The sequence below is a fragment of the Saccopteryx bilineata genome, chromosome 6 (assembly GCF_036850765.1).
Source record: "Saccopteryx bilineata isolate mSacBil1 chromosome 6, mSacBil1_pri_phased_curated, whole genome shotgun sequence".
NCBI classification, from domain to species: Eukaryota; Metazoa; Chordata; class Mammalia; order Chiroptera; family Emballonuridae; genus Saccopteryx; species Saccopteryx bilineata.
The window spans coordinates 70,977,770-71,121,948 of NC_089495.1; the positions used below are offsets into that span (position 1 = coordinate 70,977,770).

Here is a 144,179-nt window from a genome sequence, read left to right on the forward strand (position 1 = left end):
TTGCAGAAGAGAGTAATAAATGTAAAACACAAAGAGAAAAAAAATTGAGTATCTTTGTGATGGTGAAATGCAGACTGAGTTTTTAACAAGATCCACAAACACCACTGAGAATAATAAGGTTGTATCCATTAGCAAAGAGAGAAAACTGGAAGAACCTGAGGAGTTAAGCACATACTGGAGAATTGTCCTAGGGGCAGGCAGCTAAGTACACCATAAGGATATATATATAGATTAGGAGATATAACATTATGACTTACTTATCCAGAATATTTCCCCCTTGCATCTATTTTACTCTTAAAATGAAGTACATATCCTTCAATAAACATTTTTGAGTTCCAGACATTGTGCTAAGTGCAAGACATTTGAGGAGAAATAAACTTGAGTCCTGGTCCTTAAACAGCTCATAATCCAGGTAGAGAGACAGATAAAGAAACTAAATAAAATGTTTTATTCCTATTATACAGGTAGTAACCAAGAGTCAACTATCCTTGTTTAGGGCAACAGTAAGAAGCTAGTATCTGAGCAATGAGGAAAGTCATTCCAGGCAAAAGGAACAGCACTAAGAAAGCCACAGGGCTGAAAAAGAGCATGGTCTGTTGGAAAATGTTGTCAGTAACCTAATAATGAACATTCTGAAATATCTGTTACTGAACAGAGAGAGTAGCCTATGGGGGTTGTTTTAGTCTTTTCCTACTAACACTGATTATCACATTAACTAATTATCAACTTTGAAGGCAAAGCCAAAGAAGATGAAACACTGAAGTAATGAGGGATAAATGTTGATGGTTAAGGAAGTAAAGCATGCCAGGCAGCACTGATGACAAACACTGAAACATTGATTTAAGAGAAGGAAAAGACTGCTCTCAGCTTCATTGGTCAGGGAAGATTTCATGGAAGTGGTAGAGCTTCATTTGATCACTCAAAAATTAGAGAACTGAGACTTGACTCTATATATCAGGGATTGTGCTTGCAGCAGGAGACTCAAAACTATGGTCTATTAAGTAACAGATAATTAGATAATTGCAAAAAATGAAGCAATGAATGCTATAATAGAGGCAAACACAGGCAGACGGGAGAAAATCTCAGAGACACTCTTGCTTTAGAGCAGGGAGGCCAGGGATGAAGTTCCAAAAGTGATGCACTGGTTTTGATGGATTTAGTAGGAGCCTGTCAAGTGAAAAGGAGGGAAACACATTTTACAATGGCTCAATTTAATGAGAACACACCTCTTTTTTTTTTTAATTTTTTATTTTATTTATTCATTTTTAGAGAGGACAGAGAGAGGGAGAGAGAGAGAGACGGAGAGGGAGAGAGGGGGGAGGAGCTGGAAGCATCAACTCCCATATGTGCCTTGACCAGGCAAGCCCAGGGTTTCGAACTGGCGACCTCAGCATTTCCAGGTCGACGCTTTATCCACTGCGCCACCACAGGTCAGGCCGAGAACACACCTCTTTTAAGGAATATGAAATATGTCAGGATGGCTGGATCAAAGGCTGAAAGGCAATGCAAGAAGTTTCTAAGGCAAATGGGAAGGGGTTTGATTATGAAAGGCCTTTTACAGGAAGTTAAAGAATTTGGATTTTTATCCTGAAGACAATGTGGGAGTTGATGAAGACATGATTTACCGTATTTCCCCATGTAAAAGATGCCCCCATGTATAAGACACACCTTAATTTTGGGATTCGAAATTTGAAAAAAAATGTATTATATAAAGTTATTGAACTAAAGTTTTATTCATCACAAAATTCATACAACTCCTCAAGTGGGAAATGCAAGTAAAAAAAACTACAACTACTGTTTAAGATGCACCCAGTTTTTAGACCCCAAATTTTTTGAAATATGGTGTCTTATACATGGGGAAATATGGTAGAGCCAAGTTTCACAATGATACCTATTAAAGGCAATGATGATGTAGGCAACTAAATATGAACCAATATGGGGCAACCTAAGAGGAAGAGAGATTAAAAGTCTGTTGCTATTGTTTAGGGAAAATAAGAGATGACTTCAAACATACACCAGCAGTAGTATTAGGAGAGAAGGCTGTATAAGGTTTGAGTTGCCAGAAAGAAGTAAGTAAAAACACTTCCTGTGGAAATAATGTGAATAAATGTTTGGAAAAGTGGAGGGTAAGTGAATCAATTTACCTGGAGTATACAGTATTTGACAGGAGAGCAATTATTTGCTTTGGAAGTCTGAAACAAATGGCCAGAATTATGGAAGAGTTGATGATGAGGTTGAAAACCTGACCAGGCAGTGGCGCAGTGGATAGAACATCGGACTGGGATGTGGAGGACCCAGGATCGCCAGCTTGAGCGCAGGCTCATCTGGTTTGAGCAAAGCTCACCAGCTTGAGCCCAAGGCCACTGGCTTGAGCAAGGGGTCACTCAGTCTGCTGTAGCCCCCTGGTCAAGGCACATATGAGAAAGCAATCAATGAACAACTAAGGTGCTACAACAAAGAGTTGATGCTTCTCATCTCTCTCCCTTCCTGTCTGTCCCTCTCTCTGACTCTATCTCTGTCACACAAAAAAGAATATCACTTTTTCCCTAGCAATATTAACTTTATAAATTATTTTTTATTGCAATAAAATACACATAACATAAATTTATCATTTAATCACCTTTGAGTGTACAGGTCTATGGCTTTAAGTAAGTTCATATTGTGAATCACTGACACAGCCCATCTCTAGAACTTTTGCATCATACCAAACTAAAACTATTTACCCATTAAAAAATAATTCCCAGTTCTTCCCTACCTCTCCCACCCCTGGCAATTATTATTATATACTTTTTGTCTCTAGGAATTTGGTTACTTTAGGTACCACACAGAATTGGTCATACAATATTTGTTCTTTTGTTTGGCTTATTTCACTTAGCTAAATTGCTTTAATCAACACTCTGGTCATTCCCTAGCTGTATTTTAATTTGTATCCTATCCTAAACGCTGTATTTTAAAACAAATGTCTAGCTTTTCTTACTTGATAATCTTCTCCATTTACTGCTTAAGGACCCTTCACTCCAGGAAATTATAAACTTAGCGTTCTAACGACAATTTAGTGTCTGCCACAAGTAAATTTTTACTGGTCTACTTATTCTAAGTGTCTATATTGTGAATTGTTTTCATTTCATCATAGTTTAAGGGCATTAGACCTTTTGCAAAATTCCACCTAGTGCCTTCATGGTAGTAAATAATAGCAAATAGAACGACTTGGGTAGAAATCAAACTTATTTGACCACCCAGGAGAAGGGAAGTTAGCTGATTTGGGATGCTGATATAAAGGCTTTCTTTTGAGACCATGTAATTTCCCTACTTGGGGCTGAATCGCTCTAAATAAAGACACAAACACTTTTAACTTTAGCAGGGGAAAAGCCAGACCCCTTCAGATGGTTGTAAATTATGTCAGAACCGTCACGGTTATCTCACCTTTCATTTGAGGTACCCCCTCAATTAATGCTCAGCCAACAAGCCGAGTAATTTGGGACAAGATACTAACCCTCCGGAAGTAGCAGTGGGGTAGGTTGGACCGGCCCGTGCTTCCCAAAGCACATCCCAGCACACACGGAATGTGGTACTTCAGGACACAGGCACACGGAGAGGGTAGTCCAGCGCAGCACAACCTGAACCCACCAGCGCCCGCGAGTCCCGCCACACACTGGGGGGTGCCCCGGCCCCCAGGTACGTTTCGGCTGACGTGCCATGACCGTCATTACAGAGGACGAGCTGGGGCTCCTGCTGGTTCTGAAATCATCGCTCTTTCCCTCCTAGTAAACAAACAAACCAACCAACCAAAAAAAACCCCTTTATTCTTTTAGGGAACTGAAGGGTAAATAGGTACAAAAGCCGCAAGCTACTCAAATACGAAAAAAACCCCTGCAAACGAACTGCTGAACTTGTAGGGTTCGCTCTCCGCGAATCTTACGTGTCTTCCCAGCAGGCTCCGGGAGTCATCGCGAGACTTCGTCGATTCTCGCGAGAGTTACCGGCAGCCATCTTCTTGGGGGTACTGGGAGCCGGGAAGACCCCCGGAATCCTTCCCATTGAGCTGTTCTTCGTCTTTGCTTTCTTCAATTTAGCCTCTTCTGTGTTACCGACAAGCACCTGGTTCCGAGGCTGAGAGAAAGCCCGGGTCGGGACGCTTGTCTCACTCTCGGTTCCGAAAGATTTGCTGGGGTGGAGAGAAGGGGGAGGGCCCGGGCAAGCCGTTGCTGCCTCAGCCCGGGCCGGGGCCCGGGGAGGGGGAGCTCCTGGCATCCCGTGGACTCGCGGCCTGCGGCGGTCCCCGCAGAGCTGTTCCTCCATCCCGGCTCGCGGGAACCTGCCACCGGCGCCTCCCACCGCGGCCCACGCGGGCGGCGCGCGGAGGAGGGGGCGGGGGCAGCGGCGGCCGTAGCGGCCGCGACCTGCGCGGGCGGAGTGTGACGGGCCTCGAGGCCGCTGTGGATGGTTTCTAAAATGATCATTGAAAACTTCGAGGCACTGAAGTCCTGGCTCAGCAAGACTCTCGAGCCCATGTGAGTATCCCGGGCCACCCGCTTGCGGGGGTGGAAGCGGGAGATAGGCGGACACAGAGCTGTGCAGTGTCCCCAACTGCCTGCGGTGGAGGCCGAGGCGTGAACAGCGGTCCCGGGCACCGTGTTTTCTCCTCCTCTTCCACCATCCTTCCTAGGTTTTGCACACCCGCGAAAGCTTTTATCTTGTTTCTGAGTTGGTTCTTGAACCGTTGTCTTTCTCTCGTTTTCCCGTTATTTGTAGACCGACCACCAGCCCACACACACACTCACACACACACTCACACACACACTTGCTCAGGGTCCCCAAATCAGTTTCTTTCTTTTCTCTCTCTCTTTTTCTTTCTCTTCTGTTTTTAGTGAATCTGAGCATAAACCCCTGTCCACAGACTCTCTTAAGCATGTTTTTATAAACGAAGTGAATGGCCCTTATTAGGGGTTTGGCTAGTTCTAGTCTAAGCCACTTCGCTTTTACCTAAATACTATTCCTGAAAGAAAGGCCACGTCTCCCATGTGCTGTCCGACTCATGGGCACCTCTCTTAACTGGTTGAAGATGTAACAGGTGCTGAGGGTTTGAGTAAAATTCCCTTTTCTCACCTACCTGTTCGTTAGCTTGGAGAGGAGGAGGAAAATGCAACCTATCCATATGGAATATTTAGCAGTTTTAAAACTGGGATACTATAGAATGGCTGTGTGTGTATTTTGGGGGAGGGGGTTCAGTGTGCTGTAGTGCTTTAGATTGGTAACATTGAGGAGTGTTTTAAAGATTTATTTTTGAAAATATAAAACATATCATGGGTCAAGAGCTTTATTAAAATTGGTTGATTTACAATAAACAACTTAGGATGCATTGAGGAAATACCACTCATTCAGTAAATTTATTAAGCATGTGGGGAGCTTTGGGGATGGAACTTTAAAATTCTAAAGTCGACAAGACAATATAAGTAAATAAGATAACTTCAGATAATAATAGGGGCAATGAGAGTTGTAACAATAGAGGATAATGTACTAGAGTGATTAGAAGGCCTCTCAGAGGAGGTGACATTTGAGCAACACCTTATGAGAAGAAACCATTTGTGGGAAAGTCTGGAAGAAGAATGTTTTGTACAGAAGGCATAGCAAGTGCAATGGCCCTGTAGCAGAAATACACAGAAATACACTGCTAGGGGATCAGGGAACGTGCAGATAGATACTCCAGTATTTTCAGCCTTTTGTATAGTGCATTTTCACCAATGAAATAAAAAAAAAAAGTTGGTTTTACATCTCATTTGCAGAATTGCCAACTTTCTTTGACTTGTTTGCTTTTCTGAGGTTCTTGTTTAATAAAGAAAATCATGCTTTTTTATTGCTTCATATTAATTTTGAAATATCTTATAATTTTTGTGAGCAGTGTATTTAAAACCATGGAATTGTGGTAGATTTCCTATGCAAATGGTAGATAAGGAAGAGAAAGAGAGCCCAGGTCTGAGGTTGGAAGAAAATTGGGATATATGTCATTAAAGAGTGTATGACTCAAGAGGCAAGTTGTCTACTTGATAGGGTGCTGCAGAATGGATGAAAAATATGGTGGCAGATGAATGGCCTTCAGATTTGGCAAGGTAGAAATCATTGGTGACCTTAGCAGAAAGAGTGTCACGGAGTGGGGTGGTGCAGATAAAAGCCCTATTTCAGATGATTAGAAGGAGAGTGAGCATCAGTATGGTGTGGTGGTGAGATGAAAAACTCTGGAGCCAGAATGGCTGGCCTTGAGTTCTGCCTCTGCCATTTGCCAGCTTTATAATATTGGGGAAGTTACTTAAACTCAGTGCCTCTGTTTCTTCATCTCTAAATGGAGAAAATAATGAATATGTATTAAAATCTTTGAACACTGCTTGGTTTATAATTAGTACTGTATTAGATGATCAGAAAACTTTAAAAAATGTTAGGCAAAATAGTATTCCTTTTTTTAAGCCTCCAGTTTTTGAATTATCAACTTACTACCATTTCTCTTTTTTCCATTAACCTAAAAGATTAGTTATAATTACTTAGTGTGTATGCTTAACAGTTTTTATTTAGTTTTAATAAAGCATATTCCAGATATCATGTCGTTGATTCAGATAACTAGCACTGCAGTCATTACTGTTGAAATAAATGAGGCACTAACAGTGTAGGAATTGGGATTGGTTATTTTATAACATACATTGATGTGGTAAAAATTGAACCTTTATTCAAGTTCCTGCCCCTTTAATTGCATTTCAGGTAAATTCTTTTAGATGATGAGTTTTCAAGCTGATTACAATTATTTAAGACCTTCAGTTTCTAACCTTGATTTTGTGAAACATTAAGATGGATTCGTTATCTGCAGGGATTTTTTTTGCTTTATTTTAAAGCTAAATAATTGCCAAATAGCACCTATTTGAGGGAGGAACATTTGAAGGACTAAGAGTAAGATGTACCTCAAATTGATATGGAACTTTTTAGGTACTTGTGCTAGTTATAGTTACTAAGGTATCTCATGATTTTTGACTTGCCTCGAATTTTTAATGTAGCATTAATTCAGCAAACATTTATTGAGCACTTACTAATCTACTCGGTCCTAAGTGATGTGTTTGATATTGGAAAAATAGTAGGAAACAAGACATGAAATAACCTTTTTTTTTCTTTCTTTCTTTCTTTCTGAAGCTGGAAACGGGGAGAGACAGTCAGACTCCCGCATGCGCCCGACAGGGATCCACCCGGCACGCCCACCAGGGGCAAAGCTCTACCCACCAGGGGGCGATGCTCTGCCCCTCCGGGGCGTCGCTCTGCCTCGACCAGAGCCACTCTAGCGCCTGGGGCAGAGGCTAAGGAGCCATCCCCAGCGCCCGGGCCATCTTTGCTCCAATGGAGCCTTGGCTGCGGGAGGGGAAGAGAGAGACAGAGAGGAAGGAGAGGGGGGTGGAGAAGCAAATGGGTGCTTCTCCTATGTGCCCTGGCCGGGAATCGAACCCAGGTCCCCCGCACGCCAGGCCGATGCTCTACCGCTGAGCCAACCGGCCAGGGCCAAAATAACCTTTTTCATATTGTTTACCATTTAGCAGAGAAGACAGGTGTTGAACAAGTAATCACAAGAGTAGTGAGTATTAAGTCCAAAATGTCAAAATATATGTTTAGAGGGTCAGGAAAGGCATTTCTGGCGTGATAACATTTGATCTCAGCCTGGAAGGAAGAGCATGGGGCAAAACGATGGGAATGGAGAGCTGTGAGAGCAATCTAGGTTTTGGAGATCAGATTAAACGAAGGTCTTAAAATGAAAGGAAAAAAGTGTCTTGGATGAATTGAAGAAAATTGGGAGAGGAGCAGGGGGAAGAACAGCATTGGATAGCTCCAGAGAGAGGAGCCAGATCACATGACTTTGTTGAGTCATGCTAAGCATTTTGGATGTCACTGAAGGATAGTAGGAAGACAGTGAAGGGTTTAGGGCAGGAGAGTTTTCAGATATTTAAAACAAAAATAGCTTGTTTGCAGTTTCAGCATGAAATAAAATTGGATAAATCTGTATTTTAGTAGATTACAAGGCCTGTAGGTGTATCAAGGTTCTGAGCTTTTTTTCCCATAAATTATTGAAAATGCAAGTGTTAAAATTGACATTTTGAAATAAGAATGATTTTTTGTTCTCTTAAACATTTGCTTAATCATACTCACTAATAATAAAATTAGATGGTCTTTCCTTTAACATTCATTTCTTTTGTGAGGTCCTGGAAAAAACATGGGTTTTAATCAATTTTTCCATCTTTGTTTTTTTTGTTTGTTTGTTTTTTGTTTTTTGTATTTTTCTGAAGTTGGAAATGGGGAGGCAGTCAGACTCCCGCATGCACCCGACTGGGATCCATCTGGCATGCCCACCAGGGGGGCGAAGCTCCGCCCATCTAGGCTGCTACTCTGTTGCAGCCAGAGCCATTCTAGCACCTGAGGCAGAAGCCACAGAGCCATCCTCAGCGCCCGGGCCAACTTTGCTCCAGTGGAGCCTTGGCTGCGGGAGGGGAAGAGAGAGACAGAGAGGAAGGAGAAGGGGAGGGGTGCAGAAGCAGATGGGCTCTTCTCCTGTGTGCCCTGGCCGGGAATCGATCCCGGGACTCCTGCACCCTAGGCCGATGCTCCACCACTGAGCCAACCGGCCAGGGCTCATCTTTGTTTTTTAAACAAATGGTTTTCTGATCTATTTTAAACCTTTTTGTGAGTTTACACATCACTAATTGTGGTACTTTTATAAAATCATGGACATTTTTAGCTGAAGGGAAACCTCAAGATCTAATCAAACCCCTTGGTTTTTCAGAAAATAAAGTTGGAATGCAGACATTTATTGATGGGCCCAGATTTTGTAAGTTTAGTAGTGAAGAACAGAATGACAAGTTCTGTGTTCTTGCTACTACTGTTATGGCAGTGTTTTGTGTGGTGGAAAGAAAATAAGTTTTGTGTCCACATAGACCAGTGTTCAAATCTTAGTTCTGCCACTTACTGAGTCATCTAGGCAGGTGAACCTCCCCTTTCCTTATTAGTATGTATAATAATAGAAAGAATTATACTTGTTACTTTAGTTGACAGGATTGAATGAGGCACATTTTTTTTTTTTTTCTGAACCTGGAAACGGGGAGAGACAGACAGACTCCCGCATGTGCCCGACTGGGATCCACCCGGAACGCCCACCAGGGGCGACGCTCTGCCCACCAGGGGGTGATACTCTGCCCCTCTGGGGCGTCGCTCTGCCGCGACCAGAGCCACTCTAGCGCCTGGGGCAGAGGCCGAGGAACCATCCCCAGCGCCCGGGCCATCTTTGCTCCAATGGAGCCTTGGCTGCGGGAGGGGAAGAGAGAGACAGAGAGGAAGGAGGGGGTGGGGGTGGAGAAGCAAATGGGCGCTTCTCCTATCGAACTGGCCGGGAATCGAACCCAGGTCCCCCGCACGCAAGGCCGATGCTCTACCGCTGAGCCAACTGGCCAGGGCTGAATGAGGCACATTTTTTAAGGTTATTCTTTCTTCCTTCCTTAAATACTGGTTGATTAAACACAAATAAGTTCCATTACTATTGCTACAGTTTGCTATTATCGCTATTATTGCTGCTGCCACTACCACGTAACATTTGTATGCATTGATAAAAGTTTTCAAAGTTCTATGAGGTAAGTATTTTTACCTCCCTTTTGCAAGTGATGGCACTGAGGCCCTGAAGCACAAAGTTGAGGTTACTTGCCCAGAGTCACAGAGTTAGCTATCGCATGTGACTTAAACAAACTAAAGCTTTTTGACTGTAGAGTCATGTCCGCCCCCTTCCCCAGCTAGAAGTGGGGAGGCAGTCAGACAGACTCCTGCATGTGCCCTACCAGGATCCAACCGGCATGCCCACCAGGAGACGATGCTCTGCTCATCAGGGGCATTGCTCCGTTTCTGCCGGAGCCATTCTAGTGCCTGAGGTGGAAGTCATTGACCTGTCCTCAGCACCCGGGCCAACTTTGCTCTAATGGAGCCTTGGCTGTGGGAGAGGAAGAGAGAGATAGAAAGGAAAGGGGGAGGGTGGAGAAGCAGATGGGTGCTTCTCCTGTGTGCCCTGACTGGAATCGAACCTGGGACTTACACTCGTCGAGCTGACATTCTACTGCTGAGCCAACTGGCCAGGACCTGGAGTCATGTTTTTAATTTAATACTATACTATAGTATACTATACTATTACTGTTTTCAATTTTTTACTATTACTCTTTTTTTTATTTACAGAGACAAAGTCAGAGAGAGGGATAGACAGGGACAGACGGACAGGAACAGAGAGATGAGAAACATCAGTTATTAGTTTTTCATTGCGTGTTGCGACACCTTGGTTGTTCATTGATTGCTTTCTCATATGTGCCTTGACCACGGGCCTTCAGCAGACCGAGTAACCTCCTGCTCGAGCCAGTGATCTTGGGTCCAAGCTGGTGAGCTTTGCTCAAACCAGATGAGCTCATGCTCAAGCTGGCGACCTCAGGGTCTCAAACCTGGGTCTTCCGCGTCCCAGTCTGGCGCTCCATCCACTGCGCCACCGCCTGGTCAGGCTTACTATTACATTTTTATAGTGATAGCTGCTATTGTAAAGGAGCAAGGTTCTAAGGTGGCTTGGTTATCAGTGTAAGAGTTCAAGAAAGAAACCACCTGACCTGTGGTGGCGCAGTGGCTAAAAGGTCGACCTGGAATGCTGAGGATGCCCATTCAAAACCCTGGGTTTGCCTAGTCGAGGCACATGCCAGAAGCAGCTATGAGATAATGCTTCCAGTTCCTCTCTCTAAAATCAATAAATAAAATCTTAAAAAGCACCCAAAAGCCTCTTTAGAGTTTTTATAGTGTTTCTCATTTCACCCACACTTGTTACTGTAACTTTTTCACCACATTAATATGTATTTTTATTCCTATTTTACAGGAGGAACTGAAAGGTGATCATTTTACTCCTGAATTTTACTCCTTTTTCTTTCGTTTGATCTTTCCCTTTCTACATCCTCCTTTGGGCATAGAAAGTCAGTCTTCCATTCTTTAAGGAAGAAAAACTCAGTAGTAACAGCAGCAAAAAAACCCCAAAAAAACAAAAACCCAAAAATAAATAATAATTTTCCTTAGTCACTTGAATCCTAGCTCTTTTATTTTCTTGAAATGTATTCAGTCTTTAATTTTTCACTCATTTGCCTCCAACTGTTTATTTCTTAATGCTTTACGATATAGTTTTTTGTGCTTATATTCAGCCAAAATTGCTTTCTTCAGTGTTACCAATGATTTATGTTTGCTAAGTGTAAAGGTTTTATATAAACTTTATATTCATTTTATTTCTTTATTTTTCCTCATGAGAGGAGGGGAGTTAGACAGATTCCCGCATATGCCCTGACAAGGATCCACCCTGCAACCCCTGTCTGGGGCCATACTCACAACTGAGCTATTTTTAGTACTTGAAGCTGATAGGCTCTACAGAAGCTATCCTCAGTACCTGGCTGATGTGCTGGAACCAATTGAGCCCTGGCTACAGGAGGGGAAGAGAGAAAGAAAGAGAAGAGGGGGGTGGTGGGTGGGCATGCAGATGGTTGTTTTTCCTGTGTGCCCTGACTGGGAATTGAACCTGGGATATCTACACGCCGGGCCAGTGCTCTACCACTGAGCCAACCAGCCAGGGCCTAATTTCATATTCTTTGACTTGTGTGTATAGCATTAGACAATGTTGATGTGGCCTTTTTTGTTTTTTAAACTTTTGAGGTCTTGATTTCCTAATACCTTGGTTCTCTTTCTTCTCAAATCAGTTCTATTCCCTTTAGTTCTTTTTCTTGCCTTTTAATTATATTTTGCTAGTTTTGTTCTATGACTTTTTTTTCCTTCAGCCATTTTTACCCCTGCCATGTCATTCACATCATTCCCGTGGATGGTTTCTATTATAATCTCTGCAATCTTAAAAAAATTTTTTGTGTTGTCGAGTCTTTGAAAGTTTAAAGACTTCTTTTCTCTGGATGTTACATATACTGCATACACATTTACATTGAATTTCAGAACTTTTCCAAGAGAGCCTCTACTCTATGCATTTATTTGACTTAACTATTCTTCAAAGCCTTAAGCTCTTATCTCCAATTTAGCTGTATATCTACTTGGTTCTCTTATCTGAAATTCATACTATACTTATGAAAATAAATGTTCTCTGAATTAATTTATTTTGTATTTTTTCGAAGCTGGAAATGGGGATAGACAGTCAGACAGACTCCCGCATGTGCCCGACCGGGATCCACCCGGCACGCCCACCAGGGGGCGTCACTCTGTCGTGACCAGGGCCACTCTAGCACCTGGGGCAGAGGCCAAGGAGCCATCCCCAGTGCCCAGGCCATCCTTGCTCCAATGGAGCCTTGCTGCGGGAGGGGAAGAGAGAGACAGAGAGGAAGGAGAGGGGGAGGGGTGGAGAAGCAGATGGGCGCTTCTCCTGTGTGCCCTGGCCGGGAATCGAACCTGGGACTTCTGCACGCCAGGCCGACGCTCTACCACTGAGCCAACCGGCCAGGGCCTGAATTCATTTATTTTTATTTCATTTTTTTTCAAATTAATTTAGTTGTGACCTAAGGAACATCCAAATCTGTTGAGAATGTTTATTTTTAAGAGTTTGAATCAAACCAGTGTCATTGCCAGGAAGGAAGATCTCAAATGCTCCAAGAATAAGTTTTGCAGTTTCTTTATATTTGGAATTAGGGAAGGAACAGAAGGATGATTGCATAAAGGTGGGCAAAAGTAAGGTGCAAGATAGTTAAAATTTGTGCTCCTTTAAAGGGTGGTTTTTCAGGAGTCTTGAAAAGAGGATTACTTTTGGCATTTCAAAGGTTTGTTAACCTAAATGCACAGGAACAATGGACAGGACTTGCTTAAAACCTTTCACTAAAGAAGTTATATACCAGGTGTGACTATCCCCCATGACCCTACCCAGTTAGAAATTTATGATCAGATCACTCATTGAGGTTCCTTTTCATCATTGACTTGTCATTTTTATTTTAGAACCCCCTTTTTGTCCATAGTTTCACCATTTGGTCCAAAAGATGCATTAATGCCCAACCTTTTGGTCAGATTGTGTGGTCTCAGCACTAGGAATTCTCAGTATTGATGTCAAGTTGAATTGCTGGATCATGGGGAAAGGGGCAGTACTTTAAGCATGAGATGTGAGTTGAGGCTGAATTTTCCCAAAAGGGAAGGGCAGGTAAATGAAAGCCAGTCAGGTCTTATGGCCTTTGTTGTAAAAAGACACCCTGGATTATTTCTTTTCTTCTTCCTCTTCTGGATTATTTCTACTCTGTGTACTATCATGATTTGAGTTTTTGCAGTGTTAAATTTTTCTGTATTTTGTATCTAGTATAACTTTTACATAAGCCATAAAAGATTATTAAAAGTTAAACATGGAGCCATGGCTGGTGGTTCAGTGGGTAGAGCGTCAGCCTGGCGTATGGATGTCCTAGGTTCGATTCCTGGTCTGGGCACACAGGAGAAGCGACCATCTGCTTCTTCCCCCACTGCCTCACTCTTTTCTCCCTCTTCTCCTCTCGCAGCCAGTGGCTCGATCGGTTCAAGTGTTGCCCTGGGTTCTGAGGCTAGCTTCATTGGAGCATATCATCAGCCTTAGGTACTAAAATAGCTCAGTATTTGAGGATTGTTCTCTGATGGGGGTTGTTGGGTGAATCCTGGCTCGGGGCACATGCGGGAGTCTTACTATCCCCTCCTCTCACCTAAAAAAAAAAAATCATAAGTTGGAGGATATAGAAAAATCCAAAGAACAAGTAAAACTGTTGTTATGATTAATATTAGCAGACAGGTAAAGACAATCAAAATAGTTTCAGAATTCAGCATCAGTCTGTAAGTATATATGCCTTGTTGATAATTTGGAATGCCTGTCTCCTTCTAATTTCAGTGGCTTCTCAGGAGTTTATGATGTCTATTGTAGGCAGAGATGGGGATAGATGTCCATTCATGGTTAGGCACCAGATAAGGTCTCTTCCTATGAAGTTAGAATCTTTTATTTGGTATCTTTTCCAATAAGCAAATCTCCAGGTGGCAGTCGATGATCTTTAAAGTCTTTCTCCTGGGAGATCACTATGAAAGGAGGTATTTACTAATTTGGCATTTTCTTAAAGTGTCTTTATCAGACCGTGGCAATTACATAAGATGGCTTCTTGCAATGCTAGCTTATAAGTTTCTTCATTTAAGTTCAGCTTAAATGTCCCAACTATTAATTTACAGCCGTTGTTTACTTATACAGTATACCCTACAAGTTTTTTCATCACTTGTTTTTTAATGTGTCCCATACAATTCAACATAAAAAGGAAGTCTGATTATTTTTAAATTTCTACTTTGTAGGGAGAAAAAACATCTTTTTAGGTCTTCCAGGGTCCCTTCTGAAACACAGTAAAGTTATTCCTACATATGTTGAGATTTCAACTCTTAAAACCTCAATTCCTAAAGAAAATTAAGAGGTCAAATTTATGAAGACTTTATCGGCTTTAGAAATATAGGCTCTTTTTACATTTTATTTTTTTATATATATTTTTTATTGAATTTATTGGGGTGACATTGGTTAATAAAATTATATCAGTTTCAGGTGTACAGTTCTATAAAATATCATCTGTATATTGCATTGTGAGTTCACCACCCCAAATCAAGACTCCTTTTATCACCATTTATCCCCTCTTCACCCTCTCCTACCTTCCCCCACACCTCTTTTCCTCTGGAAATCACCATACTGTTGTCTCTATGAGTTCTTTTTTTTTTTTTCATTTTGTTTAATCCCTTCATATTTTTCACCCAGACCTCCAACCCTCCTCCCCACTAATAGCTGTTAGCCTGTTCTCTGTATCAATGAGGTTTTATGTTGTTCATTAGATTCCACATGTAAGTGAAATCATTTGGTATTTGTCTTTCTTTGACTGGCTTATTTCACTTAGCATAATATTCTCTAGGTCCATCCATGCTGTTGCAAAATAAGATTTCATTCTTTTTTTTACAGCTGAATTATACTCCATTGTGTAAATCAGTGGTAGTCAACCTGGTCGCTACCGCCCCCTAGTGGGTGTTCTAGCTTTCATGGTGGGCGGTAGCAGAGCAACCAAAGTATAAATAAAAAGATTTAACTATAGTAAGTTGTTTTATAAGGATTTATTCTGCCAAACTTAGCGAAAATCCGACATAAAGTACTTGGTGTAGGTAGTTATTATATGCTTTAACTTGCTGTAACTCTGCTTTATAAATTTTATAAAGTTACTTCCCTACTTTATAAATCACCATTACTGTGGAACCTGTGGGTAGTTAGAAAATTTTACTACTAACGGAGATACAAAAGTGGGTGGTAGGTATAAAAAGGTTGACTACCACTGGTGTAAATGTACCATAGCATTTTATCCACTCATCTCCTAATGGGCAGTTTGGCTGATTCCAAATCTTGGCTATTGTTGGCATGTTTGAAGTTGTCTGAGAGGCTCCTTACACCAATAGTTTTCAACCACCTGTGTGCTGACTGGTTGTTCGTCCACGAGTTAACCACCCTGATGTTGTATGAAAATTGTTATCTATAATTATTGTGTGTATAATCTTCATACACACAATACAACATCAGGGTGGTTAACTCTTGTGGACCCGTGGTTGAAAAGTACTCCCTTACAGTATCCTCATTACTTTGTATTTGTGTGTGTGTGTGTGTTTTGTCCTGACTGGGTGTTTTTGTTTCCTTTGTTCCAGATCACTGATTTGATTCTTGGCTTCATCTACTACTGTTCCCTTGTAAATGATTCATTTCAGTTAGTGTATTCTTCATTTCTGACTGGTTCTTTTTTATGCTGTTTAGGTTCTGAGTTAATTGAGCATCCTTATAAGCAGTGCTTTGCACTCTGCATCTAGTAGATTTTTTGTCTCCATTTTGTTTAGTTCTTATTCTGGAATTTTGTTCTGTTCTTTTATTTGGGACATGTTTCTTTGTCTCTTCATTTTGACAGTTTCCCTGTGTTTGCTTCTATATATTAGAACTACAATGTCTCCCGGGCTTGGTAGAGTTCAGTGGCACAGCAACCCTGTTCACTCGATTGGGCACTTAGGTGCACTCATTGTGTGGCTATGTATACTCTTGTAGTTGAGCCTTTGATTGCTGTTGGCTGTCATTGGGAGGAATTTGCCCCCAGGCCAATTAGCTGCAATGCAATGACTGTCTGAGACCACTGACCACTGTGAAGGATCAGCTATGCTAAGACTCACCTCACAGTGCAGGACTTTAACTTCAACAGGGCTCTGGGGTCTGCTGAGTTTGTCCCTTGAATGTGCCTCTTGTGGAAGTGGTTGGGTGGTGGTGAAGTTGACATGGTCTAAAATTTTTCACTGGATGTGCTGGCTCTGGGGCCTCCTCAGGGGTGTAGGTCAAGGTCAACCACTGCCTGTGTTCAGCCCAGGGCTACCCAGCATGAGCTACAAAGTGTTCTGCAGGTGGCTGCTACTTGTCCTGGGCTTTGAGGTGCCCAGGGGAGGCCAGCCTATGAACTAAGGCTGGATATTGCTAGTGATGGGCCTGGGGCCACTTAGCAAGGAGTACATGGCTTTCTGAGGCCAGGTGCTGCTTGTTAGAGAGATTTTAGGAAAATCTGAAAAGTGAGCCAAGAGACGCCGTTTGAATTGAAAAGTCACTGGGTAATATTTGAGCATCAGGTATGAAATATGGATCTAGCTTTATTTAAAGGCTTATTTTTATTCAGATGTATACAAAGTTATCCCTACACAATTGACTGTATAATCCATGTTTTCCTAATGATTTAAGCTGTCACCTTAATTATATACTAAATTCTTATACGTATTTGTGCTAGACATTTTATCTATTACATTGATATATGTCAATTAGACTACACTTTTAATTTTTGGTGAATATTTGTTTTCAGAATTTTTGAATGATTCTCTTCCACCCACAACATGTTATTATGAAAAATTTCAAATACATAGAAAAGGTGAAAGAATTTTGTAGTGACAAACTCATATCATTTAGTTATGCTATTAACATTTTAGTGTACTTATCACTTTCTTCTGTTAATGTATTGTAGGTAACAGTGCACTTACCCCTAAATATTTTAGCATGCATATTATTAGTTTGGTATTTGTTTACAATGAAAAATTTTACTATAGTTTGTGTAAAACAGTGTGTACAAATATTGTGTACCCTTGATGAGTTTTGACAAATGTATATATCTTTGTAACCTAATCCCCTCTCAAAATAAAGACCATTACCATTACCCTGGGGTTTTCTCATTCCCTTCCTATGCTCCCCTCTACCCCTAGAAGCAAGCACTATTCTGCACCTCACAACTATATATTAGCATTGCCTATTCTAAAATTTCATATAAATGAAATTATAGAATAGACACTTTTGAATAAGACTTTTTTTTACTCATAATGTTTTTGAGGTTTATCCAAGTTGTTGAATGTATCTGTAGTTATTTGAGTGGTATTCTATTTTCAGGTGCATGCTATATATATAGTTATGATAATAATCATAATATTTCAGTCCTGATTAATTCAACAAATTTTTCTTTTTACTTGAAAATAATACATGCTTATTGTAATAAAAATGTTTTTTCATTTAATAATTCTTCTACAGTATTCTCAATTATTTTTTAAATTTAGAAATTAAATTTAATGAGGTGACAATGATCAATAAGAGTCCATAGCTTTCAGCCCTGACCAGATAGATTGGTTGGTTAGAGCATTGTCCCATAGTGCAGAGGTTGCCCGTTCAATCCTGGGTCAGGGCACATACAGGAACAGATCAATGTAGCTGTATTTCTTTCTCCCTCCCTCCCATCCCCCTATCCTCCCTCCTTCCCTCCCTCCTTACCTCCTTCCCTTTCTCCCTCCCATCTTCCATCCCTCTCCCTCTCTCCCTTCCTCTCACTAAAATCAATTAAAAAACAAAAAAAGTACATAGATTTCAGGTGAATATCTTTATATGTAGCATTTGAACTATTGATTGTGTTGTGTTCCTATCACCCAAAGTCAAATCATTTTTCATCATCGTGTATTGTTTCTCTTTACTCCTCCCTCTGGTAACCACTTCACTTTTATCTATGTCCATCAGTCTGTTTTATATTCCACCTGCCGTATTTCCCCATGTATAAGACGCACCCTTTCCCGAAAAAATTCGGGATCTAAAAACTGGGTGCGCCTTACACAGTGGTAGTAGATTTTTTACTTGCATTTCCCACTTTTTCATGCTTGTTGTCTTTGTGCTCATTGTTTCACACTTGTTACCGGCATACAGTATTACGGTAGGTTACATTTTGCCATATTCTGCCCAGAAATGGCTCAGAAAAGATTTTTGTACAGTGCTAAATTCAAGTTAAAAGTGATCCAGTTTGTAAAAGTGAATGAAAATTGTACTGCTGAATGTAAGTTTGGTCTTCCTCCAACTGAGAAATCAGTCTGAGACTGGCTACAGAATTGCTGATGAAAAAGAAGTTACTGGTTTCAGAAGAGGACACAGTTGGTGCTTCAGGTTCATGAAATGAAGTGGAGTAAGCATGCCTACATGCACCAGACTTGCCCAGAAGATGCCTGAAAGGTATGAGCAGAAGGTCCTTGAATTTCATCGTTTTGTCATTCAGTATTGGAAGACACATCAGTTTGAGTTGGGACAGATTGCAAATATGGACGAAGTCCTCCTTCAACTTGATTTCTCAAGTAACAGAACTGTTGATAAGAAAGGGTGAAAACTGTAACTGAAGACAAGTGGACATGAAAAGAGCCATTATACCGTTATTCTAGCTTGTTGTGTTGAAGGAACCAAGCTGCCTCCTATGCTGATTTTCAGATGCAAAACAGTGTCAAGAAAAGACATTCCTCGAGGATTGTCCACATTCATGACAAGGGTTGGATGGATCAGGATGGGATGAAAGTCTGGTTTGAGAAAGTTTGGAGAAGGAGACTTTGTGGGCTCTTATGCAAAACTGCCCTATTGGTGCTTGATCAGTTCAGGGCACACATAACAAAAAACACAAAGATTGCTGCAGAGTGAAAAACCAAAACTTGCCCATATACCTGGAGGCTTGACATCACAGCTCCACCCACTCGATGTCAGCTTTAACAAACACTTCAAAGCTGCCATGAGAGATGAATGGAACCAAGGGATGAAGTCTTCTGGGGACAATTTGACACCAGCAGGAAGAGTGAAAAAACCAGTTATAGGAGAAGTTTGTACCTGGTTGAAAAGATCCTGGGATAATATCAAGATTGAGATTGTTGTCAAGTCATTTAAGAAGTGTGGCATTTCACATGCAGTAGATGGAACTGAGGATGAGGCAATATATGAAGACAGTGATTCGTTATCAGACACAGATGAGGACAAGCTAATGGATGGGAGTGTTGACAGTGATGAAGAGTTGTATAAATTTTATGATGAATAAAACGAGTTCAATAACTTTATGTAATACATTTTTTTTTCTTCAAATTTTGGGCCCCCAAATTAAGGAGCATCTTATAATATATACGGGGAAATATGGTATGTGTGCCTAGTCCATTGTGGGTGTTAGGTTTCAGAACCCCCCTTGATAGGCAAAAATCCACGAAGTAGCAACCTTATATTTATTTTATTATTTATATATTAAGTTTTTATTGCTATTTAATCTTTTAGTATGTTTCAATATTTTTAAATATACATTTTATATTTTCAATTTTTTTTTTTTTTGTATTTTTCTGAAGTTGGAAACAGGGAGGCAGTCAGACAGACTCCCGCATGCGCCCGCCCGGGATCCACCCGGCATGCCCACCAGGGGGCGAAGCTCTGCCCTTCTGGGGCGTTGCTCTGTTGCAACCAGAGCCATTCTAGCGCCCGAGGTAGAGGCCACTGAGCCGTCCCCAGCACCCAGGCCAACTTTGCTCCAGTTGAGCCTCTGCTGCAGGAGGGGAAGAGAGAGACAGGAAGGAGAGGGGGAGGGGTGGAGAAGCAGATGGGCACTTCTGTGTGCCCTGGCCAGGAATCGAACTCGGGACTCCCGCACGCCAGGCCGATGCTCTACCATTGAGCAAACCAGCCAGGGCCTCAAATTTTTTAGGCTAGAAAATGCTTATTTTACCTTAAAAGTAATGAAAATAATATATAAAAATACCTATATGCTGCAAAATCCTGCAACATAGTGAAAAATCCGTGATACAAAATGAGATATATACAATTTAAAAATCCATGATACAGTGAGGCTGCGAAAAGTGAACCGCAATATGGCAAGGGATGACTGTACTTACTTCACTTAGTATAATGTTTTCAAGATCCAATTTTAACATAAAAGTTTAAACTAAAAGTGAGTCTTCTAACCCCTTCTTGATTCCCATATATAAACATGTAAGCATATAAAAATAAATATGCATGCATTATGTTTATTAGGTATGTCATGTTTCTTTATAGATGGGGTTATAGGATTTTTTTTTAAATTAACATTTTAAAAAAGATCTTTATTCATTTTAGAGTGGGGAGAGAGAAAAAAGGGGAGAGGAGCAGGAAGCATCAACTCCCTTATGTGCCTTGATCCAGGTTTTGAACTGGTGACCTCAGTGTTCTAGTTCGACACTTTATCTACTGTGCCACCACAGGTCAGGCGTTAAGTCACTGTAAATAATATTTAGGTAACATATTCTGCATATCCTCCTATATGATTATGTTCTTAAGTAGATTCTATTCTTTCTAATGGCTCCATAGTGTTATACTATGTGATTATAGTATGATTTAACAGTGCTTTATTTAAAATGTGACCATTACTTTAAAAAACTTAGCTTATTTTTGTAAACTATTAAAGGAATCCCTGCACATAATTACAAGAAAGAAAACTTGCCAGAAGGCTCTCAAATGTAAAGTAAAAGTCTGTTTCATATGTCCCACCCTAGTCTTTTTCATATTAATATGTAGTCTTTGTAGATTTAAAATGGCTGAAATCCGGTTTTATTGACTTGAGTGCCCCATAGTTTATTTAACTACATTGTTCGTATGTGTCATTTAATTTGTTTCCTATTTTTAAAAAAATTTTCATTGGTCCCCCTTTATCCACAAGTTAGCTTTTCACGGTTTCAGTTATTGGTCCAAAAATAGTAAATATAAAATTACAGAAATAGACAGTTCATAAGTTTTAAATTGTGTGCTCTTCCGAATAGCTTAATGAAATCTCATGTTGTTTCACTCTGTCCTTCCAGGGATGTGAATCATCTTTTTGTTCAGCATACCCCATATTATCTTTTTTTTTTTTAAAGTGACAGTCAGAGAGAGGGATAGATAGGGACAGACAGACAGGAACGAAGAGAGATGAGAAGCATCAATCATTAGTTTTTCGTTGGGACACCTTAGTTGTTCATTGATTGCTTTCTCATATGTGCCTTGACCACGGGCCTTCAGCAGACCGAGTAACCCCTGCTCGAACCAGTGACCCTTGGGTTCAAGCTGGTGAGCTTTGCTCAAACCAGATGAGACTGCACTCAAGCTGGCGACCTCAGGGTCTCGAACCTGGGTCCTCCACATCCCAGTCTGACTCTCCATCCACTGCACCACCACCCAGTCAGGCTCTCTGACTTATCTTGCTTAGCATAATGTGCTCAAGGTCCATCCGTGTTGTTGCAAATGGGAAGATATCTTCAATTCTTATGACTGAATAATGTTCCATTGTGTTTATTTACCACATCTGTTTTAGCCATTCATCTGCTGATGGACATTTGCCTTGTTTCCATGTCTTGGCTATTGTGAATAGTGCTATGATAAACATGGGAGTGTGCATATATCTCACTGAAATCCTGTTTTTATGGGGTTTTTTTTATTTGATTATATGCCCAGAAATGGAAATGCTGGATGATATGGCTGATTTATTTTATTGATTCCCATAGTGGTTGGACCAATTTACGTTCCCATCAGAAATCTGTAAGGGTTCCTTTTCACTATATCCTCACCAGCACCTGTTGTCTCTCGTCCTGATGAGAACCATTCTCACAGGTAGAGATGCTGTGTCACTGTGGTTTTGATTTGCATTTTCCAGGTTAGTGATGTGGAGCCTCTTTTCATGTTTCTGTTGACTATTTTGATGTCCTCTGTGGGGAAATGTTTAGTTATTCTGCCCATTTTTAAATCAGATTGTTTATTTTTTAATTTTTTTGGTATTGTTATTAGTTGACTGAATTTTTATTATCTTATTGATTGACTTGAGAGAGAGAGCGATTTATTGTTTTACTTATTGATGCATTTATTAGTTGATCCTTTTATGTGCCCTGGTCAGAGATCAAATCTGCAACCTTGGCATGTTGGGACTGTGCTCTAACTAATGGGGCTACCTGGCCAGGGCTGCTGACTGAGTTCTTTATATGCTTTAGGTATTACCCCTTATTTGATAAATGGTTTGAAAAAATGTAAATGGAAAATGAAGGGAGACTAGAAAGACACAAGTGTGCTTCTGAGAGGGAGAGTGCCAAATTTTTCAGCCTTTAGCTGTGATATGGCTAGTGTCACTAAACAATAGACATTTTTTAGCTCCATTATAATCTTATGGGACCACCATTGTGTATGTAGTTCATTGTTGACTGAAATGTTATGTGGAGCCTGACTGTATGTCATTCTACCCTCTCCTGGCCTGTAGCATTTCTGCTGAGAAATCTGCTGGTAGTCTGATGAAGGTCTCTTTGTAGGTTACTGCCTTTTTTCCCCTAGCTGCCTTTAAAATTATTTTTTTTATCATTGGTTTTTGACAATGTTAATATAATGTGTCTTGAGGAAGGTCTTTTTGTGTTGATATAATTAAGGTGTTCTTTTACCTTTGTGGATTTATTATCCAATTCTTTCTTCAGGTTTTGAAATTTCTTAGTTATTTTATTTTTTATTTTTAAATATCCTTTCTGTTTCCTCACATTCTTATTCTCGCTTTTCTAATGGAGTCATATTTCTCATAGAATTTTATCACTTTAAAAAAAATGTTAGCTCTCTTGTCTACCACCTGAATCATTTCTATATTTATATTCTCAAGCTCACTAATTCTCTTTTCCATATGACTGCTCTAATTCCAGTGCATTTTAATGTATTTTTAAATGATTTATTTATTGAGTCTTTTTATTTTCAGAATTTGAATCTTTTTGATAAAGTACTCCTTCTGTTCATTAATTTTATTCCTGAGATCATCGTATTGCCTTTCTTAGTTTTCTTGTAGCTAGTTGAATTTCTTCATAACAGCTAATTTCTTTATCAGTTAGACTATAGATTTCATGTCTTTGGATTTGTTTGCTAAAAAATTATTTTTTATGTGAATACAGTATTACCATGATTTATAGTGTAAAGCCTCTGTCACTGCAGTAGTGAACATGTTCCTTATTTAGGCAAGGCCTGCTTGGTTTGATTGTTCAAGAAGTTGGTGGTTCGGAGCCTTCCTTTTGTTTTCCGGAAGGTGTGGTGCTATAGTATGAATTTTTGTTTTTTTCTTACTGGAGCTGACTTGCTACTAAGCTCGGGAATGGAAACACTAAAATAAACCAAAAGGTGGTGGCAAAGCCCTGGGAGGTTGTATTTAGCACTTGGGGCTTTCGGATGTGCCCACGACCCAGTAGGGCAGGGGTCCCCAAACTACGGCCCCACAGGCCACATGCGGCCCCCTGAGGCCATTTATCCGGCCCTCGTAGCACTTCCGGAAAGGGCACCTCTTTCATTGGTGGTCAGTGAGAGGAGCATAGTTCCCATTGAAATACTGGTCAGTTTGTTGATTTAAATTTACTTGTTCTTTATTTTAAATATTGTATTCGTTCCCATTTTGTTTTTTTACTTTAAAATAAGATATGTGCAGTGTGCATAGTGATTTGTTCATAGATTTTATTTTAGTCCGGCCCTCCAATGGTCTGAGGGACAGTGAACTGGCCCCCTGTGTAAAAAGTTTGGGGACCCCTGCAGTAGGGGGATCCTCAAGTGGAAGGGTCCTAAAGATCAGTAGGAGGTCCTCTTGCCTCCTTGGGCAGACAGTGCGGAGGCACTTTCCTTCAGTTCTCTTTGCCTGCTTCCCTTCCTCCTTCCCCTTTCCCTAGTCACTGCTGTCTCCCTTTAGACAGAGCAACTGGTCCCTGCAACTGTAGTACTCATGGCCCTAAAGACCCCCACTCAAAACCTTCACCCTCCTCTCTGCCATAAAGGCTGTTCTGCCTTGTTGCTGTACTAGCCAACACCTCCTTCACTGGCTTTCTGCCTGTCTATCCATCCTACTTTGAGGTGCACTGGTGGATAGATTTCTTGGATGTCTTGATATGTTGTGCAGAGGCTTTTATAAGTTATGTATAAATATATCTGATTAGTTGTAAATCAAAGGCGACCAACTAATCCTACCATGATGCTGACATCTGTAATACAGATTTTTTTTTCCTTCTTTTTTAAGTGAGAGGAGGGGAGATAGACTCCCACATGCGCCCTGACCCGTGATCCGCTGGGCCAACCCCTTCTGGGGCCGATGCTTTGCCCATTTGGGGCCTACAATATAGTTTTAAATGCAACAAGTACACTTCGGACCTTTTGGAGGAATTTTATAAGGAATTGTCAGTGTGACCGTTAATATGTTTATACTATTTTCCATAATATCTCAAGTATTTATTTTACCTTTTTAAAAAGTTTAATTGTTTATAACAGACAGATGGTAAAAGAGATAAATTTAATTTTGAAAACTGTTTCATAAACAACTTGCAATGACTAGTCTGTGAAGTTTTTCATACATTTTCTCAGATTGGATTGTGTTAAATAACGTTTTGAAGCTTCTGGTGACATTAAATAGCCAAAATTGGAAAAACAGTTAAGTTCTCTGAGGAATTATGACTTCATTAGGTTAGGAAGAAGTTTCTGAATCCAGGTAGCCTTTGTTGGTATTACATTAAAAGGAGGTATTAAAGTGTTTGGACATTTTGGGGACCAGGTTATGGACAGTAGGGAAGATTAGTAAAGCAAGAGAGTAACTGCATCATATCTCTTTATAAGAATGAGAACTATAGCCTGACCAGGCAGTGGTGCAGTGAATAGAGTGTTGGACTGGGATGTGGAGGACTCAGGTTCGAAACCTCGAAGTCGCCAGCTTGAACCCAAGGTCCCTGGCTTGAGCAAGGGCTCACTCAGTATTTGTGTAACCCTGGGTCAGGGCACATATGAGAAATCAATCAATGAAAACTAAGGTGCAGCAACAAAGGATCGATGCTTCTCATCTCTCTCCCTTGCTGTTTGTCCCTATCTGTCTCTGTCTCTCTGTCTCTGTTACACACACACAAAAAGAATACTATAGTGTGTAGAGCAGGCATCCCCAAACTACGGCCCACGGGCCACATGTGGCCCCCTGAGACCATTTATCCAGCCCCCCCGCTGCACTCCCGGAAGGGGCACCTCTTTCATTGGTGGTCAGTGAGAGAAGCACTGTATGTGGTGGCCCTCCAACGGTCTGAGGGACAGTGAACTGGCCCCCTGTGTAAAAAGTTTGGGGACCTCTGGTGTAGAGGTTTGATAGTAGTATTTTCAAAGTAAGATTAATATTTTTTTATCCTTATTTTAAGAATGATTTGTAAAATGCCTGAATTTGAACATTGGCAGGAGGTAGCAGGAGGGAAGGTAATATTCTTGGGACGTAAGTACTGACTATATATGAGGGGCATCTCTCAGCAGTCGGGCAGGGAAAGGGCAACTAGGAAGGACTGGTCAAAATCCTGGAGACATTTTTATTGACTTTTGTTTTTGTATCTTAGATTTTTGAACTTGTACTTTTATATTTGCCATAATTGGGTTTTACCTAAACCCAATTATCAGAATTGGTTTTTTGTGTGTGAGTTTTGGTTGATATGCCCTGTGATATAGTATGCTCTTATATTATTAGTAGATACTTTGTACAGTCTTGTGGTTGGGTGTGGGCAAAAGGTAGACATAGTTATGTAGAACCCTATCTGAAAAACAGACAAGCACACCAATAGTAAAACTTTAGCAGTGATATATATATATATATATATATATATATATATCTCACACACACACACACACATATGGTCTGACAATTTAGGAAAAATATATAAAATGTTTCTTAGTAGAACTTGATTATTTCTCCCAAAGATTTAAGATTTGCTTATAAGTGTTCAGAAAAGGGGATTTCGTGGCTCTTGAAAAACGCCTAAAGGAAAAACAATTTTTATGACATACTTAATTATTTTAAAGTTCAGTTAATTAAAAGTTCCTGGAAGTGAGAGGAGGGAAGGAGTGAGTGCAATGATGGTGAAAGCTTAGCATTTTGTTCCTAAAAATGACCCACTTTTTCAGACCATATGGTTCAGTACCTTTGTTTTAAAAATAAGAAAGCTGAATGTTAGAGAAATAAAATGCTAACCCAGGATTTTATAACTAGTGAATAAAGTAAGATAATAATACCAGACTAGAAATCCAAAAACCTTTGTTTTCTTTTTTTGTTTGTTTGTTTTAATAATACCAGACTGCGGCCCTGGCCGGTTGGCTCAGCGGTAGAGCGTCGGCCTAGCGTGCGGAGGACCCGGGTTGGATTCCCGGCCAGGGCACATAGGAGAAGCGCCCATTTGCTTCTCCACCCCTCCGCCGCGCCTTCCTCTCTGTCTCTCTCTTCCCCTCCCGCAGCCAAGGCTCCATTGGAGCAAAGATGGCCCGGGCGCTGGGGATGGCGCCTTGGCCTCTGCCCCAGGCGCTAGAGTGGCTCTGGTCGCAACATGGCGACGCCCAGGATGGGCAGAGCATCGCCCCCTGGTGGGCAGAGCTTCGCCCCATGGTGGGCGTGCCGGGTGGATCCTGGTCGGGCGCATGCGAGAGTCTGTCTGTCTCTCCCTGTTTCCAGCTTCAGAAAAATGCAAAAAAAAAAAAAATAATAATAATAATACCAGACTGCCTCAAGGAAAGGTTGACAGTTTGGCTTAGAGGACAGTGTAGATTTGAAAATTTAAAATAGAGTAACCAGATTTTAAGCTCTGTTCCAAGGAGGGGTTGGGTGTCTTGTAACTTTAAAGTTTTATTGCATTTCATTCTTTAGTAATTTGTTTTGTAACTAAGTAGAATTTGAATCACATATATGAGTAAGTGAAGGGGTAGCCTTTGAAAGGCAGAGAGAGTTCTTTTCCAGAGAACTCTTCTTCAATTATGAATTAGAATGTAAAACATACACTAAATATGGGGTTTTGTTGTGGGCTTCCATATTGGCATTTCACCTGCAGTCCCACTTTTCTTTTAGAAATAGTTCTGTGGCATGATACTCTAATCACACTTACCTGCTCAGTTTGCCATATTTGGGCTACACTCTGCGCTGAATAGCATAGAATTTTGCAGTCCTAGTTATTAGGTCTTATTGTTCTTTGAGAAGATAAAGTTGGACTTCATCTTTAAATTAGACACCTAATAAATAACTTCTAAAAAATTTAACAGTTGTTCTCAGGCGGAACCTTTCATGTTTTGTAGGGTCTGTGAAGCCCCCACTTTTTCAATTGTATATGTGTGGGAGACACGTATATTTCTTCATGTATTTCAGCCAAAACAGCATACCCCAACAGTTGAATGTAAAAGTAGATATTAGAATCAAGTCTTTCTGTCTTCTAAGCCAGACATTTGGTGGTATTTGCAAAAGTGAAAAATTGTCAGTTTTCTCACTAAAATTTTATTTTGTTGTGAAAATATAATTTTTTTTTTCCACTGAAAAGATAGGGTATTTAGTCTCAGGTGAGGTTATTAGTCATGGAGCTCTTCCCATCATTGCCTTGCAGTGGGGATATGGCCCATGCTGGGGAAGGTGAGTCATTTTCAAAGACCAGTGAGATACATGGTGTAGGATGGGAGAAGGGCAGGCCCTTTTATTGTGCTTTACTAGCTATCAGAATAATGTAAATCTGGAATATTCTGGGCCATTTTTACTGCCAGTTGAAGAGGGCCTGGCTGAAAAGTAATCAAGGGGAAGCAGAATGGAAAGAAGAACGGCCTGGTGCCATTATTTGAACTCTTGGATCCAGCTCTGCCTAAAGTTAGCCCCACCATTGGACTTCGCATTCATTTGTAACAATAAATTTTTCTTTTTATTACCCCCTCTCCATAGGCAGGGGGAATTTATGTTAACTTGTGACGGATTTATTAATAATTTTTAAATTTCCTAGTTTTAATTCTTAATGTGGTAAATATTAATAGATAAAATTTCTTTTTAAATAAAAGCTCCTTGGCATTCCCTATAATTTTTTAATGTATGATATAAAGAGATCCTGAGACCAAAAAGTTTGAGAACTACTGTTCTTAATGTAAAAAGGAATTGCTATTTTGGGGGGGTAATAATATAGGGAAATGATGGAATTCACTGACTAGTTTTCTGTTATAATTACATGTATGTGATAAGTTCTTTCAGCGATAAGTAGTAGTTTGTAGGTTGTTCATGGTTTGGATATGTTTATTTTGTGGTGGTAGTTTTATTTTGTCAAATTAGGTGAGTGTGATTATTCTCAATGAATAATCTTTGCTATAACTGATTGCTATATACAAATAGTCTAATTTTGCCTCCTTATTTGAATTGAATGAAGTTGTATAAGAAACGGCAGCAATTGAATTTTTCAATTATGTTGCAATGGAAGTTGAATTTTTAAAAGATTATTCTAAGTACAGAATAATAGAACAATGGCTGATACAAATTAGATATTTTTCCTGACATAAAGTAAAAATTTAGTAGGAACAGACATGGGTGTATATTCATTTTCTAAAGTTACAGAGTTAACATATTTAAATTTAATTTAAAATTCCCACTGCCATCTCCAGCTCCTCCTCAGGATTACTGAAAATGGAAGCTTGGATTAAATTTTATCAGTTATCTTCCACTGAATTTCTAAAGACTCTAAGAAACGAGCAAAATAAAAGTTTTTTGAAATATTGTACTGGAATATTGGCTTTTCTTTACTGTCTTACTATTTTGAAAGTTCTAAATTAAAAAGTCAAAACTAATATGATGAATATGTGATGAGGAATAATTATAAGCTTTATATTAGGTCTGATTTGATTCGTGTTATTTAAAGTATTATTTAAGAAAATTCTGTTTTCTGGGAGGCCTTGATAACGTTTGGTATTTGCATTGCTTTAGCTTCTCCAACTTCCTTAGTGTGTGTACCTACTTCTCTCTCCAGATAACAATTTGGAAGAGAATGACCATGTTTTGTGGTCACCTCTGTGCTTTTCAGGCCAATATTATTAGTTGTATCCTTAACACAATATACTCATATATTTTGTAAATTAAACTTATTGGGGTCATTCTGGTTAACAAATTATACAGGTCGGGTGCATAATTCTGCACTTATTCTGAAGTTGATAAAATTTTATATTTATGCCTTCAAAATCATTGGTTTGAATGACTTCATAACTATCTGGATATTAAATTTGTCAAAGCTCAGCTCATTCAAGCCATTAATTTTAAATCCTTACAGAGGTACGAGATTAGAAATCCAAATGTTCATAAAGGCTGACTTTGTCTAATCCCACTAGACTTTTGTTTCTCACGTATGAAGTAGGTGCCCACATCAAACCTTTTCTTTTGGGTACTTTGGCCTAGGCTCTCCTTTTCCCAGATAGCCAGAAAGTCTGCTTACACTAATTTGATCCCTATTCAGATCTGATCTCTGTTCAAATGTCATTACATCAGAATTTTTCCCTGATATAGTTACCTTAAGATATATTTATTGATTCCTTCTCCTTCCTTTCTTTTCTTTCTCCTTCCTTCCCTTCATTCTTCTTCTATACTTTAACCCTTTACTCTGTATTATTTTTCTTGGAGCACTTGTCTACATGACAATACACTGTGTGTATGCATGCATTGTCTTCTTTCTCCCCTCTATACCATCCCCCAATGTAAATTCTTCATAGACAGGAACTCTATCTTTTTCAAAGGTGTATCCTCAGGATCTAGAACAGTGCCCAACAGAGTAGGTGCTTATTGAATATTTTTGAAAGATAAATATGATATTTAGAAGATAATAAGTGATTTATTTTTATTCTCAAAACTTTATGAAGATGAAAAAAAAGAGTCCCTGACAAACGTGAATAGTATTTATCTAGTGAGATAGATTTGTATATACTGTCTTTCAATATTCTGTCTCAGGTACTGTGTTAGGCCTGAAGGCTACACACATGAGTAAGAAGTTCTATTTTTGGATTTTGTTGTTTTTGATAAAACTATCTTACATACTGCATATTTTATCTATAGTGTATGTAGTATAATTTTTTTATTACTAATATTTCTAGGTTAGTAATTGAATATGGTATTATATTTCATATAGCTGTACAATATTCTGTGAACAAAATTAAACCTAAGGATTATGCTTTTTCTGGTTTGTGAGGGATTTACTATCCAATCCAGGGCTTATCTGCCAGAGGTTATTCAACTTGTGCTTGAAATTCTAATGATGGAGAACTTACCTTTTCTCAGGCAGTTTATTCTGCCTTTGGGAGGCCTCTGATTAATAAAATAGTCTTTCTCTATTTTAAACCAAAATTTGTTGCTTCTGCTTACTAGTTCTAATTATATCCCATGGATGATATATTGAATAAATGTAATCCTTTCTTGTGATTGCCCTTCAATTATTTGAAAACCTACCAAGTTCTTTCTGACATTTCGGTTTTCCAGACTGAGAATTCCTAGTAAGCTTTTGATAATGACAATTCATTTATCATTCTGGTCATTTTTTAAGAAGCTGTTTGAATTTGTTTATATAGTTTGTTTATATATTTATAAAAGTTGGCACCTAGAAGAAGTGAAAGCAGTAGCATTTCCTACTGCATAGGAGAACTGCACTGTTTCCTCTTTAGTTCTCAATATTTCTGTTTTATTGCATCTTTATGATTTTTTTCTTCCAACTATTTCACTCCTTATCTCATTTGACTGTTAGCTAAGATACTTAGTTATTACTTCCCCTCCACCTCATCTTTCACAAGTGCTTTTGGATGGTTATCCTGTCTCATGCCTTCTTTATTTTGTAGTTTCAGGTTTTCTTTGTGTTTTCCCCACCTCCCTCTGTCCCGTCTCCCCCCCCCCCCCCCCCCCCCCCCCACACACACAGTTACTCTGTGGTTAAAATCATGTTGTTGGCAAATTATGTTTTTGCTGGGCTGGGTACATATGGAATACAGAATCAGTGGGAATTTACCATGCTTTTTCTAAGGTGGGAATGAAGTCTGCCACTCATTCTTTATTGCTTTTGTCCTTACACATTTTCAAAGTCTGATTTGTTGTTGTTGTTGTTTTGGTCTCTTTTGGTCTTTGTCTAATCTGAAAGATTTTAGCCTCACTTTTCTTTCACACGTTTCCAGAATGCTAGCAGTGTTAGTAGAGGGTAAAGTCTAGCTCTGACCAAGATATTTACTCACATAGCAAACCTGCTATCAGTAGTAGCTGGTGTAGTAATGAATACTCAGTCTTATGTGTCACGGAGACAGTTTTTAAAAATAACTAACCCCTTTCTTTTGATTGGGTAATTTAGACATTTTTACATCATTACTTTTACATAGCATGTTATCATTGCTAGATGTTGCTATGATGCCATATTGGCACTTATAATAAAGACAAGTAGGAAACAACACACTTTGCTTGTTCCTGATCCATAACATTTTTGGTATATTATTAAACTTCTGTAGTTCTGATTATTTTTTACTAGGCTATAATTTGCAAGGACGTACCATTTTTTGTTTTCAAAAATATTGAAATACAAATAAAATGATTTATAATAGGACTTAAGGAAAAACTCCCTATCGAATGCAGATTTACCTTTTTTGCTGTTAAGTATGAAATTATAAACCTTCTAGTATATAATTTGCAATCTAACAAATTATAAAAAGTAGCCTGCCTTTCAGACTATCTGAAGCACTTAAATTTTTTGTGTATGGTAGTTCCTTTGTTGTAGTTAGGACTTTTATTGGTTCTTGATTTTATTTGAATTGCTTCCGGATGTAGAAGTTGTTGGACAGAGATTGGGAATTTAGGTTTGCTGTTTTATAAAACTGTAGTCTAAATAGCATAATAATGATAACAATCACAAAAGCCTTTCTCCAGATTTTAGCTACTAACATTTTAATCCACTTTTAAAATGTCCTGTTTACAAACTAATAGGGTGCGAATAGAATAGGTTTGGTATTTAGTGAAATGTAAAGTGACAGTTCCATCATTAGAAAAGCCATTACGAAATTGAAAATTCACAACAAAACAATATTGAATAAAGTAATAGCATTTGGATTTAGTGTAGATACTGAATTTGTTTAACGGCAATTGCAATAAAGCAATAAAACACAGTGATAGTATTATGTATTACAGTGATTTCCAGTAAACTGAAGTATGTTTAGCTTGATGTCTAGTTAGGTTAATCTTTAGTTGATTGTGTTTATTCAAGTTACCTAACATGCATAAATATTGCTCATGGTCTCTTGCAATAGTAGTACCAGATTGCTAGATATTATGTATATCTATAGCTATGTCATGAGGTTATTGTCCCATATCTTCATGCTTATTTCATCATAAGTCTAAGTATTTCTCTGTTCATTATAATTAAATATGAAAATATTAATTTGCCATAAATTATTTTGTATTTATTTAAAGAAAACATTTTGGTATAAGTAAGTGTATTGAAGTAAATTACAAAGAAAATGTTTTTAAAATATCTGTCATGTGCCATTGAAATGGATTTTTTTTTCCTTGCTGCTTGTTAGGTTGTAACCCACTTCAAGTCCTTGCATATAAATGATAGATCTATCGGAGAAGTTGACTTAGAATAACTAACAAATTACCCTGAAAATTAATTTAGTGGTACAGCAGACATTTATCATTCTTGTGGATCAGGAATTTAGGAGCAGGTAGCATAGTTCATTTCTTCATTATTGATTTGAATGTCATTATTATAAAATCAAAATTGCTATGTATATTTGGGTCTATTTCGGTTGATAAAATAATATATTAAGTGGTATATTTTTAAGTTTCTGTTTACTGCACTCTCTTTCAGTGTTTTCCTGGCTTTTGCTTAACTATTTCTGTAGGGCAAAACCTTTCAGTATTTTTATCATACCATACTAATTATATTTTTGATGTTTTCAAAATTGTTTTTTTTTTTTTTTATGTCTTTATTTATTTATTTATTTTTTTTTTATAATTTTATTTTTTTAATGGGGTGACATCAATAAATCAGGATACATATATTCAAAGATAACAAGTCCAGGTTATCTTGTCGTTCAATTATGTTGCATACCCACCACCCAAAGTCAGATTATCCTCTGTCACCTTCTATCTTGTTTTCTTTGTGCCCCTCCCACCCCCTATCCCTCTCCCATTCCCCCCTCCCCCCCGTAACCACCACACTCTTATCAATGTCTCTTAGTTTCACTATTATGTCCCACCTACGTATGGAATAATACAGTTCCTGTTTTTTTCTGATTTACTTATTTCGCTTCGTATCATGTTATCAAGATCCCACCATTTTGCTGTAAATGTTCCGAAGTCATCATTTCTTATGGCTGAGTAGTATTCCATAGTGTATATGTGCCACATCTTCTTTATCCAGTCATCTATTGATGGGCTTTTTGGTTGTTTCCATGTCCTGGCCACTGTGAACAATGCTGCAATAAACATGGGGCTGCATGTGTCTTTACGTATCAATGTTTCTGAGTTTTGGGGATATATACCCAGTAGAGGGATTGCTGGGTCATAAGGTAGTTCTATTTGCAGTTTTTTGAGGAACCACCATACTTTCTTCCATAATGGTTGTACTACTTTACATTCCCACCAACAGTGTATGAGGGTTCCTTTTTCTCCACAGCCTCTCCAACATTTGCTATTACCTGACTTGCTAATAACAGCTAATCGAACAGGTGTGAGGTGGTATCTCATTGCCGTTTTGATTTGCATTTCTCTAATAGCTAAAGAAGATGAGCATCTTTTCATATATCTGTTGGCCATTTGTATTTCTTCCTGGGAGAAGTGTCTATTCATATCCTCTTCCCATTTTTTTATTGGATTGTTTGTTTGTTTGTCGTTGAGTTTTATGAGTTCTTTGTATATTTTGGATATTAGGCCCTTATCTGAGCTGTTGTTTGAAAATATCATTTCCCATTTAGTTGGCTTTCTGTTTATTTTGTTATCAGTTTCCCTTGCTGAGCAAAAACTTCTTAGTCTGATGTAGTCCCATTCATTAATTTTTGCCTTCACTTCTCTTGCCATTGGAGTCAAATTCATAAAATGCTCTTTAAAACCCAGGTCCATGAGTTGAGTACCTATGTCTTCTTCTATGTACTTAATTGTTTCAGGTCTTATGTTTAGATCTTTGATCCATTTTGAGTTAATTTTTGTACAGGGGGAGAGACTGTAGTCCAGTTTCATTCTTTTGCATGTGGCTTTCCAGTTTTCCCAGCACCATTTATTGAAGAGGCTTTCTTTTCTCCATTGTGTGTTGTTGGCCCCTTTATCAAAAATTATTTGACTATATATATGTGGTTTTATTTCTGGACTTTCTATTCTGTTCCATTGGTCTGAGTGTCTATTTTTCTGCCAATACCATGCTGTTTTGATTGTCGTGGCCCTATAATAGAGTTTGAAGTCAGGTATTGTTATGCCCCCAGCTTCATTCTTTTTCTTTAGGATTGCTTTGGCTATTTGGGGTTTTTTATAGTTCCATATAAATCTGATGATTTTTTGCTCTATTTCTTTAAAAAATGTCATTGGAATTTTGATGGGAATTGCATTAAATTTGTATATTGCTTTGGGTAATATAGCCATCTTGATTATATTTATTCTTCCTAGCCAAGAACAAGGTATATTCTTCCATCTCATTATATCTTTTTCGATTTCCCTTAACAATGGTTTATAGTTTTCATTATATAAGTCCTTTACATTCTTTGTTATGTTTATTCCTAAGTATTTTATTTTTTTTGTTGCAATCGTGAAGGGGATTATTCTTTTGAGTTCCTTCTCAGTTGTTTCATTGTTGGCATATAGAAAGGCTATTGACTTCTGTATGTTAGTTTTGTATCCTGCGACCTTACTGTATTGGCTTATTGTTTCTAGTAGTCTTTTTGTGGATTCTTTGGGGTTTTCGATGTATAGGATCATATCATCTGCAAAAAGTGATACCTTTACTTCTTCTTTTCCGATATGGATGCCTTTTATTTCTTTGTCTTGTCTGATTGCTCTGGCTAGAACCTCTAGTACCACATTAAATAAGAGTGGAGAGAGTGGACAACCCTGTCTTGTTCCTGATTTAAGGGGGAAAGCCTTCAGTTTAGTGCCATTTAATATGATGTTAGCTGATGGTTTATCATATATGGCCTTTATCATGTTGAGATATTTTCCTACTATACCCATTTTGTTGAGAGTCTTAAACATAAAATTGTGTTGTATTTTATCGAAAGCCTTTTCTGCGTCTATTGATAAGATCATGTGGTTTTTGTTCTTTGTTTTGTTGATATGGTGTATTACATTAACCGTTTTACGTATGTTGAACCATCCTTGAGATTCTGGGATGAATCCCACTTGATCATGATGTATTATTTTTTTAATATGTTGTTGTATTCGATTTGCTAGTATTTTGTTTAGTATTTTAGCATCTGTATTCATTAGAGATATTGGTCTGTAGTTTTCTTTTTTTGTGCCATCCTTGCCTGGTTTTGGTATGAGGGTTATGTTGGCCTCATAAAATGTGTTTGGAAGTATTGCTTCTTCTTCAATTTTTTGGAAGACTTTGAGTAGAATAGGAACCAAATCTTCTTTGAATGTTTGATAAAATTCGCTGGTATAGCCGTCAGGGCCTGGACTTTTATTTTTGGGGAGGTTTTTAATGGTTTTTTCTATTTCTTCTCTACTGATAGGTCTGTTTAGGCTTTCTGCTTCTTCTTGACTCAGTCTAGGAAGGTTGTATTGTTCTAGGAATTTATCCATTTCTTCTAGGTTGTTGAATTTAGTGGCATAAAGTTTTTCATAGTATTCTACAATAATTCTTTGTATAGCTACGGTGTCCGTGGTGATTTCTCCTCTTTCATTTTGGATTTTGTTTATATGAGTTCTTTCTCTTTTTTCCTTGGTAAGTCTTGCCAAGGGTTTGTCAATTTTGTTGATCTTTTCAAAGAACCAGCTCCTTGTTCTATTAATTTTTTCTATAGTTTTTCTGTTCTCTAATTCATTTATTTCTGCTCTGATTTTTATTATCTCCTTTCTTCGGCTGGTTTTGGGTTGTCTTTGTTCTTCTTTTTCTAGTTCCTTAAGGTGGGAAGTTAAGTGGTTCACTTGGGCTCTCTCTTGTTTGTTCATATATGCCTGAAGTGATATGAACTTCCCTCTTATCACTGCTTTTGCTGCATCCCATAGATTCTGATATGTCGTATTGTCATTTTCATTAGTCTGTATATATCTTTTGATCTCTGCACTTATTTCTTCTTTGACCCATTCATTTTTTAAAAGTATGTTGTTTAGTTTCCACATTTTTGTGGGACTTTTTTCCTCTTTTTTGCAGTTGAATTCTAGTTTCAAGGCTTTATGATCAGAAAATATGCTTGGTACAACTTCAATTTTTCTGAATTTGCTGATATTGTTTTTGTGGCCCAACATATGGTCAATTCTTGAGAATGATCCATGTACACTGGAGAAAAATGTATACTCAGTCACTTTGGGATGAAATGTCCTGTAGATGTCTATCATATCCAGGTGCTCTAGTGTTTTGTTTAAGGCCACTATGTCTTTGTTGATTCTCTGTTTGGATGACCGATCTAGAACCGTCAGCGGTGTATTGAGGTCTCCAAGTATGATTGTATTTTTGTCAGTTTTTGTTTTAAGATCAATAAGTAGCTGTCTTATATATTTTGGTGCTCCTTGGTTTGGTGCATATATATTAAGAATTGTTATGTCTTCTTGATTCAGTGTCCCCTTAGCCATTATGAAATGGCCATTTTTGTCTCTAAGTACTTTTCCTGTCTTGTAGTCAGCATTATCCGATATGAGTATTGCTACACCTGCTTTTTTTTGGATGTTATTTGCTTGGAGTATTGTTTTCCAGCCTTTCACTTTGAATTTGTTTTTATCCTTGTTACTTAGATGAGTTTCCTGTAGGCAGCATACAGTTGGATTTTCTTTTTTAATCCATTCTGCTACTCTGTGCCTTTTTATTGGTGAGTTTAATCCATTTACATTTAGTGTAATTATTGATACTTGTGAGTTCCCTATTGCCATTTTATATCTTGCTTTCTGTTAGTTTTGTGTCTTGTTTGATCCTTCTCTTTCATTTTTCTATCTTTTGTTTTTATTTGGTTGTATTCCATACATCTTTCCTCTGTTGCTATCTTTTTTATCTCATGTGCTTCTGTGGTGGTTTTTTCAATGGTGGTTACCTTTGAGTAATGAAAAGGGTCCCTACCCTGTTCATTGTAGCGAACTATTTTGTGAGTACTTTTGCACTCCATCGTCCTTTGCTACTGTTAATCTCCGTCTTCTCCCCCTCTTTCTTTTTGTTGTTGTCACAGTTTAAATTTGGTTTTATTGTGTTCTTCTTGGAGCTTTTACTTGTGGCTCTGTTTTTTCTTTGTTCTTTGTATCTGATTGGAGAACCCCCTTTAGTAATTCCTGGAGTGGGGGTTTTCTGATGATAAATTCCCTCATCTTTTCTGTATCTGTGAATGTTTTTATTTCTCCTTCGTATTTGAAGGATAGCTTTGATGGGTATAGTATTCGTGGCTGAAAGTTCCTCTCTTTCAGGACTTTAAATATTGGGGTCCACTCTCTTCTAGCTTGTAGAGTTTCTGCTGAGAAATCTGATGATAATCTAATGGGCCTTCCTTTATATGTTGTATTCTTCTTTTCCCTGGCTGCCTTGAGAATTTTTTCTTTGCTGTTGGTTTGTGTCAATTTCATTATGATATGCCTTGGAGTAGGTTTGTTGGGGTTAAGAAAACTTGGAGTTCTGTTTGCTTCTTGAACTTGAGGCTTTAGTTCTTTCCACAGGCTTGGGAAGTTCTCATCAATTATTTGTTTAAGTATGTTCTCCATTCCATTTTCTCTCTCTTCTCCCTCTGATATACCTATTATTCTTATGTTATTCTTTTTGATGGAGTCAGATAATTCTTGTAGGGCTATCTCATTTTTTTTAATTTTTGAGTCTCTTTCTTCTTCTCTCTGTTGTGCCTCAAGTTGCTTGTCTTCTCTTTCACTAATCCTCTCTTCTATCTGACCTGTTCTATTAGCTAAGCTTGTTACTTCGTTTTTCAGCTCGTTAATTGAGTTTTTCATCTCTGTTTGATTTGTTTTTATAGTTTCAATTTCCTTGGACATATATTCTTTGTGTTCATGGAGTTGTTTTCTGAGCTCCCTATATTGCCTTTCTGTGTTTTCTTGTATATCTCGGAGGATTTTTAGGATTTCTATCTTGAATTCTCTGTCATTTAGCTCCAAGGTTTCCAATATATTAAATTTTTTCTCCATAGATTTTTCCTCATCTAGCTGTGTTACCTCTCTTTCTTTTGTATCCATGATATTCGATTTTCTCTTCCTTAATGGCATCTGAGGGTGGTTTTGTTGATTGTATTAATGAGATTTAATAAAGAATAAAAAGTTAAAAAAAAAATAAAAAAATAACAAATCGAAAAGAGTTGTTTTTTTTAAAAAAATTAATAATGAAATAAAGAAAAATAAAATAAAATAAAAATTTTTTAAAAAAGGAAATTATTCCCCCCCTCTTTTTTTCCTCTCCTCTCCTCTCCCCTCTTTCTTGAGAAAATCTTGTGGTGGACTGTGAGTTATAACAAACAATGCCTGTGATGGAGGGCCTGAATTGGGGAAAAGTAATAAAGGGGCAAAAAAGAGAGAAAGAAAAAAAAAAAAAAGGAAAAGAAAAAAAAAAGAGCGTATGGACCCACAAAAAGCAAATAAGGAAAAAATTTGGGTCAAGAATAAAATGATTTGCTTTTAGGTGTTGGTTTTCTAAGAGTTATGATGAGAGGAATAAGAGGAAAATGGAAAAATGGGGGGACAAATTAAAAACTTACTATTGTATTTAGTGGAACAAGAACTAGATAATATGGAGAGCCAGGGATGGGAGCACTGCTAGTGAGTTAAAAAGGTGAAGTAAAAACCCCCCAAAATGCCACAAACATAGGTTTGAGTCCCAGATAAGATAATTTGTTTGTTATTGAGGTTTGAATGAGAGGAGATGTAAAGGAGAAAGGAAGAAACTAATATAGAGGGAGAAAAGAAAGAGAGAGAGAGAAAAAGAGGGAACCACTAAAAGAAGAAAAAAGAAAGGAGAGAGAGAGAAAGAGTTAAGGGTTTTTGAGTGCAACCCTCATAGAGAGAAAAGAAGAGAAGAGAAATGATAATGGGAGATGTAACACTTATGGGTAGTGTAGTTCAAGGAGAGGAGAGAGTAAGACCGGTAGAGAGTTAATCGGCCAAATTGGAGGAGGAAAAAAAAGTCTCAAGAATGAAGATAAGAGAAACAAATGAACAAATATAATAAAATGGGATAGGTTATAAAGTCTGCAGATTATTCTTGATTTTGAGAGGTTATCTTCTTGCTTTTTCTTTTCTCTCCCTCTTCCTGGTCGGTGACTCTGTACCCCGGGTTCTGCCCCTTTGGCACGCTCAGGTAGAGGTTTGCAGTTGATAAGTCTCTATGGCAATGTCATGTATTATGCTTTATTCTCGTTGGGAGTTGAGGCTCATTAGCATTTATAGGCTCCGACAGTGAGAGAGTCCGTGTTCCTGGAGCCTTTCTCCTAGTCTTTCCTTCCTCAATTAGTAGCCTGATAGTCCAGGTATGGGGTTGCTGCTGCCTCTGCCTGGATAGTAAGAGGCTCAAATTGCTGGCAACTCCCCACTCTATTTCCACTCAGCACAGGGCTCTGGGTAAGGCTCAGTCAGTCAGAGCTGCTAGCATAATCAGGTGGGCTTTCCGCCCACTCAAAGACCACTGGCTCTGCCACTCTGTCCGGTAACACAAGCGGGCGCCCACTTCCGGGGCGCTTGGAGGAAACTCTCACTCACTGTCTGCAACCAGGATATCCGGCCAGCAGTCTCACGCTCTGAGTGAAACCCCCAACCGCAGGGAAAAGTTGCAGCGTTGGAATTGAGTCTCGCTCCGTCCCCGTGTGCGGCTTTTGCAAGGCGCTGGGGCGGCCCAAGATTCCGCTTTGGCCCACACAAAGGCCCCTGACTCTGCCCCTCTGTGCGATAACACGGGCGCGCACTGCCGAGGCACTCGGAGGAATCGCTCACTCCTTATCTGCGCGCGCACACCAGGATATGAGGCCGGCCGCGGTTCCCTCTGAGTAAAACAGCCTCCAGCACGGAAAATCTCCACCGTTGGAAGTAGTTCTCACTCCCTCCCGTGCGTGGCTTTCCCAGGGCGCTGGGGCTGCCCAGAGACTCTGCCCTCAGCCCACAGAAAGGCCTCTGACCCTGCCTCTCCGTGGGGCAACACGGGCACCCACTTCCGCGGCTTAGGAAGAAATCTCTCTTCCACTAACTGCGCACCGACCAGGAGACCGGGTAAAATGGCCGCTCTGCTTGTCTTTCTTTGTTTGGGTTTGGCGCGAGTGTTAGCTTGTATTGCCCGGGTTGCCACAGGATCAGATTTTCCTCGGCTTGGATCTCTGAGCCACAGCCTGGTTCGGCCGTTTTTGCTGCGGCGGCCTGGATCTATTCACCCCCTTTGCCCGCCTCAGTTTCTATATTCACAGTTACCAGAGAAAGCCGCCCTGTTTAGGTTAGTGAGGAAGGCGGAGCATTTCTTACTCCCTATTTCCTTCGGGGTTTGGTTATATATTTAGCCAATTTTTCACTCAATCATACCTTTGGGTGTATTGCGAAGAATCTGGAAGCTCCAAGTATAGGTTTTTCTGTTTCTGGTTGAAGATCTTGTTGAGTTTTGGGGGAGATTTATCGGTATCGCTTCCTACTCCGCCATTACTCTGACGTCATCCCTCAAAATTGTTTTTATTTTATTATAATTTCTTACTAATAATAATAAAGCCTACTCAGTCTTTAATACACATATTAGTATATATTTGAAGGATATTAAATGATGACTACATATATCATGTAAAGTATATTAAGATAAAGGAGAACTTACCTAACTGGTGGTGGTGCAGTGGATAGAGTGTTGACCTGGGACGCTAAGGTCCCAGGTTCAAAACCCCAAGGTTGCCGGTTAAAGTGTGGGCTCATTTGAATTGAGTGCAGTCTTTTTTTTTTTTTTTTTTTTTTTTTGTACTTTTCTGAAGCTGGAAATGGGGAGAGACAGTCAGACAGACTCCCGCATGCGCCCGACCGGGATCCACCTGGCACGCCCACCAGGGGCGATGCTCTGCCTACCAGGGGGCGATGCTCTGCCGCGACCAGAGCCACTCTAGTGCCTGGGGCAGAGGCCAAGGAGCCATCCCCAGCGCCCGGGCCATCTTTGCTCCAATGGAGCCTTGGCTGCGGGAGGGGAAGAGAGAGACAGAGAGGAAGGAGGGGGTGGGGGTGGAGAAGCAAATGGGCGCTTCTCCTATGTGCCCTGGCCGGGAATCGAACCCGAGTCCCCCACACACCAGGCCGACGCTCTACCGCTGAGCCAACCGGCCAGGGCATTTGAGCGCAGTCTTAAACCAACTTGAGTGCAGGGTCGCTGGCTTGGGTGTGAGCTCATCAACATGATTCCATGGTTGCTGGTTTGAATCCAGAGGTTGCTGGCTTGAGCAAGGGGTCACTGGGTTGGCTGGAGCGCCCCCCCCCCCAATCAAGGCACACATGAGAAGCAATTAGTGAACAACTACAGTGACATAACTACGTGGTGATACTTCTCATCTCTTTCCCTTCTTGTCTGTCTCTCTCTCAGAAAAAAAAAATAAAGGAAGCCTAATAATTCTTTATTGCCTTCCATGAACCAGTTGCTTTTTACATACATTAATTCTCTATGCTGACTAAGTCAGTTTATAAATGGAATTTGTAGAATGTGCAATCATGTATGGCTAAATTTCCTTCAATGCTACTGTTTTTCTTCAGCTGTGATGCAGATCCATCAGCCCTAGCAAAATATGTTCTTGCTTTGGTAAAAAAGGACAAAAGTGAAAAAGAGTTAAAGGCATTATGTATTGATCAACTGGATGTATTTCTTCAAAAAGGTAAGATCTTTGTTTTAAAAATATTACTTTATTTTACTAAGTTATTTAAAATAAGATTATCTAGCTGTTCCTGAAAGTGGTCTGATGTGACCTTGGAAACGGTTCGTGCCTGACGTGTGGTGGCACAGTGGATAAAACATTGACATGGAATGCTGAGGTTACCTGTTCGAATCCTTGGGCTTGCTTGCTCAAGGCACATAAAAGAAGCAACTACTACAAGTTGATTCTTCCTGCTCCTCCCCCACATCCTTTTTCTTTCTCTACACCAGGGGTCTCAAACTCGCGGCCCGCCGAACAATTTTGTGCGGCCCGCAGACTAATCCATGAAGTTCAAAATATTTTGGATAAAATTAAGTAAGCCTAGGGGCCTACTTGTATTTTTCATTTCTCTAGCATCCTAGCTAGATATTAGCTTAGTTAACAGCAGTTGTGATGCGAACTACAGTTTCTGGTCGTTTTGTGACACTGAGTAAACTGCATGTACGATTGTGCTTGTACTTATTTTTTGTTTTCAACTGCAGTGAGAAAAGTGTTGCGTAACAGTTGCCTTTTGTAGACCTAGTGCGGCCCGCCAAACGGCTGTGATCTTGCTCTGCGGCCCACATGCTGAGTTGAGTTTGAGACCCCTGCTCTACACTGTCTAAAATCAATAAATAAAATCTTAAAAAGAAAAAAGTAATAAAATGGTTAGATATTCACTTGACCCAGAAAACCTCACAAAATTATGCAAATCAAGATGTTCAAATCATTGTGTTCGCTGTAAGAGCACTTGTGAAACTGCCCTGGCCATCAAGGGTGTATGTACATGCCAAAAAGCCACCAGGTATCTGAAGGGTGTCAGAAGCAAATGTGTGCTGTTTGCTTGTTATAGTGGTGGAATTGGTAGGTGTGCCCAGACCAAACACTGGGACTGTGACACAAGGTCTGTGGCCCAAAAAGAATGCTGAATTTTTGCTGCACATGCTTAAAAATGCAGAGAATAATGCGGAACGTAAAGTTTAGATGTAGAGTCTCTGATCATTGAGCACATCCAGGTGAATGAAGATGCTCCCAAGGTGCAGTGCAGAACTTACAGATCTCACAGGCAGATTGACCCACACATGAGCTTTTCCTGCCACACTGAGATGATACTTACTGAAAAAGAGGCAATTTTTCCTAAACCCGGAGAGGAGGTTGCACAAAAGAAAAAGATATCCCTGAAGAAACAAGAACTTATGTCCCAGGAGTAAATTTAGCATGAAATAATTAAAAGTTATAAATTACTAATAAAAGTTAGTGAATTATCCATGGTATTAAAGGAACTCAGTAAATGACAGGCTCTAATTGTAATAAAGTTGAACAGATAATATTATTGCTGATTATATTCATAGCTTATTACTGATTATATCCATAGATGAATGTTATTACTGTACTTCTGCTCTTTCTTAAACCATGCTGATATTTTTTCTTAAAGATTAAGAAAATGAATGAGTGCTTGTTTATTTAAAGATAGTACTCCTTAGGAAACTTTGTTGTCTAGCATAGTGCTTAGCATTTTCACTTTGCCAACATCTAGATGATGGTAATATTTCTGTTTGCACACTGGATAGTGTATACATGGAAACTAGTCATGATTGGAAGTGACTGGCCCAGAAGCTCTGGCCATTCCAGCCTCCATCACCCAGAAAACTGAGTGAATGTGTATTACCTTGGGATCTGTGCCATGGCATACTGATTAGGAAGCTTTTAAGTGGAAAAATGTCTTAGCAAATGTCTTTTAATATATAGGGAATTTTTGTTTGTTTTATTTTCAGAGACACAGATATTTGTGGAAAAACTTTTTGATGCTGTGAATACAAAGAGTTATCTACCTCCTCCAGAGCAGCCATCATCAGGAAGCTTAAAGGTAGAGTTTTTTCAGCACCAAGAAAAAGATATTAAAAAAGAAGAGGTAAGGATTTACATTAAACCTTACATTAAAAAAAAACCAAACATATAAGGGATGATTAAACTGAGTTATATTTTCTGTATCTGTGTTACGTGTCTTCACAGCCACCTCCAGATTTATTGATTTCACTAGGAGTACTCACAGGACTCAGCATATAGTCATTCTCATGGTTATAATTTCTTACAGTGAAAGGATAGAAAACCAAATCATCAAAGGGAAAAGAGTATATGGTGCACAGTCTACGGGGAAACAGGCACAGGCTTCCAGAGGTCTCTCCCAGTGGAGTCACACAGGATGTGCCAGGAAAGCTTGTTAAAGATTCAGTGCCCGTGGTTTTTATTTAGGTCTGGCCACATGGCATCGCTGCGTAATATGTTCCACATTCCCGTGAGGAAAAGCAGGAACTGTTGTTACTACCAGGGAATGACAGGAACCCTCCAGAAATCAAAGTTTGTAAATGCCAGCCAAAGGTCTATCTCCCAACCAGGCCTTTCTGAAGACCTGCTTTTAATTTCTTGCATAGTATCTTATAGCTATGGACTCTTACTCTTTACGTTCTATGAAAATAATTAGTTTGACAGTAGCTCTATTTGCTTCTGTTCCACAAGAGCTTTTTGGGGAACTATTTTAAAGGTAATTATATAAAATGATCTCCACAGGATACTGGAAATTACTTCATACTTTAAGAGTTTTGAAGTTTTTTACCTTTTATACATAATTACCATTCTTGTTTAATAATCCTATAATCATTCAGCTCTCTTCAATTTGATAATTAAGGTGTTATATTTTTGGAGTTATCCTAAAAGTTTGGCTTTATCAGTTACTGCTTTGTGACCTTGAAAATACCACTTTTCAAGCCTTAGTTTACTCAGCTGTAAAATGGAAATATTATAGAGCTGTTGGGAGTAATTGTTAGATAATGTCTATAAAGCTTCTGGTATAGTATATGGTGCACAGTAAGTAGGTTTCTCAGCAAGTGATAATTACTGTTAGTATTGAGATTGTTGTGTGGTGAAAGATGTAGCCGTGAGATTTGGTTTTTTTACCCATCATAAATCTTTTTTTCTAGATTATATAACTAATACATGTTTCTTATACAATAATATATCTGTATAATATTACATAATTTTTAAATACATTTTTATTCCTGTATACTTAAACATATTTGTACATATGTATTTGTATGTAGTTATACACATACACACACAAAACACCATTACTTCTCTCTGCAGGGGAAGATCAGACATAATTTTATAATTGCTTATGCCATACGAGACAGTATAGGAATTCTATTTGTAAGTAAGAAAGGGATAGTGGGTATTGTGCTATAAACTAGGCCCCATAGAGATATACAGTAATTTATTTAAGTTTTTCCCACTGATAGAAGTTTGGGTTGGTTCCTGATTTTTACTCTTACAAAGTATATTTTAATTCCTGAAAAAAAAAGTCTTTAGTTTTAGCTCTTGGTTTGAGAAGCAGTAACAAGTCTTCCCCCAAAACCAGTTAGTGGAAAAGCCTTAGCCTTACATCTGTTTATATAATAGTATTTCACCACAGTTTTCTTAACCAGTTGTTAAGGATATTTTATCCTTGAACTTTCAGAACTGTCAAATGTCAGGTGGCAGTCTGGATTGAAAAGGCCATGGGTGTAGTAAAACTTCCCAGTTGAGCATGTATTATGGAACATGATGATCTGTCAACATAAATTGCAAGTGCATATTGAGGCACTAGAAAGGGAAAAGTGCATCAGGAGGGTTTTGTTTCCAGTATTTTGGAGTGGGAGAGGGTTGATGTACATGTTAAGAGAACAAAAGTATTTAGAAGAAAAGAAAAGGCAAACTGTTAAAATAAGGTTTTTAAGCAGTGTTAGAGTTTGGTCTGTTGACCTATGTGGGACACTTTTGACAGCGAGAGGCTCTTAACCAAAGGGGAGTTGGAGCAGCCACTATAAACTGGGCCATGTTTGTATTATCTGTAGACTACTTACGTCAAAATGTCTTAGGGTCCTTATTAAAAATGCAAATCTTGAGCCCCTATCATTTTTTCAGAAGCCACATGTTCAATATTTCCTGAACTAACTAATCCTGTAAATTATTTTTCTAGTAACACCTATTAATGTCCTATGGAAACAGTGTTCTGGATAGTACAGCATGAAAAATTCTCGTCTAGACAGTAGCACTGATCAAGGGAATGGTTTCCAAGGCTGCTTTCTACTAATTATAAAATTTGAATGGAGGCCTTTTATAGGAGAGAGGAATATATAGCTACCATACTGCTAGGAGAAACTGAAAACTTTTATATCTTGTTTTTTCAGTGTTCTTTTTTTTATGACTTGGTTAGTTCTAATGCATTCTTATATATTCCCTAATGTGCTCAGTGCCAAACCAAATTCATGAAACTAAAACATGAATGTATGTTGGACTTTTGAAAGAAGGAAGGAAGTTGTGTTTTCACTAATGTTAAAATAAGGAGACTTGCTTAAAATGTTTTCTCACCACTAAATGTTACCTAAGATAAGCACTTACGAGTATCTTTAGATACACTTTTAACTTTCAGCATGCCTGTCTTTAGTGGTTAAACAAAATGATGGTACTTAGAAGAGAAATTTAATTTTCTTAGATGCTTTTAAAGGGTGACAATTTTGCTGTTATGTTTTAATGTCAGTTAAGTCATTGAAGTAGAATTGTAGCAAGGAATAACTGTTGCTAAACGTCTACTTATTCTTTTGTATATCAGATTATAAAGGAGGATGAGCGAGAGAAGAAGTTCTCCAGAAGGCTAAATCACAGTCCTCCCCAGTCAAGTTCCCGATATAGAGAAAATAGGTGATTAATAATTGAACCATTTTTGGTGATTAAGACATTGGTTATTTTTTATATGAATGTTTAGACTTGATTTTTTTTATTTCAAATCCTCCCAACTTTGTCTTTTATTGCAGATATGTATTTTAAAAATTACTATAGATGCACAGGTCATATGTGGATAGCTCATTGAAATCTCACAAACTGAACATACGATACTTCTATATGCAGTTCCTATGTCAAACAATGGAATATTGTCAGCCTGGCTGATGCCTCCTTTTTGTGGGTGCTCCCAGTCACTGTCCTTAACGGTGACCACTACTGGGACATCTAATATACCTGTTTTGAATGTTACATAAATATAAATGGAACCATATCACAAACTCTTTTGTATTTTGATTTTTAGCTTCCATGTATTGTTTCTGATTTTATTGCTATTTTTAAAAATTGAATTCATTGGAGTCACATTGGCTCACAAAACCACTCAGGTTTCAAGTGTGCAACTCAACAAAACATGGACTTAATTATCTTTTACACAGAGGCAAGTAATTTCTGTTCTTTCGTTGGTCTAAGAAAGTGTAATTCAGTCTTTTTCTACCGAGAATATCTACGTAGATTTGTAGGTCCTGGAAATGAGATTTCAGACAGTACTTGGCATTTATTAGTTATTTTCATTCTTCAAATTCCAGTGAAATCTTAACGAGACCTTTTTTCTGTCTGAAAATATGACTCTCTTTAATATGAATACATTATTTTTTTTATTAAGGCTTCAAAGGCATTTAGAATGCAGTGCATGTGATACATGCCTATAAGACAAGACGTAGGTGTACATGTGTACAAGTACATAACTGTGCAAGACAATATGTACTGTAAGGCATATGTATAGATGCCTAAATGTATGGATGCATTTGTGTATAAGACTAAGGATTAAGACTCCAAGAGTTTTCCATTAAAGGAGTTTTAAAATACTTAAGCAATTATGTTCAGTTTTTTAGTTGTTGAGTTTCCTATGTTTGTATTCTGATGGTGCAACAAAGAATCATTATGTTTAAAGAATTAAATATGATTTTTGCATTTAATTAGAGTTTTTCCTATATCTACTTAAAATTATTTACATAAAAGTGATCATATATTTCTTTAGAAGTCGTGATGAGAGGAAAAAAGATGATCGTTCTCGCAAAAGAGATTATGATCGAAACCCTCCTCGAAGAGATTCATACAGAGACCGGTACAATAGAAGACGAGGGCGAAGTCGCAGTTACAGCAGGAGTCGGAGTCGGAGTTGGAGTAAAGAGAGGCTTCGTGACAGGGATAGGGATAGAAGCAGGACTAGAAGCAGAAGCAGAACACGAAGCAGGGGTAAATCATATATGTGTATATTTTGGTTGGCATTCTTTTATTGGGAAAATAGTTCTTATTTAAGGGTCTTAAAATTGTTCTAATTTTGTCAGTGTTGTAATTTTTTTCTACTTTGATTTGGTTTAAGCTTTTTCAAATTTTCTTTAAAATTTTTTACTTCATGCAAATGAATTACTGCTGCGCTTCCATCAGAAAGACTAGATATTACCAAGACTGACTTTATTTAGTATTGATGAGGATACAGATAAACTGAAACTCTTTGGGGAACACTTTGATAGTTTTTAAAAAAGTAAAACCTACACCTACCAAATGATTCAGCCATCTCACTCCCATGTATGTACCTAAGAGAAATAAAAGTATACTTCCACACAAAGACTGGTACACAAATGATCATAGCAGCTTCATTTGTAAAAGCCAGGAATTAGAAACAACCCAAATATCCATCAGCAGGTGAATAAACTATAGTATACCCATATGTGGGTAAAAAGGAAAGAACTATTGATACATACAGTAAAATGTGTGACTTTCAAAGTAATTATGTTAAGTGAAAAGTCAGACAAAAAAAGAATATTTATAAAATTTTAGAAAATGTAAACTAATCTATGATGACAAAAGACAAGTAAGTGGTTGCCTGGAATGCACTAAAGGAGGGCTGGACTATCAAGATGCATAGTGATACTTTTGTGGGTGATGAGTGTGTATATAGTATGTACATTTTTTTGATTGTGGTATTAGTTTTACAGGTAACTACATAAATTAGAATTCATTGATTTGCATACTTTAAGTATTTTCAGTTAATTATATATCAGTTATGCTTCAAAATTATAAAAACAGTTAAAAGTTTTCATTTCGGATGTGTATTTGCAAGACTATGTCATTTCCAACATGTATAATTGTTCTTGCTGTGTGTGTTTTTGAAAGGAAGATAGAGCTAATAAAACAAACACTTTTGAGTAAAACACCTTTACTCAAGCTTAGATTTTAGCTACCCTTTCAGCTTTTATTGCACAGCCATCTTGAGTCTAGGAAATAATTTTATAACCTTGGTATATAAGTCCTGTGCTTCTCTGTTACTCTTTTAGAGTTATTTCCTCCTGTGATCTATGTGTACTAGAGCTCTTTGAACATTGCTTCACTTAGCGAATCTCCGTAAAGCCTTTTCTCTTTCCTTGGTACCATATACAGCCCAGTTAATTTCTTTGTTCATGTTCAATATGAACTCCTTTTTCTTCTTCTGCTTATCCATTCTCATTGGCAAATAATGTTCACTGTAAAAAGGCATGCTGGTTTCTTTAGATGAATGACAAGTATTCATTGCAGTAAACTAGTTATATTTTTTTGCATATTTTGTTTTGTAGGCTGAAGTTATGCATACTAGGATTGCAAAGAAGAAAATTTAAAATTTCTTCTGTAAACAGAACTTCAAGAAAAATTCATTAAGTGCAGCAACTTTATGTGTGGTTTTATAGTTGGGTCATATTGAAAAGAAATAGCTTATCTTGGAACATGATGTATTCATTGTTAGTTTTTAAAAGAAAAGGATTATTTAAAATTTGAATACTTTCTCTGTTTAGCAAAATATTACTATTTCTTAGATCTGGGACATAGTTTTTTTTAAATATTGTTTTATAAGTCATTTATATTTTATTGCAGAAAGGGATCTGGTAAAACCTAAATACGACCTGGATAGAACAGATCCACTAGAAAACAATTATACTCCAGTTTCTTCAGTACCTAATATTTCATCTGGTCACTACCCGGTACCTACTTTGAGCAGCACTATAACAGTAATTGCTCCTACACATCATGGTAATAACACTACCGAAAGTTGGTCTGAATTTCATGAGGACCAAGTGGACCATAATTCTTATGTCAGACCACCAATGCCAAAGAAACGGTGTAGAGACTATGATGGTAAGTCTTTCGACTGTTTCATTAAGTATTGAAATAATATTTCCAGCTTACTCAATTCTGTAAATTTAGGTTACACATCAAACACTTAACCTATTGGAAATAGTGGGAAATTAATCTTAAGCACCCATGAATTCCATATACTATTGAAGACTTTATTAGTTAGCCATCACTGACTATTGAATATCAATTTAAAGGTACTGTTTATTTGCATGCAAATCTTAATATATTTGTGGAATTTACCAAACAAGAGTAATATATACTGGCCCTGGCCGGTTGGCTCAGTGGTAGAGCATCAGTCCCAGTGTATGGAAGTCCCGGGTTCTATTCCCGGCCAGGGCACACAGGAGAAGCGCCCATCTGCTTCTCCATCCTTCCCCCTCCCCTTTCTCTCTGTCTCTCTCCCTCCCACAGCCAAGGCTCCATTGGAACAGAGTTGGCCCGGGTGCTGACGATGGCTTCATGGCCTCTGCCTCAGGCACTAAAATGGCTTCGGTTGTAGCGGAACAATGGCCCAGATGGGCCAAGCATCACCCCCTAGTGGGCATGCCATAGTGGATCCTGGTTGGGCACATTGCAGGAGTCTGTCTGTCTCTCTGCTTCCCTGCTTCTCACTTCAGGGGGAATATATATATATATATATATATTACAGAATTGTTTATGAGGTAATCTGCTACTGAAACACTATTTTTTTTGTCTTAACTGAGAGGAGGGGAGATAGTGAGGCTGACTCCTGCATGCGCCCTGGCCAGGATCCACCTGGCAACTCCTGTCTGGGGCCAATGCTCCAGTACCGAACTATTTTTAACATCTGAGGTTGATGTACTTAGACCAGTGGTCGGCAAACTTATTAGTCAACACAGCCAAATATCAATAGTACAACGATTGAAATTTCTTTTGAGAGCCAATTTTTTTTTTCTTTTTTCTTCTTTATTTTTTAAAATTTAATTAATTGTGTTTACATAGATTCTAGGGTCACCCCAAGAGAGCCAAATTTTTTAAACTTAAATTATTAGGTACGTTTCTTATCTAGATAGTGTCCGCATGTGATATTTTGTGGAAGAGCCACATTCAAGGGGCCAAAGAGCCACATGTGACTCACGAACCATGGTTTGCCGACCGCTGGCTTAGACCATCTGAGCTATCATCAGTGCCGAGGGCCGATGCTCAAGCCACTGGTTATGGGAGGAGAGCAGGGGTCGAAGGAAGGAGGGAGAAGGGAGAAGCAGATGATAATTTCTCCTGTATACCCTGACCAAGAATCGAACCTGGAATGTCCATACACCAGGATGGCACTCTATCCACTGAGCCACTGGTCAGGGCCTGAAACATTTTCGACAAAACTCACTTTTTAAAAAACGAATAACTGGTTATTGGCATGTAAATAGAACCTAGAAATGTGAATGTCAGCTATTGAAGAATTTTATAGATAAAGACTTAAGGTTTTACTCTAAAAGTTTTATAAATTGTATGAAAGTTATAGTTGTAATATTCTTAAAGTTTTAAGTGAGATTTCAATACAGTAAGTGTTTTATACCATTTTGCTAGCTAGGTATACTCACTTTAATTTGGCGATTTATTTGTTTATTTATTAAGTATATGTGTTAGCTATATTACCACCTGATAAACATTTTTAAATTGCTGTAATTTAATAGGTAGCTCTTGTGAAATGGTTAATTATACTTGCCCAATATTAAAAGTATTCCTGTTTTTAATGATCTTTTGTTAACTTAGAAAAATTTATATGTTTAGCACTTTTTATGTTTGTTTTTTTTAAACAGAAAAGGGTTTCTGTATGAGAGGAGACATGTGCCCTTTTGATCATGGAAGTGACCCAGTAGTTGTAGAAGATGTGAATCTTCCTGGTATGCTGCCTTTCCCAGCACAACCTCCTGTTGTTGAAGGACCACCTCCTCCTGGACTCCCCCCACCTCCACCAATTCTTACACCCCCACCTGTGAATCTGAGACCCCCAGTACCACCACCAGGCCCATTACCACCTAGTCTACCGCCTGTTACAGGTAAGTAAAGATACTTGTTTGCCTCTACTTATGATCTGCTCAATCTTGAAAAATTAACAGTATATAAAGTAATTTGTTAAAAGTACTGTATATGAAGTGATTTTGATTTTATAGATGCTGGAAACTAAGAGCAAGATATTCTCATTTAGAATATACTCCTACTTTGCTTGACTAACTCAGATCTAATTGTTTACTGTGGTTCTCAGTGGCTCTGAATTGTACACATCCCTGATAAATCCCATCTCCCTGTAGTCCTTTATAGCTTAAGAGAAACCTATTTTGGAAACATTAAAAGAATGTTTTACCCTAGAAAACTAATATAGTTGTAAGAGCTTGTAGGTATTATAGTTTGATGAATAAGAATATCATGTTTGGATATACAAATAACTTATTTTATTTGTTTGCTTTCAGATGATATTTCTTATTCTTTGGTTTTGACAGGACCACCTCCTCCGCTTCCTCCCTTGCAGCCATCTGGCATGGATGCCCCCCCAAACTCTGCAACCAGCTCTGTTCCTACTGTAGTAACAACGGGCATTCATCACCAGCCGCCTCCTGCCCCACCCTCTCTTTTTACTGCAGGTGCAGTTTTGGCCCTCTCTATATTCATAATGTAATATAGTTTTAGAGTGTAATTCTAGATGAGGTTAAAAATGTTGAGACTGAATTACTCTAGCATGTCTATTTTTCTCACTAAAATTATATAGACTAAAAATGTAGATGTGGTGATGTACATTTCATGAAAGTCCTCAGTTATGATCTTTTTTAAAAACTAAGTTATATTTTCTTTTTAATAACATTTTTATAAAATTAAATTATCTTTTTAATACTTACGGACTGTTAGCTTTATATTAGTAATGGATTATGTAGTTTACTTTTTTCTATTATCAATATAGGAAAATTATAAAGTGGAGTTTTATAATTATTTTTTAATTACAGTTTTTGTATTACCAGATACATATGACACAGATGGCTATAATCCTGAGGCCCCAAGCATAACGAACACTTCTAGACCTATGTATAGACACAGAGTACATGCGCAAAGGCCTAACTTGATAGGACTGACGTCAGGGGATATGGATTTGCCACCCAGAGGTACTATGATTAATCTTTTCTTATAATTTTTATAACATTAATAATGATAAAACATTCATAAAGAATAGTCCTGCATTTATCAGAGTTGAGTAAAGGATGATGTTTATTCTTTTAAGGATTTTATTTATTGATTTTACCAAGAGAGGAAAGGGGGGAAGTGAGAAATATCAACTTGTAATTGCTTCACTTTAGTTGTTTATTGGTTGCTTCTCATATATGAGCCTTGATCAGGCAAGCTCAGGGGTTTTTTTGTTTTTGTTTTTGTGACAAATACAGGGAGAGACAGTGAGAGGAACAGATAGGGACAGACAGACAGGAAGGGAGAGAGATGAGAAGCATCAATTCTTCGTTGCGGCACCTTAGTTGTTCATTGATTGCTTTCTCATATGTGCCTTGACCGGGGGCTACAGCAGACTGATTGACCCCTTGCTCAAGTCAGTGACCTGGGGCTCAAGCTGGTGAGCCTTGCTCAAACCAGATGAGCCCACACTCAAGCCCGCAACATTGGGGTTTCAAACCTGGGCCCTCTACGTCCCATTCGACGCTCTATCCACTGCGCCACCACCTGGTCAGGCAAGCCCAGGCTTTTAAACTGGCGACCTCAATGTTCCGGGTTTACCTTTATCTACTGTGCCCCCAAGGGCCAGGCAGGTGGTGTTAATTCTTGAATCCTTTGATCTCCCATGAGAGAAAAAGTGTGCATTTCCATATTTGTGGTATTCCCAAGGAGAAAGGAATTTTACAAAAATAGATATTTTCTAAGGTAGCTTTTGTTGGGTATTTTCTGTCATTTACAGTCTCAATTGGTTCATTTAGTAGTGCTTTCATTCCTAAAAATAGATTCTTTTGTAGTTTAAAATGAAATTAGCTGTATAAACTTGTGCTTTGCTTTTGTTTACTTTTGATGTTAGAATTTGAAATTGTTTGTTTATAATATTTTAAGCAAAAGGAACTATGTTTTAGAAAGTGACTGATTAGCTTTAAAAAAAATTTTTTTTTTAATTCAGTGAGAGGAGGTGAGGCAGAGAAAGACTCCCACATGTGTCCAGACCATGATCCACCTGGCAAACCCACTAAGGGGCGATGCTCTGCCCATCTGGGGTGTTGCTCTGTTGTCCAGCAACCGAGCTCTTCTTAGAGCCCGAGGTAAACATGGAGCCATCCTCAGCACCCTGGGCCAACTTGTTACACTTGAGCCATTGCTGCAGGAGGGGGTGATAGAAGCAAGAGAGGATGGAATAGAGAAGCAGATGGGCGCTTCTCCTATGTGCCCTGACTGGGGATCAAACCTGGGACTTTCACACACCAGAATGACACTCTACCACTGAATCATTCTGTCAGGGCTTTAATTTTTCTTAGAGGAGATAAATCTTCGATAAAATTTCTGACTAGAAGACAGAGTTTAGACTGATACTGTCACAGTTGGCCTAGAGGTACAAATGGATATGAATATTCAGAGGAAGGATAGAGTTTACATTAAATGGAAAGATGGAACATTTGCTACAGATGTTATTTAATATAGGGAAGTGAGGGATTCTTAGCTGTAATTGAAAATATTATGTGTACCAATAAAAATGCCTTTTTTCCTATTTCAACTAATGTTTAAGTTTCCAGTTTTTTCTTGATGTCTTTTTTCCTAGTAAAAAAAAAAGTCATGCCTTATTAATCAAGAATAAAAGTCTAACTTAAATGAGTAACAGCCAGTAACTAAAATGGTTCAGTCAGTTTGTGATTTCTTGTACTTCAAATTATTTTATTCATTGAAAACTCAGATTCTGAGCATCTGTCTTGAATGTTCAGAGAACTTTTTGTGATGGAGGTGTGAAGATCATTTTAATTTTTACCCAATTTAATATGAATTCTTGTTGAGATTACAGGACAACATTTCATGTGGATGCCTCCTTTTACATCACACCTTTTAAATTCTTTTTGAGGCATTCTAATAACTATCATTAACAACTATAGAAGAAAGATTTTTTTTTAACAGTTTCTCTGTAAGGAATATAAGACTGCTTTTAATTGAAAAGTAGCCACTTAAGATGGTGGCTGTTTATTCCCCAAGTCTTTCTTGGCCAGTTCAGAGAAAACCCCTTCCTTTTTTGGGTCATCACTTAGCACTTGTTTTCTTTTTATCATGCTAATACTCCTTGCTCTTACTAGAACTCTATAATAAAGTCATCTCTTTCTTATCTTGCTCTTTTGGAGTGGCATAACTTTGTGGTGCTACATACAGGTCATTGTTTATTAGGCCCATTCCATTGTCATGCCAGTTTTCTGTTGGTGATGAGAGAAGAAAGGATCAGACCTCTTTCATGTAAATTTTACCTTGTAGAAGTTGGAGTGGTAGTCATTTCATATCTACATGTAGTTACAAGTTGCAGGAAGTGGACCTTTTGAGAGGTAGATGTCTGGTATACTTTTTCTCATAGAATCATTTATACATAGCGATTATTTTAGTACTGTTCTTTAGCTATATTGTGTACTATTTCTGTGAGCTGGTTTAAGAATACATTCTTTATTAATAACATTGTTTTTATATGCCATAGAACTGATTTAGCAACCAGTTTAATTGAGGATTACTTATACTTTCTATTTTCCTTTTATTACACCCCTCCCCCCAAAATGTTTTTTTAGCTGTTACCCATTTGAATTGAAATTTAATGTAGATTGTGACAGATCATAATTAAAAGCGTATAATACTGGGTTTTTTTTATAATTACTATATATATTTTTTTAATTCTTCAGGTTTTTATTATTATTATTATTATTAAAAACAAAAGTCACAGATACAAGTTGGTCTCCATCTTGTGAATCGTCGTCCTTTTCAAAGTGCTATTACATCAAGAGGTTATAACAAATAATAGACAAAGCAAAATCCAAAAGGGACTGCAAAACGGGACTATATATTTCTAATAGCCTGTAAATGACTTTAATTTAAATTTATCATAAACTGTTATGTGATCATATTTTTATGCTTCATACTTTAAGCTTGATGAGGAATTATTATTAAACAAATAAAAAAATTAGGCTCTTAGTTGCCTTGGAATTCCTAATATAAATGTGACCTAGCAGTCCCGACAATTGTTCTTTCCAGATATCTTAGGAGGTAGAAAGTTTGATTAATGCTGCTTGATTGCATCTAGGTAGGAAAAGGGTCCAAGTAGTTTTTCATTTGCCATCAACAAAACCAGTGCTGAAAATTTTAAACAGGCCCAGGCCAATGGCTCAGTGGATAGAGCATCAACCTGGCATGCGGGTGTCCCAGGTTCAATTCCTGGTCAGGGCACACAGGAGAAGCAGCTGTCTGCTTCTCTCCACCTCCCACTTCTCCATCTTTCCCACTTCCCTTCTTGCAGCCAGTGACTGGATTGGTTTGAGTATGGTTCCGGGAACTGAGGATAGCTCGGTTGGTCTGAGCATATCAGCCTCAGGTGCTAAAAATAGCTTGCTACTTGAGCATTGGCCCCAGACAGGGTTGCCAGGTGGATCCCAGTCGGGGTGCATGCAGGTATCTGCCTTTCTATCTCCTCTCCTATCACCTGAAAAAAGGGGGGAAATTTTAAGCAGAAAAAGTTTATTAAAAGGATGTTGGGGGAAAACAGTATATATGTATAAAGGACACATTTAGTAATTGTATATCTAGAGGAACTTGCTTTTGTTCTTTTGTTGTTGTTGTTTAACTGGAGAGACAGAGACAGGCAGGCAGGGGAGAGAGACGAGAGGCATCAACTCATAGTTGTTGCACTTGAGTTGTTCATTGATTGCTTTCTCTTATGTGCCTTGATTGGAGGTGTCTTAGGCCGAGCCATTGACTTCTTTTTCAAGCCAGCAATCTTGAGCTCAAGCCAGTGACTTTGGGCTCCAGGCCAGCGACCTTTGGGCTCAAGCCAGTGATCGTGGCGTTAGCAACCCGTGCTCATGGTGGTGAGCCCGCGCTCAGGCTGGCGACTCGGCGTTTCAAACCTGGGTGCTCAACATCCCAGGCCAGTGCTCTGTCCACTGTGCCACTGCTAGGTCAGGCTTTAACTCGCTCTTTTAAATAAATAATAATAAAAGAGAAACTTGGAAAATACAGATAAATTTGAGCAAACACATCACTGCCTCTTAGTAAACCTTTGGATAAAGAACATAATAAACTTAAAAAAAAGATATTGGATAACTCAAAGACTCTAAAAGGGCTAGTGAACTAGGCTTTGGAGGCAGGAATAAGGCCAAAAATCCTGTTGCAGAACTGGTCCTGTGAAGATACCATTGGGCAAAGAAACCATAGCTTGCACTGTGTGTATCATCCATGCTAGGTACTAGATATTTCCACCTGATCTACTGTAGAGATGTAGGATAAGTCAGTGGTATCCAGCAAAATGGGCTGCATAAAATATATACCCTAAAATATTTGTGAGAACCTGGAAGAATTTTGTGACTGGAACAGAAGAAGTAAAGGATATGGAGAGACATAAGAGGCCAATTAAAAGCTGTTGAAGAATTCTAGAGAAGAGATGAAGTAGCTGGAATAGGGTAGGAACAGTGGGAAGTAAAAGTTTCAAGTTTAGTGGAAAGGGTTGATATCACTTGTAACTTGTGGGACTTAGATTGAGGGTAATGAAGAAAGTGAAATTAAAGACACTAGATAGACTTCTACTCTGGAAATTGAGATGAAGAACAGATTTGGTAGGAAGATAAATTTAGTTTTGAAAATGTTTAATTTGTTGTGTGTCTGTCACATTTGAATAGAATTGTCCAGGGGAGATAGGATCTGGAAATCTGATGTCAGTAAGCGACAACTGGCTAGAAAATACAGATTTTGGAATCATTGAGCTACAGTGTAGAACAATATTCTATGGCATTAGTAATAGTGGGAAGTAAAGAAAGGGAGTAGGAAGCATATCAAAATCTGCAAGCCTGACTGATGTAGGTCCTAAAAGCCTTTCTCATGTGTTTCTGATTCTCCCTCTTTCTCCTTGAAAATCACTAAATTGATGAAGCCCATGGCAGTAGATAAGATGTCTTAGGGAGGCTGTGTAGAGTGAGATTAGAAAGTCCAAGTAAAAGACCTAGAGAATGCCTACAGCCCTACACCATAGCAGTAGGTGAATAAAGGGGATGTCACATAAGACACAGAAAATGAAGCCAAAAAGGCACAGACAAAGCAGGGATTTGTGGAGTCATGAAAATCAAGAGGAGAGAATAAGAAGGAAGGGAAGGTGATCAACAGCACTGAATGCTCGTGACTGATCAAGTAAGTGGAAGTCTGGAAGTTTTCATAAGCTTAAACAACAAATGGGAACAAAGATTAGCATGTTAAGTGCAATAATGGTAGCAGCTGCCAATTTTCAGAGTATTTGTGAATGCCTGGGTTGTAAGGAAGCAAGGTTAGCAAGTGTAGACATCTCTTAGGAAATCGCTCTTTGGGTAAGGAGAGAGAAAGCTGTAGCTGGAGGGTGAAGTATTCTTAAGGGGTTTCTTTTTAAAACTGGGGTAATGTTGATGGGAAATAGTATGGAAGTTCCTCAAAAGATTAAAAATGGACCTGCCTTATGACCCAGTGATTATACTTTTTGGGATTTATCCAAAGAAACCCAAAACACTAATTTGAAAGAATTCATTCACCCCTATGCTCACTGCAGCATTATTTATAATAGCCAAGCTATAGAATAGCCCAAGTGTCCATCAATAGATGAGTGAATAATAAAGACATAGGACATTTAACACAATGTAATATTTCTCATCTATAAAAGAAAATAGTAATACTGTTTGTAACAGCATGGATGGACCTAGAGGATATTATGCTAAGTAAAGTAAGTCAGTCAGAGAGGGAGAAATACCAGATGGTTTCACTTATATGTGGAATCTAGTGAACAAGATAAATAAAGTTAAAATAGAGTCAGATACAGAGGGAGAACTGGTAGTTGCCAGAGGGGAGTGGGTGTTGAGACACTGGGTGAAAGAGGTGATTGGACTAAGAAGCATAAATTGGTAGCTACAAAATAGTCATGGAAAGGTAAGTCAGTCATCAGGAATATAGTCAGTGATACTGTGGATAGCTATGTATGGTGCCATTTGGGGTACTGGAAACTCAAGGGGAACACTATGTAAAGTATATGCTTGTCTGACCACTAAGATGTACACCAGTACATAATCATCTATTGATGGGAAGTGTCAGTATAGAGGGAGAGGTTGAAGATGGAGGAAAGTAGCAGGGTTCTGGGGCACTGATTTGGAAGTTCTCTATATAGGATAAATCAATAACAAGAGTATCTGGAAGCAGCAGCTCAGGATAGTAGACTAGGTGAAAAGTAACACAAGTTTGTACCAAGATTTATTCAGTGCTAAATGAGAGGAAACAAGATGAAGGGATGTGAGCAGTCAGAAATCAAATATGATTGGGAAAATGGAAGTTTCATTAATTTAAATGTCTAATATTTTAAAAGTACATTTAATATGAAGATAATTTGTATTTTGTACATAGTTTTAGGCTACTCATGAGATGTCCAGAAGAAAATGGCCAGAGAAAACCAAGAAGTTAGAAATTGAGGACTTGTCCACAGAATGGAGTTCCTGTGTAATAGATTGATGCGCTCTCTTGCATAGAGGTCAAAGTTGTAGCCATGAGAGAGATTGTGCTGAAACAGATCCCAAGTTCTTTTGGTTAGATATGTGTTTAGAAATACTAAATAGGATTTATCTATCTTTTAAAAAGGAACTTTATTTTATTTTTTATTTTTATTTATTTTTGAGAGGAAGAGAGAGGTAGAGAGATGGACAGACAGGAAGGGAGATAGATGAGAAACATCAGCTCATAGTTGCGGCATTTTAGTTGTTCATTGATTGCTTTCTTATATGTGCCTTGACTAGGGGGCTCCACCCGAGCCAGTGACCCTTTGCTCAAGTCAGTAACCTTTGGACTCAAGCCAGCGACCATGGGGTCATGTCTATGATCTCACTCTCAAGCTGGTGAGCTGGGGCTCAAGCTGGCGACTGGGATTTCGAACCTGGGCCTTCAGTGTTCCAGGCCAAGGCTCCATTCACTGTGCCACCGCCTGGTCAGGCAATCTTTAAAAAAGGAATTTTAAAATAATATTTTTCTATAGGGATTAAGGTTTGCATGTTTTAAACTCTGGTGTTGTCTGGAAATAACAGGTTAAAAGAACTGACTGTATCAAACTCTTACATAAATGTAAAATGTTGCTAGCGGATATTCTTAGCTTTTTGGTACTGCATTTTGATCTTGAATATTTACCTTTTAAAATCATGTATGCTCTATCTTATGTTGATGTTTAAATAAGTAACTCACTTCAATCACAACTCTGTTATCAGTTTTTAAGGGTCATATTTGTGGTGAGGGTGATGGCAAAGGGGAACAGTGACATGGATTTTAAATCCCCACCTCCACAGAAGTGGCCCAGAGTCATATTTAAATTTTACATGTGAGAATCACTAATTCTTGAGTCTGGTTGAAGTGAATTTGAAATTTTAAAATCCCTTAGATTACTACTATATTTGAATACATTTATTTCTGTTTCTCCAAAAATATATATTTGGAACTTTGTTTTCAATATGAATATAAGGAAGTAGCTATGATAAAAAATAATCTGTTTTATTTTTCTCCCGAACAGAAAAGCCTACCAATAAAAGCAGTATGAGGATAGTAGTGGATTCAGAGTCAAGAAAAAGAACCATTGGTTCTGGAGAGCCTGGAATTACTGCAAAGAAGACGTGGTTTGATAAGTAAGCAGTCAGGGGAAATTGAGGAATTTATATTCTGCAGTAATTTTTAGAGTAGATGCAGCATTGTTATGACAGTATAGTATTCTTTTTCCAAATTGTTCTGTAGGCTATTCCCTACTAAAGTATAAGTTACTTTATAATAATTTGTTAATTAGTTGTCTGGTACTTGGAAGGCAAAGGATAGTCGTGGGCTTGTTATTAGGGAAGAAAGTGTAGGTGAGGTCTGGGAGGAGGTGTTAGCATGGGGCAGTTCCTGTTAAAGAGCTAGAAAGGGATCTTTTAGGGGTGTGGGGAAGCTGGTTAGGCACTGAAGATATCAAGGAAGAGCTTCAGAGAAAGGGGTCAGAATATTGGGGTGGTTATGATTAATTTATAAATTTTCATGTTTGAGGAGAGACTAGGATCATACATATTTAGAGCCTTCATAGCATTTAAAAGTGTATCATTTTTAGTTTTGGCTCTGCCTTTAATTCTGTGATTTAAGGCAAGCATTGTAACCTCTTTGGGCCATAGCTTCATCCTTTTCCTTTCAAGTAACAAATGTGTGGTCTACAGTTCTGGCTCTTTTTTTTTTTTTTTTTTTTTTTAAAGCTGTGAAGCAGTTGATTCAGTCATTTTTACCTTTTAATCAATGTTTTAAAATAGGATACATTTCAGTAAGCAAGCTTTCACAGAAATGGAACTAAGGTCATAGATGCAGAGTGACTGGAACAGGGTGCTAGGACCTTTCCTGCTGAGACTTAAGGAGTGGACTCACAGTGCCCAGTGCAAGTGATCCAGAGAGCCCTTCTCAGTGGGCTTCCATGGAAGACGACCACTTCCTGTTTTTGGAAGAAAATTTAAAGTTCAATTATCAGTAATTTCAGTTAAAAATGGGATGTAAATTATAAAGCTTTTATTTCTTTGTACTTGATGGGACAGGATTCATAAATGAATGTATTAATTAATTTGATTTTTGTTACAGACCAAATTTTAATAGAACAAACAGCCCAGGCTTCCAGAAAAAGGTTCAGTTTGGAAATGAAAATACCAAACTTGAACTTAGAAAAGTTCCTCCGGAATTAAATAATATCAGCAAACTTAATGAGCATTTTAGTCGATTCGGAACTTTGGTTAACTTACAGGTAAGAAGTGATTCTGTTGTCATTGCTTAATTATTTAGGGAGGGAACTTAATACAAGAAAGTTTCCTTACTTTTATAAGGAAATAGTATGAAAAGTTTGATAATCTAAATTTGGAAACTTGGATATGAAATGAAACTTTTCACATTTTATTATTTTTTTAAGTTTTTAAATTAAATTTGTTGGGTACACTGGTTAAGAAAGTTACACAGGTTACAGGTACCCAGTTCTACAACACATCTTTCATATTATGTGTTCACCGAGAACTTTTTATATTTTATTATTTTTTTAAAGATTTTACTTATTGATTTTACAGAGAGGAGGGGTGGGAATAAGAGGTGAGACTAAGAAGTAGTTGCTTCACTCTAGCTGTTCATTGGTTGCTTGTCATGTTCCTTGGCTGGGCAGGCTCAGGGTTTTGAACCAGCAACCTCAACACTTCAGGTTGATGCACTGTCCTCTGTATTTTAAATGTATGATTTTGAGGAACTCCTTTTTATTTTGAAAAGGCAAGAGGTTTTCTTTTTTTTTCTTTTTTTTTAATTTTCCCATTGATTTGAGAGAAAGGCAGAGAGAGAGAGAGAGAAAGAAAAGGAAGCATCAACTCATTGTTCCACTTAGTTCCATTTAGTTGTGTAGTCATTGGTTGTTTCTCCTACTTGCCCTGACTGGGGATTTAACCTGTGACCTCAGTGCGCTGGAATGATGCTCTATCCACTGATCCATCCTGGCTAGTGCTGAAAAGGAAGAAGTTTTTTTTTTTAGTTAGTCAAACGTGGGGGTAGGGGGAGACAATGTTAATCAGCTTAACAATAACCCACCACCTTCGGACCAACTGGAAGGAGTTTGATTGATCATATTATTATATATCTTTTGCCAAGTAGAGGTTATCATAAAATTGTAGCAAAGTTAAATAATCATATTGGTGACCTCTAACCTTATTATAGTTTTTCAAAGTCATAACAACAGAATGCTTTCATCAGATTATTTTTGCTGCCTGTAAAATGGGATACATTTAACAGATGGGGCCCAAATACCATATAACATAATTAGTTCAAACATTTACTTTTGGCCCTGGCCGGTTGGCTCAGTGGTGGGGCGTTGGCCTGGCGTGCAAGGGGTCCCGGCCAGGGCACACAGGAGAGGCGCCCATCTGCTTCTCCACCCCTCCCCCTCTCCTTCCTCTCTGTCTCTCTCTTCCCCTCCCGCAGCGAGGCTCCATTGGAGCAGGGATGGCCCGGGTGCTGGGGATGGTTCCTTGGCCTCTGCCCCAGGCGCTAGAGTGGCTCTGGTCGCAATAGAGCGACGCCCCGGAGGGGCAGAGCATCACCCCCTGGTGGGCAGAGCTTCGTCCCCCTGGTGGGTGTGTCAGGGTGGATCCGGGTCGGGCGCATATGGGAGTCTGTCTGACTGTCTCTCCCCATTTCCAGCTTCAGAAAAATACAAAAAAAAAAAAAAAAAAAAAGGAAGAATACAGATTGTATAATTCCATTAATAAACATTTACTTTTTTCTGTACCATTTTTTAATGTTTTTTGAGATAAATATCAGTGTAGTTTGTTTTTGACTTCACCTAAAATTAGACTTTGGCTTGGTTTATGTCACTTGTAAGGTTATTTAGCATTGAGTTTACATTATGTAATATGTTGAAAGTGTTGATAATGTTGGTCATTTTATTTTTCAGTTTGTATGATGTTCTTTTCAGTTAAAATTATTTGCCATCATCATAAATTTTAGAGAGTACAGCTTAATAATTTGAAAATTTTTGTTTTCTTGGCATTTAAAAAGTATTATAAAAGTAATAGATGAAAAAATGCATGCTTGCTTGCAGTGAGTGGCACAATAGATATTTATATAGAATTTTAAAAAATGTTTCTATGTCAACTGTTAACGTTTCTTATATTTCTCTCCTATATCCTCATGATATAGGCACATCATTGTTAACAACTTACTGTGTACTAATCTAGATTTTTTGTTTTGTGTTTCTGTATCTACTTATTACTATGTATATTTAAAATATATATAGTTAAAACACATGGACCCATCTTATTTATATACATTATTATCCTGTAGTTTATTTACTCAATATTGGATATCTCTGAATATTGTTTTACGGAAATTTAATTGTTCTATCACATTTAGATTTAAACAAAAAAGTTCTCAGAATTTTTTTCCCCTCACACAATTAACTAGACTGGTAATACTAAATTTAAGAAGATTTTCAAAGGCAACAGGCAAAATCAGATATCTCACTTTTGTTCAGTTTGCATTACCTTAAGTATTAGTGACTTTGATATTTTCTCCTCTCTTTATTGGTCGTTTTGCTGTTCCCATATACTTGCATTATTATTTATGCATGTTTTTTATTTTTAAATTTTTTTAGAGAGAGAGAGAGAGAAGGAGGGATAGGCAGGAAGGGAGAGAGATGAGAAGCATCATTTTATTTGTTGTGGCACCTTAGTTGTTAGTTGATTGCTTTCTCACAGATGGCTTGACCAGTTAAGAGTTTTAAGAAATTCTTTAACTTGATCCTAATAAACCTGATGAATTTGTTTAAATCCCAATAAATGTGTAATTATCAAAAATGCTACCTAAAATCATCCTTATTGCAAATATTTATTGAATATAGTAATGAGTACTTACTATATACTCTCTGTTCTACATGAATTATTATTTAACTCTTAACACTCTGGCGTAGGTATTGTTATCCCATTTATAGAAGAGAAAACAGGCACAGAAAGGTTAAATGACTTCCTCATGCTCCTAGTAGAGTAGTAGTGAAGGTTTTAGGCAGTTTGATTCAGAGTCTGTTCTCTTAATTCCTATTTTGTATTGCTTCGTACCACCAGTAGTTTATATACCACACTTTGGAAAATACTGCTATTATTGAAAGAACAAGAAATTTGAAGTGCAAAGCCTTATATATACTACTTATTAATATGAGTCTGTACAGTAAATACACTCTTTGAATCTCAGTTTCCTTATATGTAAAATGATTTTTTTTCTGTCATTTTTCTTGCCCTTGGAAATATTTTTGTGAGAATTACAAATTTTACAGACAGATTTATTTTTTTTGTAATTTTTAGTTAGAGTACCCCTTTTAAGTAGTTTATATTGTTTTCTGACTCTGGATCTTGGCCAAAAGTCACTCGTTGACAGAGGATTATTTTTCATAGTATTAATTGGGGATAAAAAGTGAAACATTTTGAATGTTTGTTTATAATACACCAGCAAATGAGCATTCTCTATTAAGTATTGTATAGAGGACACTATAGTTTCACTCTGAACAGCCCTCATTTATCATTCTTCTGGAGTGAAAGTAAGCTACATTTAAGAATATAGGCAGAAGTGGGATCAAAGGGATCAGAGGGAAAGGGGATGAGAAGATGGGATCAGAGAAGGGAAAGAGATTGGTGAAATTATTATATATAAGGTCTACCGGAAAGTTCTGTCCGTTTTTGGAATAAAACAAAATACAAATTTTTCATACCGTCAATAAACTTTATTAAATAATATAATTGCCATTATTATTAATGATTTCTTGCCAGCATGAGGGCAATTTGTATATCCCATTTTTGAAAAATGTTTTATCTTTTGATGCGAAAAATTGAACCAGTGCTTGTTTGATATCTTCTTCATTTTTGAATTTTTTGCCCTTCAAAAAATTTTGTAAGGACAAAAACAAGTGATAGTCGGAGGGTGCTAAGTCCGGGGAGTATGGGGGATGCAACAGACATGCTTCTGTAGCATTTCTTCCTTGTTGAAATTCATAAAAATTACAGTGGCGAAAATGAACTTTATCAGTAGCCATAGGTACACTATCACTTCACACATAAGACTAACGTGAATCAACTTTGTTTTAGTTAATTTGCTATGTCAGTATGTATACATTAAGTGATAAAAATAGAGATGCACACATGTGCCAGATAAACATGTGCTTACATGTCGAAACTTGTTGTGATTGAAACGGACAGAACTTTCCGGTAGACCTGATATATACATAACACAGAGTTATAGAGAGCAGGCAAGCAAATCCTGGAGGGAAGGGGGGAGAGCGTTGGTGGAGGGGGGTACGGGGGGGTGTTAAGGGGAACACGGGGGTGGGGGTGATGTATTCGGTGGGACACTTGAATCTGTGTAAACAAAATAAATTAAAATGAATTAAAAACAAAAGAAAACCATAGTGCTTATAAAAGAAAAAAAGGGAAGTACAAAGATAGAATGTTATTTAGAAGAGCCGATATTTTATTTGTGGGGGAATTGTACTGTGTGAAGCATCAGATTCATTTGGAAATTCATTGTTGTTCTTAATATTTGAAATCTTAGGTTGCCTATAATGGTGATCCTGAAGGTGCCCTTATCCAATTTGCAACATATGAAGAAGCAAAGAAAGCAATATCAAGTACAGAAGCAGTGCTAAACAATCGCTTTATTAAGGTTTATTGGCACAGAGAAGGAAGCACCCAGCAGTTGCAAACTACTTCTCCAAAGGTAAGAGAGAAATTTGTGTGAAATTAAATGCTCTTAGAAAGCTCTTAGAAGACATAGTATTTAAGGTCAGTCAGGTAGACCTTGGAGTTTAGATCCTGACTTGAGAGTTACTTAATCTCTTGAACCTCTTCTTCATTGTATTGCGAAGTTATTCTCTAGTTTAGACAATTGTAAAATAAGTATAAAGCATGTAAGTCCTAGGTATATAGGAGACATTTAGTACATGATAGCTTTATATATTCCACAGAGTCAAACTATGGGTTCATCTTAGAAATCCTTTCTTCTCTTTCTCTCTCTCTCTTTTGAACAGTGAATCAGTCAATATGTGATGTTACATTAATTACTTGTTAGAGGTATCTTATAGCAGTTTGTTTCTTTAACTTTCTCTTGTTCATTATAAAAAGAAATAATGAAAGATAGATTTTTTTTTCTTGACTTTATAAGTAAGTTCTTATATGCAAAAAAAAATGTGAAGAAATTTGGAAGGTGGCTTGAATTTGATTACAAGCTGCATTTCTAAGACCTCCTCTGCATGGGCAATTTAGTAACAAAATAACAAAGGTGACTTTCAGTGGTCATGAACTAATTGTTTAACATTTTTTGTCTTTTTCTGAGGTAATGCAGCCTTTAGTACAGCAGCCCATTTTGCCTGTTGTGAAACAGTCTGTCAAAGAGCGGTTGGGTCCAGTACCTTCAAGTACTATGGAACCAGCAGAAGCCCAGAGTGCCAGTTCAGACCTTCCTCAGGTAAACGAAAACTCTTATTACTTGTGCCTTTCACATAGTAGGTTCTCAGTAAATTAGTTTTCCTTGGTGATTTGAATTACAGTTAATTGTATATATTTTATACAGAAATATTAAAGTCTATACATATTTGAATTTTACTTGTAAATGTTTTTGTTGCTATTATAACATTTTTTCACATTCTACTTTTTCTATACTATTTTAATCTTAAAGTCTTCTCTCTAGTTAATATTTATAAGAAAGAACTCTCTTTCATTTTGTGGAATACATATATTCCAGCAAAACTGTCTGAAAAGTGAAGTTTAGTACACTAAATCTTATTTTTCCCGTTATCTTTTACTTAACTAGAATTCTGTTCCAAAGATAATTATGCAATAGCCAGAACTGAAGGCTTTTGGGACAGGAAGGCTTAAGCCATCAGGTTTTAGCATGTTTAATATTATACTGATCCAAGTTACTTATACGGCTTTCTCAGAACTTTGCATCACTTATTCCTGACTCGAATTTTATTCTCCATATGTCATTCCCTTTGCACTCCTTTCCATACTTGAGTGGCAGTTTCTTATTTCTATACCCTCAGTCTGAGTGAAGCTTAGCTTACCTTTGTCTCCAGATGTTTCAGCATTTGCTTTATAAAATAGAGTTAGGATATGCTATCCTACTTAGCTAATGGATGTTACCTTATTAAAATAGTCTTCCTGGATAATTCCTGAAAAGTAATATATTGAAATTCTATAAGAAAACATGCAGAATATAAATTGGTAAATTATTAGTTACTTTAAAAAAATTCTATTTCAAATCATCAGCAGATGCAATGTATTTGGCTATAAAACAAACATACTTTAGGAAAGAATGGCTTTTATTTTTAAGCTCAAGAAGCAGGCAGGCACATCCTTTATTTATTCAAATCTAATATTTACAATGTTCAAACTTTCTATTTGTCTACATAGGATTCTAAGACTTTATGATTCTGTATCAGTGGAGGGAACTTCAGAAACCACCTGGCTCGAACATCTTCTTTTACATCATAAATTTCATGATTGAGTAATATTTCATACTGTTTGTTTTTCCATACATATTTTCTTTCTGTCTCTGTCTTTGAAAAAGGACCAGGTTTTGTGATTATCAGTATACTTACAGAGTCAGTATTTGGTCATAGAATCAGAATGTTCAAAATCCCAACAGACTTAATAAATGCTTGGGGAAACACTGAATATGTCCATTTTAATTTTTTTAGAATGTAACTAAATTATCTGTGAAGGACAGGTTGGGTTTTGTATCAAAGCCATCTGTTTCAGCAACTGAAAAGGTAAGAAGAAGCATGATGTGTTTGTCTTGGCTTCATAAATGTTTTCAGGTGGCATCTTAATTTTTTTAATTTTTTTCATAGTTCCAAACTTTTGCTTCTTAATAGTATCTGTAACTTATTCCTACCATTTTGCTTTCCATTTGCTGAAAAAGAAAAATATTTGCCTACCTTTTTTTACTTTTTGCATCAGCATTTTAATATTTGCCATTCACTCTAGTTTTCATGTGCTTCATTCTTTCTTTTCTTTGTATTTACTCTATTTTCTTTAGAGATATTTTACATTTTAACTTGAAAACCCTGGCAGCCTGTTAGAAAGGGCCATGTTCTAGGAATTTTACTTGAGTTTGAGCTTTGGTTCCTTACTTACTAACTGCATGACATTGGGCAGTGCTGTTAATCTTTTTGAACCTTTTCTTCATCATAAAATGGTGGTGGTAATACTTATCTTGCTCTTGGGATTTTATGAGGATTAAATAAAAATTATTATTTGAATGTTTTTTGTAAACTGGAAAAGATGATGTAAATGTAAGATTTTTATTAACAGCTATTGTGTTTAGTCTGACAATACATTTATAGTCTTTTTTTTTTTTAAATAAAGGGATAAATGCTGATTAAGACCATTTATGAACCTATCTTACAGTTTTATGTAGATGTGGGTTTTTGGGTTTTTTTTTCTGTTTAGTTATACATGAATGCCGTGATCTTTATTCTTATTTGAGCTATATGGAATGGCAGAATATTAGAATTAGATAATCTTTCCCATTCTATATCCTCACCTTAAAGGGCAGTAAGACCCAAATAGTTTTTTGGTTGACCTATACACTTGAGTCATTACTGAGTTAGGACTGGTATCTGGGACTACTGTTTTAGTCCACTGCTCTTTCCATTATGAAGATTACATAGAAAATTGACTTCATAGGTAAACAGAATACCCCATGACATAATTGACCTGCTCTCTTCACTGCTTCTGTAGTATATTATTTTCCTTATATACTGTGTAAAACGTGGGCAGTTGTAGAAATTTGAATATGAATCTCGTTCTCTAAATCAGATTTCCCTCTTGGATGCCTCACCATTACTTTAGGCATAACATGCCTAAGATGATTCATTGTCACATTTCTCCTCCTAGCCTTCACCTATGAAAGTGATACCACCATTTTCAAATTGTTCAGTCTAAAAGCCTTTAGAGTCATTTGCTTCTTGTTGTAGTCCACATCTCATTCTCCACCACGTTCAGGTCCCTGGTCTGTGGATGCAGTGTCATAGCTGCCATCCCCTCTAGCGTAAACTGCCATCATCCTACTCTCAGACTTAATTTAATGTGAGTTGCTTACAGAAACCTTTATTTCCTCAGCTAAATGAGTTAGCTTGGTTCACACCTCAATTTTTTGGTTCTGTTACTTCTGCTTTAATACTTTCTCCTCTAAGGAGTCTTTTTCTGCTCATTTTCCCTTGCTCTTTCCTAGGGTTTTTTTTGTGGTGGTTGTTTTTTTTTGTTTGTTTGTTTGTTTGTTTTTTTGTGGTACTGGTTTTCCTGGAGTGCATTTTCCTCTTCCTAATTGAATTCTGGTCATTCTTTTAAAGACTGAAAAATCTCTAGCCTCTTCTATGAAACCTCCAAATATTTCCACATGATGCCACCCTTTCTCTAAATTTCTGTCCCTTAGTCTCTGCTACTAAATTTAGCAGTAAGTATTTACTTTTAGGTTTATTTTCCTTGATAATAAGTAACTAAGGAATAAATTAACAATATGAGATCTTTTTTTACTCAGCAGTTCTGGAGAGGATTTAAAAACCTGATTATGCATAGGATCTGCTTATGTCAAAATTTGGACTCTGAAATTGAAGTGTACTATTTGTAACTTTTACAAAACTTTCTTAGTATATTTTGCTACTTTTTCCATTATTGTTTGTTTGTTTTCTTTTAGTGTGTTTTGAATTGTGATGCTAAATTCCTTTAGAATTTGTAAAAAATCACTAATGGCAGTGGGCTATTTATGAAAAAAGTTACGTGGTAAATACGGTAAAGATTTTTTTCAGGAAAGTTATTTACAAACATACAACTTTAAATCACTTTCAGTGAACCTGTTTAGAGAATAGGATTTTGGCCTTGGCCATTTGGCTCAGCAGTAGAGCATCGACCTGGCATGTAGATGTCCCAGGTTTGATTCCCTGTCAGGGCACAAAGGAGAAGCAACCATCTGCTCCCATTCCACCCCCTCAGCCATGGCTTGATTGATTCAAGAAAGCTGGTGTAGGTTCAGAGGATGGCTCCCTGGCCTTTGCCTCAGGCACTAAAAAATAGCTCGGTTGCCACGCAACAAAACAACACCCCAGATAGGCAGATCATTGCCCCATAAGGGGTTTGCCTAGTGGATCTCAGTCAGGAGCATGCAGGAGTCTGTTTCTCTGCCTCCCCTGCTCTCACTTAATTAAAAAAAAATAGCATTTCATTTTTGCTTATTCTTGGTGATATCTTTTTCCCTAGTCCATAGTGATTTTTGAATCTTTAGTGGTCAATGATTCAGAGAAGTCTTAGGAAGAATGGAAGAATGTTATCCATCATCCAGTGCTACTGAGCAAATTTTCTTTTCTTTTTGATGGCAGGGGAAATCCCCAAACTAGTATCCACACAGTATCTTCTGTCATTGTTCAGCTCTTTGAGTAGTGAGTTGCTTTCATGCTTGCTGACCCCCGGGAGTGAGTTTCTTTTTCAAAAAATGAAATTACTTCCAGTTCCAGTTTTATTAACTTAAAATCATGTTTGTTTGATAAACAATTTATGGAAACAAGAAGAACATACATTTGCCTTTTTTTAATGTTATCTTACATATCTTTAAAATAAAAAGTTTTGTGCAATTGTACTCTGGATGGATGGTCAGGAGGCACGAGGACGTACATGAATGTTCGTACTAAAAGAGTTAAAGCAAATAAAGACACAAATGTAAAGTTTTATCCCCTTGTAGATAATGTGAAATAAACTTTTTAATGATTCTTTTTTATTATGAGTTTTCATTTTTGGGAGAGGGCTTAGATAGAAAAGAAACTTAAAACTTAATTGATACAGTTAAAGACTAAGATATTTCAATATTTGTTGAATAGGTATTGTTTGAGGAGAATGACCAGTAAAATGATGCTTGAGCACTTCTGCTTACCATAGGGAGATTTATGAAGAATAAAGCCACCTGCATATACCATCCTGGTTGGTTTTTATTAAAAGATTTAGATTGTCTACATTATGTCCTCAAAACCCTTCTAAATTCTGAGACTCAAGCTTTTAATTGCTTGAATATTTAATATTCTTATAGCAGTTTTAGGTACATAGTATATTACTCATACGGTATAGGATGTTATTGTTTCTTAGCAGCATTTTTTTTTTTTTTTACCTTTTTGAAAATATATCTTGGTGTTTTGGGAGGGTTTTTTTGGTGGTGGGAGAGGGGTTTTTTTCCTCATGATATATTAACATCTGTACCATGGAACTTTTAAAAGGGAAGTAGCGTGGTATAATTGAAGGAGTATATCATGTAGTGACTTATGCTGCTGATTTAGCAGCTGACATTCTGTATGATCCCGAGTAAGTCTTTTTTTTGTGTGTGTGTGTGTGTGTGACAGAAACAGAGAGAGGGACAAACAGGGACAGACAGACAGGAAAGGAGAGAGATGAGACGCATCAAGTGTTCCTTGCGGTACCTTAATTGTTCATTGGTCGCTTTCTCATATGTGCCTTGACGGGGTTGTGGGGAGAGTGGGGGTTACTGCAGAGCGAGTTATTCCTTACTCAAGCCAGCAACCTTGGGCTTCAAACCAGTGACCTTTAGGCTCAAGCCAATGACCATGGGGTCATGTCTATGATTCCACACTCAATCTGGTGAGCCTGCACTCAAGTCAGAGACCTTGGGGTTTTGAACCTGATCCTCAGCATCCCAGTCTGATGCTCTATTTAATGCGCCACTGCCTGGTCAGGCCTGAATAAGTCTTAACTCTATTTTCTTAACTAATAATACAGTTATATAAATAGCCCTTTGATTTTTAAATTTGTACTTGTATAATTTTGCTACTTTAAATATAAAGATTAAGGACATTTATGATAGATTTTTTTATAACTTTTGACTAATTTTGATTTTTTAAATATATTGGTCTCTGTGAGGATTAATACCTGGGTTACTCAATCAAGAGTGTTATCAAGATTATTTTTTCTTCAGAGAAATATGATTTATATAAAATTATTTACTTTGCAGAATTTTCTGGGAGCCAAGCTATTGTAGCAAAAATACACATTTTTTCTTTGACATTAAAATATTTCTTTGCAAGATCTTTAATCTCTGTCTTTACTTAGAATTATTGAAAGAAATGAAAGAAATAACTTAATTTCTGAAATATTTTATAAATTTAACTTTAAATCATGTTCTCACTAGGATTACCATTGGTTATGTTTTGCTATAGAAAACACATCTGTGTTGCTTGTAAGAGACTATCATAATTGAAACTTACTGAAAAGATGATTATTTACTTAATAAAAAATTGACAATATATTGTAATTATATTAATAAGCTTCTTATACTAAGGTCCTTAGATACTATATTTTTATAGCATTTAAACAAGGCATTTATGCTTTAGCAACCTGTTAGAGCTAATTTACTGTGAGTGTGGCTTTGAAACATCATAACTGGGCATTTGTATTTGATTTTGAATCAAATACTTGTATTTGATTCAGACTCAGGCACTGCTTATTAAAAATGATAATTGGATGACTTTATTTGTAATAACCTACTTTTTTAAAAGTAATTTTTACAAAATAATTTGTTTCCTTCAATTCTTATTTATGACAAAAGCCTTTTTTTTCCTCTTTGTGACATTTTTTTTTTTTTTTTTTTGTATTTTTCTGAAGCTGGAAACGAGGAGAGACAGTCAGACAGACTCCCGCATGCGCCCGACTGGGATCCACCCGGCACGCCCACCAGGGGCGATGCTCTGCCCACCAGGGGGCGATGCTCTGCCAGAGCCACTCCAGCGCCTGGGGCAGAGGCCAAGGAGCCATCCCCAGCGCCCGGGCCATCCTTGCTCCAATGGAGCCTTGGCTGCGGGAGGGGAAGAGAGAGACAGAGAGGAAGGAGGTGGGGGGGTGGAGAAGCAAATGGGCGCTTCTCCTATGTGCCCTGGCCGGGAATCGAACCCGGGTCCCCCACACGCCAGGCCGACGCTCTACTGCTGAGCCAACCGGCCAGGGCCTTTTCCTCTGTCTTTAAGTGTACTAATAACAGTTATGGTTGGTAATATTTTATATAGGCAGTAAGATAAGGAGGTTTAATGGATTATAGCCTCTGTATTGTTAGGAAAATGGTCTTTGTCTTGAAAAGTAAGAGATATTAGTAAAATGTGTAATTTTAACAACAAAGCGTATGTTACTTTTCAATTGATCATATAAATTCAACATACCTTGATACCAAACCTGTATAGTATATAACAAAATTACAAGCCAGTGTCTCATGAAATAACCATAGGCACAAAAATCTTAGATAACATATTAGCAAAAGTCCAGTGACATGATCAAAATAGTATATCCTGACTAGGTGGGATTTATTCCAGAAATGCAAGGTTGTTAATCATTTGGAAATCAGCTTAATTCACCATATTAATGGAATAATGAGGTGAGGGTTGGAAAGGAAGGAAGAATCCAATATGATTATTTCAATAGAAAAAAACATAATATTTATAACAGCCATCACATTAAACAGTCTGAAAGCTAGGAATAGAAAGAAACTTTCTTAATTTGAAAAATATATATGCAGAAAAACTCTACAGTGACATACCTAGTGATGAAATATTGAATGTTCTCCCTCTGAGATCAGGAACAAGAAATGATGTTCATTCTCATCACTTTTTTTCATTAGTATAGGGTCTTACCAGTACAATAAGGCAAGAAAATTAAATAAATGACATAAAGATTAGAAAGAAAAAAAATTCTGTTTACTCACAAATGACATAATTGTATGTAGAAAACTCAAAAGAATTCACAACCAGTTGGAATTAATAAGTGAATGCAATAAAATCATTGGAAATTAAGGTCACTATGTAAAAATACAGCACATACAGAACCCTTTTTGGAAAATAGAGATGTTGATGTAGGTAGTTTGGAAAGCTGTGCTTTGACGTTGTTCTTAGAAATTGTAGCATCTTTTCTGTTGAGTTTGTTACTTCTCTACGTTGGTTTTATTTTTAACAGATTTTTTAAAATCACAAATCTACCCTAATTTTTTGAAAATACATAGTTTTTTTGCTATCCAAGCTTTTACTGTTTAAACTCTGGAGTCAAATAGATCGAAGTAGGGAGTAATATTTCTTAATCATGTTCATTGTTTTAATATACTCTAGTTTCACACTTTACAGCTCTGAAATTGGGCTACATTTTAGTCATAGGCATTTATGGTTGTAATTGGCAGCTTTTTTCCTTCAGTAGAGGTATATAAAATGATAGTGTGTTTTAGTCAGGGATGTAAGCTCAGTGAAATATCTTAGCTGATATTCCATTTTTACAGAGGAAGTTAGTGGATAAAACAAGGAAGTGGGATGTTTCTAGGAGTAGAGGAGTCTTCTTGTTAGATACTTTTTATTTATTCACTTTGAAAAAGCACTTTTTTAAAAAAAATATTTTTTTTATTTATTTTAGAGAGGAGAGAGAGTGAATGAGGGGGGGGAAGAGAGAGAGAGAGGAAAGAGAGAAGGAGGGAGGAGCAGGGAGCATCAACTCCCATATGTGCCTTGAACTCCCATGGCAAGCCCAGGGTTTCGAACCAGCAACCTCAGTGTCAGGTCGACGCTTTATACACTGCGCCCCCACAGGTCAGGTTGAAAAAGCACTCTTTAATCTCATATTGATGTTAATAAAAGACCTGAAAAGGAACATTTTCTACTTGCTAAAATGGAAGAAAGGTTTTATTAAGTAAAGAACTAATTTCCTTACTTCTGGCTTTTCTCACAGTTTTTACGCTAAAATACATTTTGAAACTAGAAAAAAGGCTTTTGATGTTCATTGTTTCCAACTGATTTGAGTACAGAAATCTTTTGGTTTTAACTTTTCAACTTGTTACGGAACTCTCATGAAAAAAGTTTATGAAACGCTCAAACTCTTATTTTTAGTATCAATAACTTCAGTTATTGTCTCATTCTTTATGTAATCATACAGTTTGGCATTGTGCCATGTGGTAAGGTAACATGAAAGAAAATTTTCTCTAGAATTACAGAGAATGGTGACTGAAGTTAGACTACAAACTAGATCTGTGTTTACTCTATGCTTTACTAAAAAAAAATTTTCTGTTAGTGATCTCTTATATTTTTATTATTGCAGAAAATGCTGTATGGAACAAATATAATTACTGTATTCTGGGATTTTATTTTATTTAGAAGCAAGCATTCTGAATACTAGAAACAATGATGAGTTGCCTAAACTTTGTGATGTTTTCTAGTCTAATTTCATGACAAAAGATTACAATGTAGTGTCCAGATTGCTACTTCTCTGGTACCCAGATATTTGCATTTTTAGTAACTAGAAAGTAGCACTCTTGTTCTTATTGATGCTCTTCTATTTGTATAGTTTCTAATCCTCTTTTAGGTCATGAACTCCTTTAAGACTTTGGAAGCTATGTTTTTTTTCTCTGGAAAGTTACATTCTTCATATGGTTTCATGTTTTGTTTTTATAGCATTCATAGATATTCCTGAAGGGATCGGATCCCTAGACTCTTTTCTAAGAACCAGTAACCAGCCACCCCATAGAACGAACAACTTTTTGCTTCTGAAGGATAAAAAAGGAGCTCATACACTTTTCTTAATTTGACCCTTGTTGGATCTGTCATTTCAGTTTAATTTAGTACAAAATGTTTATTGAATATTTATGATGTGCCCTGGCACTGTTCTAGACACTGAAAATATAGCAATGACCAAGCCAAAAATTTCTTCTCTCGTGAGTTAAGGACATTAGACATCAAATTGAACTTCCTCGTTTTATAGATAAACAGACTGAGGGCCAAAAAGGTACTTGAACTTACCCATAGTCTCATAATTAATTAGTATCAAGGATTGAGTACTGAAGAAGTGCAACTTCTAGTTAGGCAGTTGAAAAACACTGGTTTAAGGAAATAAAGTCACTTCAAGTAGAAGGAGCAATGCTAGCCAGCAAAGAAATTGAGAAAGAGTACAACAGTGTTCATTTCTGAATAGCAAATTGCAAATTGTTTGAGGGACACCATCCAGTTGTCTCCTGTGCCATGCTCTTATGTACAGGTTTTGCTTTAGTTACTAAGAATACTAGTGTATGTATTAGCAAGTGATATTTTTTCAGTGCTGTGGTAATGACATTGTTTTTTTCTTGAACTTTTTGTATGTTTTTGCTTTTTTCCTGTAGGTATGTTAATTTAAATTTTTTTTATTTCATGGTTTATCCATTATTCATACCCTTCTTTTCAAATCAACAAATGATTTAGTTTAGTTTTTTTATATGTATATAATACAGTTAGTTCATTGCACTAAATTTTGACAGAAGTGCTTTAACATTGTTTTATAAGAAAACAGGACTTAGAAAATCATGAATGCTTGCTACATTTTTTATAAAATTGAATTTGTATTGGTAGGTATTGTCTACATCTACGGGCCTAACAAAAACGGTTTATAATCCAGCTGCTTTAAAGGCTGCACAAAAAACCTTACTTGTTTCCCCCTCTGCAGTTGATAATAATGAAGCACAGAAAAAAAAACAGGTAAGTACAGCTATTGTACAGGATTTACATGTAGGAAAGCTTTTCTGCATGTATATGTTTTTTTCAAAACTTACAATAAAACGTAAATAAAAGGCATATGTTGGCTGCCACTGAACTTTTATTTTTTGTAGTGTAGTGTAGCAGTAAAAACTAACTTTTTCTTGGAATGAAAGTTCTCCTGATCTTTAAAACTTGCATGCATATTTACATTTTACATAGGAAAACTTTGCGTTTAATTTTTGTTGCCAAGCTTCAGCAATTACAACCATTTCTGTCCTCTTGAATCATTTTGTTTATTGGGAAAATAAATGGGGCCCTGTCATCTCACTGTGTGGATGTTCTGAGTTTGATTCTTGGTAAGGGCACACAGGAGAATTGCCCATCTGCTTCTTTACCCCTCCCCCTCTCACTTCTCTATATCTATCTATCTATCTATCTATCTATCTATCTATCTATCTATCTATCTATCATCATCTTCCCCTCCGGCAGCCATGGCTTGATTGTAGCAAGTTGGCCCCAGGTGCTGAGGATGGCTCCATGGCCTCTGCCTTAGGTGCTAAGAAAAGCTCGGGTGCTGAGCAATGGAGCATTGCCTCCTAGTTGGCTTGCTAGGTGGATCCTAGTCAGGATGCATGTGGGGAGTCTGTCTCTGCTTGCCCATCTCTAACTGAATAAAAAAAACAAAACAAAACAAATGGTAACTATTCTCATGATATTTTTTATCTTTCTCTAGGAGGCACTGAAACTTCAGCAGGATGTAAGGAAAAGGAAACAAGAAATTTTAGAAAAGCACATTGAAACACAGAAGGTAAAATTTTAAAGCTCGATTTGGCAAATTATAAATGTTACAAATTTGAGTGAATTTAATTTTATATTATTGTATGTAAATATTCCTGAGAAACATTTACTGTTGATAAAGGTAAAACTGAACTATTATCGATGATAAAGTATATTATCAATTGATAATATTTTGGGGCTGAAGAGCATACATTAAATAGACTGGGAATTGGAGTAGTTTAAATGGAACTATGGTTATGAAGTTTGAAGTGAAAAGGAATATCTATCCAGGTATGTTACTGCACAGTACTTTTTCAACATATGGGTGACTAGAACCTTTTTCTCAATATTGAGATTTACACCTTTCTTAAATTGGTTTGGGATCCTCTAGTCCTATATTACCCAATATAGTAGCTAACAGCCACATCTGAGATGTGCTATAAGTATAAAGTACATACCAGATTTCAAAGATGTAGTGTGAAGACAAAAAACATCTCAATAATTTTTTTTTTAAGCAAGAGGGAGAGAGCCAGAGAGCCAGAGGGATAGACAGAGACAGAGAGAGAGAGATGAGAAGCATCAACTCATAGTTGTGGCACTTTAGTTCATTGATTGCTTTCTCATATGTGCCTTGACCGGGGGCCTCCAGTCGAGCCAGTGACCCCTTGCTCAAGTCAGCAATTTTTAGGCACAAGCTAGTGACCATGGGGTCAAGCCAGATAAGCCTGTGTTCAAGCCAGCGACTTCAGGGTTTTGAACCTGGGAATCAGTGTCCCAGGCTGATGCTCTGTCCACTGTGCTACTTGCCTGGTGAGGCAATAATTTTTGTTAAAATTTGAATATTTTTGGTTAAGTAGAATATATTATTAAATTATTTTGACTTTTTAAAATCTTTTTAAAGTGACTGCTAGAAAATTAAATATGTGGCTTGCTATATATTTTTTTTTACAGTGCTGCTCTAGTTTCTGACATTAATTTAGTGTAAGTTCATGATCATGTCTGGTAATAAAGATTATGACATTTCAAAATATTGAAAAGATAGAAAGTTTACATTTTAAGTTACGATGTATGTCTTTTATAATTTAAATTTGGATACGCTTGATAAAGAGAAATGACAATGCTTTACACTAAAAACAAACCATCTTGACTCAGAGAGTTTATAATATTGCATGGTATCTTCTACGCCATAATACCTTGTTTATCTTCTTGTTCCCTATCCATATTGGGAATATCATTCCTAGGCTAGCCAGGTACCGTTTTCTGTCTGATGAAGATAGTAATTAAACATTCCATTTTCCAAATACCTCATTTTATGAAGGGGAAGCAAAACTTGTCCTGTGATTCATTGTGGGTTACAGATTCCATTTGGAGCAGGCGTACTTAGAGACAGTAATATCTACAAAGGTATTAGAAAGTAAAATTGGTAATACTGTTTCAAATTGACAGCTTCTCAGAGATTGAATTGAATTTCTTATGTTCAGAAGACCCAAATAGGCCCTAGTCGGTTGGCCCAGAGTGCAGACGCCCCGGGTTCAATTTCTGGTCAGGGCAGTCATGAGAAGCAACTGTCTGCTTTTCCTCCTCTCCCCCTCCTCCCTTCTCTCTCTCTTCCCCTCTCACAGCCAGTGGCTCAGTTGGTTTAAGTGTCAGCCCCAGGTGCTGAGGATGGCTCAGTGATTCGAGCATTGGCCCCAGATGGGGGTTGTCAAGTGGATCCTGGTTGAAGCACACATGAGAGTCTGTCTAGCTCCCCACCTCTCACCTAAAAAAAAAAAAAAAGGAGGGAACGACCCAAATAGTAGTGATACTATAGTTCTTCATAAAGTAAACCAAGATTAAGGCTGGAATTACCAATATTCTATTTTAGTGGTTGTAATCCTTGTTATAAATTCATAAAGTAAAAGTAGTAGATTGTTATTTTTGTTTATTTTGCTGTGTTTTGTTAAAAATAGTAGGAATAAGTATCGTAATTTTTCTCTTTTTAAAAATTTGACAGATGTTGATTTCAAAACTGGAGAAAAACAAAGCAATGAAGTCTGAAGATAAAGCAGAAATAATGAAAACTTTAGAGGTTTTGACAAAAAATATTACCAAGTTGAAAGATGAGGTCAAAGCTACTTCTCCTGGACGTTGTCTTCCAAAAAGTATAAAAACCAAGACTCAGGTATTTTAATATGTTATGCATATTGCTATATAAAAATTAATATTTTATATTAATATTTTAATATATAAAATATAAACTACATTAATATTTATTTTTCTTTTAGGTAATGTCGTTTGCTCAAAATCTGACCACTGTATGCTACTGTTCTGCCCTTCCTCCATTAAATAATAAGTAAATAAACACAAATAAGCAAACTCTACTTGTGAATCCTTTGGAGTACAGCTAGAAAGTCAGTAATTAGCAGAATAGTCATGGATAATCTAGAAAAGGTAGTTTGAAGACAAACTGATGTAGGTACTTGAGTGCTTGAGTCTGAGCTTTATTTTGTAAGGAGTTTGAGGTATAAAACATGAATGAACAAAGAAGTAACATTCAGACAGCACTATACAGAATGAATTTTGAACCATAGGAAAATTCATTAGATAACAAATAGGTGAACAAGTTAATTTCAGATGGTAATAAGTGATTAAGGAAAAAAATAGTTATATATAGTATCAGTGTTTGGTGTGTGTGTACATCATTATTTTATAATGTATAAAATCATTATTTTCTATTGATATTTCTGATTCTAATCCAACACCGCAAGGTTCTTCCTTATTATTTTATCTCCCTGTTACTATAATAATTACTTGGTTTTCACTAACCGCAGTATAGTACTCATTTGCTCAGTTCTGCATTCCAAATAGTCTCAGAATTGCTACAGCAAATAGTACTTCCAATAACTAAATATAAAATTTAGAATTTATTTATATGTATGTATGTAAGTATTTATTTTGGTGACAAATAGGGACAGACACAGGAAGAGAGAGAGAGATGAGAAGTATCAATTCTTCTTTGCGGCTTCTTAGATTTCTTAGTTGTTCATTGATTGCTTTCTCATATGTACCTTGACCTGGGGCTACAGCAGAGTGAGTGACCCCCTGCTCAAGCCAGGGACCTTGGGCTTCAAGCCAGCAACCATCGGGTCATGTCTGTGATACCATGATCAAACCAGGGACACCAAGCTCAAGCTCGTGAGTCCGCACTCAAGCTGGATGAGCCTGCACCCAAGACAGCAACCTCAGAGTTTTTTGTTTTGTTTTGTTTTTGTATTTTTCTGAAGTTGGAAACAGGGAGGCAGTCAGACAGACTCCCGCATGTGCCCGACCAGGATCCACCCGGCATGCTCACCAGGGGGCGATGCTCTGCCCATCTGGGGCGTCGCTTTGTTGTGACCAGAGCCATTCTAGCGCCTGAGAGAGAGGCCAGATAGCCATCCTCAGCGCTGGGCCAACTTTGCTCCAATGGAGCCTTGGCTGCAGGAAGGGAAGAGAGAGACAGAGGGGAAGGAGAGGGGGAGGGGTGGAGAAGCAGATGGGTGCTTCTCCTGTGTGCCCTGGCCGGGAATCAAACCCGGGACTCCTGCACACCAGGCTGATGCTCTACCACTGAACCATCCGGCCAGGGTAACCTCAGGGTTTTGAACCTGGGTCCTCCACATCCTAGTGTGACACTTTATCCTCTGCACCACTGCCTAATCAGGCTTATTTGCATATTTTATAACCTCACAGTATATTCTACTAAAGATATAGTCAGAACTGTGAAAACTGTGGTCTTAAGATTACTTTTTCTTTTTGTGTGGTTGGTTATATTATTAATTTTATAAAGTTGGATGTATTTCTATATGTGTTCAGTTTTGGATTCCCCTCATTTTTTTTGATTCAGTTTTATTTTTTGAATATGTAAAACGTTAACATAATTCAAACATTAAACTATGAAAAGGTATATATAGAAGACCTTTCTCCATGCTTGACCAGGAAGTGGCGTGGTGGATGGAGTGTCAGTGGGATGCAAGGACCAGGTTCGAAACCCCAAGGTCGCCGGCTTGAGTGTGGGCTCATCTGGCTTGAGCACAGGGTCACTGGCTAGAGCATGGGATCATGGACATGATCCCATGGTTGCTTGCTTGAGCCCAAAGGTCACTGGCTTGAGTGGGGCGTCGCTGGCTTCGCTGGAGCCTCCCCCCACCCCCAATCAGAGCACATATGAGAAAGCAATCGATGACCAACTAAGGTGCCGCAACGAAAAACTGATGATTGATGCTTCTTATCTCTCTCCCTTCCTGTCTGTCCCCGCTGCTTAAAAAAAAAAAAAGACCTTTTCTCTTTGATTCCTGATACTATTCTGTATCCTTCCCTCCTTGGTGTGTTTGTATTCTTTCCTATATCAAAGCATACTGTATATTGCTTGTTAATACCTTCGAATTTTGTTTTTCTTTCACAGCTATTTCCTGAAAATTACTTCATATTGGTCCATAGAAATCTCTGACTTCTGTATGGAAAATGAATTATAGGGAAATCTTTACAAGTAGGAGCAAGTTAGGAAACTATTATAGTAGTATAGACTAGAGTTGATTGATGGCTTGGACCAGGAGGAATAGGACTGGAGATAGAAAAGAAATGTATAGATTAAATGGGGTTGTGTAAAAGTTATTTGTAAAAAAAGTTCTGTGTAAATGCAGGATATTAATTATTGTCATCTGAAATCTTAATTACTATTTTCTAGATGCAGAAAGAATTGCTTGATACAGAGCTGGATTTATATAAGAAGATGCAAGCTGGAGAAGAAGTCACTGAACTTAGGAGAAAGTATACAGAATTACAGCTGGAAGTATGTTTCATCATAGCTACACAGTGTACTCAAGTGGAGCAGATGTAGTTATGGTGGTTAATTTAAAAATACATTCTCTTCATTCTGTTCAACAATTCTTGGTAGTTTCTGGCATGCATATTGGGAGTTGATAGAGGGAGGAGGTTAACAAACTTTTCAGGGCTAGTAGAGAAAATCTGTTAGGTAGTGAGGATGGCAGCAGTTTTACCAGTTGTACCTGTACACCCGAGTCCTTCCACTTCTAGGGAATTTTGTTACTATTCTATTTTTGGTGACTTATTCTCCTGGGACTAAAATCTACTAAAGACCTTTCAGAGATTTTTTTTTTATGCATAAATAGGCATATTATACTAAGTTCTATCAAGATCAGACTTCCGGTGGTAGAACTTCATCGAAGAACATGCTTATAAAAGTTTTGCCTATAGATGGTGCTGTGGATGTTTATAAAAGAGAAAATAAAACTACTTTCTTACAGTCATGATTATTTACATAAGAATGAAGTGAAACTGATTCCTGCTCGTGAGAATTTTAAACATTTAGCAAAATGCTGTTTAACAGTTAGTATTACATTTTTAAGTATGGAGACATTAATGTTATTAATGGATGTGATACTTTTCTGTATCATTGTTTTATGTCATAGTTTAATTTTTATATTTTATATTATTATTTTCATTTAATCTGAAAGTAATACTTTTTTCTAAATTTGTTAGCAACTTACTTTTTTCTGACCTAGTACAAATCTATATTAAATACTGGAATACAGGTATTAAAGATTTAAGATTTAGCAGACACTGTGTTTGTCTTAAGGCTCTATCTTACCTAACAGTCATAAGAAACCATAAGGTGGTGTCCTAAACCTGTACATTTTGCATTGTGTGGAAACTTGATATGATTACCTTGTACTCTGCCCAAGGTAACAGGTTTTGGGAAGAAATAGATTAATTTTAGGTTAATATAGAAATTGTGTTTTCTCTATTCTGGACATTTGATACCTGTGTTGGTGGGATTTAAAAAAAACCAAATTATCATTTTAAAAGTTTTGGCCCATCATTTTAATAAATAAATAATAGTATTATCAGTGTTTTTATTCATCTGTGTTTTAGTTCTTTATCATGATTTAGCTATGTAGCTAAACACACACACACACACTATAATGGCTAAACTTTAGTATGTAGTTAGTATATGCAGTAGTGCAGTGTTTCCCAGAGAGTGGTCATTCACTACACTTAATTCCATTTTTTTTTGTTAACAGATATCAGTGTAAAAAGCTCCGAGGCCAAGTAAACTTGGAAAAGGTTAAACTTGATTTTTGGCTATCAAGGTTTTTTTAGATGCTTATTAATTTGTGAATCTCTAAAAATACATATAAAATATGTAGTACTGCTCAAACTTAGGTTCATGGACGCTAGTATACTTTTGTGTTGCTGCTCTGTTATTAACATTAATCCTTGACCTTTGAAGTTTATTTGTATTTTAGACTATTTTAGTTAATGTTAAGATTTACTGTCTTGAGATGAAAAAGCTGAAATATTTATACCTGCAGAGATTTGTCAGTGCTACCTGCTAGATGTTTTCACTTGAATGTTTTACATCCACAGACTCAACATGTTCAGAATTGTGCTTATTTTGCCCCTAAAATTTATCTGTGCAATTACCAAAACCAAAAATCTGAGCCTTCATTCATTCCTTTCTTTCCTTCAGTATTCATATCCAATTAATTACCAAGTTTCATACCTGCTACTTCCAAATGTATCTCCCCCTCCCCCCCCCCGAAGCTGGAAACAGGGAGGCAGTCAGACAGACTCCCGCATGCGCCCGACCGGGATCCACCCGGCATGCCCACCAGGGGACGATGTTCGGCCCCTCTGGGGTGTCGCTCTGCTGCATTCAGAGCCATTCTAGCGCCTGAGGCAGAGGCCACAGAGCCATCCCCAGCGCCCGGGCCATCTTTGCTCCAATGGAGCTTCAGCTGCGGGAGGGGAAGAGAGAGAGAGGAAGGAGAGGGGGAGGGGTGGAGAAGCAGATGGGCGCTTCTCCTGTGTGCCCTGGCCGGGAATCGAACCCGGAACTCATGCATGCCAGGCCAACGCTCTACCGCTGAGCCAACTGGCCAGGGCCCCAAATGTATCTTAAATGTGTTTACTTTTCTTTCTTCATTGCCACTATTGTAGTTAGGCTACCTTCAGTAGCTGGGGTTACCATAGTAGACTACTAACTGGTATCCCAGCTTATTCTCTTCCTTCTACTCGATTCTTAAAACTCAAGCCAAAATAACATTGTGAACCCTGCTTTGATTACATCACTCTACTTCTCTGCATTAAATATTTAAGTTGATTTTCTGTAGCTCTTGATATAAAACTCAAAATTTTTCATGTGGTCCTTAAAGTTATTCATGATCTGGCTCTGCCTAGTTCTTCAGCCTCATCTCTCCATCTCATGTGGTCCAGCTGCACTGGATTTTATTCTGTCTTTGAAGTACTATGTTCCTTTCAGTTTTGGTTCCTTTGTTTGTGCTGTAAACCTCATCCCTTACCCTTACTTTGCTTGTTCTTTGTTCCTTCTTTGATTGATTGAACAAATATTATCTATAATTTGCTTACTACTATTATATGTGCTGGTGTAAAGTAAAGAATAAAACTGGGGCGGGGAAATCCTCATGAAACTTGGATTCCAGTAGTCCATTTATTGCAGATCTTAGTGTTCTGTGCAGATCTTTAATGTTATATTCTTTATTTTTTTGAGTCACTTTATTAATATAATTATATAATATAAACTTAATTGCTTAATGTCTTTTTATCCCTCCAGGCTTTGAGTTGCATGAGGTTAAGGACTTATACATAAGAAGTTCTCATTAAATATTTGTGGAATGAAAAATGGTGTGCTCTTCATATAGAGTGATGTGGTAGAATATAAGTTACTTTTTAACGTTGGTTGTATGATGTTAATGTATGTGATCAAAATAATGAATTTGAGACAACTACCTACTGAAGTCAACAGGGAAACAAATAGACACACTTATTTGAAAGTCACAAATGGGAAAATACGTTTATTGTGTATGTAGATATTTTATGTCTATGCAATAAACTGACTTCTGAAGTAACACTTAACACTATTATTTGGAAATCAAGAATTGTTAGTCTTTTTGTGATAATGTCTGATGTCTTGAAAAGTAAGAATTTAGTTGAAAAAAAGCACATTTAATTTCAAAGCATGGCTTAAATTAATGTTATTTTGTCTTCCAGATTCATTAGCTACATAAATTTGCTTTCTTTTTAAATACTAAAAACCCTAACTGAAACTAAGAGATCCTTTTATAGGTCATTATTTGAATATGAGGTCGAATTGAATAGAAGTTTGACTCATCTGACAAAGTATAACAGTTGGCATGTCTTATTAGTGGTGATATTTGAACTATATGTCTAATTTCTTAGGCTGCAAAACGAGGGATTCTTTCATCTGGTCGGGGCAGAGGAATCCATTCAAGAGGTCGAAGTGCAGCACATGGCCGAGGCAGGGGTCGAGGTCGCGGTCGGGGTCGAGGTCGAGGTGTGCCTGGACATGCTGTGGTGGATCACCGTCCCAGGGCATTGGAGATTTCTGCATTTACAGAAAGTGATAGAGAAGATCTTCTTCCTCATTTTGCGGTACTTTCTTACTGCCCAACAAAATAAATACTGATAATCACTGTTGGTGATAATGGATATATTAAAGGGGAAATTATGAAGATGACATGAATAATTCAAACCCATTAATCTGAGAAAAGTTTGATTAATTTATAATAATTTATTATTTAAAAAACAAGCTATAGGGGTTCTTTGCTTATTATCAGGAAGAAACATTACAATTCTTAACTTAGTGGGCCTTCTGGTATTGTGAAATGAATGATGTAAAGCAGGGGTCCCCAAACTACTGCCCCTGAGGCCATTTATCCGGCCACCCGCCGCACTTCCGGAAGGGGCACCTCTTTCATTGGTGGTCAGTGAGAGGAGCATAGTTCCCATTGAAATACTGGTCAGTTTGTTGATTTAAATTTACTTGTTCTTTATTTTAAATATTGTATTTGTTCCCGTTTTGTTTTTTTTTTACTTTAAAATATGTGCAGTGTGCATAGGGATTTGTTCATAGTTTTTTTTATAGTCCGGCCCTCCAATGGTCTGAGGGACAGTGAACTGGCCCCTGTGTAAAAAGTTTGGGGACCCCTAAAAAAAGAAGTTTGGGGACCCCTAATGTAAAAATTATTTTAGAGAGGGAGGTTCTATAGTTTAGTTTTAATTGATACTTTTAAGGAAAAATTTAACACATTGCTTGGTTCATCCATATTTTTTAAATTAAGATGGAATTTTGTTAATATTGTATTCTTGATCTAGCCAACTTAGAAATGAAACTGCTACTGGTCCCAGTGGGTAAAAATTATAGTTTAAAATTTATAGAGCACTTATTTTTTGGGAGGTATTATTCTGAGTGCCTTAACTATGTTATGAATTACCTGACAACTCTATGAGGTAGGTGCCTTTATTGTGCTTATTTAGAGATGAGGAAAATTTTAAAGCATGAAGAGGTTAAGTAACTTAAATTTACACAGCTAGTAACTGACAGATTGTATGTGACTGATTCTAGAGTCTATTCTCTTTACTATGCTCTACAGAATTTTTCTGTATGGAGTGTGTATGTGTTTAATGTGATCATGTTTATAATTTTAACTTTGGGTAGGAAAGAGGAAAAGTATTAGTAATGACATACAAAGGACTAGAATTTTTTCTATGATAAAAGTTGTAGAAAAATCCTCCCACACATGTAAAAAATAAAATCCAGAAAACCAAAAGAAGCATAATTTCTTAAGTTTAGCTTTTAAATGTCTTACAAGAGTTTGTGTGTGGTCTAGACTCTAGAGCCGTGTTTCCCAACCTTTTTTGTGCCATGCCCCACCTTAACCTTTCTAAAATTTTTATGTCCCCCCCATGTAACATACATAATTTTTAACATTAAAAAATTGATTTGTTCACTTAATAAACATAAATTATAGGTTCTAGGAAGAAATCACTATGAAATTGTTAACAAAACACAGTAAGTAAAATTTCAAAACATATAATGAAAAACAAATTTAAATTCCAAATAATTTTAATACAGATTTTTCTATATTAATTTATTATTTTAATTTAGTGTGATCCTTGTGCTTGATGCGTGCTGCACAGAGATTTTATATTAGGTTCCAATTTGGTTAGCTTTAGTCTCAAGTCTCCACGTTGTGTTATATCCAGCCGATTTCTTTTTTTTACCAGTAAATCATTTACAGCACTAAATCCACAGTCAGCTAAAAATGAAGATGGAAACGGTAGCAATAGTTTTCTTGCACATTTGGTTGAATTTGGGTATTTGATTTCTGTTTCCTCACAAAGACATGCCATCACTCCTTTGATATTAAATAAAGCTTTAACTGACTCATCATTTTGCAATTCTGCGAGTTCTTCTTGATACTGCATATTTGATATATCAGACAAATCCACTAACATTGGCTGCATTATCCATGTTGGGAAATCAATTTGTTTTAAATCAGAAAATCTTTCTTTTATCCATTGCGCCACCGCAGAGAAAATCTTTCTTTTAAATCAGCCGATAGAATATTCAAATGATTGACAATAACAAGTAAAGCGGTATCAGTTACTTCACATTTTTGGAGCCAATGAAACTTTAAAGTTTTTGTTAATATGTTTCTGACATAACTCAATATTGGTAATGAAACCAAATATCTTTGCTTTTGCATCGACAGGAGTTTTATTTGTTCCTTGAAGTTGCTTACTTAGTATATTTAGTTTTTCAAAGATATCGGCTAAATAACTCACAAATGCTTTACCATCTATTGTTAACAGATACTTCATTTCAGGTTTGTCGCTTAAAAAATCACTAAGAGTATCAAACAGTTCCATAAATCTTTTCAAACAGTTTCCTTTAGATAGCCATCTTACTTCAGTATGAAGTAAAAGTCTCACATGGTCTTCATTTTGTTCTTCACAAAATAGCTTGAAAAGACGCTCACATTTGGCACTAGCTTTAATAGCATTAACACACTTTATTACTTTATGTAATACTTCATTCAGAACAGGCGAGATGTTTTTAGCTACCAAGTTTTCCCTATGAATAACACAATGCACAAGAATCATTTCTGGATTCGCATCTTTCATCAATTTTAAGCGGCCATTTTTCTTGCCCATCATATTGGGAGCACCATCTGCAGCACAAGATGTTATATTTTTCATTGGTATATCATTGACATCTAAGTAGTTTTTTAGCTTATTATATATATCTTTGGAGGTAGTGGTGCTTTCTAATCTTTTACAGAACAACATTTCTTCAGCAAAATGTCCTTTATCAATATATCTTACATAAGTTATCAATATTGCCTCACTGTCTCTCAAAGTTGATTCATCCATTTGCAAGGAGAATTTTCTTGTTTTCAGCTTTTCAATAAGTTGTTTTTCAATGTCCTCACTCATTTCGGCTATTCTTCTGCTAACAGTATTGTCACTGAGTGGCATAGCTTTTACATCTTTGTCATCTTTTTCAAGAACCATTTTAAGAAATGCTGATATTGACGGTTTTATTAAATTCTCTCCTATAGTGTGATTTTCTCCAGTTTTAGCGATGAATAAAGAAATTTGATAACTAGCCTCAAGAACACAATTATTAGTTGAAGTATGAGCAGTAAATAGAGACTTTAATGTGACATAGAGTAAATGTATACTAAAAATTCATATTTATTTAAATGTATATAACACATTTACTACACTACCACCGCAAATCAAAAGGTATCTATATTTTTTCCACTTGACAAAATTTTCTGGAAAGTTATGCTTCTAAAATTAAAATTGTCATGCATGCACTATTATAGCCCCAATAATATTTATAAAATATTAGTGCTTTCTAGCCCCGATGCAAGAAGTACTTAAGAAAGAGTTTAATATTGATAAAAATAAAATCAAATACTTACCAATTATATCTATACAATATATATGTATATTTATTAAATCAGTGAGCTTTTACAACAGTTTTGACTGACACTTATTTCAAATTAACACCAACTGAATGATGTGAAACACTACAGAAGTTGTGATGGGCCAATTAGGTGAGAATAACTGCGTTGTTTAGCAAGTTTCTAAAACCTCCGGGGTTCCCCGTGGCAGACGGCACGCTCCTCAGTGAACCCAGGATGAAGTTTACTTGACGATGCCAATCACCCAGTTGATATTTTGGTCTCATCAAACGAAATTATACTTAATAATTATTTACCACAATTATTTAAGAATTGTATTTTTTGTTAAATTTGGCACCGATATCTAGCATTGCATTTAAATGGCCCGGGGCGAAAGAGTTAAAGTCATGTCAAGTTCATTTTCAAATTGCCCCCCTTAACTATCGAAATGCCCCCCTGTGGGGCGTGGACCCCGTGTTGGGAATCACCGCTCTAGAGTATCTGTAGTAAGAGTGAACAGCCAGGTAGTTAGTGTCAAACTTTTGAATCAAAAGACCTGGACTCTTATCTGGTAATTAACTTAATTACTTTGGTGAAATTACTTAAAATTCTCTTACTCTTTTTCACTTTCTTCTTAAATTGGGAATAAAACAAAAAAACTCAGAATATTCTAAGTATTAAATACTTTAGAAAGAATTTAGCATATTCTATGATCAAAATAATGAGTATAAAGAGAAAGACAATACAGAAGTATAGTCTTTGATCATTGTTTCCTTTATTTAAAGAATAGTTTAATCAAGTATAAGTTTCCTTAATTCTTAAAAGTGTAGACTTGTAAATTGTATTTAGAAGATAGGATCACCACTTTATCTTATAATACCAAACACAAAAATGAATTACTCATCTTTTTTTATTAATCACCATGAATTATTATGTATTCTGGGTTATATTTGTTGGTATTTTAATATTTTAAAAACCATTAGCATTTTGGATATTTCAAAATATTTATTTGGAGGAAATACTTGTTTTTAATTTAAAGCAATATGGTGAAATTGAAGATTGTCAGATTGATGACTCTTCACTTCACGCAATAATTACATTCAAGACAAGAGCAGAAGCTGAAGCGGTAAGTATTATAAATCTAATTTGAGATTCAGACTTAAATGTTTTATAAATATGGCTTTTAAGTATTCATATAAATGAATTTTTTTAACTTAATAAGTAAGTATCCTTTGATAATAGGTGGAACATATGAAGTAGAATTCATGGCTACAAAGAATGTCCTAAAATAGTTAAGACTATATATAACATGACAAAATTAGAATACATAGTCACCAATTTGAATGTCAAGTTGTATTGTCTTGAGATATCAAGAATTCTGCTTCCTTTCTCTCTCACAGGAGATAGGGCCATCCTACTTTTCCTTACACTGTTCTCAGATGGCGCAGAATAAGGCTTTTGGCAGACTGGGTGGTGAGTGATAAGGTAGTTGAGATATAATCCTCATGGCTGCCCTTAACTTTCCTTATCCTTCATCTTTTGCTTCCTAGTCCCAGTTGGCTGAACCCTAAAGAAGTGTCCCTAGCTCAGCATATGCCCATCTACGTCTCTACAACTCTTTGTCCAAGATAATGATATATAAAGCTCTAGCTGTTAGTGTAGTTGTCTTAAACTATCTTGAATTGCCTTTTCAAAAATGACCAGAAGTATATGCAACCTTGTTTTTCTTCTGAGTTTAAAAGATTAAAAAGGGAAAATAGGTATGAAGTATGTGGGATTTATAGATACTTTTTAACATTTATGTGTTCTTTGTTTAGGGCACACATCTATTTCTATTGTAGAGCAATAGATGCACCGTTTTGTCACTGGAAAATGCATTAAATGTTCAAAACAGTTAACCTAATGTGAATGAGAGAGTTGGTTGGTTTTCAGAAGTTTTAAGTTGATTGGTCTAAATAAGTTTTGAAAAACCTTCTAAAAATTGATTTACTCTTTCTATAGTAAATACTCCCTGCCAACACAATGGTTTATTGCTGTGGCTTACCTGTGAGGAGTTGCTTCAGGGACATTGTAACCAATAAAAGACTGTGGGTCTGATTGGTGATGAAAAGTGTTTAGCTGAGCCCTGGAATAATCTAGTTTTTAGGTTATTACGGTAGCTAGTGGATAGTTTTAAACATTAGAAATTCCTTATCCTAGAGTTCTGTTTTTGTAAATAGAGTGTTGAGTAGTTTTTTTTTTAACAACCTTTTGTAAAGTAAAAATGTATAATTTACAATTGTGATGAGAGTTTAAAACTTGCTTATAAACTTATATGTATATTTACTTTTTGGAAAACAATGTCCAGAAGTAGCTTTGACCTCATCTTTCAACTTGGTAATATTTTTTGTCAAAACCTCTAAAGTTTTCATTATTTCTGCTTTATCTTCAGACTTCATTGCTTTGTTTTTCTCTAGTTTTGAAATCAACATGTCAGATTTTTGAAGAGAAAAATATAAGATACTTATCCCTACTATTCTTAACAAAACAGCAAAATAAATATAAAAATAATAATCTACCACTTTTACTTTATGTATTCATAATAAGGATTACAACCACTAAAATAAAATATTGGAAATTCAAGCCTTAATCTTGGTTTACTTTATGAAGAACTGTAGTATTACTATTTGGGTCTTTCTCTCCCTCTTTTTTTAATTTTTTTAGGTTTGCGGTACTTTCTTATTGCCCAACAAAATATATATTGATAATCATTGTTGGTGATAATGGATATGTTAAAGGGGAAATTTTGAAGATGACATGAGTAATTTAAACCCATATGAGAAAAGTTTGATTATTTTATAGTAATCTTATAAATTTTAAAAAATAAGCTATAGGGGGTCTTTATTTATTATGCAGAAGAAACGTTACAATTCTTAACTTAGTGGACCTTCCAGTATTGTGAAATGAATGATGTATTGTTTTAGAGAGGAAATATTTGTCATATTGAAAAGATAGATCTTTGATCAAGTTTTCTCTTACAGATATTGTTGAATACAAGTTAAGACTCTAAGATTCATATAAAAAGATAGCTTCAGTGATAAATTTCATTGTGATGTTAGGTAACTGAGTTCTGTTTATTTTTTAGGAAGTAGTCACATTATGAAACAATGTTAGTTATTGTTTAGTTAAAAAAATTGTTTTGGTTTTAATGGTTAAAATACTGTTTTACCAAGTTTGTAGATTTAGTAACAACTTAAAAAATGTGTGTACTACTTTCTTTTGCTTTCTTATGTGTCTGAGGTGGGGGGAACCTCTTGCCTTTTAAATAATTTTTGGAATTTTTGCCCTTGCTGAGACCTGTCAACATCTACCTTCTTTTTTTCACCTCAGGTAAATATATATTTTTCCAAATGAATAGCAAACAATTAAAAAGTCCCGGGATTAATGAATAAGAAAGACTTTAAACTGAGCAAGTGACAAAATAACTTAGGTTAAATTTGATCTAGTAAGAGTTACCTTTTCAGGGTAACCATTTTACTTAGATTTATTTGAATTTACCAAACGGACTAAAAGGAAGAACTACCATTGCTATGGTAAGCATTTGGAATTAAGTTATCATAATTGTTACACTATAATTTCCTTACACCATAAGATTTCTTTAAATTTTATAACATCCTGTTTTAGAAGAGAATAGAAAATTAAGTTGATCATATACAGGGAGAGTATAGGCTAACGCAGTGGTTTTTAAACTTAAGAATTTCAGGAAACATTAGAAATTTAATAAGTTTGACATAGGGATGCTAGTTTTTAATTTTGTCAAGAAAGAATGCTTAAAATGCACAAAAAAGATTGCATTTATCGTCACCATCATTATGTAAAATAAAGGAAATTTTAACACCCCAAAAGATAAATAAAATTAAGATAAAGGATAGACCTTTTCAAGAAACTTGTCAATCTTTGCTAGTGTTTATTTACAAATATTTCATTTTTCTTATTTTCTGAACCACTGTTGTGGATGAATGATGAATATCACTTTATTTTCCATAATCAATGGATACATAGTATTTCAAAGTGAAAGTATAGGATAAGGTAGTTGAGACATTAAAAAAACTGAAAAGTAAGAAATTTTTCCTAGAAAACAGATCAAAATATTTTAAGGTATAATAATATAAACAACATTTTCAGCTTTAGGTTAAGATGGTTGTGGATTGATTCTGGTTAGTTAGAAGATGGTTCCTACTGCTTTGTTTTCTACTTTTTTCTTATGTACTAAAGTTGAGTAAGTACTCAAAGAGGACAGAAAAAAGAAGTCTCTTCCCATGACTGGTTAGAATATTTTTTCTACTCAGAATTGTTCCTATACCTTTGTAAGATACAAGGAGCCAATTTTAGAAAAGGAACACTTAACGTTTCTATTTTATAAGAATCAGTCCCAGACACAAAGAGCTGTATTGTGTATTATATTAGCTTTTTATATCAAAAGGAAAGAGTTTTTCTACTTGTGAAATTTGGACACCCATGCTTCAACTCCCAGGAGTTGTGAGGATTCACTAATTCACAACTTATAAGGTACCTATAACAATGCCTAGGACATTGTAAACTCTATTTTTTTATTTTTTTATTTATTTTTTTTTGGTATTTTTTTGAAGTGAGAAGCAGGGAAGCAGAGAGAGGCAGACTCCCATATATGCCCGACTGGGATCCACCCAGCATACCTACTAGGGGGTGATGCTTTGCCCATCTGGGGCGTTGTTCCATTCCAACTGGAGCCATTCTAGCGCCTGAGGTGGAGGCCACAGAGCCATTCTCAGTGCCCGGGCCAACTTTGCTCCAGTGGAGCCTTGGCTGCGGGAGGGGAAGAGAGAAAGAGAGAGAGAAAGGAGAGGAGGAAGGGTGGAGAAGCAGATGGGCGCTTCTTCTGTGTGCTCTGGCTGGAAATCGAACCCGGGAGTTCCACATGCCGAGCCAATGCTCTACTTCTGAGCCAGCTGGCCAGGGCTAGTAAACTCTCTTAATGTTAGCTGTTGTTATTGTGGGGGTTTTATTTGTTTTGTTTTGTTTTTCAGAACGAGAAATGATTAGGGACTGATTAGAGATAAGAAAGAGTAATTGATTTCAAAACTCTTTATTCTTTAGACCTGAAGTTGAGAAATACAAAATTTTGTTCGTAGAGGATAGTGCAACAGTAACAGCTAGTAACTAAAGGGACTGACTGAATAAATAGTAAATTAATGGCAAGAACAATATTTTTGTAAATGAATTCAAGAGTAGTCAAATCATGTAAATAATAGAGTATTTTTATTTATTTATTTATTTTTAAACTTTATTATAGGGCACTACTGTTACTACAACCAGTTCTGGTTTGTTTGTTTTTTTGTTTTTTTTTGTGTGTGTGTTTTTTTACAGAGACAGGGATAGATAGGGATGGACAGACAGGAATGGAGAGAGACGAGAAGCATCAATTATTAGTTTTTCGTTGCTACACCTTAATTGTCCATTGATTGCTTTCTCATGTGCCTGGACTGTGGGGCTACAGCAGGCTGAGTACCCCTTGCTCGAGCCAGCGACCTTGGGTCCAAGCTGGTGAGCTTTGCTCAAACCAGATGAGCCTGCGCTCAAGCTGGTGACCTCAGGGTCTCAAACCTGGATCATCCGCATCCCAGTCTGACGCTCTATCCACTGCGCCACTGCCTGGTCAGGAAATAGTAGAGTCTTATGTGTATGTTTTTACTGACTTATTAAAGTACAGCTGTATGATGAGCTCTGTGCTACCACAATTAGTTAAGTCAAATTCTGAAGCCTGCTGGAAAGTAGCCAGGCAGCTTGAACTCAAGAGTTAAAGTAATGGAAAGTAGTCTTTTCCTTAAGTTCTAAAAATTAGAGATTACTTTTTTTTTAATTTATGGTTTTTAATGTAACTCCTGCCTAAACGTTGTATACTTTGTTTATTACAAACATTAATAAATTTGGTTTTAGCCTTCTTTTATAGATTAGTTTTAATCATTATAGTTACTAAAACTGTAAGGTACCCTAGGATAGGATTGCAGCTTTAACTCTTCTGACCTTAGGTCAGTTTTCCCACATTGTTTTACAGAACACTGGTTCTACAAGAGCTCAGATAAGTTTGTGAAAAGCTCCATTTTCTATATTTCATTTCGATTCACAATCTAAGTGACTTGAAAAGGCAGAAGATGAACACTTCTATTAATATTTAATTTTGATTAACCCAATTTTTTCTAAGTATAAATTATTTCCAGAACCATTTTTCATAAAGGTACTGACCTACCTCATAACTACTTTTATGCATTCTTCTTCCTCCATTGTTTATCAGATCTTCAGCTTTTTTTCTTTCTGTTGTGACTATGCCTGCTTTCCTTAGTTCCTGATTTGCCTCAAAGTTTGAGTGACGGTTTGCAATAATATATAGGCAGAGGGCTAGAGCAAGCCTATTGTTGCCGCAACAGTGAACTACTTGGAGACCAAATGACATGCATTGAGGGGAAGCAACAGCCCCGTTCTGCACAATGAAGGGCTGAAATCCCGTCCCCAGCCTTACTCATTTATTAGCCAGTACAAATAATCCAAGGAAGCAGACAGCAGAAGGTTTCAGGGGTGAAGTAAAGAACAAGAAACATACCAACTTCTAATCTCTGTTCTGAGAACCTAAACATATTTAGTGTTGCTGAGTCTTGTTGCTGTGCCGTTTCCAGCACACACTGTTTCCAGTATGGGTCAGAGAGGCCCCTGGACTCTTGTCCACTCAGTGCTTTCGCCCCAGGACGCCTCACTGTCTCTGATTGTTGACCCTAACTGTGTATATTTTCATAGCATATTCCTACAGCCTATTAATAAAATGTTTCAGCTTTTAAACAGAGTTTCTCTTTACATATCATAGCATAGAAATTAGAGGGAATTGTGACATGAACCCCCCAATACTCATCTTAGACTTTCATCAATTACCCACTTATAGCCCATCTTTTAGCTCATCTTATTTTGTCTATATCTCACCCACAACAACTCACTCTCTCCTTATTTTGGAGCCATTCTCAGTGATTATATAATTTCACTGGTGAACATTTCAATGTGTGGGTCTTAATGTTAGAGTCTTAAAAAGAAAAAAACAATACTATTATCTTACTAACTATGATTGCTATGTCTTGGGTATTATCAAATGCCCAATCAAGTTTATATTTCCTGAACTTTCTTAAAATTATTTTTACTCATTTTGCTTAAGGATGCAGAATAAGGTTCATATTTTGAGATAGCTTGATTGGTATTACATAGTCATGAACTCAATAGATTGAAATATTTAATGGATATTGATCCATTGTTTTCAATTATATATGTATTGTCACATTTTTGGTTAGTGGCTAGTATACAAACTTGTTACTGGGTCCTTTGGACAGGACCCTAATGAGTTATGATAATATCTTTGCTTTCTGGTATGAAAAGGTATATTGGGTTCATCTTACTCATTTTCTCTTCCAGACCTGTAAATTAGACATTTCTCTAAGGAGCTTTGATTCTTTTTACTGAGCAAAGGTGTTTTGAGACCACTGTACAGCTAGTGCTCGACTTACGACCACGATTGGTTCCGACAGACTGGTCATAACACGATTTGGTTGTAAGTTGAGTAGGCTACATATACAGTACTGTGAAATGATGTTATAAAAATCTTTAAGTCATATTTTATCATGATTTTCATTCATTATTGTTACATATCATAATTTTCTTTGTTCATTTTTATGCCATTTGTATCATCTCTACACCATTTTGTTTCTTATTTTTACATTCGTCAGGTTTAAGTAAAATACTGCATTACCAGTACAACTGGTTTAATATTTGCAAAGACAATTTCCTTTTGGTAGACATCGTGGGAGGGGTTTGAAAAAAATTTCCAAGACACAAAACACAAATTGCTGTACCGAGTCTGGGATAACAGTTGAAATGGTGCACGTGGAGATGGTAGTGCTGCCAGAAGCTGGTCCGCACTGTCGTACGCCCAGCTGGGCAACACTTGCGCTGCCAGACACGGAGCAGTTGTGGCTAGCGATTGTGGTCATAAAGTTGAATGGTCGTAAGTTGCATAGGTTGTAAGTCGATCAATATTTGTATGTGTGCTGGGTTGCTCATTACTACTGTGTGTATTACAGTCACTAATCCTTTTCATTGATCAGAGCTGGGAGTAAGAAAAATATACATGTATATATATGTATACACACATACATGCATAAAGAAAAATTCAAAGCTACTAATATTTTCCATTTAATTCTGAACTATAGGGGTGTTATATATATATACACAGATATGCACACAAAAAGAGGTAGGTAGAAAGAAAGAATAAGAGCTCATACTAACATTTTCAAGTTAATTTTGGTTTATATGGTTTTTACTTAATGTCAGGTCTTCACATCTCTATTACCTTCTTTCATGCTGAAAACTCCTCAGCATTTTACTGATACCAATATAATTAGTTATGTGCTTTATATATGTCTGAAAATAAAGTATCACATTTACCACAAATAATATAATTGCTGGGAAGAAAAGCTTAACATTTGAGTTCTTTTCCTTATGGTGTATTAATTAGGTGTATACTGCATATATGTATTGCAAAGTCAGTATTAGTAGCCATTGAGACAATTTAAAGGAATGTAAAATTTTTAAATTAAGGAAATTTTAGATAATGATTATCTAGTTTTTCTGATCTGTGGTTGTAGTTGTCCTTATATGGCAATAAGAAAATCCCCATTTACCTAGATAAGGAGTTGTAACTTTTTTTTTAAGTTCCTTTGAAGTTTCAAAATATACTTCAGAAAAATAGGGATGGCACAGCTATACAAAAATTACTGAATTTGGCAGCATAAATTAATTTATTGATAATGTTCATGTGTTAAAAGTTGCTGGCTTACACATTGAAGTGTTTTACTACTTTAAATAATAGCATTAAATTTTACTTTAAAATTAATTAGTTTATCTTTTAGATAGACAGTACATGTTTATGATTTAAGAACTCCAAAGGTTGTGAAGTAAGAAGTAAATCATCTTCTCATCCTTATTCTTAGTTCTCTCCCGGCCCAGAAATTACAAATATTTTTTCATGGGTTTGTTTGTTTATATTTTCATACTGAATTTGTAAATCTGTAAGAATACATCAATAACTTTTTCCTCACATACAGTCTACCCTCAGATTATTGCATATCAAGAGTTGCCATATTTCTTCAGTATTCATAGGTATTTTATTATATGGATGTACCAAATGTTATCAGTCATATTGATGGACTTTACCTTGTTTTTATCCTTTTACTATATAGCGGTGAATACTGTTGTTGCATATTTATCTGTACATATGTGAATATAACTGTAGGATATATTCTTGATGCATTACTGCTGGGTGAAAGGATATGTGTATTTAAATTTTTGATGAATAGTTCTGAAATTGCCCTTCATATGAGGTTGGTTTTGTAAACATTAATATTTTTTAATTTACTTAATAAAAATCACCCAAGATGTTTAAGAGTGCCTTTTCCCCACAGTCTTATTTGCCATAGTATGTATCATACATAATGGTTTTCACCAACTTTATTTTTCTCTTGAATTTATTGGGGTGGCAGTAAATAAAGTCATACATGTTGCAGGTGTACAATTCTGTCATATAGTATTTGTATATTGTTTTATGTGTTCACCACCACAAGTCAAGTCTCCCTCTGTCACCATATATCCCCCCTTTACCTAAACTCGGCTAACTCCTCCTACCCCTCCTTTACCATTGTAATCACCATAGTGTTTCCTATATCTGTGAGGTTTTTTTCTTTGCTTAATCCTTTTACCAGGGGTATATAAGTCACAGTGAGGTATCAAACAGTTTTATCTTTGTAAAATAGCAACTTTTTTTAATTCACTTTTATGATAGAAGATGAACAGTTTTCACATTCAAATGCTGTTTATTTCTATTTCTCCTTTTGTTAATGTCATTTGCCTATAATTTTGGTGTGCTGTGTATTCTATTGATTTTTTTTCTAAACAGATTGTGGGAGCTTTTTAAATACTAGAAATTAACTCATAAGTTATAAACATTTTTATGAATTTTGTTTGTGTTATATTTTGTCATTAGTAATAATAGTAGATTGTTCAGTTAGTTTTCTTCTATAGGTTAAAAGGCTTTCACCAATCTGAAATGATATTTTTCCTAGTACTTCAGTATAGTTTTCTTTTTCTTTTTTTTTTAAGATATTTACAATTACTTTTTATTTTAAATTCATATGGAAGTTATTTGGTGTAAGGAGTGAAATAGCCTGCTTGATTTCATTGAGTAGAACTAGTTCTTCTTAGTATGTAAAAATTTCTAATATGTTTATTTGAACATGTTTTGGATTATGTTCTATTACCAGTTTTTGGCTCATAAACCTTTCCCTCACTCTTTTATTTTTTAATTTTTGTAAAAATTTTAAATTGATTTTAGTAAGAGAGGAAGGGGAGAGACAGAGAGACAGAGAGACAGACAGGAACATCAGTCTGTTCCTTGTATGTGTCCTGACCAGGGATTGAACTGGCGTAACCCCTGTGCTTTGGGATGATGCTCGAACCAGTTTAGCTATCTGGCCAGGTCAGAGCCTTTTTCTCAATCTTTTTTTTTTTTTTTGTGGCAGAGACAGAGTCAGAGGGACAGACAGACAGGGAGAGAGATGAGAAACATCAATTCTTTGTTGCGATTCCTTAGTTGTTCATTCATTGATTTCTCCTGTGTGCTTTGACCGTGGGGCTACAGCAGACCGAGTGACTCCTTGCTCTAGCCAGTGACCTTGGGCTCAAGTTGGTGAGCTTTGCTCAAACCAGATGAGCCTGCGCTCAAGCTGGCGACCTTGAGGTCTCGAACCTGGGTTCTCCACACCCCAGTTCGACACGCTATCCACTGCGCCACCACTGGTCAGGCTTTTTTTTTTTTTAATTTTTATTGATTTTAATTTATTATTTACATAGATTCAAGTGTCCCACCAAATATATCTCTCCCCCTCCCCGTGTCCCCCTTGACACCCCCTTTGCCTCCTCCCCTCAACACCTTCCCCCTTCCCTACAGGATTTACTGTCCTGTTCTCTATAACACTGTGTTATGTATATATAATTTCACTAATCTCTTTCCCTTCTCTGATTCTATCCTCTCACCCCCCTTCCCTCTGTCTGCTTTCCCTCTGGTCCCTTTGACCTCGCCTCTGCCTCTATTCTGTTCCCCAGTTCACATTGTTCATGAGATTCCTCAAATGAGTGAGGTCATATGATATTTTTCTTTCCCTGCCTGGCTTATTTCACTTAGCATAGTAGTTTCCAGCTCCATCCATGTTGTTGCAAAAGGTAAGATTTCCTACTTTTTCACGGCTGTGTAGTATTCCATTGTGTATATGTACCACTGCTTTTTAATCCACTCTTCCACTGACGTACACTTGAGCTGTTTCCACATCTTGGCTATTGTAAACAATGCTGCAGTAAACATGGGGGTGCATTTCTTCTTTTGAATCAGTGATTTGGTATTAGGATATATTCCTAAAAGTGGGATAGCTGAGACAAAAGGCAGTTCCATTTTTAATTTTTTGAGGAATCTCCATACGGTTTTCCACAGTGGCTGCACCAGTCTACATTCCCACCAGCAGTGCAGGAGGGTTCCCTTTTCTCCACATCCTCACCAGCACTTATTCTGTGTTGTTTTGTTAATGAGTGCCATTCTGACTGGTGTGAGGTGGTATCTCATTGTGGTTTTAATTTGCATTTCTCTAATGATTAGTGATGTTGAACATTTGTTCATCTGTCTATTGGCTATCTGTATGTCCTCTTTGGAAAAGTGTCTATTCATTTCTTTTGCCTTTTTTTTTTTTTTTTTTTTTTTTTGTATTTTTCTGAAGCTGGAAACGGGAAGAGACAGTCAGACAGACTCCCGCATGCGCCTGACAGGGATCCACCCGGCACGCCCACCACGGGCAACACTCTGCCCACCAGGTGGCGATGCTCTGCCCCTCCGGGGGGTCGCTCTGCCGCGACCAGGGCCACTCTAGCACCTGGGGCATAGGCCAAGGAGCCATCCCCAGCACCCGGGCCATCTTTGCTCCAATGGAGCCTCGGCTGCGGGAGGGGAAGAGAGAGACAGAGAGGAAGGAGGGGGGCGGTGGAGAAGCAAATGGGCGCCTCTCCTATGTGCCCTGGCCGGGAATCGAACCTGGGTCCCCCGCACGCCAGGCCAACGCTCTACCGCTGAGCCAACCGGCCAGGGTCTCTTTTGCCAATTTTTTTATTGGATTGTTTATCTTTCTGGTGTTGAGTTTTACATTTCTTTATAAATTTTAGTTATTAACCCCTTATCAGATGTATTATCAAATATGTTCTCCCATTGTGTGGTTTGTCTTTTTATTTTGTTCATATTGTCTTTAGCTGTGCAAAAGCTTTAGCTTGATATAGTCCCATTTGTTCATCCTGTTCTTTATTTCACTTGCCTGTGGAGATAAATCGGCAAATATATCTCTGCAAGAGATGATGGACAGCTTACTGCCTGTTTTCTTCCAAGATGCTTATAGTTTCACGATTTACATTTAAGTTTTTTATTTATTTTGAGTTTATTTTTGTGAATGGAGTAAGTTGGTGGTCTAGTTTCATTTTTTCCAGGTAGCTGTCCAATTTTCCCAACACCATTTGTTAAAGAGACTGTCTTTACTCCCTTGTATGCTCTTACCTCCTTTGTCAAATATCAGTTGTCCTTAAAGGTGTGGTTTTATTTCTGGGTTCTCTGTTCTGTTCCATTGATCTACATACCTGTTTTTATACCAGTACCAAGCTGTTTTGAGTATAATGGCCTTATAGTATAACTTGATATCAGAAAGTGTGATACCACCCACTTTATTCTTCTTTTTCAAGATTGCTGAAGCTATTTGTGTTCTTTTTTGGTTCCATATAAATTTTTGGAATATTTGTTCTATATCTTTGAAGTATATCATTGGTATTTTAATAGGAATTGCATTGAATTTATAGAAATTGCTTTGGGTAATATAGACATTTTAATGATGTTTATTCTTCCTACCCATGAACACAGGATGTGCTTCTACTTGTTTGTATCTCCCTTGATTTCATCAATGTTTTATAATTTTCCAAGTATAAGTCTTTAGCCTCCTTGGTTAAATTTACTTCTAGGTACTTTATTTTTGTTGTTGCAGTAGTGAAGGGGATTGTTTTCTTAATTTCTCTTTCAGACAGGTCATTGTTGGTGTATAAAAATGCCTCTGATTTCTGAGTATTAATTTTATATCCTGCCATCTTGCTGAATTCATTTATCAGGTCCAGTAGTTTTTTGACTACGACTTTAGGGTTTTCTATGTACAGTATCATATCATCACCAAATAATGATAGTTTTACTTCTTTTCTGTTTTGGGTGCCTTTTATTTCTTCTTGTCTAATTGCTGTGGCTACTAAGTTTATAATATATTAAAATAGTTTACCAAGGCTATTGTTTGGATTCTCTTTAATGTTCAATTACTACACATTTTCAGAATCTTCTGGAAGATTTTATATGTTTACTTTTTATATAAACTTTAGAATAAGCTTATCTGGTTTCAAAAAGGTAGAATAATTTAGGGGATAATTAACATCTTAATAATACTAAATTTTTCCCTAGAACATCATTGTACATATTTCATGGTATTCAATCTTTTTTGTCCTCTTAGAGCGTTTAAAGCTCTTCTTTATAAAGATAATACAAATTTTTTATTAGTTTTCTGCTTGACAATTTATTGCTGTTTTAAATGAGATCTTTTTTTCTATTTTCTACTGATTGTATATAGAGAACAATTCATCTGTTCTTATTCAATATGTAACTGTTATTTTACCAAATTATCTTTGATAGTTTTAAATTTTACTCTCTTGGTTTTTTAGTATTTATCTACTCATATTTCTAAATAATGGTAATTTTACCTTTAACTTTACCATTTATACACTTATTTTCTGTTATTTATTAGTATCTTTAAAGAAATGTTAAATAACAATAATATGTCTGAAATGTCATTGTTTTGCTCATGAAATGGTGAATGATGTCACTTGTATTGTTTTTAGTATGTAATATTGTACAAATGATTCTTGTTTTATTAAAAACTATAGAGATTTTAAATTTTTGATCAGAAATAGATTTTACTGTGATTTTGGTATATTGCTAGAAAGATAGGGTTTTTTTTTCTTTTTCGTCTATTGTTTCCTAATATTGAACTAGCCATTGACTTCCGATATAAATTTTATTATATTTTTCTTTGGTAAATCACTGAAGTCTTTTCTAATGTAACTTTAATTTTTACTTTTAATTCAATTTTTCAAAAATAAGATTGCTGTGTAGATTTGGGGAAGGTACCATTTTTATTAGGTATCAATATTATCTGCCTTTGTAAAGAGTAATTGAAAGTTTCCATCTTTATTCTCTGAGTTCATTTAAGTGGCATGGAGGTATATTTTCTTAAAAGTTTAATAGGCTTCATCTGTGAAATTATTAGAATATACTAAAGTTAGACCATGTTTTTATTTTTTTATTTTTCTAGAGAAAGAGACAGGAGCAGATAGGTTAGGGGGGGAGATGAGAAGCATCAACTCATAGTTTCAGTACCTTAGTTGTTTATTGATTGCTTTCTCTTAATGTGCCTTGACCATGGTCTAGCCGAGCCAGTGATCCCCTTGCTCTAGCCAGTGACCTTGGGCTCAAGCCAGCAAGCTTGGGCTTCAAGCCCACAACCTTTGGGCTCAAGCCAGCGACCATGAGGTCATTTCTATAATCCCACGCTCAAGCTGGTGACCCTGTACTTAGGATGGATGAGACCACACTCAAGCCAGTGACCTTGGGGTTTCAAACCTGGGTCCTTTGTGTCCTAGGCCAACGCTCTATCCACTGGGCCACCTCCTGGTCAGGACAGATCATGTATCTATTTTTAAACTTTCTCTGCAGAAATGTTGTTTACATTTTTTTTCATTTTCTGTCTTTTATTTGGTAGTTTTTCATCTACATTATCAACTCTTATTTGTATTGAGATAAGCAAATTTAATTTTATCTCCAAGATTATTTCTCTCATTTTATTTTTTTACAGTTCACATGCAGTATTATATTTTGTATATTTTTTATTATAGATCACATGCAGTAATTTTTGTATTTTTACATTTAGCCCCACTTGCACATTTATGGCTACTACCACCTTTGCCCAAATAGGCATTGTATAGAATACATTTAAACAGGATTCTTTATTAAAATTTTATAGTTACAGAGTTTATTTTTAAAGTGCATTGTAATGAAATGCTTGCAGAACTTTTGTAACAACTCCCTACAGTATACTATATGAAAAGCATTGATCTGGTTCATAAGTGACAGTAATTAAGACAGTATAATAGGAGACTTGGCCATAAGATTACAAAGGTCATAAAGACAAAACCATGTGAGAATAAGAATATTCTACAAAGGATGATGAATGATACTGAATTCATTATGAAATAAGCAATATAGTAATGGTATGGAATAGAGTGTAATAATAGAATAAAATAGAGCCCGGTAATATATCTAAGTAAATATAAGGATTTTAGCAGATTACAAAGGAGATGATTTATTTAAATCAGGGAATAAAACAGATTATACAGTAAATGATGTTGGGACAACTGTATAACTGTTTGAAAAAAGACATATGTCTTTATATCAAACTAAATTCAAGTTGGATAAAAGGCTTTTTTAAACTACCTCAGAGTAGTAAAACCACAAGGGATTTCTGAAAATAATCCTAGTGTGGAGAGGGGTTTTTAAGGCACAGTATCTGGAAGCCATAAAGATAAATGTTAATAAATTTTAGTACATGAAAATTTATAACTTCTATGGAGTTAACATAGCATCAACACCTCCTCCTTCAATAAAAATATGTATCAAGAACAAAATCAGTATCCAGTTGAGAAAAGATATTTTGCCAAATAAACATGATAAAACTCTATTCAAGAAATTGGTCTGATCCCAAGGTCGCTGGCTTGAGCCCAAAGATTGCTAGCTTGAGCAAGGGGTCGCTGACTCAGCTTGAGCCTGTTTTTTTTTTTTAAGATTTTATTTATTCAATTTTCAGAGAGGGGAGAAAGAGAGAGAGAGAAAGGGGAGGAGCAGGAAGCATCAACTCCCATATGTGCCTTGACCAGGCAAGCCAAGGGTATCAAACAGGTGACCTCAGCGTTCCAGGTCGACGCTTTATCCCACTGCGCCACCACAGGTCAGGCCAGCTTGAGCCTGTTTTGATCCCAGTAAAGGCACATAGGAGAAGCAGTCAGTGCACAACTAAGGTGAAATAACTACAAGTTTTGATGCTTCTTACTTTCTTTCCCTTCCTCTCTCTCTTCATTCCTCTTTCTCTCTCTTTGTCTCAAAAAAAAGAAAAAAAAGATATTGGCTTAAATATGATAAATGTGTATATATACATATAGCCGTTGAAGAAAAGTAACAAATCTGTTGGTATGGATATGGAAAGGGTCTATGAAAAACCTGGGTTAATAATATAAGAAGGAACTTGTAAAACCTGTAAAGTATGTCCCCATATACATATCATGCATATATTTGTATGCAGACCCTTTTAGTATCTACTATATGTAGGACTTTTTTTTCAAACTCTTCATAGAATATTGATTACTCTTAATGGTGGGGTAGTTTGGGTTATGATTTTCTTTCATTATGTTACTTGCCATTTTTGAACTTTTTAAAATATAAAATGGGTTGGTTGCAGAAAAGTTTTTTTCTTTTTTAAAATTTAGAATGTTTCACAGATTTTGCATGTCCGCCTTGTGCAAGGGCCATGCTAATCTTCTCTGTACCGTCCCCATGCTAGCATATGTTCTGCTGAGGCAAGCACGGAACTTTTTAAACTTGAATGACGTTATTTTACAGGTTACCTGAAGTAAATTTGTCTTCAAAATGCAAGAATTCAGTTATTTAAAGTATTTACACAGCCAAATAGTCGTTTCTAATTAAACAGTTAATAAAAAGCTAAATATACCTTGCTTTGAAAATCACCCTGCAAATAATTTTAAAAATAAAACTTTAGAGATATGTAGACTTACCTTATAAATTTGAGGAAGCATATGCTGAACATACAGATTTACAAAATTAGGTCATCAGAAGCTTTTGCCAAGAACTTGTAGAAAATGTCATCACCATTTTATGGCCTTTTTAGCTGGATAAAAAGATGAGTTTTATGAGTAGACAATTGGAATTCTTTATTGTAATATATTTTTATGTAATAGTTACAGCTTCAAAAATTACAAGTTGTTTCTGAACTTACATCTCATATATAAGTACTTTAAAATTTTTTAGTTATATGACATAGTGAGGAGGCTATGGACTAAAAACTCCTGAGCTGCATTTTAATAGGCATGGAATCTTTTAAATTTATCATAAATTTATATGTGCAGATTTAAAATTTATACCTAGGGACTTTAATATCACACAACTCATGGTCAGATGTCATTGAACATGTAATTGTTTCTACATTTCACATTATGCTGTACTTCGAGATTGTGCTATAAATCTTTTGTGACTATGAGCTATTTCGGTATGTTGCTTACACTGATTTATGTTAGTTCATGTTACTTTAATTTGAATGCACTATTTCCAAAGCAGCCACTTTATGTAGCAGGTACTTAGGCTTCACTATTTACTAAGTTTAAGTTTTATATGCATTTCTGAAAGCTTTGTAGAAAGTAGTTTGTAATAGAAAAGTTTGACTTTTCTTTTTTCATTGAGATACTTATATTTTATAATAGTGATCAAAGAATTTGTGATTATGTAATTAACTAAAATAATTTGCTACTTTATATATGCAAAATTATTCTAATTTTGTTAAAAGTCCAATTTATAATTACTATATATGCCATGTGTAAATTAATAGAATTATAATGCAGTGGAATAAATTTAGCCTATTGATTCTAATTTAGATTTTGATTCAAGATCTTGAAGTACTTTGTTGCCTTGAATGGCAATTACCATTGTATTGTGAATATGTAGACATAGTTCTTCTAATCAAATATTGGCAGGTAGTGAATTATGAATTAGCTTTACTCAATTATGAGAAATTGTTCTTGTTTTCTTTCTAAAGGAATTTTAAATCACTAGGCTGATTTTAGAAATGACCATAAAAAGTAAATTATAATAAATAGTAAATGGAGAAGAAGTAAATAACTACAAAGCAAATTAATAGACAGTTGTCTTCAGTGTTTAGCTAATTTAATTTAAGAATGCGGTGCTATAAAATTTTATTTTTTTCTTCAGAAATTATTAATGTTCTATATTCCAATGTTCTAATTATTTTAGGCTGCAGTTCATGGAGCTCGTTTCAAAGGGCAGGATCTAAAACTGGCGTGGAATAAACCAATAACTAGTATTTCAGCTGTTGAAACAGAAGAAGTTGAACCTGATGAAGAGGAAGTATGTTTTTTCTTATTCACTTGGATTTGCCCTTAAATGTTTACATTTTTATATAAAACAATTTTGTGGCTGTGATTTTAACATAAAACTTTTATTCCTGAGCTGTATTTCAGGCAGGGGATGTCAGATAAATGCAGACAACTTTAAATTTTCTGGATTAATTAAATTTGTAGATGGCTAATCCAAAAAGAATATATGAAAATTATATATATATATATATACTCAGTTTTTTTATTCTTAAAAGACAATAATTATTCATTAGATTTTTATCCACAGGAAATCTCATAATATTTCAAGTTTTAGAGTATGTATTCTTAATTGTTTATTAACATTTTAGGTATCTTATTTTAATTCATGTTGTTTTAGTTTATTAAGAATGAATGCTGCTATATGGTAGATACTGTGATAGGCTTAAAAATGAATAAGACACGGTCCCTATCATCAAGGAGCTCATAATCTGGAAAGGGAGTGGTGGTGACAGACTCAGAAAAAACTAATTATAATAAAAGGTAGACTGATTTGCTGAATAAAGATTTGAACAACATGCTGTCCGAATCCAAACCAAGTAGCGATTATTTCCGTCCAAAAGAATCTTGAAGGAGTTGGTAACAGTGTAGCTGAACTGTAAGTGCTATAAAGCTTTTTATAACCAAGCATTGGGATGGGAAATATAGTTGAGAAGCATATTTGAGCACAGGAACAGCTGTGGAAGATTACAGTTTTCTTGGGTAACAGCAGTTAGTCTGAGGACAGAGATGTGTGAGCATAAAAAACAGTGAACCCTTTGAACAACTTTTAAAAATAAGCAATTCTGTTTTGTTTAATTATGAAATGAGCTGTAGGAAAAAGTTGAAGTTAAAAAATAAAGGTAAGGTAGGGACACTAAATGAATCCATATTACCTTTGTTAGATTTTCAGTGTCACTTCATTTGTTTGAAGAACATTCAAGGCTGTTACACATATCCATAGTCAAATGCAAGAATAAATTGTATATTTTGAAACTCATATACATGATTTGTCATTTTATATTTTAGATTATACCTTTGTCCTTCCATGAGTTTGAATTGAATGGGGAGAAAAGCAGGAGAGGAGAGCTCCTGGTATTAGGTATTTTGAAAAGTTTGAAAAGCAGTCTGAGAAGCTTTAATGAAAAGAATGGAGAAAAGAAAGGAATGCTATAAAGCAAATGTTTGTTTACGTACAGTAGAAAATCTGAAAAGACTTTTATACAACTTATTGGTTGATTTAGTGTCCAGCATTAGACAGGGTAAGTCAGAGAAGTCTTACTAATGCTTTCTTTAAAAAAAGAGATATTAAGGAATGTTTAGTAGGTATAGACAATAGCGTCATTTGGTAGAGAGACAGGAGAAACCGCATGTACAAAGGCTTACTTTGATAATTCTTTAGTGCCTGTTGGATGCAAACAATAGAATAGAGAAACCACTGAATAGATAAAGGTTACTCTTCTTTGTTTTCTGAATGTTCTAGCTATAGAAATACCTTTTGTATTCAACTCTGTTTAGAGAAATCAGTGTTTAAAAGTGTTACCTTTTTTCTTTTTTTTTTCTTTTGGGTAAATTCCTAAATACATTTTAACCTAAAGTTTCAGGAAGAGTCTATGGTGGATGACTCATTACTTCAAGATGATGATGAAGAAGAAGAGGACAATGAATCTCGTTCTTGGAGAAGATGATTTGACCGATCATTGATCTGGATATGCTAGAACTCTACCTGTGTTTCATTAGTATTATCTAATGTACTTTTACATATTTGTAAAAACAGTTTTTGGTAAATGTTATGAAGATGGATTTCACAAATAGACAAAAGAGAAGAAAACTACATTCTGATCCTGTATTTTGAAAGATTGATGTTTGCATTTTATTTCAGTAAACAATTGCTAAAGACATCACACTAGAAACATGCAATGTTTTTATTACATACTTCTACTGAACATTATGGAATTCTTTGGGTTCTTTGTAATTTAATGAACAGGTCTGATAACTATGACCAATATGTGTTATAACTTAGAGGATTTTGTTGTACTCCAAATAAGGAATGAATTTGCATTTAAAATCTTAATGAATGTTTTCAAAAATGAATAGGTAACATAGTACTCTTAACTAAAGTCTCCAAGTATGTATTCATATATATTACATAGTAGTATGCTTAGGCTTTACTATGTATTAGCCTTTTGTTGGACTTGTGTATGTATTTTACCATTGGGTTTCAATGATAATGGTGTATGACTGCTTTGCATATGATCCCCTCCTTATGCATTCAGATGTTTAAAATAAAGTGGAATGGTCTCTTAAGAAAAGAAAAGAAAAAAAAAGCAATGACAAAAAAAAAAAAAAACAATGTTCTTTGATTCAAAAAAAAAAAAAAAGATAATTAAAATTGACCATTCCTGATGGTGATCTACCCTTCCCTCCAGTTATCACAAAAGAAGCTATAATCACTAACTTATTCTTAATAATAATGGTTGCTGGTACCTTTAAAATAATGTACAATCCAGTGTTTAAAATTGATACCACTTCAGTTTGGTTTGATCCTATAAATTTTCAACAGATGTCTTAAAATTTAAAAGCAGGCTGATTAGTTTGGAACCAGACTTCAAGTAGAGCTAACATTTGGTGAATAAGAAAACCATCACATTACATTTTGGATGTATGAAAGAAAACTTGACCGTTTGAAGATGTATGAATAAAGAAATGTACTATAGATACTACTTTAGGAAAACACTGTTTGGTAAGTGTTTCGGTCTGATATTTTAAGTGTGCATTTCCTATACTTGTATAAAAAATCTTTGACATTTGCAACAATATTGTGATTTTTAAGTGGATTTCTCTCACAAGTGAACATGATCACTTAAAGTTGATACAGGAAATAAATACATTCTTTGTAGAATTGAGGGGGTGGGAGATTATATATATTATATTTTTAAATTAATTTTGGCTACAAGTGTTTCTACTCCTCTTGATATAATAGTGATTATATTAAAAGTCGCATTAAAATCATCAAGTTCTTTCGCTACCATGGTCCTCACAATCACAAAGTAATTCTACCATGCATATAGTCTTCTGCCAGTGGAGTGACTAATGGATATTCCCCATACTTAGGGTTAAAGTTATATATATGTTCTTGATGGTGATACTATCTCATAGGAATGTTTTGACTTGTAACTGGTGCATATGTTTATATTTAAAATTTCAAAGTCAGATTTCTGTTGTCAAAATAGTGACTTTATTCAGAAACTACTTCTTAGATCTATGATATATTTTTATGTAGTCTCTTGTATGTTGACTATGTGCTATTCTGATTTGTTAGGTAAGTTTGTTTTCTTTTCTTTTTAGTAGTCGTGAAAGGTGCCAAATTGGCAGAGGCTCACGTTTCTTCTCTTTACACCAAACAGGTATTATAAAGAAAGAAAATCTTTCAAAGGCTGGTTAAATCCTCATGCTGATTTTTGGCTTTATAATTTGATTAGTAAATTTTAGCCTATTTTAAAAATTACTATAAAATTCCCTTGTAACCGAAATTACCTATTATTTAATTAAATTCACAAATAGGTAATTACTTTTCCTGGTTTTACATTCTCTAGTAACCTAAAATTAAAATATTTTAAGCCATTTTGCTGTGAATGAATCAGAAGCCAATTATATTTTAGTTTGGTCCTGTAGTATGGAGATTAAATACTAGCAACATTAGGTTCACAATTATATTTTATTAACATTAATATTATTTTAATTATGAATATTAGGTTTTCATTGCTATTTAATTTTTTTAATGAATATGTTTATAAATACTAGTACTCTGATATACTTCCATCTGTTCTCATTTAAAAATTTGGATATACCTTTAAAGTAGTTGTTAGTTACCATTTTACTGACAAGTAAACTTGGACTAATTAGAGATGAAGTGACTTGTCTAAAGTCACAGCTAGTCATGGAAGGACTAGGTTTCAATGCACACATTCTGGTTTCAGTGCCAGCTATCTTTTTAAAACTCTACGTTGTACCTCCTTTCTAATTAGCGATTGAGCATGAGATTATGTGTGCAATAAATGTAGTTCTTGCACAGTATTAGTAGATTTCCTAGTCACTAGCCAGTTCATACCTTTACCCTCCATTTTAATACAGCACTTTGTTCATATCTCTGTTTCAAGTTACTTATGTTGTAATATAATTTATCTGGTTTATACGTCTGTCTTCCCCACTAGATTACAAACTCCTCTAGGAAGGGGGACCATGTCTTATTCATCTTTTTATCTCTAGTGATGGTCAAGGCCTAGCTCATAGTGGACACTAGATGTTTGTTGGATGAATTAATGAATGAATGTACATTTAAATCTCCAATAATGGAGTGACGATTACCTCCCTTGTTAATTCTTATCAATTTTTCAAAAATACCTCTCTCTAAGGTCCTCTTAGTCTTTGGGACCATTTTGTGAAACAATTGCTGCAGTTAAGTATTGCACCACTGGGGTTACAAATGCTGATGGAAGAATACACATGCAATCTTAGTGGATTTCCATAACAATTAGCCATTAATATTTTAGAGAAATATTTTAGTCGGTTTCAGGAGTAAAATAACCTTTTGGGTTATATCAGTATGTAAGAATAGAAATGGCAGTAACCACCAATCCAGTCCATCCCACTAATTTTTTAAATCTGAACATGACCTAGTTTAGAGAACTGGACAAGGGTTAAGAGATTTAACTTTTGGTCCCAGCTCTGTAACTTTGGCCTTACTTAAGTCTCTTAACTTATCCAGGACTGTTTCCTTGTCTGTAAAGTGAAAGTGGTTGGACTAGATGGTCTGTAAGGCCCCTTTCCCATCTATAGCTTTCCTTTCACAGGTGTTTATTAGTGTTTAAAACAATTTTATTTATTTATACCTGTTGCTGCTATTGTTTCTATCTTATCAATTGAAATAATTTCAATTTGGTTATGATAATTCCTATTGTGTTTCTTAGTACAGTTTTGTATATAACGTTCTCAAATGGTTGCCTTTGCCGACACACATTTCAATTCAGCCTATGAGGTATAGATTAACTTCTATATTCACTAGCACATTTTCTTTTTACTTATAACTTTTCCATTCCCTTCTGAACTCAAAGTTTAAAACTCTTTCGTATTACAACATGCTGCCTAAAACTTGAAACACATTTTTAATTACAGTTCTCATAACAAGTTTTTGCTCTATTATATAGATTTGGGCCAGTTAGGAATGGAAAAAGGATTGAGAACAATGTAGGTAGTAGCTACTTCTTACGGAAAAAAAGTGGAGGGAAATTATTATTGGTTAAAAGATTGATTAGGATTACCTCAAGGGATGGTTGAATTGTCATTTTACATATTTCAATATTTTAGGTCTCTACCTAAGCAGTGTTGTTGTTTTAAATGTTAGATAATTTTACTATTTTTAAAATTAATTTTAGTATTTAACCAATGCCCAAGCACTTAATGAAGTCACTGTTGCAGAAATGGAAGAGTATTCCACAGTACTTGTTTTAATGTAATATGATCAAATGTATCAACTAGTAGTAGTTTACTGTGAAGACAAGACTTTACTGTTTTAGCTGATTATCTGTAGAAGGTATGGCTGAGCTTAATTGAAGGAGATTTCCTGTTATTACAACTGTTTATGAAGATTGTATTTCCAGTCTTACTTGGAACACTAATCATTGACTCTAAGGGTTACAGAAAAAAGCAAACAGTTGCTTGTTTGGTATGTTAAAATATAAACGGCTATTTTACAATGTTATACAAACTTTATCATCTGTGTTTTCTTTTTTTCCCCTTTATTCATGTGAACTAATTATAGAAAATAATTTTTACATCTTTTAGAATTTATATAAATATTTGTAAGCTATTTTTTTTCTCTTACAAAAGTCTTGTAGCCTTTTTAAACAAAAATATATCCTGCATGAAATTCTGGTTAATTTAGTTCACTTTTTGGTCTTTGTCTTATGGATATTCTTATTCTTCAAAAGCCCTATAAATTAAAAGTGAAAATTCAATCTTGTATTAAATCATGAGTGAATAATATTTGTAAAGCAGAAAGGAATTTCTTGTCCCAGACATCAGGAACAACCTTGTTCTTGTTAACTTCTTGGGCTAGCTAGTTGTTTTAAGGTATGTAGACAGGCTTTTAGAGAAGAGTAGTTTTTTCTCTCTTTGATTATTATATAACTATCAGGTAACAGCAGATAATCTTCCAAACTAGCTACTTAAAGTTCTAAGAAAAAAATCTTGGTGAACATGAATGCCATACTGAATAATATTTAATGAAAACATTGTTCAGTTGAAAATTTTCTCATTTGGTAATTTTTTTTTTGCAGTTTACAGGTATTCTGTTGCTCATTCATTACTTAGTGTAATGAAATTTTTTATTTTACTTTTTTGACATCACTTTGTTATATGTGCTCTTTTCTAATTTCTCCTTTCTTGTTTCTTCATGAGTGGATACACTCATGTCCTGTCATCCAAAATTAGTCTCCCTTTGAATACCAAGCACCATCTTATTTTGATGTGTTCCTTTTTATTTATTTTTGTTGTTAATCATTGTACTTAGTATAGAATTTTATGTCATAATGTGACTAAAGAATGAAATGATTTATCATGAAGTTAAGGAAATTTGATATACCTTGTAATTACTTTGAAATCCTTGGGAAACTTAACTGTTTCTGCTTTTATTTTTATATATAATATCTTGGAATTTACTTCTGATTTTTTCAAATTGCTTTCCCCGCCCACACCTCTGTAAAAATTTGCTATCTGTTCAGTTACATTTCCTAAACAACATATTTATTTAGATCATAGTCACGTTGTAGAGCTGTGATCTTTGCAGCTTAATGTTTTAAGGAAGCATGATGCCAAGAGGTTTCATTAAAATTATTTTAAGCCAAAACTGATCTTTTTTGAAATTTGTCTACTTTGATTTTGCTCCTTTTTCAAATAGATTTTTATCTTGATGTTTAGAAAGACTGGAGATCATTTTATGGTGTGATTCAATTTTTAGATTTATATACTGTTTTCAAAGGTTTTTTTAATAGTCTTCTCTTTTTTCAGCAGAGAGAGATCATCATTGCCTGAATTTAGCTTTGTGACCACAGCAGCAAGACCTGTTCCTGTCTGGAGACGACTGTTATAATGTCACTTTATGTTTGCCCTTGATCAATTTGAGTAGATGTTTACATGTACTATAATTAGCATTTTATCTTTACAGTTCTCTAAAGGTACATCTGAGTCCAGAAGTATATTATATATCTGAGTGATGTGGTTTGTCTGACCTTATTCTTAAATGTTTTCTCCCCTTACTTTATAGCCATTTATTTTTTATATACCATAAGAAGTCAAAAGACCTCTTAGTTTCCTAATATGACATAAGTTCAGTCTCAGCCAAATTGAGAATTGTTTCTAGGAAATCTATAAAGCCATGATACAGTTAACACAATTAAGAATGAAGAAAATGGTTAAAAAGTTAAGCATTTAATTTTAAGTTTTCTGGGTTTTTTAAAGGATGCATTTCCGAGTTTAGAATAGTCATTTAAAATAATTTTGAACAGATGTTAAAATACTTTTTTACACTCTTCTCTATTCTAAATACACTTATCAAAGTTGTTCCCAAGACGACTTACTTGAATTTTTTTTTTTTTTAGTTCTTAGCTCTTTAAAACCAACAAGGAGAATATTTTTCTTTTGATGTATTACACGATTACCTGTGAAGTTACAAGTAATGAAAAATATCTATTAAATGTCTAATTTACACAGTTTTTCCATATTTTTCTCACAGTTAAAACATTAAAGATAATCTTAAAAGCAAGGGGTAATAGTGTTTTGTGTCTAACATTGTTAAAGATTACTATAGTTTCCTTGTGTTAAAAGGTATATGCCCAAATTATTTATTAAGCAATATGGCCTAGAATTATTTATATAGAGAGATTAAATTTAATTCTAGGTATTTACCAAAAATATCATTTTTATAATGGGCACTATTAAAGTTTTCAGAAAATCCATTTTTGGCTCTTTCTTCAGATTCTCATGAGGCATTGAGAAAGTTGAAAGTTATACTTGGTTAATTAGAACTGTTAATTAGAAAAAATCCAAATTAACTTGAATCTCTTCACCCTTGTCCATTATATTCATTTTTTTTTTTGCGTGCAAAGTTGACTTCTGTAAACACTTCTCTTGAGTATGCATTGCATTTGTCTTCATGAAAAATAAAAAGAATGAACACATCACTCATAATGTAAATGATCTATTTTGATCCACGTTACTTGGAGACAGCATGGTTAATACTAGGCTTGGTTTGGAGGAAAAGTGCAGACTTTGGAAGGTGTTCTAACATAATTATGACTTCTTAGTGTACAAGGCCTTTTTAGAATTAGATGTTAGTTTTAATTTATATTTGCAAACTAGCATATAACTGCAGGGAGTTTGTAAATATTTTCCCAGATTCAGTGTTTTTTCGAGGAAAAATTCTCTGCCCATCTAATAGTGGATTACATGCTAAGTTAGAAACCCAAAGAACTTGTCTGAGAGTCTGTATTTGCTGTTAACAATTTTAGATGGTTAATGGATGTGGACCACATACTGTCACCCTCACTTTTGTCATCTTCCTGTTTTCCCCTAGCCTTAAAATTAAAACAAAATAAAACAAAACAAAATTGAACATGCCATTTGAAATCAGAGTCGAGGTGATTTGATTCTCATTAAGATCATTCCGCTTTTTCGAAATTGCTACGAGATTCAGTAGGTCAGTTACACTGTTAAATTCCCATGTGATGATTAATTAAAGATAAGGATTTTTATTATTTCATTTTCCTGAATAGGATTCTCATGGAGCTATGTGTAGATAACTGTACAGAATCACTTTTGTGTAATTGGTTTACCTCTGCATGAGTGCATTATAGAAGCCTTTTATATATCTTTATATTTTTCGATATATTTGGATTTTACACTATTCGCTGTTCTAGTCATGCTATATTTGTTTTTTAAAAATAGAGTTTATAAATGTTTATGCTCAAAATACAGATCAATTGAATATTTTAGTCTTGTTTACAAGATAAATAATACCTTAAAGTGATGCAGCCCCAAAGTGTCTTAGGAAAAAGTCATTGGTGCTATAAAACCTTTCAATATCATTTTTTAACCTGTAATTTATACCTTGCTAGGCTTTAATCAGTGAGTGTGTCGTCTTTATCAGCGAAATTACACCAGTGGTCTGTTGTGAGTGAAGAGCCCAGCCCATTAGAAACACCCCATAATTTAAAGATAAGCAGAATGACATCATACTTATTTGTGCCCTGTTTTCCGAAAAGAAAACAGTTTCTTCAGTTTGTCGTTGGCTCTTCTGATAAGAGGAACATTATTAATCTGACTAGAGTTTAAAAATGATACATTCAGCATGCTCAGTTTTCCTACATTTCAAATGGAAAACTTTTCTAGTCCTAAAATATGGTGTAATTCTGTTCTGCTTTAAATTCCCATTTGTCTTTTACTCAACAGGAGGCAAGGTAACTCTTAAATATTTATAAAACATTTGATGAGTTGGAAAGAGATGTATTATTTACATTGTACAAGTTTTGTGTTAATATGTAGATTGTTTTTACATCTAGAAGACTTCATTCCAGCACCTTAGTGAATGTTCTTAAGATACAATTTTTAAGTATCAGCAAAGCATTCATAGATGTTTATTTTTTATTCTCAGAATCCTGAACCTGTCTTGGGTGTGATAGAACCTGTTGTCTGGCACAAGATTTCCTTTAATAAGTGGTTTAATTTAACTCAATTTCTTTGGATTGTTGAACCTTAAAACACCAAAGGAGTCTTTTCTTGTCTGGAGACTGAATTGTTCCATTTTTAAATACCTGTGCCCATAAGTATCCATTTCACGAATGTGTGTTGGCATGGGGAAAAATTCCCTGCTCTTGAGTGGAGCAAAAGTAATTGGTTAAGCTGTAGCAGCTTTTTTTTTGTTTATTTTTAAAAATAATAAAACTTGAACTGAAAAAGGTAAAACTTGAACTAGAAAATGACTCTTGTATGCTTAGAATGTTTATAGTATTACATGTTCATGTGGGGTTGTCAACATTTTTATTTATAGTTGAATTATGTTTTGTTAAATATCCATAATGTTTATTATTTTTATATTTTGAAAATTTTTTTAATAAAATAGTCTTACTTAAAAGCAGTTGTTAACTTTTTAAAATTGTCCTGCATCTTGCATCGAATAAAAGAAAAATTAGCAGCCCTCAAGCATTGCACAATTGAGAATTCTGAAAATATTTAAAGAAATGGCTTCAGCCCTGGCTGGTTGGCTCAGCGGTAGAGCGTAGGCCTGGTGTGTGGAAGTCCTGGGTTCGATTCCCGGTCAGGGCACACAGGAGAAGCTCCACCTTTCCCCCTCTACTTTCTTTCCCTCCCACAGCTAAGGCTCTATTGGAGCAAAGTTGTCCCCGGCGCTAAGGACAGCTCCATGGCCTCCGCCTCAGGAGCTACAATGGCTTGATTGCAATGGAGCAACGCCCCAGATGGGCATGCCAGGTGAATCCTGGTCCGGCACATGCTGGAGTCTGTCAACTGCATTCCCCCTTCTAACTTCGGAAAAATACAAAAAAAAAAGAAAAAAGAAATGGCTTCCCATTGCCTCTTTTCCTCTTTGTCCTCCATTTTTACTTTAAATTGTTCTAAGTCACCTTTGGTACCAATGTGTATTGGTCTAATAACACTCCTTGTCTCACATGTTTACAAATCTTCCATACCCCTATTCTACCTAATTCCTGCGTCTTTACTGCCAGAAATTTTCTTCATTATTTGGGGACCAAAAGTCTCTCCTTATCAGTGATAAGTATAAAAATACTGTTATGTCAAAGGACTACCATAGATTCTAAAATGAAATTTGACAAAGTGCTTGTACTTTCAACCCCAAAACTATTGAAAGTTTTTAGAACATCCATTCATAATTTGCAGTTTTCATTTGAACATTTCTTCTGATTTAATCTGCTTTTCTAACATTCAACATATTCATTTCATATTTTATTTTATCAAATGATAAACTTTTTTCATTGCAGCTATACCTTCACTTATAATTGGGGTTAAATAAGCTTGGTAATAATCTGTTTTCTACTGGTGACAGTGCTTCTATGAGAAAAAAATCTCCAAGCACATAAGTCTTGATAAAAGTCTAGTTAGATCTGGTTGTGAAATGGTAGAGGACTTTAGTTTGAAATAGTGTAGAGGACTGCGGTTAATGATGACATCCTTGATAAAATTATTTAAAAGAATTGTGTATTTTACATACATATTGCCAGCCCCTGTGGAATATTTGCAGATTGAGCATGTTGTTTTCACTTAACCTGAAGAATATTTGTGTAAAATATGAAAGAATTTGGTCTTTTAAAATCTTTTACAAAGTCACATATGTTTTGTAGAAAAGTTAGAAATTCAGAATGACAAAGAATGATAAAAAGTCTATCATCTGATGATCACTAGATATTTTAAAGTGAGATTATATAACATACTATTGTAGTCTTTTTCATTTGTAATAACACTTTTCAAAGTTCTATTTATAAATGAATAATGTATTGAATCAATTATCATTTTGGGCACTTAGGGCCATTTAAAAAATTTAATATAAATGGTGCTGTATCCCTGAACATTTTTTATTCTTTAAAGACATATTCTCAGAACTGCTGGGTCAAAGTACATGTGTTTTTAAAACCTGTGATAATGAATTTTATCTTTTACAAAGCAGGTAAGTATAAACACCTAGATACTTTGTTAACTTGGCTTTGAAGAACAACATAAATTCAGTTCTCGGTTCTCTGCACATGTGTTAAAACTTACTGGGTTCTATATTCATATTGTAACAAGAACCAAATTATACCTAATATGGTAGTACTAATGCAATAGTGACATTTGATATTTGCCACAATATGTAGTTGCCAGGATTTTGTGTGCTATAGCAAACTTTTTTCTTGGAATTACAGATTTTTATAACTTTTATGGAAATTTATAAATTTTCAGGAACTATAGTAATCTCATAACTAGTCTCTATTGAAAGATAAGGCAGATAATCTATACCTTTATAAAATAAAAGTGGCAGAATCAGGATGGTAATAATTTCCATATCTTAATAACCTTATCCACTAGTAGAATACACAGGTGTCATAATGTATAGCAACAACCATATATTTTTTTTTAATGGGGTGACATCAATAAATCAGGATACATATATTCAAAGATAACAAGTCCAGGTTATCTTGTCCAATTATGTTGCATACCCACCACCCAAAGTCAGATTGTCCTCTGTCACCTTCTATCTTGTTTTCTTTGTGCCCCTCCCCACCCCCTTTCCCTCTCCCTTTCCCCCCTCCCCCCTGTAACCACCACACTCTTATCAATGTCTCTTAGTTTCACTTTTATGTCCCACCTACGTATGGAATAATGCAGTTCCTGGTTTTTTCTGATTTACTTATTTCGCTTCGTATCATGTTATCAAGATCCCACCATTTTGCTGTAAATGTTCCGATGTCATCATTTCTTATGGCTGAGTAGTATTCCATAGTGTATATGTTCCACATCATCTTTATCCAGTCATCTATTGATGGGATTTTTGGTTGTTTCCATGTCCTGGCCACTGTGAACAATGCTGCAATAAACATGGGGCTGCATATGTCTTTACGTATCAATGTTTCTGAGTTTTTGGGATATATACCCAGTAGAGGGATTGCTGGGTCATAAGGTAGTTCTATTTTCAGTTTTTTGAGGAACCACCATACTTTCTTCCATAATGGTTGTACTACTTTACATTCCCACCAACAGTGGATGAGGGTTCCTTTTTCTCCACAGCCTCTCCAACATTTGCTATTACCTGTCTTGCTAATAATAGCTAATCGAACAGGTGTGAGGTGGTATCTCATTGCAGTTTTGATTTGCATTTCTCTAATAGCTAAAGAAGATGAGCATCTTTTCATATATCTGTTGGCCATTTGTATTTCTTCCTGGGAGAAGTGTCTGTTCATATCCTCTTCCCATTTTTTTATGGGATTGTTTGTTTGTTGTTGAGTTTTATGAGTTCTTTGTATATTTTGGATATTAGGCCCTTATCTGAGCTGTTGTTTGAAAATATCATTTCCCATTTAGTTGGCTTTCTGTTTATTTTGTTATCAGTTTCTCTTGCTGAGCAAAAACTTCTTAGTCTGATGTAGTCCCATTCATTAATTTTTGCCTTCACTTCTCTTGCCATTGGAGTCAAATTCATAAAATGCTCTTTAAAACCCAGGTCCATGAGTTGAGTACCTATGTCTTCTTCTATGTACTTAATTGTTTCAGGTCTTATGTTTAGATCTTTGATCCATTTTGAGTTAATTTTTGTACAGGGGGAGAGACTGTAGTCCAGTTTCATTCTTTTGCATGTGGCTTTCCAGTTTTCCCAGCACCATTTATTGAAGAGGCTTTCTTTTCTCCATTGTGTGTTGTTGGCCCCTTTATCAAAAATTATTTGACTATATATATGTGGTTTTATTTCTGGACTTTCTATTCTGTTCCATTAGTCTGAGTGTCTATTTTTCTGCCAATACCATGCTGACAAACTATATTTTTAATCTCAACTTTCCAAATTGCTTTTATTCAGCAAAATATATTTTCTGCATGAATTTTATGAACATTTATTACTGAAACTAGTAAAGCATGAAATAGATTATGAAAGAAGAATAGAAATGGAGTGAGTTCCATGTATTTCCTTTCTATGTCATACAGAATTCATATTTTAAAAGATAATTTTATTGGGAAGAATAACATTTTTTGAGCTGTCCATGTAATGGTAATGTTTTATTAAATACTTATATACAATACTGTGTTGCATTAATTTAGTATTTGGAGGCTTGCAGTATTATGGCAGTTTTCTTAAATTACCTTTGATTCACTTTTATAAGTTTGAAATATGCAAGAATACATTGTGTTCAGTGATTTGAAGATTCTGATTCTGATTGAAATATAGCACTCTTGAAGGTTTTGAATTTAGGATGTGGAGTTAATGAAAGATCAACTTTCTACTTTTAATTTCAAGAACAGTAAGAGTACAGATTACATATGAGAAAAGTAGACAGACTCCCACACACGCCCAACTGGGATCCATCCGGCACGCCCACTAGGGGGCGATGCTCTGCCCCTCTGGGGCATTGCTCCGTTGCAACCAAAGCCATACAAGTGCCTGAGGCAGAGGCCAGGAAGCCATCCTCAGTGCCCAGGCCAACTTTGCTCCAATGGAGCCTTGGCTGTGGGAGGGGAAGAGAGAGAAAGAGGGAAGGGTGGAGAAGCAGATGGGCGCTTCTCCTGTATGCCCTGTCCAAGGATGGAACCCAGGAGTTCCACACATCGGTTCGACACTCTACCGCTGAGCCAGCCGGCCAGGGCCTAAAGTCTTTGACATTCTTGAGACATCAAAGTTATTTATCCCAAAGATCTCATTTAAGTAAAAATTTTACAGCAGCATTACCTGCCAATTTTTTTTAGAAAAGGAGTATTTGTGACAAGACCATAGACATCTTGTATTCTTTTTAATTAGAAGTCAGTGTTAGAAAAAGTGTATAAGTTACAGATGTTTGCAATTTTGGAGTGAGAAATGGATAGCTGTCATTTGTACTAAACTTAATGAAGTATTTTTGTAATAAATAGTTTGGTTGGTAATATGCCAATTTGCATTTTATTTCCTAAGTCAGTATTCACAGTTAGAAAATTAAAGTGATAAAAAGGAAGCTCTCTGGCACTTAGCAAATGCCACGTCTGATGAATGAGGTAAGAATTTAAATTTAAAAAAAGATAACGACAAAAATACTTGAATACTGATCTGATTATTAGTCCTGATAATCCTCACAGATGTCATACTTGAAATACTACATAAATGAAAACTATGTATGTTAGAATGTAACATCGTAACTATTGTTTGGTTAAAATAAAGGAGTAGGATTTTTAAATTTTGTTAGAATCTCTAGTGAAAAGGGTGAGACTCCAAATGGGAATGCTTACAAAAGAATAGAGCCGTTAAGATGGCTAAGCTGGAAAGAAAGTGGATTCTAGATTTAGTCCTGCATTTGTGAGTTTTGATTGAAAGAAGCCTGGAAGCGATATTTTCCCCCCCTCAACTGATAAGCTTTATTAAGCATCAAAAGGCATGAAAATTTCATAGAAATGCAAGGTATGGATGATGATAGAAACCTGAGTTCCAAGGTACTTCCTGCAGAAGAACACACCTGCCACAACAGCACTTCGGCACAATTGATATTATCACCAAGTCATAAGCCACATCATTCAGACCTAATGTGTAGGTTCATTGTTTGGGGTGCTTGCCCTGTTATACTTAGGAAACTACTTGTGACTTCTCTTGCCCAGTTGGACTTGGGAATTTTCCAAATGTGAACACTTAGGCCCTCCTGTGTGCATTTCCAGCAATGGCTTACCAGAAACCAGAAACAAAAACGTATTTCTATATACTAGCATTGAACACTTGGAGACAAAAATACAAGGCCAATTACAAGCACTGATGGAAAAAATGCATTACTCAAGGGTAAATCTAACAATGTAAAGGATTTAGATGCTGTAAGCTACAAAGTTGCTAATAAAGGAAATTAAATAGACATTCATGGTCTGGAAAACCCAACATACTGTATGAATCAAAATCACAGACTTTGTAAATAGACCAAATTATCTTAAAATAATATAGGAAGGCAAGAGCAAATGGTTTTGGAAAAGAAGACGTGAGAAAAATCAGTCTATTGCCCAGGCTGAATAGCTCAATTTCATTGCCCTGAAGTACAGAGGTTGCCAGTTCAATTCCCAGTTAGGGCACATACAGGAACCACTCAATGTTTTTGTCTCCTTCCTTGCTGAAATAAAAATCAGTCTATTGAATTTCAAGACATTTTATAGCTACAGTAGTAAAAATTTGAAGGGTGGCTCTTAAGAGGGATAGACACAGATCAATGGAACAGAATGCAGACCTCGGAATAGACCCACACAATATGCTCAACTGATTTTTGGTAAAGTGCAAAAACTTGGAGGAACAATTAAAATTTAAAAAACCCTGACCTAAGCCTCATACCTTAACAACAATGAGCTCAAAATGGGTCACAGACAGATGTAGGACTAAAAATTTTAGAAAAGAAACTTAGAAATCTAGAGCTAGGCAAAAAAATCCTTAGATTTGACACCAAAAAGAAACCATAAAAACATGATAAATAGGCTTCATTGAAATTTAAAACTTTTACACTGAAAGAATCTTAGAGGATAAAAGATAAGCTACGAAGTTGGAGAAACTAATGGCAGGGCACACCATTATGTGTCAGCACTGGTATCTAGAATATATTCCTATCTCAAGGCTCAGTGACCAAGCAAACAGTCCAAATAGAATATGGGTAAAAGAGGCATTTCACCACTAATATTTAGATGGCAAATAAGCACATGAAAGATATTCAACTTTTTTTTTTTTTTTTTGTATTTTTCTGAAGCTGGAAACGGGGAGAGACAGACAGACTCCCGCATGCGCCCGACCGGGATCCACCCGGCACGCCCACCAGGGGCGACACTGCCCACCAGGGGGTGATGTTCTGCCCCTCCGGGGCATCGCTCTGTTGCGACCAGAGCCACTCTAGCGCCTGGGGCAGAGGCCAAGGAGCCATCCCCAGCGCCCGGGCCATCTTTGCTCCAATGGAGCCTTGGCTGCGGGAGGGGAAGAGAGAGACAGACAGAAAAGAGGGGGGTGGAGAAGCAAATGGGCGCTTCTCCTATGTGCCCTGGCTGGGAATCGAACCCAGGTCCCCCACACGCCAGGCTGACGCTCTATCGCTGAGCCAACCGACCAGGGCCTCAACATCTTTTGCTGCTAGGGAAATGGAAGTTAAAATCTCAATGAGATGATCACTACATGGCCAAAGAAAAAATGACACCAAATTATGGCAAGGGTGCAGAGAAACGTCACTCAGACATTACTGATGGGAATGTCACTGGAAAACAGTGTGATAGTTTCTTAAATAGCTAAATATGCAAATGTCATATGAACCAGCAGTTATATACTTCTAGGTATTAAAATTCCTTTTACACAAATACTGTATGCAAATGTTCATAGAAGCTTTATTCATAATGCAGTAGTAAAAAACTGGAAATCACTCATACGTCTTTCAATGGGTGAATGGTTTACCCCAGTGGTCCAAACCTTTTTTGGGCCGCAAACTGGTTTGATGTCAGAAAAGATTTTCACAGACTGGCCTTTAGGGTAGGATGGATAAATGTATCACGTGACCGAGACAAGCGTCAAGAGTGAGTCTTAGACGGATGTAACAGAGGGAATCTGGTCATTTTTTAAAAATAAAACATCGTTCAGACTTAAATGTAAATAAAATGGAAATGTAAGTTTTTTATTCTTTCTCTGCAGACCCGTACCAAATGGCCCATGGACTGGTACCGGTCCATGGCTCAGGGGTTGGGACCACTAGTTTAACCGATACATTCATTCCATGAAATATTAGCAGTTAAAAGGAAAAACACTTGATGCATGCCAACTCTGGATGAGTTTCCAGAGATAATAATTCAAAAAAGCCAATTCTAAAAAGCAACTGTGATTCCTTCTATATAACATTCTTAAAATACAATTCTAAAAATGAGAAAGAGATTAGTTGTCATGGGTTTTGGAGGAGGTAGCATGAGCCTCGTCTCAGGAAATGTCTTGGAAAGATTTGGGATCACCAAAAAGAATGAGGTCTTGAAGGCAACTATTTGAGGTACATAAACAGAGTAAATCAGTGTTTCCCAACCTTTTTTGTGCCATGCCCCACCTTAACCTTTCTAAAATTTTTATGTCCCCCCTATGTAACATACATAATTTTTAACATTAAAAAATTGATTTGTTCACTTAATAAACATGAATGATAGGTTCTAGGAAGAAATCACTATGAAATTGTTAACAAAACACAGTAAGTAAAATTTCAAAACATATAATGAAAAACAGAAATTTAAATTCCAAATAATTTTAATACAGATTTTTCTATATTAATTATTTTAATTTAGTGTGATCCTTGCGCTTGATGCTTGCTGCACAGAGATTTTATATTAGGTTCCAATTTGGTTAGCTTTAGTCTCAAGTCTCCACGTTGTGTTATATCCAGCCGATTTCTTTTTTTTACCAGTAAATCATTTACAGCACTAAATCCACAGTCAGCTAAAAATGAAGATGGAAACGGTAGCAATAGTTTTCTTGCACATTTGGTTGAATTTGGGTATTTGATTTCTGTTTCCTCACAAAGCCATGCCATCGCTCCTTTGATATTAAATAAAGCTTTAACTGACTCATCATTTTGCAATTCTGCAAGTTCTTCTTGATACTGCATATTTGATATATCAGACAAATCCACTAACATTGGCTGCATCATTCTTGTTTAAAAAAATCAATTTGTTTTAAATCAGAAAATCTTTCTTTTAAATCAGCCGATAGAATATTCAAATGATTGACAATAACAAGTAAAGCGGTATCAGTTACTTCACATTTTTGGAGCCAATGAAACTTTAAAGTTTTTGTTAATATGTTTCTGACATAACTCAATATTGGTAATGAAACCAAATATCTTTGCTTTTGCATCGACAGGAGTTTTATTTGTTCCTTGAAGTTGCTTACTTAGTATATTTAGTTTTTCAAAGATATCGGCTAAATAACTCACAAATGCTTTACCATCTATTGTTAACAGATACTTCATTTCAGGTTTGTCGCTTAAAAAATCACTAAGAGTATCAAACAGTTCCATAAATCTTTTCAAACAGTTTCCTTTAGATAGCCATCTTACTTCAGTATGAAGTAAAAGTCTCACATGGTCTTCATTTTGTTCTTCACAAAATAGCTTGAAAAGACGCTCACATTTGGCACTAGCTTTAATAGCATTAACACACTTTATTACTTTATGTAATACTTCATTCAGAACAGGCGAGATGTTTTTAGCTACCAAGTTTTCCCTATGAATAACACAATGCACAAGAATCATTTCTGGATTCGCATCTTTCATCAATTTTAAGCGGCCATTTTTCTTGCCCATCATATTGGGAGCACCATCTGCAGCACAAGATGTTATATTTTTCATTGGTATATCATTGACATCTAAGTAGTTTTTTAGCTTATTATATATATCTTTGGAGGTAGTGGTGCTTTCTAATCTTTTACAGAACAACATTTCTTCAGCAAAATGTCCTTTATCAATATATCTTACATAAGTTATCAATATTGCCTCACTGTCTCTCAAAGTTGATTCATCCATTTGCAAGGAGAATTTTCTTGTTTTCAGCTTTTCAATAAGTTGTTTTTCAATGTCCTCACTCATTTCGGCTATTCTTCTGCTAACAGTATTGTCACTGAGTGGCATAGCTTTTACATCTTTGTCATCTTTTTCAAGAACCGTTTTAAGAAATGCTGATATTGACGGTTTTATTAAATTCTCTCCTATAGTGTGATTTTCTCCAGTTTTAGCAATGAAGAAAGAAATTTGATAACTAGCCTCAAGAACACGATTATTAGTTGAAGTATGAGCAGTAAATAGAGACTTTAATGTTCTTTTTCAAAATTTTTCTTTAAAGTTTTAAAGTAACTCAAATCTGAATTAATATGAGCACTATGTTTCACCTTCAAATGCGCCTCAAGATGACCTCATTTCATTGATTCATTGGTCAAGCATTGCTGACATAAAAGACAAAAAGGAATCCGCTCATCGTGAACAGCGGGTATGAACCCAAATTTTAAATATTCCTCCGAATATTGACGAGTTTTTTTCTTGCTGCACCACTCATTTTACTATGGGCTATAAGAAATAAAAATAAGATCAATTAAAAACTAATATTAAAATATGTGTTAAAATATATTTAATGTGACATAGAGTAAACATATACTAAAAATTTATATTTATTTAAATGTATATAACACATTTACTACACTACCACTGCAAATCAAAAGGTATCTATATTTTTTCCACTTGACAAAATTTTCTGGAAAGTTATGCTTCTAAAATTAAAATTGTCGTGCATGCACTATTATAGCCCCAATAATACTTATAAAATATTCGTGCTTTCTAGCCCCGATGCAAGAAGTACTTAGTAAAGAGTTTAATATTGATAAAAATAAAATCAAATACTTACCAATTATATCTATACTATATATATATATTTATTAAATCAACGAGCTTTTACAACAGTTTTGACTGACACTTATTTCAAATTAACACCAACTGAATGATGTGAAACACTATAGAAGTTGCGATGGGCCAATTAGGTGAGAATAACTGCGTTGTTTAGCGAGTTTTTAAAACGTCCGGGGTTCCCCGCGGCAGATGGCACGCTCCGAGGTGAACCCAGGATGAAGTTTACTTGACGCCAATCACCCAGTTGATATTTTGGTCTCGTCAAACGAAATTATACTTAATAATTATTTACCGCAATTATTTAAGAATTGCCTTTTTTGTTAAATTTGGCACCGATATCTAGCATTGCGTTTAAATGGCCCGGGCCAAAAGAGTTAAAGTTGTGTCGAGTCCATTTTCAAATTTCCCCCCTTAACTATCGAATTGCCCCCCTGTGGGGCATGGACCCCACGTTGGGAAACACCGGAGTAAATGGACTTTGCATGCTTGAGAATTTCTGAAAGCACTGCAGACTTATTTCTTCTACTGGTTACACTACAGCCAGCACCAGTAGTCCTATATATTGATATTTGGTGACTCATTTTCTCATCAGCATTGCTGCCAAAAAGAGACTTAACTGAGAAATGGCTGACTTCACCTACCTATGAAAACGTGAGTGAGGATTAAAACAACTGTGGCTTAACTTGCTCTCCTTTTTATAGTGTAGGAGGGTTGAGATCATCCAACAGGGGAAGGAAGCATGGGACAAAAGCAAAAGTGTAAATTAAATGCTATGAAGGGAGCATGGTTCTTTTCCTGAGGGAAAGGAACAGTTATATGGAAATATAAAACCTATGATGTCAAGAAAGGCTCCCCATATAAAGTGATCTTCAGTTGAGACTGGAAAACTGAGCAGTTTACTAATGGGGAGTGTTTTCTTGAGGCAATGAACAGTTTTATGCAAAAGTCTGTAGAGAGACCCAATATGACACATTTGAAGACTAGAAAGAAACCCACTGTAGTTGCAAGATAGAAATACACAATTTTAGAATTATTTAGTACGGAAGTTTGAATCTATGGGTGAGGATAAGATTTCTAGAGATGAGGAAATCTATATTGAATCCAGGCAATATAGGCAGTTTCTGCAAAGCAGGATTAGAAAGAGCAGCCAAAGAGAAGACCAAGAATGGGAGTTATAAGTTAGAGGTCAAAGTAAAAAAAAAAAAAAAAAAAGGTTTTAGAAAGAAGAAAGTGCTTATAACAATAGCAAATATTACAAGGTGAAGTAAGATGAAATGTGCAAATATCCGCTGGATTTTCGGATGAGGGAGTCATTGATGACCCTGGAATGTGTTTTTGTTTGGTTTATTTTGTTTGTTTAAGGAGGGATATGGGAGCCAAGTGATAGGTTAAAGAGTAAAAGGTAGGTAAGGATATGGAGACAAAGTATGGAGAGCAAGTTCTTTAGAAGTGTTTTTAAAAAATTAAATTTATTGGGGTAACACTGGATAACAAAATAATACAGGTTTCAGATGCCCAATTCTAGAACATATCTCTGTACATGGTATTATGTGTTCACCACCTTCCCAAGTGAGAAGATTTTTAAAGATAGAAGAGGACACAGTAGTTTACAAGGTAGGTGGGATAAAGGGAGGCCAGAGACTTAATCATGTTTAAATCTGTACAGACAGATGTTCTAATAAGAAGATAGTGTGGGCCCTGGCCGGTTGGCTCAGCGGTAGAGCGTCGGCCTAGCGTGCGGAGGACCCGGGTTCGATTCCCGGCCAGGGCACATAGGAGAAGCGCCCATTTGCTTCTCCACCCCGCCCCCTCCTTCCTCTCTGTCTCTCTCTTCCCCTCCCGCAGCCAGGGCTCCATTGGAGCAAAGATGGCCCGGGCGCTGGGGATGGCTCTGTGGCCTCTGCCCCAGGCGCTAGAGTGGCTCTGGTCGCAACATGGCGACACCCAGGAGGGTCGCAACATGGCGACGCCCAGGATGGGCAGAGCATCGCCCCTGGTGGGCATGCCGGGTGGATCCCGGTCGGGCGCATGCGGGAGTCTGTCTGACTGTCTCTCCCTGTTTCTAGCTTCAGAAAAATGCAAAAAAAAAAAAAAAAAAAAAAAAAAAAAGAAGATAGTGTGGATAATAATGATAGTTCAAGATGCCCAAAAAGGTGGGACAAGAAAAGATCCAAAGCACACTTTAAAAAGGCGACCCTTAGTAATAGAAATAAGTAAGTCCTCCACTATAACTGGAGGCAAGGAGAGAAAGAAAAGTCGTGTTTTTAGGTTTGGTAGTGGAATTCAAAGAGTTCCCATCAGATGGTTTCAGTTTTCTTTGCAACTAATAGGAAAATCATTTGCTGGATAGCCCCCACCTGTATAACTGCTAAACAGCACCACCCCTTCCAATTTACCATCTTTCCCAGTTGTACCTGAGAATCCCCTAGTCTTAACTAGTCCCATCACATTCTTCCATACGAGACTCACCTCGACCCTTCACGATGGCCTTTACTGCCAATCATAGTGCCTCTGTTAAAACACTGCTTTACTGGATACACACAGCCGTCCCAGTGCCCCTCCCCTGGCCCATACCACACCTTCAGTGCACCTACGGGGAATTGTGGTCTGAGGAAGTCAATGACGCTTCTTCAAGCCTGTCAGTCGTTCCTGGGATGCCATGCATAGCATCTGCTCAGAGGCTGTCTTTTTTGAACACAGCTTCTTCTATTTCCTGTCCTAAACTTCTTAAGCCAGTGATTCTCAAACTTTGAAGTCAAGGCACATTTAAAATCCTACAAATAATTGTAGGCACACTACATACAAATTCTGAGAAATATGTTATAATAATTAAGTCAAATATTAAAGAAAAAATATAAAGTCCAAGCATGCTTTTATGGTAATTAAACAAAATAAATATGACAAAATTAAATTTATTCTGACATTAAAAAACATTTTTGCCCTGGCCGGTTGGCTCAACGGTAGAGCGTTGGCCTGGCATGTGGGGGACCTGGGTTCGATTCCCGGCCAGGGCACATAGGAGAAGCGCCCATTTGCTTCTCCACCCCGCCCCCTCCTTCCTCTCTGTCTCTCTCTTCCCCTCCCGCAGCCGAGGCTCCATTGGAGCAAAGATGGCCCGGGCGCTGGGGATGGCTCCTTGGCCTCTGCCCCAGGCGCTAGAGTGGCTCTGGTCTCAACAGACGCCCAGGAGGGGCAGAGCATCGCCCCCTGGTGGGCAGAGCGTCGCCCCTGGTGGGCGTGCTGGGTGGATCCCAGTCGGGCGCATGCGGGAGTCTGTTACATTTTTTGAGTTACGCTTTTTAGAATTCATAAAAAAGAGGGGTTGAAAATTAAAAAATGACATAAAAGTTATACACACACACACATTCTTAGTAAGATTTAGTAAATTCAGCAGGTCCCGGTGCAAATATGTTGTTTATTCATTCTTGTGTTTATGAGAAACATGAGCCTGATGTGTCCTAGTGATTTCTTCAATGTTTGGACATATATTTGAAAGGCAAACTCTCATTTTCTCGTCAATACATTGAAGAATTCCTCTCTTTTTACTCTTAATTTTGTTGAATGCAGAAAACCCCACCATACAAATTATCTTAACTTTACACCAAACAAAGGATGGAAGAAACTTGCCTCCAGTCTTTCCGGGGAACATAGAAGCTAGTATAAACAATCCAGCACCACAGCTTAACAGCCTTTTGCAACCTAAACAGGCAAGTGAGGTGGGGGGTTAGGCAGACTGTCAGTTTACAGCCAATTCCCCAGAGCTCTGTCCCCCAAAAATCTAAACTCCAAAAACCCTGTTGGTTTTTGGTCCCCAACAGGCACATATTTCTCTGGAATACCATAGGGCATACCTGGAAATCTTCAAGGGAGCACCAGTGCGCCCTGGCGCACACTTTGGGATCACTGTCTTAAGCCAATGGGTAAACAAACATCTTGCCATTCCTTCTATAATTTTTTTTCTACTCTATCCACACTCCTGATAATCTAATTTAGGGGGGGAAAGTTCTCATATAAATATTAATTAATAAAAATAAGTACTCAGAGAAGTGGCAAGGAGCATGAAGTAATTAGAGTGTAGCCTGACCTGTGGTAGCGCAGTGGATAAAGCATCGACCTGGAATGCTGAGGTCGCTGGTTCGAAACCCTGGGCTTGCCCAGTCAAGGCACATAGGGGAGTTGATGATTCCTGCTCCTCCCCTCATTCTCTCTCTCTCCCTTCTCTAAAATGAATAAATAAAATCTTAAAAAAAAGAATCAGCCAATGAATGCATAAACCAGCGGAACAACAACTCAATGGTTCTTTCTCTCTCTCTCTCTGCTCTTAAAAAAAAGTAATTAGAATGTAAAGAGCTTTAAGAAAAACAGAAGCTAAATAGAAAGTGTCTGGAAAGAAACAAGGTTCTAAATATGTTAAGAACTTTGAACTTCATCCTGAGGTGTTGAGGACCACCAAAAGGTTTGAAAGCTTGGGAGAAAGAGATGGAATGGAAAGATGACAGGTATGAGGGTAGGGGAGTGTGACATCATTATGTTTCATTTTGATTATGTATAGACCATTTTTTGCAATGGTGCAGAGGATGAATTGTAGGCAGGGAGTTCATTGGACATAGGGCAAAGAGCCGCCAGGTTTCTGGGCTGAGCAACAAAGTTGATGTATCATGCTCTGAGATGGAACATATGGGATTGGAACATGGTTGTAGGACAAGAAGAGAAGTTGAATTCATTTCTGGTATGTTGAGCTTTAGGACTTTATGGGATATCAGAACCGAAATATCCTGTAGGCAGATGTCTGCTATCTGAAGTACAGGAGAGAAGTCTGGGGTGCAGATATAGTCTGGAAACCATATATATGAGTGAGATTCCTCAGTAAGGACACTGACATGCTAAAAGGGAAAACTAAAGATGGTGAACTCCAATATTTTCAAGGGCTGGCCAAGAAGGTACCCATAACAATACAAATAACTCTAAGGAGTCTTTGCTTTAGACCATTCTTATGTACAATAATTTTACTATCACCAGTCCCCCAACACCAGTTACCACAGTTTATTAACTGTGATTATTTCAAGTGCAAACTCTGCCAGTAGCTCTTATGTCAACATAGATCACTGTGTAAATAATAGATGTGTATCATGATCAGTGACCAGTCATGTTGCTTCTTTCAAAGCCTGTTGTGATTGGTCACTGTGCATCTTTTATTCAGTTCACACAACACATAGAAAAGCACGTAGTTGTGTAGACTTGTTATCTCCCAGTGGTAAACTCATATAACATTTTATGAAAATGGATAATGAAGTGTTAGTTAACAATAGCTTAAAAGAGGTGGAGGTAGTTATTGTTTTCTCAAGAGAGAAGAAAACAGCTGTCATGGAAGAAGGATCACTCACAGAGGCCATGGAGCCATCCTCAGTGCCCGGGCCAACTTTGCTCTAGTGAAGCCTCAGCTGCAGGAAAGGAAGAGAGAGACAGAGAGGAAGGAGAGGGGGAGGGGTGGAGAAGCAGATGGGCGCTTCTCCTGTGTCCTGGCCAGGAATCGAACCCGGAACTCCTGCACACCAGGCCAATGTTCTACAGCTGCTTGGACTTCTTGAGGGGATCACACTGATGTTTCTGAAAGTGATGAAGCATGCACACGAGTCAGGAGCATCTCTTCATCCTTGCTTTCCCCTGACTAGTCTCCCAACAGTGACTCCCACTGGTGGTTAGTTTGGGAAGTGCAGTTTGCAGAAAACGCTGTACAGAACCCAGTATAAATTGCTTACAAAAATGAGGGGTTAGGGAATGTGCAGATACTCCAGTACTTTCAGCCTTTTGTATAGTGCATTTTCACCAATGAAATAAAAGTTGGTTTTGCATCTCATTTGTATAATTGAACAATTTTCTTTGACTTGTTTGCTTTTCTAATGTTCTTGTTTATAAATCAAATGCTGCTTTTTTTTATCATTTCATATTCACTTTGAAATATCCCCTAATTTTTGTGAGCAGTATAGAAAAGGATTAGATTGGTTCTGAGAGGCAGTGACTGCCATAACCATTTCTCTCGGGATTGTCAGAGAAAGAGGATTATGAATGCCTTGCTTTATACCCCAAGTCTCTAAAGAGGCATGTCTATAGGACCACTATCGTAAATCTGTTACACTTATAAGTCATGCATTGAAGTAAATGGACACATGTTGCTCAGATATCAACCAGAGGTCATTTAAAACTACTTTTTCTTGGTCAACAAAAATCAGACATTATTTTCCCAAAGGCTATCATTGTGATTCACTAATAGTTTATTTCATTTCTTATCCTCAAATGGCTAACCTTTGTGTGATTCAATGTCCAAGAACTTTGTTTGCCATTTTTTTAAATCTAATCTCAGGCTGTAAGATTGCTTTTTCTTTCCTCCCTTTCTCATTTGCCTCTCTATTTCTGGTAATGAGGTATCTTGGGTGTTGATTCCTTGAGAATATTTTTCAGTTTGCTACTCAAAGAAAAAGAGGCTGAGAAATCTGAGACTTTATTTCAACTTTCTCTGTTTCTTTCTTATGCCTCTGCTGGCCCACTGGGAAGAAACAAGTCTATTCTTTTGGAGAATTTTAAGTTTATGCTCAGGAAAAGAAAACAGTGGCTTGCACTTCTTAATATATTTTTTGTTTTCTTTTACATGCATCTTTTACACACAAGCATTTGTGTGTGATAAAAGTAGACACTTACAGCACTTGAACATTTAAAAAAATAGTGTTTAGACAATTGTCAGACCCTCCCTGACACCCATTTACAGGTGGCAGTGACACCTAGATGGTAGAGGATAATATAAATATACAGAAAAAGTTAATAAAAATTACTAACTGAACAACCAAATGAAAATGTAATATAGATGGTTAGTCTTGCTTATATTCTAATTTCTCTAGCCATTTTTTCAAATACATTTTTGATATCCTAAGAAGTTATCTATAAGATACCAAAGAGGCCCTGGCCAGTTGGCTCAGTGGTAGAACATTGGCCTGGTGTGCAGGAGTTCCGGGTTCGATTCCTGGCCAGGACACAGGAGAAGCGCCCATCTGCTTCTCCACCCCTCCCCCTCTCCTTCCTCTCTGTCTCTCTCTTCCTTTCCTGCAGCTGAGGCTTCACTAGAGCAAAGTTGGCCCGGGCACTGAGGATGGCTCCATGGCCTCTGCCTCAGGTGCTAGAATGGCTCTGGTCGCAACAGAGCAACGCCCCAGATGGGCAGAGCATCGCCCCCTGGTGGGCATGCCAGGTAGATCCCAGTTGGGCGCCTGCAGGAGTCTGTCTGACTGCCTCCCCATTTCCAACTTCAGAAAAATACAAAAAAAAAAAAAAAAAAGATACCAAAGAGTTAAACTGACCAGTGCTTTTTATCATTGCATTTTTTGTGTTTTACTCCTTTTATGGCGCACTTTTAGAGGCACCTCACTTTTTTTTTAATTGGTATATTTTCTCAGAATACTAGACCAGGTCACAGTTTTTGAAAAATTGTGCTTCCATAACTTTAAAGGAAGATTGACTTGATGACAAAGCCATGAGGTCTGTATGATACATTGGTCTGCTAACACCATTGGTTATGAAGTATTAAGTGAAGGTTCTAAACTATAATATGTAATATATAACACACATATATTATATAATAAACAAAACTAACATGTTCTATGATATACTCATTTCTGTTAACCAGCTGTAGAAATAAAAAGTGTATTCTAGTAGAAAGAGCCTTAGGTGACCAGAGTTCTAGTTCAGGCTCTACTACTAATTAGTTTTGTAACCTAGCAAAGGTGTTCAACCTCTCTGTACCTCACTTCATTTGTCTGTAATAAAAGAAAATAAACTAGACCAGGAGTGACAAGCAGGATTCATCTTGACCACCAACTCCAGAAAGCAGCCTGTTAGGTACTGAGTTGAGAATTCTAAGGCTGAGCCTGGGCTTAATGCAGTGGTTCTGAAACTTTTTGAGGTTGGGGCGCATTTAAAATCCTACAAATAATTGTAGGCGCACTATATACAAATTTCTGAGAAATATGTTATAATAATTAAGTCAAATATTAAAAAATAAAGTCCAAGCATGCTTTTATGGTAATTAAATTTATTCTGACATTAAAAAACATTTTTATGTTACATTTTTTGAGTTATGCTTTTTAGAATTCATAAAAAAGAGTGGTCAAAAATAAAAAAAAAAACGACAAAAAAGTTATCTTTTTATATATATAGATACATTCTTAGTAAGATTTAGTAAATTCAGCAGGTCCCAGCACGAATGTGTTAAGTTGTTTCATTCTTGTGTTTATGAGAAACATGAGCCTGGTGTGTCCTAGCAATTTCTTCAATGTTTTGGCATATATTTGAAAGGCTAACTCTCATTTCCTCATCAATACACTGAAGAATTCCTCTCTTTTTACTCTTAATTGTGTTGAGGGTAGAAAATCCTAATTTGCATAAATAGGATATTGAAAATTGTAGTAAAATGTTCAAAGCTTTTTTAGATATTGCCACATACTCTTCTTTTATAGAAATCCAAAAGGCTTCAAGAGACAATTCCTTATGTTTAATCATCAATCTACGATCAGTGGGTATAGCTCCCAGTTCTTCTGTTAATGTTAAACCAAAATCACTTGAAGCTTCCATGAATGGGTTTTTAATCCAATCGTATTAAGTGATGCGTTCAGTGTTAAGTGATGGAAAATGCTATAAATTAAATTTTACCTGTCAGCCTTCAAGTCCTATTTTATTGACACTTAACTTTTGCTCACTTCCAGAATCTGATTCTTCAATATCATGCTTCTTTTTGAGAAATCTATTTATTTTATTTGGGTGTATTTATCTAAAAATAATATAATGATGTGTTAATTTCCACCTGAACTCTTTTGAAGGAGTTTAAAAATAATATAAATGTATCTCCTTTCATTCTTTTCCATGAAATATTTATTAAGTACCAATTTTGAAAATGACACAATTTTGGGTGCTGAATATTTGCTGAATTGAATTGAAATGGGAGGGGGAGGGTACAAAGATGAAATAGACACAGCCTTTGCTCTTGTGAAGTTCGTGGTCCAGTGGGGAAGGCAGGCGTTCTAGCAGGTAATTTTAATACAACATGTTACAGGCCGTAATGGCCTTGTGAAGCCTTAAAAAATGAAATGACTAACTTCGTTTCAAGGAGTTGCTGCAGGTTCCACAGAGATGATGTCTGAGCTGAGTGTTAAAGGATGAATAAAAAATTGTCTGGTGAAGACAGTTTAAGTATATTTTATATAAAATGATTCCTGGTACCTAATGTGGCCCAAACCATCCTTCCAAGGAAGCTGACATCCAGTTCACCATTGAAGGGGCTGCCCATATCACCTGGAAGGAATGTTTTTGCATGGAAAAGTGGGCCCTTTAAGTTGTTTTATTGCCTTGTGTTATACAGCTCTTAATAAGCATAGTCGTGTGGCGATAAGCCCCCTGTGTTAGCACAGGCTGCTTTGTTACATACATGTGACACCTCTGTTTCTTTTCCGTGGAGAGATGTACTGTCCTGCTGCCCCCAAGTCTGTTTGTAAGTCTCCGTAATCAAATCTCTGGAGTTATCAGCCTCTTTCTTTGATTTCTAAGCTCCAGGAAAATTCCCCAACAATTGGTAAGCCAGCCAGGAGACCAGAGAAATGGGCAAGAGAAAAGGAATTTCTGTGGGGGAAATCCTGAGTTGGCAATCGACCTCTATGTGGCCCACCCTGTGAGTACGAAGACCTCAGAAAACCCCGGCTGGGCTGGCACATTTGTTTACTGAGCGCTTTTTTGTGTGCTGTGGTAGTTTTGTTGACCACTGATGTCAATCTAAAGGCTGAGCTGAAAGGTGGGGACTAGGAGGGGGACTCCAAACAGAGAAAGATGTACGCTTATGCACCTCCCTCTCGGCTGCTGACTTAGCCAAGAAAGTTGAGGAATAAGATATGAGAATATTAACATTAATTTGTTGCTTTATAAAATTGGGAGGAAAGAAATTATAGAGGCACAGAATACAGGCAACAGTCATGGAGCGGGAATGGGATGCAAAAACTTGGAACCCATGGAAAAAAGGCAATGAGAATGAAGACATTGAGATTGCAGAAGACCTGTTCTTGCCTTGGGATGAGTATTAAGAAACTTGGCCATTAATCCAGTCAAAAGCTAAGGCGTCACAAATGCAGGTGGGCCAGTGGGAGTGGGGTGGGGTAGTCAGGTCAACAAGAGCAGTCAGTTATCAGAGGAAAGCTTGTGTGGAGCCCAGGAAGGGACAAACTGACTGTGTACTAGCAGGTCAGACTGTTTTTAGTATGTGCTCTCCCCAAAAAATCATAGAAAAAAATTACTCTGTAGACCCTAATGGTTTCTGGGGAAAGTGGGGAAATTCCCCAGAAGGAGCCTTCGTGGAGGGAAGGGATCCAGATATCAACTCTTACTCCTTATGAGCTCTTGAAAACAGTTGAGAAGCGAGCATGGGGCAGACCTTTCCAGACATAGATAGATTCCAGTGTAGTTCAGAGAGTTTGGTTGCTGATGTTCTGAGCGTGTCGGCATGTCTGGTAGATGGAGTTAGCAGATGGATTTGCTTCATAAACTGCATGTAGTCATTTTGGCCACAGACAAGCCTTACTGGTCTGATGATTGGCTCAAAGTGTTGTCCAGGCATTCACCTGTGTGCGACTGGCTGTAAGGCTGGGCAGTGAGATCTCTCCATTCACCTACTGAAAGAGTACGTTTATAGACTAAGTGCAACAGGCCTTTTGTCATTCTAAAAGGATAAAATCAGATGTGTTAGATAACAAGAAACATGGCTCGTATTCTGAATAATACAGAATAGGCCCTATGTCTGCCACATAAAATCGGGATTTGTGGGCAGATGTATATCTGACCTTAGTCACCCAACACACTTTTGGGGAAGCCACTCAATGAAATGATTATTCTCCAGTACATTTTAATGAACTCCTTAAGCAGACTGCATTACAGTGGGCTGCCGTGACTACCCTGTCTTTCCACAGTCGGGCATTTATGTATGTTATTGGCAGAGCCAGGAGAAATCAACACTCAGGTTTTAATTTAGACACATTATTTTCTGCCTGAGAACTGTATGTGTGGTGTATTTAATTTTGATTATTATTTTTTTGTAACCTAAAACAAAATTTCACAGGGCATAGTGCGGTTCCCTTAAAATATAAAAAATGCTTTGTTCCACTTTAGAAAATGATTTGGCAGAATGTACTAAAACTATATATTCATATGTGTGTCCATCTGATGACCCAGCCAGCACTTTCACTCCTAAGTATATACTCCATTGAAATGAAAATCTATGCACCACCAAAATAAAATAAAAAGTACACACACACACACACACACACATGCACCAGAGTTAATGTGCAAGAATGTTCTTATCAAGAAACCAACTAAAAATGAATATTCTATTCATACAATGGAATATTATATAATGGAAAAGCACAAACTATTGCTACACAATACAAATAAATGCCACAAAGAGAATAGTGAATAGAGCAGCTCGACAATCCCACCTTCCTCCAGAAGAAATTAGACCACAAAGAATTGATTTTGTATTATTTGATTTGCATGAATTTCAAAAACAGGCAAAATCCAGCTGTGGAATTCCCCAAAGTGATTACATTGGAGGGGTTAACAACTGAGAAGGCACATAGCAGGGGCTTCTGTGGAGCTGGGAATGCTCCATTTCTTGATCTAGATGGTGGTTACTTTGTGAAATGTCTTTGATATATATGTATTCAGGACATGTGCACTTTTTTGCACATATAGTTTTAAGTCTATAAGAAATTTAAAAAGGAGTTTATTTAGTAACAAACATTTTATATATAATATAGTCTTATAATGATGGCTTTAATTGTTTCCTATTAGCATATTAAAGTAGGATCTTTTGCACAGAAATTAATATTTTTATTTTAAATACCTATATGTACCAATTCACATTTTCTGAATTTTATGACACTCTCTACAGTAAATAATCCTGTGGTAAATGTAAGGTATTTTTCCCCACCGAGAAGGAAGGAAGGGGCCGGAGCCACGTTAGTGTGGAATAACAAAAGGCTTTATTGAGTACAGCGCATCTCCCACCTGCCGAGGTTCCCTGGCCCCGAGGAAGGATGGAGGAGATGGAGGCCAGGGAAGTTGCAAGGATTAAACCATGTGGGAGATATTTAAAGGGGTCCCTCTAGGGAAGTTGGGCTAATATGACGTGGTGAAATCTCACTGGCTGGCAGACGGTCGCTTTTTTCCAAAGGGTTCCTGTGAAGCCTCTTTTGGAGCACTTGGTTGTGGAAGGTCCTAGCCAAAGTTTGCGGGTCTGGGTTCCCAACGTGACCATCCCCCATTATTCACCGACCTTACAGTGAACAATGATAAATTTTAAGAGATGGATTAAGGTAACAAATTATGTCAAAGTTTATTATAGAGCAGGAAAATTTCTATTAGTTTACAGCATCAATTGTTTAAGACAAGTTACACTTTAACATTTATGTATTTTCTTGCATGTGAACATTCTCTAGCTCATTTAAATGGTTTGTCTTTGTTACCATCTTGACTTTCTGTATCTTTTCATATTGTATGGTATTGCAAGACTATACTTTCAGGGATCATTCCTATAGTTTGTATGGTATTGCTTGGTATCTTCCATTTCTATAAAAAGAATTTAAAACTACATTCTCCCTTTATGTGTATGTTTTTCTCCATATAATACGTGCATGGGGTTTTTCCATCTTTTTGTCTAAAATCATTTATGTCTTCCCAGAAGGATGTGTGTGTATGTAGTGACAATATAGAAATCGTCGAGTCAGATGCTAAAAGGTACTGAAGACAATAGTTCATATCCCTGTTTCCAGAGAGGAGATTCTAGCCTCTGAGAAACTTACTGTGTAAAAACCTTCTATCAAGAACTTGTGGCCTGACTAGGCGGTGCCGCAGTGTATAGAGCATTGGAATGGGATGTGGAGGACCTGGGTTTGAGACCCCGAAGTTGCCAGCTTGAGCGCGAGCTCATCTGGTTTAAACAAAGCTCACCAGCTTGAACCCAAGGTCGCTGGCTTGAGCAAGGGGTCACTCAGTCTGCTGTAGCCCTCCAGTCAAGGCACATATGAGAAATCAATCAATGAACAACTAAGGAACCGCAATGAGGAATTGATGTTTCTCATCTCTCTCCTTTCCTGTCTGTCTGTCCATATCTGTTCCCCTCTCTGACTCTCTCTGTCTCTCCCACAAGAAAAAGCAAACAAACAACTTGTGGAGACAATAAAGTGATAAGACCTAGGTGAAGCGTGCTGGACAACAAGCCCTACTGTGCTTCAGCCCTTTTGGCTTGATGGAATCCTAGATTGTTAGTGCCGCTTGGGACAGAGTACAGACACCCTACAAATTTATGGAAATGGTCCCTTGGTCTCCTAGGTGCTGGTGATCCTCCTCCAATACCCTAGATGCATAGGAGATGCCTCCCTGAACCTGAAATTCTTGGCAGACATACATTTGAAGATGAACTGCCCATGCCAACTTGCAGAGGATGCCTTTTCCTTGTCGGAGACGGAAGCCCTTTAAGAAGAAAGCTGCGGTGTCTGGGGTTTCTCGCCATTGCGCTTCACTTAAAATATTTTCACTTTGCTTCCGTCCTCACGCCTGCGCTCTAAGAACACAGCTTTCCAATCTTATCTATTTTTCAATGTAGGATAAACATGTTGGGTTTAGTTAAATTATGAATGCTGATAATATTCATTTGGTACAATTTATATACTTCTGTTATCTTTTGATTTTGACAGTTTAGGCTGGGGCATAAAGCATAATTATATTCTTGGCATCCTCCCTCAGAAGTTTTAAATCAGTTCATGAGGCTTTCAGCGCCACAGCTGTCATTTATCCATCAGCGTTCAGTCCATTTAATCCCGGCCTCTCGGCCCAGCAGCCCTAGCCCCTGTTGTGAATGATTGGCCTGCTTCAGTCGTCCCAGCTTCTCCTGTCACATCGCATTTGCATAAAAGAGGACAGATAACCAAATTTGAGCACACAAATGAAAATGCTAAGCGCTGAACCTGTCACAGTTGTTGTTCAACTAATTGTGAAAAATTTGATTTGCTCCCCTTTCACTGTTTGTCAAGTGGACCCCCTTCTCAAATGTGCCGTGGCTCCTGCCTCTGTGTATGTAGCTTTTAAACTCTTGAGCACAAGAACCTGCCCTGGGGATTACTTACCTCTTCTACCAGCTTTTAATGTTGGCTCATCTTCTTGACTAAATTAGGCCACCATGGCAAACAAACACATAATTAAAAACCCAGGAAAGACAACTGCAGTTGCGCTTCTTAAATTGATTTTTACAGCGCTGGTGTATGCCTCCGTGAGCTCTTCCATTTGGTAATTTTATTGTTTTCTATAACCTTTTTGGTACGAGAAAATTAAGGATGGGTATAGCAGCAAGCTTTTTGTTATTTTAAAAGCTATATTTTATTTTGCTTCTAACTTTCTGTTCCTCAAACAATAAAAATGGTATAATGGGTCCTAAAAAGCACATTTCTATTTTCCAATACTTTATCTGACATACCAGTATACATTTTTAATCAAGGTTTCAAATGAATCCATTTGAAATTATATTAGAAACAATGTATAAAATTCCTTTGTTTACAACTCTCAATCTCATGGGCTTGGTGTAGATGCTATAATATGGGTGTTTTGAAAATGTGTATGTGTATTATGTATAGTCTGATTCCCTATTTGTTATGAAGAGGCTTTACATAGGCAATAGATTGGTAAGTCCTTGATGCCCATTAAAACCATGCAAATGGTGTGTCTATAAAGTAAAAAAACTTGTTTTCCAGGAATCACACAAGAAAATGTCTCTTTTGTTTATAACAATACCTCTGTTTGCTTTCCTGTATTAATTTGTCCCTAACATTTTTGATATGTAATGTTAAAGCAAGTAGGAAGTTGAAACCTTTTAAAGTTGAATATATCTTAAATTACCTTGGAGATCTGAAGGATTATAGTCTTGAAACTGGGTTGAAATGAAATGTGACATTATAGTGACAGTTTGCGGTTTGCAAAAGTAGAATGAACATCATTTATTGTAATATTCTTTTGGGATATATTTTTAGTAGATCATATAAAATGGATTAATTCAAGAAATAGTTGAATATATATACTTTTACACAGAATATTCTAAAGAAAATATCTCTCTCTTTGCCACAACCCACTAAGATGCTGAGGAGTTAAATCTAATTTGAAAAAAATGTCTGTACACTGATCTCTTTACAATGTTTAATCTCATTTTAGTTCAAAGAAGTTAGATTAGGATATAAAATGTTACTACTTTAAAAACATAATACATTTAAGAGTTGAACAGAGACAATGGAATAATTTTATTCCTATTATATTTTGTTTATACTTCATTATTTTTATGTTATTATAATTTCTTATTCTGTGGGTGAAAGTCTCCATGAGCCTGTATGTATATTAATAAATTTCAAATAGATATAGCTAGTTATAGATGACCAATATTAAGTATGAGATATTTTAATGTCTCTAAACTGAAAATCTGGAAAGAACCACAGAAGTTAATTTAACATTTCAGTAAGATGGAATGAAACCATTATCAGAGAAATCTCTTATTACAACGGTGCAGGGAC

The 144,179-nt window shown here is 36.5% G+C and overlaps 1 protein-coding gene and 2 non-coding genes across 15 annotated transcripts; 1 reads left to right on the top strand and 2 right to left on the bottom strand.

The window, feature by feature from the left end:
* The first annotated feature begins 3,976 nt into the window (after positions 1-3,976).
* RBM26 (RNA binding motif protein 26) lies at positions 3,977-118,518 on the top strand. 13 transcript variants are annotated; one of them, XM_066238021.1, is made up of 24 exons: positions 3,978-4,511; positions 42,009-42,127; positions 43,921-44,057; positions 46,791-46,879; positions 47,997-48,214; positions 49,868-50,128; positions 51,907-52,146; positions 52,558-52,728; positions 53,086-53,241; positions 60,855-60,966; positions 61,931-62,090; positions 66,413-66,577; positions 67,193-67,324; positions 68,559-68,630; positions 77,259-77,384; positions 78,118-78,192; positions 80,158-80,325; positions 82,870-82,974; positions 86,406-86,618; positions 90,981-91,067; positions 108,255-108,368; positions 109,972-111,116; positions 111,722-111,780; positions 115,442-118,518. In XM_066238021.1, exons 1-22 carry the CDS (start codon positions 4,441-4,443, stop codon positions 110,059-110,061), a joined length of 3,081 nt encoding a protein of 1,026 aa, XP_066094118.1. In that variant the 5' UTR covers positions 3,978-4,440; the 3' UTR covers positions 110,062-111,116; positions 111,722-111,780; positions 115,442-118,518. The 13 variants fall into 13 exon arrangements, with proteins under 13 accessions (XP_066094126.1, XP_066094118.1, XP_066094119.1 ...); XM_066238022.1 differs by having other exon boundaries at positions 115,445-118,518; XM_066238023.1 differs by having other exon boundaries at positions 111,725-111,780.
* On the bottom strand, positions 8,577-8,652 carry TRNAP-AGG (transfer RNA proline (anticodon AGG)). The gene has a single exon. It is a non-coding gene; the product is annotated as a tRNA-Pro (tRNA).
* Positions 106,690-106,797, bottom strand: LOC136309749 (U6 spliceosomal RNA). Its single transcript, XR_010726398.1, has one exon. It is a non-coding gene; the product is annotated as a U6 spliceosomal RNA (small nuclear RNA).
* Positions 118,519-144,179: the final 25,661 nt, after the last annotated feature.

Excerpts from the sequence above, each read along its gene's own strand:
- RBM26 (XM_066238021.1), top strand. The coding sequence starts at position 4,441 with ATGGTTTCTAAAATGATCATTGAAAACTTCGAGGCACTGAAGTCCTGG. Across the intron at positions 62,091-66,412 it reads GAACTTTGGTTAACTTACAG|GTTGCCTATAATGGTGATCC; the intron begins GTAAGAAGTGAT and ends TTGAAATCTTAG. Across the intron at positions 78,193-80,157 it reads AGCACATTGAAACACAGAAG|ATGTTGATTTCAAAACTGGA; the intron begins GTAAAATTTTAA and ends AAAATTTGACAG.